The sequence below is a fragment of the Lichenostomus cassidix genome, chromosome 2, assembly GCF_008360975.1.
Source record: "Lichenostomus cassidix isolate B80296 chromosome 2, HeHo_3.0, whole genome shotgun sequence".
Classification (NCBI taxonomy): domain Eukaryota; kingdom Metazoa; phylum Chordata; class Aves; order Passeriformes; family Meliphagidae; genus Lichenostomus; species Lichenostomus cassidix.
The window spans coordinates 111982304-112126482 of record NC_139482.1 but is presented as its reverse complement, the minus strand read 5'-3'; the positions used below and the strand labels follow the sequence as shown (position 1 = coordinate 112126482).

Genomic DNA, 144179 nt, shown 5'->3' with positions numbered 1-144179 from the left:
TCCTTGATGTTTGTCTTCCACAGAGGGAAATAAACAATCATGGAGACTTTAACAGTTTCAGTGAATTTTGAAGAGGGTTACTTTTAGATACAGAATGTCAGAGTGACAGTCACTCAGGGCGATTTCAGACTTTACTCCATTTATGTCTCATTCACCTTGCACAGATGTTTACCTGCCTTGGAATGTACTGTGATGTAAAAGGCTGTATGTAGCTGGTAAAGCAGATAAGGTGGCCTGTGTAAATCTGTCTGAATGTCACAGTTATCCATGCTATGCATGCTGGGATTTGTATTTCCAGTATTGGAAACAGCAAAAGTCCTGGATTTGGCTAAGTCAGTGTGTGCAAAACTTGTCCTTGGCTCAAGGCAGCACGAGACCTACATTTAAAAGTTCACTTTACAGTGTATTGTTCCCCTTCTTATCTTTCATACATCTATTTTTTTCCCTTTTATGAATAAAATAAGGAAGGATTCATGGCCTTAATCGTGCCCAAACTAAGTGCTGCTTGCTCATCATTAACAGGTTCTATTTTTTCAGTTGGATAATTTATACAAGAAATAACTAATCCTCTTGTCCTGAAAATATTGGAAAGGAAATGGTAAGGTGCTAAACCCATAATTATTCTTTAGCAAGAAGCAAAGTAGTCTATAACTGCTTAGTGTTGGATGGAACATGGTTGGGTTTGCTTTTTTTCTTTTGTATTTATTTTTGCTGCTGAAAAATTTGCCATCTCTCATGTCCATCTATTTTAAAATAAAGTTACCTTTTTCAACATAAAATATTGAAGTCTAGAAAAATCTAGAACTCTTCATATGAACTGCTTCTCTTTCTAGAACATTCAGATTGACTTTATCAAAAAGGAGCAACACTTAGCTCTGTTAGCATGGTAATTGGATAATGCCAGCAATGAGTTAAAAATTGATTCACAAATTTTAAAGTTAGCTTTTGAAAAGTATAGAACAATCTTTAAAGATGGGTGAGCTTGTGTATGTATAGAGTGGCTACCAAAGAAGCAGTAAAAATCTAACATTAAAATATTTGCTAGAGGTCCAATTCTTTCTGAAAGATATCTGCTTCAATTCAGGGAGCAGCATTTTGATACTCCAGATCCTTAGGTTGAGACACTCAAAAAAAAAAAAAAAGAAAAAGAAAATTGCAGTTGGAATCAACAGAGAGCTAAAATTCCTGTTCCCCATGAGTGCAAAGACCTCACAAGTTGTTCAGATACCAGCAAAAGGAAAACATTGATTGTACAGAATCTAAGGTTCTGTTGACATCCGTGTTTCAGACTTGCCTTCTCAGTTCCATTAGGTACTGGAGTTTCAAATACAGAGCCACTGTGTTGTCTGGAACAGAGAGGTATCACTGGGATGCAATCAGGCTCCCTGTTAATGTCACAGGGTTTTACTAGGAAGTCTCCTGGTTTATGCCGTGATTTTGCAAATCACACTGCAACAATGTGTATTTTTAGTAACTGCCTGCAAATGAATAGTAAGGATAATTTGGGTAAATTTTAATTTTTAACCTAAAAAATGTAAAATGATTGAAAACCCATGAAATTCTGTCCATCCACCCCATATATCTGGGAGTTTTGCCACTCACCAAGTTGTGAAAAATAACTTATTTTTTGTTTCTTCAGACTTAGGGAGACATAAAGATTTTTTCCCCCAAAAGAACAGTATCTTATCAGATAATACACACTTTTTTCTCAAAGTGTCATAAAAATACCTTATTATGAAAGGAGCAGGTATCCATGGTGATCAGCAATTTACCATCTTTTGTTCTCAGTTCTCACTTCAAAGAAAGGAAAATAATGACTCACTATTTTGCCTAATGGCTTATTTCTTCATAAGACAAAATAAACTGCAGAATGTTAGAACACGGTTATAAATTACTTGCTAAAAGTATTAGCTAAACTCATCTCTGGCAAACTAACACCTTCAGTGTAATCCTGTTATTGATAACATATTTTCATTCTAAGTGAAAACAAGATATTGCAAGACATTATATAAGGAGAGGTAAGTTACCCACATATTTTTGGGAGGTTTTTGTTTGTTTTAAGTTAAGAAATTAAAAATTAAAAATTAAGAAATCTGTCAAGACTGAACATCACAATCTGCACAGGAATACTGACATGCATAGTTTCCTCCTGAAGTTTCCTCCTTTTAGCTGCAGAGAGGTTGCAAATTCTGAAGATGACAGTGTTGAAGCCTTCTTACAAAGTCACATTGATGTTGTTGCCCTATTGGAATTGCATTAACAAAAAGATTATTTTAAACTTTTCTTTTTCTTGTGTGAGAACCACAAGAACTCATTTTCTTACTATAACTTTTATTTATCTTCTTAACACTCACACCCAGTATTAAAAGACAGAGAAGATATTCAGCAGCTGAAACTTTGATGGCTTTCCTCCATGTAGTACTAGAATGTACAGAGAACTCTTTAGGTAGGATTAGTGAAACAAAGGGAAAAATAAGGAAAACCCTTTTTGCTGTAATGAAAATTGTATGGCGCTGAATGAACTTGCCACATACACTTTGGCTCAAACACTGAAGCCAACTGAATTTGATCTTATGGTTAGACTGAAGCAGATTCAGGAATCACTCTGTGTCCTGCACTGGGAGGAGAGGATGAACTCAACAGGATGTACTGAGTAGACTTGTGTGAGTTTTTTGCTTTTCTGCATCTCCTGCTAAGGAGCTTAGTCCTCTCATTTTCAGCTAGGAACTACAGCTAGAGCTAGTGGCTAATGGCCATGGCAGTAGACAGGTTGCCAGGCTGAATGGGCCTCTGGCCAGATCCAAACCCAGCTGCACTTACACTCCTTGTTCCTTAAAAACATCCACTTATGCAAGGAACATATTTTCAGCAAAGCAATGGAAACGAGGAATTCCTCAGAATTATACAATGCTATTTATATTTTATTCATTAATCATAGATTAATGTTTAAATACGGGTTTCTAGCATGAATAACTAAAAAGATGATGGTAGTTGTGAAGTTCATGTATTTTCAAGGAAAATAAAACTCCTATCTTTTACATTTTCTCACTCATTATTATATAGCCAAAAATAAGATACAGCTTAGAATTTGAGTAGAAGAAAGTATTGCATGCTGTAACTTTGAAGAATTATAAAAAGGGGAATTTACAATAAGTCATTTTATTATTATCACAAAAAAAGATATCAGCATTGATACCAGTTAATGATTTGTCACTTTTACATCGCTGGATGTAGAGAAAACAAAGATTTGGGTTATACATTTTGCTATTTTATTCTTCCAAAATTACAGAACATGTTGCAGTGAAATAGAGCAGTTTTCAATAGCAATTAAAATGTCAGTTTCTTTGATTTATTAATCCAGAATTTAAAGAAACTTTGCTGTAAACTAAAAATGAAAAAGTGAGGAACAAATACTGCTCCCCTTGATGAAGCCTAGACATTGGGACTATGTTTTTGAGTCCTATTAGTCTTGAAGTCTTGCAGGCCAACCACTCCAATTTAATCAGCCTCCTAAGTACAAAAGGTAGATCACTGGCAAGCAAAGATTATGAAGCCTGCATTGTCTGGCTTGCAACTCTGAATTCAATGTCTGCTTTTAGATAAATGGGGCTATTAGAACTTGACAAATTTGTCAGCACCCAGAGACATAGGTTTCTAGCAAGCTGTATTGGTAAATGAAGCCCTTTTAAATTGCTTTTCAAATCAAATGAATGCTTTTCTATCTCCAAAACCAAGATAGAAAGGTAAAGATTGGTAAAAGTCCAGACACCAGTCTTTTAGGGTAGAATCCCTCTGTCTGCACTTAGGTTACTTCTGTTTTCCCAGCCTTTTGTTACAGGATATTTTAGTCTGGTTTTGATTAAAAATAATTTGCTTCCTTGCTCATTTGATCTATGAAGCAAATGAATGGTCCTCTGAAACTTTTTGTTTGCTCTACAGCCCAGTATTCTGCAGATATTCTCATTTTCTTACAGTAGCTCTCAAATAATTTTTCATGGAGAACTTGTGATGCTGGAGATGCCCAAATAGGCAGCTGGACAACAACAGTTCTTCTGACTTTCAACCTTTTTTTCTCAAAGTGATATTCTCTAGTACTATTACAAATATTTTCCAAAATATCACTTGTCATACCTGTGTTTCCTGGCATTATTTATAGCTGGATTTTGCTCAGAGCCTGTGAAAAGCAAGGAAAGCAAAGCTTTGCCTGAATGCTCTTTGTAGTTCCCAGAGCTGTTCCATGGGCTGTAATTATCAACACCATCATGGAGCCACATGGGAAAACAAACCCTTCTTACCCATTAGCCCCAGAGAACAATTGCTCAGCAACAAAGAGTGGGTAGTAAATAGTTAAAATGGAAACCTGGTAAATAAAAAAGAGACTGTTACACGGATAAAAGTGAAGGCTGTCTTTTCCTTTCAGACCATTATGCTGTGATAGGACTTAAGAGACCTTCATACAAGGTGTCATCATTTCAGTTTGGTTTGCACTTTTCCAGACATGCAATATGTCCAGAGTCCAACAGCAGAACCCAGAAGGGTGCTGCTGGTGGAAAATTTTCATCCACACCCTTTCCTGCACACTGCTGCCATGTCAAGGCATTCAAGTGATGCTATAGCCCACTCTAGACTGCTTGGTCAACACCTTGAACAGTGTACTCATTCTTCCTCTCCCTCGTCATGGCCTCACAGGAAAAAAAAGTAGGTCATAATAAAGCCACTAGAAGACTTTTCCTAAAGTATTTTGAAAAAGAAAATAAGTATTTTATTTGGTTTGATTCTTCTGGGAAGACTATTGGGATCTCTATAGTGAATGAATGGCATATTTTTGTCCTCAGGCCTCAGAACCAGAATAAAGACAGTGACTCATTTTTAGAATAACAGCTTGTCAGATCTAGCCTTCTCATTGTTGAAACAAAGTACCATTTTGTTATATGATTAAAAATTAAATAAAGTTGCCAGAAAAGAATATTAGTTTGTCATACTAAATGCCGGAGTTTTAGAATCATGGAAATATGTTTCTTTAATTAGGAAGCTGAACTTGACAAGAGGAATTGCTCTGAGCACTGTGAGGTGACCTGTAGCAGGTGCTTGCTAGCAGGAAGATGTAGAATTTTTCCTTCAGCTTCAACAGATTTGTTGCCTGAATGTTTTTTTCTGAGAAGCATATTTGTAGCTAGATGACAGTATTACCCTTGGGACTAGAAAAGACTGGCAGTCTGGATTTTCTACAAGTAGTTATCTTAACTCATGAAAAATCCAGGTAAGCCTGGCTGCCTTGGTAGGATTTTAGCCCGCCTGGTTGTTGGGAGGGCTCATACACAGAACCAGTCAATAAACCAGAGCTGCTGTTTTTAAGCTGGGATAGTTCATTGAATCTTTCTGGATGCCCTGAATTCTCAGCTACCTCAGTGGATGTTCAGCACCAAAGCAGGAGTTTCTCAGAATGTTAACACTACTTTTATCAAGGGATCACCACAGCTTTTCAGTATAAAATTTCTGCAGTATTTTTTTCTGTGGCATGAATGTAACATCACAATTTACGCAGATACATATTGGTCTATGAATTTAAGAAAAGACACTTATAAGTGTCTTTAGACACTTATAGACACTTATAAGTGTCTTTAGTTTCTTTAGAAAGACACCTATCTATTTAAGTGTCTTTCTATTCTATTTATTGCTTAGCTGTAAACCTTTATATTTATACTTTTTCTTTGTATCAAAAATGAAATTTAAATGCACTTCCTGGGAAACAGATCACCTCACTGTGGCTGGGGCTTTCATGGACGTTGTGCCTTTGCTGTGGAACAATTCCTATGAACAGATTTTTCAACATGACTTGCAGGAACAGGTTGTACTATGTCATTTGAGGAAAAGATAAATTCTCTAATTAGAAGCCAAAATAGTTTGTGGGATGAAATTAAAGGTTCTGGTGAAAAGCATCACTGAGTGCAATGCTGAGATCTATTGCACTCCCCTCAGCTAATGTGAAAAGTACTGTGAAGTGCTCATCTCATCACTCAGAGCTCAAGCACCAAACCATCATTTGGTTTAATTTCACCAGATTCCCCATCCATCACAGCCCACTGTAAGGATTCACAGCACAGCCACTCCATCTCTTGCTCCACAGGTCAATAAAGTTATTGCCTACAGGCAGTGTTTTACCACGTTGTTATTCTTCAGCCATTTAAAAGATTCAGTCATGTCTTCACAGGCAAACAGATCTGTTTCCAGAGTTAAATATTGTTTTCTAAACCCTGTGCTGCTGTGAAGCATAAACTCAGCTCGGCTTTAAATGTTTACACTTTCAAGCCTTTCTCCCTTCTGGGACTGGAGTGTCACTGGGGAGAGCCTTGCACAATTTTTATATGTCGCTATGATATAAATTGGGATAAATTGAGCTGGTGGCTTGAAAGAAGTGTTTGTGAATAATGTAGCACATTTTTCTGAGTATTCTCAAAGTTCTGGAATATTTCCTATTCTGAAACAAGAAATAGAATTAGATGCATAATTTTCATGAGCCTCGACTACTTTAAGGGCATCGTTACCAGTGCAGTGGTATTAGATAACCTGCACACTGGGAAGTGCTCTCCAAAGAAAATTAAACTTTTGTTCATTATATGTCAATATTATGGGACAAATGTTGGAATAACTTTCTCATTATTTCTATTTAATATTTTTTGCCAATTTGGTCAAAATTAAAATACAACAAATCTGTACAACCCACACTAATATAATTTTAACTTTCTTACAGTATTGTGTCTGTGTATCTAATAATACAGTCATACATAACAAACTAAATACTTTGAGACTGTATATTACCAGTGATCTTTTGATTTATGCTATGGATACAATATAGCTCCACTGCCTACTCCCTAAAATCTGAAATTTTTAAGGTATGTTAGTTTGCATGTTTGCTAGGCATATATCCTGGATTTCTTGGGTCTTGATTTTTATGGCTGGACTTCAGGAGCCAAGGTCTAATTCTCACTGTTCTGTGCTGCATCATTGGCTGCACACTAGTCTGGGAAATCAGTGTCACAAAGAATTACTTTACCATGCTAAAAACTTACGGGATTTAGAAGGGCATCCTGGAATCTTTGTCCACTGCTGGGCTCCACAATCTGCCAGACTTCACAAAATGCTATGTTTAATAGATAACACAAACTCTCTGGAGTCAAACAGTCAACAGTTGAAAAGCCTCTTTCTACTCACATCTCTCTTGCTGGTAGTTACCCAATTGTGTGTATATAGTCCCACCAGGGAGAAATGAGGAATGTGTGCTCTCGAGCCTTATCATGTGTGCCCTCAAACCAGTTCTCTGATTCTTTTCTATTTGCATTAAAACCTTTGTCAGCTGTTATGACAGGTTTAGCAGCAATAGAGCAGAGTACCTTGACAGATTTTTGAAGCTAGGACATTCAGAAATTTCAGTCTCTTCAGTCACCATTTTCAGCAAATGAAATTTCTGATGTGTGCAAGAAAAATATTTTGGCAAAGAGAGAGGTCAGCTACTGGAGCAGGTGACCAGAGAGATTTTACAGCCTTCATCCATGGAGATGCTCTAACTTGCTTGAACATGGCCCTGAGCAACTTCATATAAATTGGAAGTTTGATTTACTTTTAAAGGTATCCCTGTTTTCAATGGGGAGTTCTAATGAAATTCCCATTTTTCTTTAATGAGGTGATCAACTTCTGCCTTGAAACTCTCACAGTTCTGCAACCAGTTTAGAAGATTATAATAAATTATTGAGAAGCTTCATAGAAAATGGAATGTTCCATTTAAGTGCCTTTGTATCTATATGGTATGTTTAGGAATATTTAACTTTTTGGTGTCCCAGTTTTCACAGCTCCCATAGCAGAGGAGTAAATGGTGGTAAATTGTCCTGTTACCCTTTTCAAAAGATCATAAAAGGTCCAACCTTTTCATAAATGCAGTATCTGGAAAATTCTGGGGCTCCACAAGTACAAAGTTAATTCCTGTACCTAATAACTGGGTCACAGTTCTGTGGGATATCAGATGATTATGTCTGCCTGCTCCGAAATTCATGTGGTCCAGTTCACGTTTCTCTGGGTTGATTTAATCAAAGTGAAAATCCACTCACATGTATGGCAGCATAAAACCAAAACCAGAATTTAAAAGCCAGACAACTTTTTGACCATAAATACTGATTCTTACCCACCCCTCCCCAACACTTTTCAAGCACATAACTCACTCTTTTTTAATTACAATTGAGAATATTCACTATACTTTGTTTACAGGAAACTTACAGTATGAAGACAGAAACAGGAACAGAAGTGAAAATGGAAAATAAGCATTGTATATGTATGTATGTATAAAGTATGCTATAAAAGATGTGGTTCTCATATGTTCTCACAAGGTTTCTTTGCTTTCTGTGGCTAGCACAGGTCTGTCCCATGAGAAATCCTTTTGTGTTTTATAAATAAAGATAAGGTTGGATGTTATTAGAAACAGTGTCCCAAGACTTGGACGGTGCAGACCTGGCCAATCAGGCCTAGGGGGAGGTTTTTGACTGACCAATCTGGGTGACTTTTGAAAACTCTATATATATATGATGAAATCAAAACAATAAAGGCCTTTTCCTTCTTGCCACTGAGAACTGGATTCTTCTCTCTGCTAGCGGCTCAACAGCGACAGCTTTCTTTTTTGTTTTTTTTTTGTTTGCTTGTTTGTTTGGCTTTTTTTTCTTCCCCATCCCCCCCCCCCCCCCCCGAGTTAATTAACTGAATTCTAAGACAAGTGCATTGAAATTCACTGAGGACAGATAATAGTTGACAAATACAATGCCTTAATCTGGAGACTGGGAGAACTGCAGACACACTCAGACAAAATGATAATGACAAATAGACTTGGCCATCTCTTGTGGCTCAAGTCAGAATATGTCAGAAGACCTAACAGATAGTGAAAAGTTGCTAATTACTTTTCTTTAGTTTCGACTGAAATTTTGAAGCAAAGTATATCCCTGGAGTCTTTACAAAGTCCTTTAGCTTCCAGAAAGGCCACTGGAGAGCCCATAGGAAGAACTTTGTATCTACACTATAATAAGCATTGATGGAAACATTGAATTAAGATCATTAACAGTAAAAAAAGCATAATTGACTTTGAATAATCTTTTTTTGATAGAGAGTAATAACTGTGACTTTTATGTGACTGCAGTTTCCTTACAGATTGAAATTCTCTAAACCAGAGAGAGCCCAATGGTGAAAACAAGCAGGACCACAGCTCTCACCTATTGTCTGGGAAACCACAGCGGAATGGAGAAAATAATTCGTTTCAATGCTTTGGCCAAGGGATAATTAGCATAAAACCATTAAAAAAATCGAAAATGTAGGAATGTATTGAGGGAAAAACAAGTCCTGCATCCTCTCATGCTTTTCAAATAGCTGGTCTTATAATTCAGCCTCTTAAGCTGCAGGTGCCACAGCAACAATGCCAGTATACCAGTAGCATTGAATTCATAGAGGCAGAATAATGAGGCCAAGCTTCATTATGTTGATTAAAAGATGGTTTCTGAGTTCTGTTCCTTGTGCTGGGAAAAAAAATTCTCTGCATCTGAACAAATTACAAGACTATTCATTATTGATTTTTTTCCCTCTCTTTTTTTTCTTCCCCCACATAGGTGGAGGCACATAGTGCAGAAGAAAATGTGAGCTTTTCAGTTTCCTGTTGTGCAAGCCAGCTGTTCAGGCAATCAGTCAGGGGTTTGAGCCTCAGAGTAGGCCCACATCCAGTGAGAAGGATTATTTCCAGGAGAAGTAAGGATAATGGTACTTTTGAAGGCTAATCAAACATATTTGAAAGGAGGAAGTTCAGATGAGGGAGAAATGGAAAAAAAAATCTGGAGTACACTAAAGACCAAGTCTGATCTTTGTGAAGTGAGATTTTGAGAGCTTTTCCTAGGAGTGTGAGCAGAAGAACTGGTTTAGAAGGAGAGTCAGCATAAAAGAAGCCATTGAATTCTGCACTTTTGTGACTGCCTACAGATAAGGAAACAGGTAAGGACATATATAGTCATTAGAAATGGAAACGCAGGATTTAGAGATAGACAACCTTTTTGCAGGAGATGTGATATGTTTCACCACTTTGAACAATGCTCTCCACCTTTTCACTCCTTCATTGACTTTTAATGTACTTTGTTAAAAACAGGGAAACAAAAGCATATGCTGCAGCTCAATCAGCCCATGCCATCTTCAGACATTTTGGTCAGTTTTTACATTTGTTGCTGTAATAATCTGTCACTTGAGTAAAACAAGGCTTTCATTCTATCTGTACTATGTTCAGAAGTAGCGATGACTTCAGACCCAGAAAGTAAAAAACTTAAGAACCATTTTTTTTCTCATTTTTTTGTTTGTCCAAAGCATTTGCTAGGAAAATACCAGAAGAAATATTTTGAAGATATCTTTATAGTTGATTTTGCAGCCTTGTCTGTTTACTCACAGTTTTTCCTTTATTCCAGATAATAATTGAAATCAGTCCTATCTTACAGAATAACTGCACATGAAGTGGATTATTCAATAAATTTTTTTCCAGTCTTAGTGGCTTTGATTTATGTACTCAATCTAATGAAATGCAATTAAAACACCATTCAGAGTATGACTGGAACTGGGTTCACCAATCATCAGTCATAAGCTGGCTTGGCTAAATTAAATTTTAACACCAACAGAGATAATATTAATGTAACATTCATATTGTTACATCTACTAAGAGACAAAGGAAATATTGCCTTCAGAAAATAGGGATAGGTTCAGGGCACTATTAAGGAAAGCCAGGGTTTCCCTCCTCCAATCGAATGCAATAGGTCAAACAAGACATCAAAATAACATTTGAATCAGTTATCTGAACTTCAGGTCCTGTACTGAATCACAGACCATTTATTATTTCTTTTTCAGTGGAATGGTGTATGACCTCTTGTCATGTTACTAGGAGGAAATAATTTATTTAGATTATCTATCAAGTTTATTTCAGCTGGTTGCAATGGTTCTCAGCACTGTTTTCATCATTTCAGACGTTGAGTATGCCCCATGGAATCACTGCTTACTGCAGCAAACAAACCACTGCTGTAATTTGTTGTGATTAGGACAGATCTGTGCCTACTTTGTTGAAATGCTGCATACTTTCACCATTGTGGTTTTAATGGAGTTACCAGGTACTTAGGGTACTTATGGCACTTAGGGGAAAGTAGGAGCCTAACAACTGAGAGGATGAAATCTGGGGAGAATTTTTGAAGCCCTGGGACCAGATTCTCATCTACAATGAAACTGTACATTGGTCACTTAGAGATAACATGTGATGAGGGCAACTCTTAAGTCAGCTCTTAGATATCCCTGGTAGAATAGAAAACAGCAAACTAAAGACTGTTCTTGATTACATTAAAAGAAGGATTCTCAGAAACATATCCTGGTTTTATTGCTCTCTAGTTAACATTTAGACAAACCAGCATTTTTTTAGGCACAAACCAGCATTATTTGTGAGATTCCCCTTAGGATCACAGAGCAGCTGCAATTGGCATAAACATGAAATTCACTTTGCATGAAGACGGTGGCATAAACATAATAAAAAGTTTTTAATCTGAAGTCTTATTTGAAACTTTGGTGGGAATACTGTATTCAATCATTTCTTATCTGTGAGGTTTACTCTCATCCCAGATGACTTGTTTTGATTTTGAGGAGGTCTTGTAGCGCTAGAATCTGCCAAATCTTCTCTCTTTTGTCCACAGGTTACAAGAATCCTGTGGACAATATTCTGCATTCAATTCTTAATCCCCTTCAGCAAACAACAGGGGAGTTTTGGAAGTCTTTTTATATTAATTTCTATAGAAGAGCAAATAATACCTGGTGGAAGTAATGAATGTCTTGATATTTGGTTACAAAGAATTGAAATTCAGATTAAAAATCTTAAAAGCAGCTCCTACAGTGAGCTCAGCCTTTCCTGGAAAAGTGCCGGGGAGTTGTTTTTTATAGAATATTCTTTGAGGAGTGGTTTAAAGTAAAGTAAGCTGTAAAATTGTCTTCCTCAAGTACTCTACTGAGACTAGGAGGAGAATAATTATGCAGCTGAAAACAAAAAAGTTGCAAACGACATTGGGTACTCACAGGTTATTCTTAAACTCAAGACAGGAATCTTCAGCTCTTTAAAATTTCATTAAGAAAAATTACTCAGCTATGGTTTGTTTCCTGTAAATATGCAGATTGTCCAATGACTCCTGTTGCTCCCAACAGTCCTGCATCTTCACTGGAAAAAACCTGCAAATCTCTCATCCATTGGAGCACCCAGGTCTCAACCATCAGAACACAGCTTCCTTTTCCATGTGTTTTTACCATACTGGCCAATTCAGTAAAATTTTACAAGAGCTTCAAATGTGTTTGGTGCTTACCAATTTTAGGAACATGATAGGAGAAATATAAGTGAAACATTGAAAGAGAATTTCATTGTTTAGCTCAGTTATGGATTAATCAGTTTTTTGTGAGTACCTATTTGAAAAAGAAACTGAAAGTTATTTTAAAGTGACCCATATCCTCAGCTGTTGGATTTTTCATTTCTTCTGAGTGGTTTTATGACAGAAAAAAAAAATCCACTTGTGTAAGATAACTTTGCAGCTTATTTTTTTTAGGAAAGACCTAACGTGTGACATTGATTTCTCCCAGTGATAATGACCCATTATCCTCCCACTCCAGCAATGCAAAAGAAGAATGACAATTCTTTTATAGGTAATGTTCTGTATGAGATATCTTGGGAGTTAACAGAGTTTATTTAAACATAGTTTTAAATACAGTATTAAAACCATACAGAATTCTTAGAAGTGTAATGTAAATATTCTCAGATACTAGGTCAATAAAGTGCTTGAAGAAACCTTTTTTCTTGTGATGCCTCTGCATTACAGCTTTAATATGCAACTGAAGTCTGAAGTGTCATCTAAAATTTAAATGAATCCTGTGAAAATGTCAGTATTTATTTGTACTAGCCTCATAGTCTTGTTGCTGCTCACAGCTGTTAATAACATACATATGACTTATTTCAGCTGTGTAAGTTTAACATTTCAATAGAAGAAAAAAAAGAAAATGTAGTGATTCCATGAAGGAATAAATATTGTCTGAAAGTGCAATATATTCAGTATAAGAGGAACCAGATCACAGTCTGTGCATTATAACTAAAATTTCCAGGCTTGCCTGTGTGTTACCCTGCACTGGCTCACTTTGGTGCTCATTTTCCATTCCATATTATTTTTAACTGAATTATGGTGTGGTGTTCTACCTTAGCCCTCAACTACATTTGGTATTTGAAGGGACAATTCTGTCTCTTAAGCAGAGGTACTTAGCTACAGAAAGGAAGCAAAAGATAGAATCTTGTTTTGAGTAAATCTCGGACAACTACTCTAGTTATCACCTTTCAGTATCTCTGCCACGAGTCATTATCAAAAAGCAAAGCTTCTTGATGCTGGTAGTTATAACCACTAAATATATTATTTAACTTTCTTATTGTTAATTTTTCTTTAAAGATTTTTTTCTTTTCAGAATTCTCTGCCTCCTTAACCTTCCCATCAGAGACAGTGAGATGGTGTCAACACAACAACCATTTCTTTCAGAAGATCAGTTTTTGATAACAGTATCTTCTTACATATTTCTCCAAATTCTTTCAATGAGTGTGTTACAAATGTTCAGAACTGCAGGTGTCTCCTGCTGTCTGCTCTGTTTTCCCTTCTAATGTCCTCAGTCAAAGCATCCTGTTGGCAGTGGAATTGGCACTATGGCAAGGAATCAATTTAAAGTTCCAAGCTACAATACAACAATTTTATTTGATTTTAGAAAGGAATAGCAGGATGTAAAAGGGACACATGTGACACTAGAAATATAGTGATTTTTGACCTGTTATAAGGAATTTCTTTTTCCTATATTTATTATTGAAGGAAGTAAAAATGTTAAAAGAAATGTTAAAAAATTCCTAACTTACCTAGAAGCAGATAGATTATAGTGTGGCCCTGTTGTAATGTGTTAGACATTCTGTTGAAGTATGTGATCCTGGAATGAGCTTGGACTAAACAGTCAGTGGAATGAATCTAAAGCAGATTACAGCCAGGAGAGCAAATATAACTTTGATGTTTTGCTATTGTTTGAGCATAAATTGGTAAAGCTTTCTAGATTCTTTGAAAGTCTTTTTTTCCTCATTAAGTTTTGAGACCTGACTGCTCTGTCCTAGGGTCTTGCACCTTCTGTTCCAACTCAACAAAAAAAATTCCTTTTCCTCCCTACTCTTTCCAGTGAGATGTTCATAACACCCATAATGGTGATTGAAGATACTTTATACTTCTTTCTAGGTAACCAGAAGATGACAAAATTATATTTGAATGCTCCTTTGGTTACACTGAGATCTCACTAGAGGGTAAGATCTAAACAAGTCTCCTAATTTCATGCAGCTGAAAAACTAGTTTAAAGTGGATTCAGCTAATCTAAAAAATATAGACTTTTTACTTACTGCCTTGGTTTCTGTTGATCAGATTACAGTAAAAGATAATATTTTGAAAAGTCTGTTTCTAGACACATAAAAAAGAAGAAATGTGAAAGGTCAGAAAGTGACTTCTTTATTCAGTCTCATATGTTGAATATAGGCTCAGATTCCTTGGAAATAACTTCATCAACTCAAATTTTCTGAAAAATTGCATAGGAATATTAGAGAAATCAATAAACAATTTGTATGCAGGTGTATTTGGAACTATTTGTAGTTTCAGAAAAATGTCTTCAAAGCTAAGGTCTGCCACTAAAACTTCATTGACACTTTATTTTTTACCTTCAACACACAGTCAGAAATCACACAGGATCATGTTTAAGACTGAGGTAGACTTGGGGATTCATGCACTCCAGAGAAACAAGTGAAAACAGAGGATTTGACTGAAGTAGTGCTTAATGTTTATCAGAGAGGCTCAGATTTTAAAGTGATTATGGTGAAATGAGAGTAGTGAAGGAAATGAGCCCAAGGATATAAACTAGGTTAGTGTGTAACTATTGGAGAAAGCATTGTCTCATATCCTCTTCAATATCCAAGATACATCCCACCTATTCTGGGATGATGTTAGATGTCCATAATCTGTTTATGTCAGAAGTGGGCAAATTGACAAGTTCAAATCTGTTGCAAAAAGTGTTCCACATGGTACTCTTCTAAAAGAGATAAATCAAATGTTTAAAATCAAATTAATTTTGCTTTCATGAATTTCCTTTGATTATTTTAAAATGCTAGAAATACAGAGCCTGTGTTGGAATAGATGATATCTGGGAAACTTTGTATTACAATGGCTCAGTGAAGCAATTGCACACTGAAATCCAGTTTCTTGATTTTCACAGTGTAGCTCTGAGCTCAGATCTGTTCCTGCTTCAAAGGTTTTGTTCCCTACCTGATGTTATTGAATATTAGAAGAATTTCTGACACAATGTTTCCCAAAGGCAACAAATTTCTGTAATATACCATTGTTCAAAAAACATGCAGTACCTTAGTTTTCTCATACAACTCAAAATAAGGCAATATGTCCTAGGGAATGCAATTTTGCAATACTGTGGGCTACAATAAAATTCCAATATGTAATGTTCTGTATAGTAACTGATCTTAGGAAATGGTTTCTTAGCTGACTACTAAAAACTTGCACTTAATTTTCCTTAAGTCTATGCTTTCAAAAAACAACAACAAAAACACACAGATGCAATAAATAAGAGAACATATACCTCAGAAAAATCCAGCTTTGATTTGTTTTTTATTCTTTTTTTCCTTTTTCAGCTTATGCCTTCTAAGTGATGGCCTGAATTGTGAGTGGAATTTTTTCCTCTAAAGTGTTTCCAAAATCTTTCTGGAAGTAGATTTTGGAAATAGTATCTTCACATATATTAGTTCCTCACTCTACATTTGGTGGTTTTTATTTCTCATCATTTGGCCACACAAATTATGAGCATTTGTGTGGCTTTTAATAGGTCTCATTGTATTTTTAAATTTCAATTAGTTCAATTATTTGAATTTATCTGATCTCATTGTGTATAGTAATTTGAATGTACATCATATGTTGAACTTCACGACTCTCTGACTCTTTGGAAACTACTCGGAATAACATCTGTCTTTTTTCACAGGTTGATCACAGAACTAACTTGTGGTTGGAAACTGCCTGCCATATCCAGGTCATTCTCAGTTACCTAAAACTTGTGGAAATTTATGGCGGTTACAAAAATATAATTAAGTATCAAGTGACCTTTTTTTTTCCTACAGAATATTTTCCATTTTCATCTGCATTGACAGTGCTCTGAGCATAGGTTTATCAGCAAATATCACTGACATCAAAATAACATGGTGCATGCCTTGTACAAAAAGTTACAGATGAAAATAGTCAGATCCATCCCAATTCCCACCCTTCAGGAATTCTGGTAGAGAAGTCTCTTCAGGTAATATTTTCCTTTTCAGTGTTGTCCTTCACCCCACCAAATAATTCACTGATAATCACCAGCCATTGCCAATCCCTACTTTTGCTGGTTTCCTACATATTTTATATTTCTTCCACAATTTTTTGTCTTTCTTTTTCTTCAGGAAATCTTTCATTCATTTAAAATATGCATTCGCCTCCAGAAAACAAATAAACATTTTCCATTGGAAAGAAGGACATGGTTTTCCAGTTGGCTCCTGCTATTACTATTAAGTCACTACATCTTTTTGGAACTCTGAAAACGCACATAACACTTTGAAATAAGCTTAAATGAGAGAAGTCTTGCATTCATTTTGACACAACAGGTAAATATTACTCTTTCATTTTTTAGCATATGTTTATTTTGATTAGCAATCTATGTCAAAGATTTTGAGCTAGTAAACATTCTGTCTCTGTTCCCAGAAAAGTTAAGATCTTGAGTAAACACGGAAAACTTGAATGGTGTCACAGGTAAATATTGACAGAATAAAATAAATTACTTGTGAAATGTGGCATAATGTAATCAACAGAAAACTGAGAGGTGGTTAAGAGGCCTGCTTGATGGAAAACAAACGTTCAGAAATTCTAATAGGAAGACTAATCTTCTGATAGATGAACCTCACTCTGAACAACTCTGAAGGTCAACATTTATTTTGTACTTTGAATCACAGAATCAAGTTTAAAGGTTTGAGTTTAAACCATGAGTAATTTAGATTAATCTTGAAAGAAATAATTTTCAGATGAAACTGTGTGGGAGATATAGACATCTACAGGACAGATGGAGAGATATTGCAGTTTGTCATTCTTACATGAAGGAATGTGTTCCAATATTTTATCCTAATTGTATTTTTATGCTTGCTACAGTACATCACTTATAAAGGCACTATCTATAATCTGTCAGTCTGGCACAGCTTGCTTTTCCTGAGAAAAGTAGAGAAGGCATGAAAAAAGCTGTGATACTCTCTAATATTTGTTGAATAAAGTGCCAGAAGGAATATTTAACATTTTTCCATGAGTCTGTTTTAAAATGCAAAACCATTTTTCTAGAAATTGATTTCCAGAGGAATTAAGAAGCTCAATTAAAGACTAGCAGGTTGGTTACTGAAAGTAGAATGAGATGTGAAAATAAGAACATAATAGCATAAAAATATATATGATTTGAAGTTTTAAATGGAATGTCTGTGCCAGGTTGTCTCTGACTATGTGATAACAAAATTCTGGCTTACAGGCAAAACACAGATCTGTTTGTTTACTTTGAACACCTCTTTTCTCACCATTGGACTCTCAGTTACACATCTGATTTTTTTGTCTCTTAAGACCATTCTGAAGCTGCCAAATGGCTGTTGCAGCTATGGCACACTAAAGTGGTTCCATATTGATCACAAACTTTGAAATCAAGCTTTTGAATACACTTGGTCCCAAATATTGATTGCTTGGCCTTTTTTTTTTAAGAGATGGTGAGATGGCATCTATTACAACCACTGTCAGTTTGAAAGCTGAATTTCAGGACTGTTTTTTGAAGGAAACTTAGAGAAATTTTTTTTTTTTTTTAATATGCAGTATTTCTGTAAGACATCATCCGGAACAGAATTCTCTTAGCAAGTCCTAAGACCTCCAGCTTCTCTGGTTTTTAAAGGCAAGTAAACAATTCTTAAGCTTCCTTCCCTAAAGTCTACAAGATGAATGGGATTTCTGAATCAGAGGAATGTCTTTCAAGTGGAAAGCTGTGTCATGAGCGTACTGATATCAGGTCATACACGTCTAATTGTTCACTTCCTTGAATAATGCAGAAGAGTTATTGGGGTCCCTGGTGTGAAGGCTAATTATCCCCATTTTGCTCTGCTGCCTCAATGGCATGGTTGTTCCTTAGATATTGACTTGCTAGAAATGGTTTGTCTGGAAATTCAATTTGACTTTGGCTACAGCTCACAAAATAAAACAGCATTAATTAAGGTTACTAATGATGACATTTTGCTTTTATGAATTTCTCAATACCTTTCTTATTAGAGGGAAGTGCCATTTCTCTGGTGTAGAAAACACAACAGTTCATATCATCTTGTATCATCTTCACAACAGTTCATATCACATCATCATATCATATCATATCATCATATCATATCATATCATATCATATCATTCATACATCTAGATAATGTAAGCCTACAAGCTCACTCCTTCCCAGATAGATGAGATTTATTATGAGGTTTTTCTCGGGAAACAGACAAAAGTTAATTTATTGAATTCCCTTTTAGTGATGACTTTTAGATGTGTTGTTAAATTTCAGCTTTCTGTGCATGGCAAATCCTAGTATAGTTTTTCATAACTCTATCTAAAGGGTATAAAGAGCGCCTTTTTTAAAAGTTATTTTTGTCCTTTTTTTCTTTTTAAGTGATTAAACAGTTTCTGATATATGATGGATTTCCTTTATTGTTTGTAATATGACTACTTCAATAAATAAAATGGTTATTATTGTCTTTTATAATGTCATACAGTAGTTTTTAATTTCATTTAGGTATATCAACTCAAAAGTACAAAGATTTCATGAGTTTTGAGTAGCACTTGATACAATAACTGTCCATTAAATTCAGAATATAATTAGACATGCACAACACAGGTCTGAGGCCTGATTAAACAGATGTTAAATCTTAAATTGTTTAGATTTTAGCATTTGGACTGTCAATTAAATTACATTAATTACATTGCTTAAAATATTTTTCCAGCTATGAGTGAGTGAGTGATAAAGCAAAGAAACCTAACTGTTGAAGAGTAACCATTATTGTGCAGTCCAGGCTAATAAAATATGAGAAGCAGTATCTGACACAAAACTTAAATCTGCTTCAGGACTCCTAGATGGAAAACTGCTCTAGGCAGCAGCTGTTTATCAGGGAAATCCAAAAATCTGTTTACTTAGAAGTTGATAAATGTGGCACTTCAGCTCTTTCTTTGGCAAGGTTTCCACCTTCTTCTCCTCATCTTCTCTGCTTGGTAGACTTTCATTCAACTACAAGATAAAACTCCTGCAGACTTGACCCCAAAATGAGCCACTCTGAATTAATTCCCATTATTTAAATGCAGTTCCTGAACTTTTTTGTATTAAGAATGAATGTCATGATGGAAGATTTGGTTCAATAATTACAGCCTGTTGAAGTCAGTGGGATTTCTGATAGAGCAAAGAGTTACTGAGCATTATGCAAATGAGCCCAAATCATTATACAGTTATTAAATGTGTGCACTAGAAAGGAAGAAAAGCCGTTGGTGGCTATAAATGCTTATAATTAACACTGATGGAAAGAAATGGAGCAAAAGGGCAATCTAGGCTGAATGCTAGAAAAAGTACTTAATGGTAAGTTCTATCAAACTGTATAAAAGTTCACTGACTAATGGAAGCAATTTTAAGTTATAACACTGAACCAGACAAAGAACTGAAATATGTTCTATGTTTTCTGACATAGCGAACTGAACAGTGACTTTTCAGAATATGTGAATAATTACTTCCTTTAAAAATCTTGTTAATCAGGCTGCAGGTTTGGGCAGCAGCTTTCTTTCTGCCTGAAGATTTTGTATTCTGAGTTGCAGGTAACAGGGAAATATATGCAGCTTGGATATATAATTCAGGTTGTGTGACAGGTACAAATATTTCCAGCTGACTTTAGGAAACAAAAACAATGGGAGTTCAGGACTTTCAGGAGAAATCTAAACTGAAACGTTTCATGCAGAATTGAGAAATGGGAGAATGGCCACAGGCTACACAAAATTGTATTTAATTCCTTAATGGTTACCACAACCACAGAATGGTTGAGGTTTGAAGGGAACTCTAGAGAGCACCTGGTTCAATCTCTGACTCAAGAAGGGTGACCTAGAATCAGGACTGTGGCCAGTCAGCTTTTGATTCTCTCCAGGGATGGAATCTCCAGAGCCTCCCTGATCAAACTGTGACTCTCCTTGGTCATTCTCACATTCAGAAAGTGTTTCTTTTTGTTCAGAAGGAACTTCCTGAGTTTCAGTTTGTGTCCATTGCCTCTAGTCCTGTCACTAGGAAAGCAAATTACCTGGTTACTAGCCAACATAAATTTTTGGGTTTTGGATGCTGTTTACTAAAATGGCCAAAACCTATCCAGACTATTTTTCCCCTTTATTTAATATCAATTCCAGTTGCTAGCAAAGAACTCCTTAGGAAGAGAAAGTTAACTCTACAGCTGTGTTTTCAAACTCTGATTTTGGAGAAGGTGAGAAAATGTAGATCGTGCATGGATTTCATATCATCTCTCTGATGTGATGCAGTGAAGCTTGAGAAGGATTCTGAAAAAGCTGAACTTGTAGGCCTGAAGTCTAAGTTGTTCCATCATGCGTTGTTCAGTCCTTAAGAAGTTGCAAAATATAATATATCCCACATTAAAAAATGGACTGGTTTTACCTGTACCTTCTGGTTTTATGATTAATATTTAAATTGGAAGAAACCAACACTCCTTTCTTAGATGCTGATAAAAAGAACAAGAAGTTGCGATATTTACTACTACCTAAGCAAAAGCATCTTAGAAGAAAGTTTCATATAACACTTTTATTACTATAGACCTGACAACAGTATGTTCTAGGTTTTTATGAGTGCTTTAGCAGAAGATTCAGAAGAACCAGTTCAGTCCAGTATCTGCATAGACATATTTGTGTTCATACACAGTATGGGGGGCCTTATGTACAAACTTTGTGTTTACCATAATTACCAGGAGAAAATTTAATCATCAGAGAACTACCTTGAGAAATTTAGTAAGCAATAAATTCATAGTAAGCATTTTATATATAAAACTAAATACTTATTTGTGAATAAATATGCAGAAGCAGTTCCACTTATAAGCTCTGATTTATTATTCATAACAAATGAAAGAACTTGACAGCAATTCAAATACAGAATAATATAGAATAATTCTTTTCAATATCAGTGACAGATGGTTTTTAGCTTAAAGTGATATAAAATATTGGAACATTACTTTGGTACCTAACATATAGCTGCAAAGATTTAATGTTGCTGGACAGCTTGCTTGGATGCCTTTCCAATGATTTGCAAAGCTTTGAGGATTTCACAGTGATTAAGTTTACCATATGTTTTTTCCCAAAGGCCAATTTTGCCAGGCCATCCATTTATATGCAGATTGAACTGGCAACTGTGACCAAACTTTCAGAATCAAGTAAAGTAAATGTTAATTGCTTGTTACTACTTTTGGTTTTCTTATTGCAATTGGAAAGTTACAAAACAAATAAGATAGGTAATATCCTGAGATCTCAACCTCTCTCTGCCAGGAGGGAAAGAAAACCTTGCTCTCAGAAGGCTGATGAACTGCTTATATCTGGTTATAGATGGCTTCACTTAGACAGTAATGTTTTCTGAATTTATGGGTATGTGAGTAATTTTTCCTGAGCAAAAAGCTAAATTCAAAGTCCTGACTGATTTCCGTTCTCAGAAATCTTGATGCTATGAAAAGGGATAAATCTGAAATAAAAGGCAGTGAAAGCCCTAGGTTTAGAATTTACCTGTGTCCTTGGTTTGCAGTACCCTTCTTTTGTGTCAGACCTAAGGTTTATGTAAGAGCAGACACACAGCTGAGCTTGTAATTAGATGACAAGGGAGACCTCTGTTAGACGACAGGAAGGGAGATATCTTGCACTGATACTGATGAAAGCTTGCAGCTTGTTTTTTTTCTGTGAACCTGTTAATTAAAACTTTGTAACTTTATTGCCTAATTCTGGATGTGAAAATTAATTACTAGCATTTGATTATCCTACGTTCTTTGCAAACACTAAAGCATGTAGATAACTACTCAGTGTAACTTCCAAGTGTCTTCATGGAGAAAAGGGACATGCTTTTGTTTAGAGGAGCTAAAATATCTTGTATTTGTAATACAGCTTTTCTGAGGTGGAAATACCTTTGTGTGATGAGACTCAACAGTGACTCCCTGATGATGGGAGAAGCCACCAGAAATTCAAGGGTTTACAGTATGTTTGTAGATAGCTTCCTGCTCTTTTAGACTGGAGACACTTAGAAGAGGTACTGAAAACCAGGTAGTGAAATCAGTCCTGGTTTACATTAATAGATCTGGTACTAATTGTTGTGTCTCAGAAAAAGGTTTGCATGCTGAACTGGTAATGCAAGTTCAGAATTAGGGGAAGAAGAATTTTATTCCCTTAAAGTGAAGCTTGCTTAACCATATTAGTAGCTACCATGGTGAAAAAAGTTAGCAGGTTCCTAAAAATGCACAACAGGTATTCAGTAGGATGAAGTTTTGTCTGGAGGGGAGAGGCAGGAAGTTTGAAGACTGAAATAGATAACATAGCTTAGAGGTGGTCAAAATTTAAATTAGGCAAGCAAATGGAACAAGAAAGAGGAAATGAAGACAACGATTTAATGGATAGCAAGGAAATGGAAACATTATCTGTAATTAAACACTTATCAGGGGAGACAGAAAATTAAGAAAGGCTGAAGTGAGGAAATAAGTGATTTGTTAATCAAAGCATCTAAGGAAAATCAATAAATGCATCAGGGTGGTACATCCTAGAGACAAGAAACTGCACTACCATGAATATAAATGACTCAGTAAGAGATAAGACTATGCATAAAGATTGAGAGACTAAATAAACAGGAGGTGAATTATACCTCGTTAAAGAGCAGGTGTAGGAGTACTTGGAAACATTGCCCATATTGACCATTTGAGACAATATACCCTTCCCATGATACTGGTAAACAAAATCCATTAGGACTGAAATTGGACATAGGGATGAACATTTCCCAGATTTAAAATCCAGGTTAAATAATAAAAGTAGAATAAATTAGATGTCAGGTCATGTTTAGAGGCACATATTTTAAGGATGTAATTAACTTAGTTAAAAGTTGTAAACTTTGTGTTAAGAAAATGTGCTGTTAAGTGTAAGAATTTGCCACACCTCAAGAACATTTACAGGGCTGCCTTTTTTATTTTTATAGGTATTTTTTCTGTGAATATAACAGTGGAAAATTTTAAGAGACCAGTTCTAGAAAAAGAATAGGTTTAGTAGACTAAAATAAAGTCCTTTAGTAGATTATGCTTATGAACAAAATAGATCAGTAATTCTTTCTTTGTTGGACCACAGGAGCTCTCTTGGGGTGACCAGAAGGCGGAGAAGGAAGGTCACTAACTCTGAAGAAACATTTATTATATGAAGGAATTGAGCAACAGAGAAGGAAGCTTTCCCAAAGCTCTTTCTTGGAGACAATATGAAAGAAAATATGAGGCATGTGGGAAATTTAATTGCTGACCTCAAGACTTCCATGTTACTTATGATACCTCTCAAGGAAAACGGAAGATTTTCAAATCCTTTGGAAAGGATTTTCCAAAACTTTTGGGAAGATTTTTCCTTCCCCCTGTATGTACACACGTATGCAAAGAGAAGACATGACACTTGGAAATACAGTAGTGAGGAGTAAAGGAGGAAATAGAAAGAAAATGGCAAAAAAGAAGAAAAGTACATGTAACAAAATGCCAAGGCTAGTGGACATAATAAGGAAATAGCTTGCTTGTATTTCACTAGTTTCATAATGTTAGCCCTTGTGTTAGAAGAATATGTTTTAAGGGTATAACAGACTGAAAAACTGCCTTTATTTTCAGTTGCCACCTTCAGAATTAGTGTTAGCAAATTCTTTTTGTTCTCCCCCTCTCTCTCTCTGCCCCCCACAGGAGAGGCAACCCAAGAGCACAAGCTAATGCTTACTGTGTCCTTTTGAAGGGATATGCAGGAGAAAATTTTCCATTCACACTGACACCCACTTTGGTGGAAAATGAGTGATGCATATAGAGCCCAGAGTAACCCACGTTTAATTTATCATCTGTTTGGTGTTGCAAATTAGTCTTAAACTAATCAGTCTGCATCTTGAAAAAGCGGATGTGTTTGAGGTAAAATTCCAGTAATGCATTGATTGTAGACTAAATAACAGGAAGTCATTTGGAGAGCCAAACATAAATGGTTAGATGAAAGGCACCTATAGTCATGCAAACACTATGAAGACAAGACAGGTGTGACTGTCACAAAACAGAAGAAAAATTTTGATTCACTTTAATATTGACCCTAAAAAGTTGTTTGGTGATATGGAGGTATATTTATAAACAAGCCTCCTTATATTTTCAGATGACCATGGCACGGCAGGCGGGTCTTGATGTAGAAGTTAAAAATGCATCTTCCTATTGCAAAACATGGAGAAAAATCTTCAAACCAGAGGTCTGAATCTAGGTCTTCTCTACTTTGCAAGCCTGAAATGGCTGAGGTTGGCAGGCACTTCTAGAGGTAAGAGTCCAGGCCCCAGTTCAAAGCCAGGCCAGCCAGGGCAGGATGCTCAGTGAAATGGGTGGGTCCCTAAACCCAGAGGTTACAAAGAATGTTCAATTTCTTTCTTCAAAGTCCCATAGCTGGAGAAAGAGTAGGGATGTATTGTTCAAGAAACAACATTTCATATAACCAATTTGTTTAGTGAGTGCTGGGAATTTGGGAGGCGCAACAATAAATCAAACCGGGGAAGGTAAACAGAGATTTTTGGATTAGTGCTCCAACAAATATGTTACAGCTTGAGGCAGGTTCTTCTAGGCAGAACCCTTCTGGGAGAGAAAAGATCCTTTTGTGGCTCTCTAGCTTGTTTAAATATGCTGGTTACTTATTCAGCAATGTAATTCTGCACATATATTAGAGAGGTATCCTGTGAACTTTACAGGCAGAAGCTCCCTCTGCCTCAGGCTTATTTTTGTAGAATCAGAGATTCCCCAGGGCAAGATAGCAGCTGGCTGGAGGTTTTTGGAGTTATTTCGGATTCAGAGAGAAAGTTAAGACACTCCCTCTCACTTTCAGTGCATTTTTATTTGAGCTGGTTGCTGGAATCCAGTTAGGTAGATGACGACATAATCATCTGTAAAGTTCTTTTCTGCCCTTTAAAAGGAAATTGAAAATAGCAGATAAACTCAATTAATAAGTAATTACAATGACTTCTTAATTGCCACAGTGCAGGTTGCCACACCAGCTGATTTGCTGATGGGGTGATCAGAGACAATCTGACATTTTCTAAGGGCCCTGAGAAATGTGTGGCTGAGCACCCAGCTGACCTTCCTGCTGCACTAGGTAAACTGCAGGTTGCTGGAATGATTTGTGATCCCAAATCTTGCTGCATCTTTGAAATGTCTGCTCAATTATATTTGCCACTGGTGAAGATGGATGAAATGAAGCTGCTGAGCAATCAATTAGGGAAGCAAGGTAGAAGCATATGCTCCTATTTTTTGTCTCACTACAAGGATATTTCCTCAGTGATGGGACAGAGAAGACTGTCATCACTTCTGAATTGCCGAAGGATATCTTGAATCACATATACGTGTGCAGAATAAGAACAAGAACCAACTTGTAAAAGTTTTATCTGTCTTTCTTAAAAGTAAAGGGATTTTAGTGCTGAAGGAAGAAATTGAATCTTCCTGTTAGTGTACCAGGTCTGAAAGATTCAGAAGTGTGAGTCCCTTCCTGCTGTTTTCTAGACAGGGTTAAGAGCCTTAGTCAGGAAAGAGGATTTGATGACCTGCAGACTCCTGCTGACCAAAGTGAAAGGTGGCAATCACATTGAGGTCAAAGTCAGTGAAGGATCAGGGTGAGATTTGTTCAAACCCCTGGGTGCAGACTGTGAAAGCTTGGTAACAATGAGTGGTGCCTTTTGTTACGCACTATTCCATTAGGCAATGGGCTGGAGGTGAGGTAAGATAAAGAGCTGATTGATGTGATTGTCCTGAAATCTCAGTGTGTGTGGGAGGAAATACAGAAAATATTCCTCTTGTCAGGCACTCCTCTTTACTCAAAGTAGAAGAATATGTAATTTAAATTTAATATATTTTTCTTCTACTTTGCCACTGTTATAGGATGAAAAGAATGGAAACTGTAGAGCAGCAGCCAAATGGAAAGTCAAAGCAGAAAGTACAAAGAAAGAAATAGCATAACGAGGGAACGCTTTTAACTGAAAAGAGATTTAGATTAGATATTTGGAAGAAATTCTTTACCATGAGGGTGGTGAAATGCTGGCACAGGTTGCTCAGAGAAGTTGTGGCTGCCCCAGCCCTGGAAATGTTCAAGGACAGGTTGGATGGGGCTCTGAGCAACCTGGTCTAGTGGCATCACTGCCCATAGCTGGGCAGCTGGAACTGAATGATCATTAAGGTCCCTTCCAACCCAAATAATTCATTACCATGATTTTATGAAATATTTTGGTTCAGGCTGAAAAGAAGTTTCAACAAAATTAAATTAGATGGGAGGAGGAAGGAGGGAAAAGAAAACCATTGATTCTGGATAAATTTTGGGTTGGTTTGGCTTAGATATATTTGAGAGAATCTGCTATCTTTTTAACTTCAAATTAAATTTTGAAAAGATTTTTCAGTTTGGAAAACACTTTCCAAAACCACTTTCAAATAGCCTTTTCAGAAAAGCAGAATTCTGGTTTAATGAAAAAAAGATGATGTTCCAACTCTTGGTCTTCTTCCACGAGAAAAAAAGGAAAATCAAGAATAAACTTTATTCAAAAGCTGCTGAAAGCCTGTTATTTAGACACTGGTTAAGATCCCAAGCCTCTCTTGCTCTCAAATACTGCATTGTGAACCAGAGAAAACATTTTCTTTCACTGCTGTTATAATTTCAATGATAGGCTTCCACAGTAAGTCTTTTTAGAAATTTGATTTTTTTAATTACTCATATATCCATCAAATAAGAGCCATTGTAATATACCATATGTTTTATTTGAAAAAAATAATTATGCCAGATATTTATGGAAATTCAATTCTCTGTTTTATTGGTCCATTTCCTACACATGAACATAACATATTTCAAAGCACAGCAGGAGTGCATAAAATAAAAGGGCTGGGTACTGGTTAATATGGAAGGCTATCATTAGGGAAAATGAAATTAATTGTATTATGCATTATGTACTGTTCGTTTTTATGAAAATATTGGAACAAAACAGCAGGATTTCTTGAGAAGGGAAAAATCCTGTAAACAAAGCATCAAATACCTCACCAGGAAGCATTAAACTTCCAAAAACTAGAAAGAAATGAACCATAATTTCTAGCCTAATGGGGAGGTTAGAATCACATTCTCTAAAGTACTGTCTGTACTTCCAAGTCACATCAATGACTTTGCTTAGTCTTTTTAGCCTGTTGCTCATAAATTCAGGTAGTCTTCAGAGCAACTTATTTCAAACCACAGAAAGATTCTTCAAACCCTGGTCAACTGGATAGGACTGGATCATATTTAAACACAACGTCCACATTTGTAACTTCCTTCATTCTGCTTGAGAAATTCTTGGAAATTTTCAAAATCAGTTTTTGTTTTCAAATGATAGAGAAAACTCTGCCAAAAATAGATCGCAAAAAACTGGCAGAAGGCGTTGTTCTCCTCCATCCATATGACCTTTTAAATTTTTCCTTTTTGTGTCTGTGTGTGTAATTCTATATTGATTATACATATATTGAATTGATCCATGAATTTTTAGTAAGATAATTGCTGTGATTCTAGAATGTCCATCAAATAAACAGAGGCTAGCCAAGCTTGCTGTTATCCATCAAAATATCCACAGGCTTTGAAAGATATCCCAGTTGGGTTTTTCAGTGTAAAGGCATAGATTTACTGGATTTGTGTAGTGCCAAAATGGAACTACTATAAGTATTTTTAATTCATCACAAGACCTTGCAGCATATTCTAATCTGGAGCCTGAAAGCTACATAGGCCATAAATCTCATCTGAGTATTTACAAATTCACTTCTATTTGAAAAAGTCACCAGAAGGAAAATTACACTATCTGAGCACTTTTCCAAATAGAAGAAAGCCTGAAGCATCCATTAATTAATTTTTTGTGACATCTTTAATACAACATTGCTATGTAATATACACTAAAATGTGAAAGTTTAAATATCTAGACTGTATACAATGAAGTATTCAATTCAAATGGGCTTTAAGAAAACTAAATAGTGCACTACTGCAGTAATCTGTAACTGTTGTTTGCTTGCTTAGCGAATTTCCTTCACAGGTGACAAAAAATTTATGAACTATAATTTTTTTTCAGTAATTTTTCCTCAGGTATTTAATTTGGTGCTTCACCTTATTAGCTCTTCAGCTGCAAATTGCACTGCAGATCAGTATGACACAAAATTATATATTTTAATGGAATAAGAAGATGACCAAGAGTGATTCAAGTGGAAAACCAAGAAATTAGTTGGAGCAGAGAAAGAGAAGGACTCTGAACAGTGCCCAGTGATGCAGATGGAAAACAGGAATCTATAAAACAAACCTTTTGACTTGCATCTGTGGAGTAAGCTTGGAGTAAGAGTGCTATCCAAGACACACTGCTTAACATGATGAAAGCTAGGACAGCCAGCCAGGGCTTAGTCTTCATCTGGGGACTGATATTTCAAAGAAAAAAAAAAAAAGAGCCTTTTATAGGAACAGCCAAAACACTGACAAATGTTGCTAGAAAGCTTTAAGTTCTATAGAATTCAACAGAATTGTTTGATTTTTTTTTCCTCCCAAGTGACTAAACTGGCATGAGCAAAATAAAACTTCCAAAAGCAAAATGAAAAATATTTCATTTCTGGAATTGATAAACACCAAAACAGGTGTAACATAAAATGCTTTTAAAAGTTTTTGAAGATTATTAGGTCTCTCGTTTGTAGGAGTGCTTTCTAAACTGTTTTGAGGCTAACCTATCCCTGAGTAACACAGAAAAGTGGAGATGGAACACTACGCCACATGGTTTTCAGTGATACCACAGCTATAAAAAGGGAAAAACCATAAAACCTGACAAATCTAATATCTGTTTTTTGTAGTTCTTTTTAGGGGAAAAAAATATTCAAACTAAAAAATTAAATTCCTGCAATATCTGTTTTCTTCTGATTTACTTAGATTTTGTTGCTTAGGGTCAAGGGATTTTTTTTTGTGTGTTCACGTCACTGTTAGTAGAAACTTATGAGGTGATTTGAGATACACAGGTTTAAACAAGACCTAAAAATTTGCTAACATTTGGTATTATTTCCAATACTGTGCACTAAATCATAACAAACCTTTAATGATGTGCTAGGCAGTGCTATGCACAGCTTAGCAGGATTGGCTTAAAAAACATCCAAAGCATCGGACTTACCTGAAGATAAATCAGAACTTCTGCCTTTTTCTTTGGCTTTAGGATGTGCTAAAGAAGGGTTAGTTAAGAGACACTTATTACATCCTCATATAATGACCCTTAATTTTAAAATAAAATGAATGCTGTAATGTCTCAGGTCTATAAATGTGTATTTAAGTGGTGGCTTTGACTTCCCCATTGGCAGGAAGCATATGTAGTGATGTGCCTAAATGCTTTCTTGTACATTATCAGCCAACTTGCCTAAAGGTGGCATCCGAGTGAAGCAGATGAGTAAAAAATATCCCTGTTGTAAGGTTCAGAATTAAAACTGTGGTCTGTGAGGAGACTGCTGGGGCATTTTCAACATTTTCATAGGAACAGTAGGACAGTGTATCAGTACTTCAGTAATATTAATTCGGACCCAATGAGACCATTCCTTGTGGCAGACAGTAAGACACTTGACTGTTGTGCACAGAAGCATGGACTCCTCTGATATCTTTGGTATTTTTCTCTCCATTTCTTACCATTGGAACTGACATTTTTGCAGTATCTCTTATCCTATTTTTAATTTTGTTAAGCTTTCTGCTTCACTACTATTTGCGACAGTGAATGACAGCACACAGGACATTTGCTTACTCTGTGAAAATCACTATTTCTGCTGTGAAATGTGAATTTGGTACTTCTGGCTTCATGCAGGGAGTCTCACCTTGGCTTTTCAAGCTCATCTTTGGATGTGCTCAAAAACTCCATGTATATGGTATTATAACTACCCCAAATACAGACAAAGTTTGTGTATCTATACTGCCTTTGACAACTAACATGATGTGCATTCCTAATTTGCTTCCTCTAGAGGGGTTGAGTTTGCAAAGCCTTTGCAAGAAAGAGGCAAAATTCAGTCCTGAAAGACTGCGTGTGCTTAGGTGCATTGGATCCATGCCTAACTCAAATAATAAAAGGCTGTGGCATTGGCTTGGAAAATACCAATGGAGAAGGATCATTAAATAAGGCAATAGTCACACAGAGGTAATTGTCAAAGTACTCTTCTGTTGCATTTCTATGCCTAGATAAAGGAGTTTTTATTAAAAAAAATTCAGTTACATTGAAGCATAATTTCGTTTTGAAATTACATCTTCATTTAATTTTAATTCATGAAAATACAAATGCATTTACATTCAGTTTCCTTTATTAACTTTTGTGTAGATCTGAAAAGGTGACTTGCCATTCCTTGTTTTTTGAGGCTGACTATCTCCTCATGCTCACAGTGATAGCACTGCACTTGTTCACAGATATAATAGTACTTTACCAGATGGATGAAAGCAGAGGGGCTAATTTTATTTCTTCTTTTTTTCCTCCCTCTTAGTCTCTAAATAAGGCTAAATTTCTTGCACCTAATAAATTGCCCCTAATTTTGTATGGGAAAAAAAAATAAAATTATTTCATAAAATAATTCTTTAGCCATAATCAGCAATTCACACCTGAAAATTTAAAAATATTCAGAAGAATGTTAAAAAAAAATAATGCAAAAATCTATATGTCAATACAATTCCTCCACTGAACTATAAGAAACAATTCAAATGCAAATTCTTTCATTATTAACCTTTTATTTAAACTTCTAGCTTATAGTATCACCGATGCATTTCAGAAATTCAAATGAGTACTTAATTTTATTAATTCCTCTTAACAATACTGTTTAAAAGGTTGGTTGTACAAAACTATGTGAAACCTAACACTTTTGTTGCCTTTAAATTCAGGTTTGTGCCTATGGAAATCTTCCTTGGTCCTCATTTTATTCTTCAGCGAGAAAATCAAATCAAATCAAATCAATAACTTCTTCATCAAAGACATTTCACACACTAGTGAAAAGCTAACCAGGTATGTACACTTTCAGACATTTTAGCTGCCTGCTTCACAGGAAGCACCATCTTCTTTCTAAAGAGAAATTGGACATTGCTGCTCGAGCCAGCCCAGCCAGCTGATGTGTTTGGTACAGGGAAGATGTGGGCAGAGCTGCAGGGAGAGCAGGCACTGGCAGGCTGCCTCTGCCACGGTGTCTGTGTGAAAATACTGTTCAGCTTCTCGTGGAACAAGACAGCTGAGCCTGAAAGAGCTGTAAGCTCAGGTAAGATCTGCCTAAGGAAACAACTACGCAAGCAAAAAGAAGCTTTTAGTAAGGAGGCTGAAGGTGAACACAAATTGTTTTTTTTGTTTGTTTGCTTTTTGTTTCAGCAGCAGCATGTTTGCATCAAGCAGCAAAGTCTTGCAAAAGAATATGTAGAAAGGGTTTGTAGCAACAGAAAAATTCCACCTCCCACCCCATAGCAAGAAACAAAACACAAAGTCTTTTGGGAAGTTATAGAATCCCAGAACCATAGAATGGTTTGCGTTGAAAAGGCCCGTGTGGCACCCTCTTAGTGCCAGGCAGACTCCGGGCCAGCTGGCCTGGCGCTGGCAGCGGGCGCTGCTCATCCGGCTGTGCCCTCAGGCAGGGGCAGTGGAACAGGCTGTGCAGGTCCCGCCTGAAGTGGGACTGGCGTTCCTTAGGGGCAGCTGGCCACTGCCTGAGGGCCTGGGCTCCCAGATGAGGAGCTGAGGGGCTGGGGGAGCACCAGGGGCTGTGGGAGTCCTGCAGGAGCTGTGGGTACTTGGGGTTGACCCAGATGGTGCAGATGGTGATCTGTTCCCTGTCTGCTGGTGGCTCCTCTTTGTCACTGTCATCTCTGTCTTGGGACAATGCTGGCTCTAGTCTGACTTCCCCTTCAGAGAGCTCCCAGAGGAGAGTTCCCCTAGGGAAAGTACTTGGCCGCCGTCACCTTCTTCATGGCACAGCTCTTCGTCTGTCTTGTCTTGCCACTGGAATGGCTCCTGGTCCATGGACTGCTCCCACCTTCCCTTCTCTGCAGCCAAGTCCTGCTCCACAGTCTGTGGCCTTGGCAGCTCTGCCCCCTCGGCTGCCCCCTGCCACTGCTCCCTGAGGGCTCCCAGCTGGGGAGCTGAGGGGCCTGGGGGGCAGCAGGAGCTGTGCAGGGCAGGACCCTGGCTCTGTGCTCCTGTTGCATTCAGCTGCTCAGCTGAGGCGGGAGGAGCTGCTGCCTTGGCCGAATCCTGTGAAGCAGCGTCAGGGTCCCTGCAGGAGCTGGGGGTACTTCATGTTGACCCAGATGGTGCGGATGGTGATGCACTCCCAGTCCTCCTGTGACTGCTCTTTGTCACTGCCACCTCCCCTTTGGGCCAGTTCTGGGTCTTGTCTGACTTCCCCTTCAGACAGCTCTTGGTCAGTGGAGTGTTCCCCTTGGGGAAGCACTTTGTCACTGCTATCGTCCTCTTGCAACAGCTCTCAGGGTCTCTCAAATACCCACAGGTAGAGATTACTCCGCTGGAGCAGTTCCTGGCCCATGGAGGGTTCCCCCTCTCCTTCCTCCAAGGCCCAGTGCCAGTCTGGCAGCTCTAGCTGCTCCCACTGCTCCATGAGCCCTTGAAGCCTCCGAGGGTCTGGGGAGCAGCAGGGGCTGTGTGGGGAAGGGCCCTGGCTCTGTGCCCCAGCTGTGGGGGAAGGAGGTGACAGCCTTGGCACAGTAGAGGCTACAAAGCCCTAGCCCCCCAGGCAGCTGCCCTCCAGCCCATCCCAACTCCCTCCATCCTCTCTCCCTTCGTCGCTGGATGTCACCTGGGGCCTCATGCACAGGCCCGGCTGCTCTGTGGCAGAGGGCAGTTGGGGTTCACCTCTTCCATCACCATCTCCATCGTGCTCTGTCTGCTGCAGAGGCTCTGAGGGGAGCTGCTTCCTTGTGAGACAGTGGCTCTCCTGGGACCTGGCACTCCAGGGCTCTGCGCCCCTTATGTAGCCCTCCAGCAGGGCAAGATGGGGCTCTGCCATATCACAAAGGCCTCTGGGCACCACAGTGTCCTGCATCACCAAGGGCCCTGACACAATGCACCTGTGCCACAAAGGACCACACACAACATCCCCTCAACAGCCAAACATACTGGATCTGGCATGGAGCAGTCCTTGGACTTGGGCACTTGTAGCCCCTGATGTGCCCAGAGCCCTATGAGGCTTTGGACACAGTCACACACAACAGCCTGAGCCCCACACTGCAGAGCTCTGGCTTTGGAGGGTGGGCTATTTGGGACATCAAATTTTAATGTTCACTTGTTCAGTAGGAGTATTCTTGTGATAGCTATTGTATTTTCCTGTATCACCTCTCATCAAAGAAGAAATAGAGAAGATAAAACAACATCCTTTAATGAAAATAAGATTGACTTTAGTGAGCTTAGGCTGAAGTCTGAAGTTATTAACAAATAGCACTATATATCTAACAGTATGCAATAACAAAATTACTGTTTGCTATGTATTCCTAGTCTTCTTCAACAATTACACAGCCAATCAGAAATGTGATTGCATTTACCATATTCAAAGAGTATATTTCCACACTAACAACAAATAGCAAAAAACTTCTTTACTTTCACACATAATACCCAAGATACCATCCCAAGAAGACAGAAACCAGTTCTTCATAATGGAGAAGTGGGTGTATGGGAGAGCACAGGCACAACACAAAAAAAGAGAGGTTCTGGCTGGATATATGGAAGTACATTTCCCTGTGAAGATATTATCAATCACTTACGTCGATCTGGTGAAGTGTATCCTGTTCAGCTCCACCACGTGAAGTGGCAACACACACAATTGGCCTTGCATATGGTTTATAAAAATAAAATCAGGGTAGGTAAAAATTCAAGCCATTCCATGGAAGGTTTCAGTTCTTCCTGAATAATGCTGAAAGATGTATGGGAAAAGCAGTTCAAACTCAAAAACACCTTAGTGATGCTTTAGATAGCTAAAGCAGATGGTAGAGCCTATGTGTGAACATTTTATTTATGCATTTTGAAAGGCACCAAAAAAATCCCTAATTTATTGCTCTATACTGATAGTCTAACAACAAGAGACAAAATGTAACTTCTTTACCATAAGATCTCTTAATTTCTTAATAGTCTCTTCCTAAATAATAGCAATAAGGTTTCATTTGGAAAAAAATTCATGTGAGAAGAAATATTTCAGTGGCATTTCTCTGAAGAAATTATACAAATGTGGCATTGTACTGACTCAAAATGTAGTCTGAATTTTGTATTTTATCAATATTAATCAATAATCCAAGTCACTTGCTATTGTATTTCATGAAAATTGTTGTTCATTCATGCTTTCAGAATTCTAAGAGACTGTGTGATCCCAGCTTGCCAAGTATCTAACACAGCTCTTCAGTGTACCATGACCTTTTCCCTCTGGTTCAGCTGGGGGGGATATCACGTGAAATAAAAGTAATTAATTTTGTAATTTTCTCCAGAATGGGATTTCTGCTTTTCAGTTCCCTCTAAACCCAGTAACTGTCTTCTCTGTAATTCTCCCTGGTCATGTTCTGAGATGGCAAATAATTGGATCAAGTTACACAGCCAGATCTCAAGGGGTGAAAAATACTAGTGGAGAAAATTAGCAACCTGAAAACATTCTAACTAGGTTCCCAAGCAGAAGAATTGAAGCTGTGTTTCAAACAGGAATTCCCATGTCTTGTAAATCCCAGATACCAAATTGTGCCAGACCTCCAAGTACAGTTATCAGCACATTATTTCTTACAATAAAAGAATAGGCTGCTTCCAGCCCTGATCACTGCTCCTATTCCACTGTCTTATTAATATATTGTGACTCCTGGAAGGGGGAATTAATGGCTGAAAATTAAACCAGTAGTGAAAAACGGGTATTTTTAACTTGTTCCTTGTCTATCACACAGCTCCACAAACAATTGTAGTGGTGCAAATGAAGCAATGAACTGGAGCAATAGCTGACATGACTGTTCAAATAAATATAAGTTTAAACTCATGATTTTCCTTCATCATGATGAGCTGGGTATAAGTGAGTTTCCCCTTCTGAAATTATCCTTTGAGAGCTGTGAACTGTGAATTAATTTTAATGAAACACCAACTCTGAAATTTAAAGATGTTGAAATTCATATTGCATATTGCTTCATCACTTATCATCCTAGCAGAAGGAGCCAGCTAATGGGATCCTCTCCTGACTCTGCATTTCCACTTCAAATATTTGGAAGCCAAATGCATATAAAATGTTCAACAAAATTAACAAAAAATTCTTTGGTTCCTATTCCCTCACTCCATTTCTTTCCAGACTTCATGGACGTATCTGGACAATGGGAACTATGACTTTCCTAAATACATATATATAGTTAAATGGATATTAATATTGGTTCATGATGTCTTTTTTCCTGACAACACTTTTGTGCAAAGATTATAGTTGAGTAGATAGTGTCCCATCTTTGCTTTTCAGAACTATGTAACCCATAATAACATTCTTTTCTCTTGCTTAAAGTTGTAGTTTTTCTTAGATTTAGTATCCCCAGCTTTTCTACATGTTTCATTTTTCCTGTTGTTTGATATGATTATTGAATTGTCTTGAAGATCAAATATCTCAAAATAGTAACAATCTCCTGGAACCAAGTAAAAGATGAACAAACAATCTAAGATGTTTTCTTTCTGCTCACATTAACTTGCACCTCTAAGGTCCTCTCAAACCAATATGAAACACTCACTGAATATATCCACCAGATACTGAGAAAGCATGTGAATGCCTCACTAAAATCATGTAGCATATCCTTCTGTTATGAAGACATATTTCTTACTAAATAATGTAAATGCTGTTACTGAAAGAAATACTTAAATTCTTCCACTGTGAAAATTAGTTCTACTTGTAAATGAATAAAATAAAGTTTTCTTTTCAGTAGTCTTTTGTAACTCAAAAAGTCATCCAACTGACTCTTTGTTGAAAATTGAAATTTAGGTAAATTGTCAGGTTTTAAACACTTTTAGATCACATGCATGCAGAAGTAGGACCACAGATTTTTAACTGGTTTTGATTGATTAATTAGTTTTGAGAGAAAGAGGTCTAGTTTGCTCACACAGTATGTATGTAACCATAAGTCTGTATTCAGGGATGATTTGTGAAAGTAGCATATATTCAGTTAATATTTCAGCCATAGCTGTACAGAGTAATGCTGTTTCCTCTACATTTGTCTCTCCTGTCTATGCTCCTTTCTGCAAACTCTATGTTACTACAGTATATCCCCCTTATTTCTCAAATTTTTTCTTCAATTTAAGTGTTTGTTTTGTTTTTAAAGAATGGCTTTGAAAGTGATGTTTCAGAGCATTTCTTTAAGGCTGGAGTTTGGATGAGGCCAATTAGAGTTTTCAGTCTTGTTTATCTTTAGTATCTTTATATAAATATCTCCATCATGTAATAAATCCCTTAAGAAGGTTGGAACAAGAAGCTATGCAAATAATTTTATAAGTTAGAATCATCAAAGAAAGGTTTTTTAAAATTAATTTTCCCCCTCTAACTTTTTTTTTCTGTTTCCTATTAAGGACATGGGAAGACAAAATTTTTTCTAGACAATTATTTCTCAGATATTCCTTACTTTGACATCTCTAAATCAACTGAAGCATGACTTTCCATACTAAGAAGTTCTTTTTCACTGAGTTGAACTCCATTCACCTTTACTAGCAGCAGGATGAATTTCTGGAGGGAAAGAAAAACACTTTAAAATAGATTTTGCCATCAGGGATGGTAAAATGAAGATAACAAGTTGTCACAGTTACAGTACAACTTTTTCATTTCTCATAATGTTGCTGGTTTTGAACCCGCAGGCTAGCTTTAGTTACTTCCTCCATACAGGCAGCAATTTGGAAAAAGTTAGCTATGGGCTTGACTGAATTTATTGGCCTGATCCTACTAGGAAGAATTTCATGTGCTAGTTGCTTTATCACCAAAACTATTGCTGTTCCTTCCCCAAAATTTTAGGTGTTTCAGTAACTCAAGCAAATTTTGCAACTTTCACACATTTTGCCTAGTCAAAACTATGGATCTAATCAGTGGAAGTGCCTTTCCTTCATACACGCACACTACATTTTTTGGTTTTCCATTACCATGCCCTCATCTCCTGCAGAAAAGCAGCTTTTTCTTGCTGGCACAGTTCCAATGTGCTGTTGTTTGAATGGCAGATTATTCAGGTTCCCAAACACTTGTTGCTATACCAACCCAACTGATGGCACAGCCTTGTTGCTGAGCAGCTGGCTTGATACAAATGGAGGTTTTACAAGCTAAACCACAAGCAGCTGGCTTGGTTCAAATAAAGGTTTTACAAGACAATCGACAGCTCCTGAAATCTGCATGAACACATTTGCTGAACCATATATGAAGCAACTGGTTAGACATGCATTCAGCTGTAGCTCTAAAACTCTAAGTTTTCATTGAAATAGTGCAATTTCTATTCCCATGAAAAATAAGCTCTATTTATGAAATCTAGTTAACAAAATCTAACTGCTCTGTAACAAAGCTGCCTACTGTCATTGATCTTCATGATCTGTCAAGACACTGAAATTAAAATTAGCTTTCATATATAATCTGGAGAAAAATCTGATTTGCTCTTGCAAAATTCTCTGCTCTTTTATCACCCAGGAAATTATTTGATAAAGTCTCAGTACAAGAATGAGGTAGCATTTTGGAATCTCAATTAGAGCTGACTTGCTTAAACAAATGTATTTTTTTATTATTATTTTATTTCTAAATCAACTAGTGTGCTTTATTACCTCTATGTAATAAAGGATGGGCAGTTCTGAGTAAGTCAGTAGAGGTTTGGCTCTGGCTGACTGGGGATTAGCCCTGCAGAAAATAGCCTGGGATTACAAATGTTGGGATGGGATCTAATCTGCTGGGATAATGGTAGACAAGAATTTAGGTGAAATTGCAATGTGCCCCTGTAGTGATGATGTGGCTGCATTAGCAAGAGTGCATCAAGAAGTGAAGGGAAGTCATTACTCCTTTCTAGTCAGCAGTTGAGAGGGTAAGTCTGTCCTCTTCTGTGTACTCCTCCTCCCCAGCATAAAAGAGAGTGTGAGACACCAGAAAAAGTCCAGCAGAAAGGTTCTAACATGCCTGGGGTGCTGTACCTTAACATATGAGGAGACACTAAAAAAAATGGCTTATTTCAGGCTGGAGAAGACTAAAGAGTGTAACTAGTCGTCAGCTATATAAGTTCATGGAAGACTCTCACTCCAGCTTCTCTATGAAGTGCATAGAATGACAGGCAGTAGCCACAAGCTGTAGCAGGGGAAGCTCTGACAGGTACAAGGAAAACCAAAAAATAAAAATTAGAGTGGTTAAGCACTGGAATATGTTGACCAAAGATGTCGTGAAATCTCCATCCTTGCAGATATTTAAAAGATGACTGGACAAGGCAAGAAGTCCCTTCTAGCTTAAATTATTCCATGATTCTAAGGTCAAGTTAAGCAGGGAGGATATCTGTTCTTTCACAAGAAAGTAATAAATGGCTACATTTAATCACTTTGATAAGGTCAGTGAAAGCAATAAATGCCTCCCTAGAACTGCTGGAAATGGATTAAACACTGCCTTCAGCTAAGCCAACATTAGAGCTATCACAATCTGTCTACTCTTTGCCACTTAGTGTTCAGTGACACATTTTGGCAGTGATGATTTATAAGATAAATCTATCAATTGCAGAGCTAAAACTTACTTTGTTTAGTGAAACTTTCCTGAACATCTATATCATCGCATTGGCACTCCACGCACTATGTTTACAATTAGTCTGTCTCAGAGTTGAAGGGGTTTTTGTATCTTGTATCTTTTTAAAACTACGACACAGGCACTAATGTATTGCATTACACTGTCATTTATGGAGAGAGGTGTTCATTAAATGTAATCTTGACTTTATTGAAACAAGTGGTTAATCCCCACTAAATGTAGTAAGGAATGCACCCCAGTCCCTCTTGATGGAAATGGTGTATTGAGAAGAGTCTAGAGGGAAACACCCACAATTATTTCCAACAGCCAAAATGAAGGAAGAAATTATGCTTTTCCCAGTCATTTATTAAACACCAGTAGCTGCAGCAGTTTTATAAATCAGACTCTCAATGTTTCTCTGAGAATGTATGCTCATAAAAAATGCCAGTGGAGACAGCATTATTGTACCACACATTAGAGGTCAGAAAGCCCTGCTGTTTACCACAAAAGTATAGAAATGAAAGGTTGTATGTCCATGGAACAAGTTTCATGTTCTGCCAAAAGATACTTTTGTTTTAAAAAGTGTGCATAAAAGAGTTTTGAGTTCAGCATTATTTTATGTACTATCTATGAAACATTTCTTTTTCTGTATCTAACTTGCTTCTACACCTACAACAGCATTATGTCAGGAATGCCTTCATTTTGAATCTTTTCCAAATGATGACACAAACCAGCTGGACTGTATTTTCATTTCCCAGGAATACTTCCTGGCCCAAAGCATGACTCTGTTTAACAGTTTTATATTTTTAACTCTGTGAAATAAAACTTGAGCAATGTGGTTGGGTTTTTGGTTTTTTGTGTTTTTTGTGTTTGGTGTTTTGGGTGTGTTGGGTGGGTGGTGGTGGGGGGGTTTGTGTTGGGTGTTTTGGTTTTTGTGTGTTGGTTTTTTTGTGGTGGTGTTTTTTGTGTGTGTGGTAAAGCTAATTATTCCCAAGCAAAAATCCCTGACACATATTATTTGCTATCCAGACAGTGACAGTGGCTGTCTGTAGCCCTGGAGCACTGTAATTTCATCATTTTCAGGTTACCTCTGAACACAGACAGACTTTTGACACTCCTTAAAGGGACTTTAAGAACTCTTCACTGACTTTCAAAATAGTATGTGGCTTGGAAAGATATCTCTGTCTTTATTTAGTTTCACTTTTCAGAGAGAAAAATGTGGGGCAGCAATGGTTTAGCATGTTTCACTCTGCCTTAAAGTTTCCTTGACTGAAAATCAGTCCTCTCTTCAGTTTTTTTTTTAATCTGCCTTTTTAAATCAGCATTTTTATCAGTATTTACCATTAACCTGACCTGAGTGTGACAATACTGATGCAATTCACCTATCATTTTCAGATTATTTGTTGTGCTGTGGTAAGAACTGCTTACCAGATATGAGGAGCTCTTTGTAGTGTCAAGACAACTCATACTGCTCTGTTGTGCTCAATATACTACTCCACTATCCTGAAACCAATTAAATCATGTGGTACATTAAAAAAAAGGACATACTTTCATTTGTTAATTTAGGTTCACTGAAGAAATCTAAGATAATTCTGTTTGTCATTTTCTCTAGACCATGTTTCACAAAAATCTCAATATTATTGAAATATATCCTGAGTGTAAATTTGTCACTTTTTAATAAGGCAGGAAATAGTCTTTTCTAGTTTCCCCTCTATAGACTAGATCTACCTCTCCAGAGGGAGTCTACATCTTGTATCAGAACACTCTAAAATGTTCTGAGACGTGGAAAAGGCTTTGTGATCAAACTTATGAAGAAGGCTCTCTTTTTCAGTGTCAACTATATGTTTGTAACAAAGATTGTTAACTAGAATTTTCAATTTAACTTTCCAAAACCTACTGTCCCATTTGCCAAAAAGCATCACGATTTTTAACCTAAGTTTTTGTAGGCTATCTCATTCATTTAAAATGCAGTGCCCTGGGACCCATTCACATAGAGTTATATAACTTTTCCTTTTTTATTTATATGAACAGCATATTTCTTTTATGTCTGCCGTAATACTTTTTCTTGCTTTCCTTTGAAACTGAAATATGTTGCCAGTTTCTTGGCTCTGCCACATTTAACTATTTTGACTGTCTTTGTTTTGCTCCTTCCAAAGATGTTTATAAAAAAGTATACTTTATCCATCTATTATTACACTGGATTTATTGTTGATATGGCTCAAGGCAAGAAAAATTCAGATGAATGCTTTTTCAGACTACAGAGCTTTGCTGCATTTAAATTCATAGATAAAGTACCTGTTTTAATCTAGTTTTCCAAGTCCTTAATGACGAGACTGTCAGTGATGTGAAATTTTGGTTTTTTTCCTTACATACACAATGGAACATTTTTTTTGACCTAATAAAGAATTCAAAAGCACACCTTTTACCAGAGTATCTTTTACATTTATCTGGTTCTCTTAGCTCTGGCTGTGAGCTGGATGTGGGAAAAAGGAAATTGGAAATGACTGAATAGTACCAGAAGTTGATAAAGACATTCAGCATCTAAGATTTTGGATACTGGATTATTTTTCAGATATGGACATCTAGTTTTAAAATGACTGTGAGCCAAAACACAAAGTCACTCCACTGTCATTTTTCAGAAACAGTCACTGAGTATAAGAAAAAAAAATCTTTGGCCTTATCAAGATACAGTAATTAGAAATAAAAAGAATGTTTCTTGATTGTCCATACAATTACTTTTTTTTTTCTGTTATTAACCTCTTCTCTCAAGTCTAATATGAAATGAAAATGCAGGATGTGTCCTGCCCTTCTGTTATATAGGTTTGGCTCTCAGCTGTGTCACAAAACCAGTAACGCCATTTATCTTTTAATTAAACATGCCACAACTTACTACGAAAATGAAAAAAAATTACGTAGTCAACATTTGAAATCCTAAAACTAAAACAAAGTTAAGCAAAACTGACATAAATAAAAGATGTATCTTTTTATATGCAAAAGTAATATCTTTTAAAGTGAAAAATGTCTAACACCATAAATACCATCAGTGATCATAGCACATAGCCTTATAGAATATGTGATTCCATTTATCAGTTATCAAAATCTTGTTTGCAATTACTATCTTTCACTTTCATCTAGTGTCCAAAAATACTTTCTGCAAGTGTTTGGTGAAGAAGACAAATGCAAGAATGCACAGAATAGTGAAACACTAATTGTTCCCAACTTAATTTAAAAACTTTTAATCAGAAAGTAATTTCTAACATTGGATATTCAAGGTCTACTTCTGTCCATCTAGTTCCTCAGTCTTGAAAAGTCCATGCTGCTGAACATGCATGGCCAGCAACGAATAGGAAAAGGAGAGGAAATACAGAGCTTTAAAGCCCAATACCATTACAGAGAATAGTGGAACAGGGATTTCAGGTCTCAGTTGTGTCAGGGCCTTAAGGGATCTGTGGGCTAGAAGAAAGTATAGTCAAAAGAAGTCTGTCCATTTGAACAGATGAAATAAGTATATATATCTAGTGAAGAAAAACATTAGAACATATTGCTAAATAACACCTCCTCTAAAACCAAAATTTAATTGCCAAAACAAGAACATGTGTTAAAGATATTTTGTATGTTCCCATGAATTGTTAATCTTTTCTACATAAAGTAGCAAGAAAGCAAACATGGCAGGTCTGAGTTAAGCTCTCTTAGGGCATTTGTGAGGTATTTAAGCGAGTACTGTTTCAGTTTGCACAGTGAAGAATGGAGACATATTCATAGCTTATATGTTTGAGACTCACTCTTCATAAACACCCATGTTTATAATTTTAATTAGCAATATTGCACTGAAAATATTGGATCACCTTTTTAAGGAAATATTTATTAGTTTTCAAAATGAATGATCATATGAAACTATTGTTTCTACCTACATCTTCTTGCCACAGCCACATGACCAAATTCAGTTTTCATTTCACAACATTCAAATACTGCACAAGTTATTCGGAGTAAAGTGAGGACTGTACTCACACATCCAAAAGGAAACAGGATTAAAAATAAACGTAAATAAACTGAGATGTTAATCTATTTGGCCCTGGTTAACTCACCCTCAAAGAACCATGGCACTAGATATTTAAAATTACAAACTTAATGCAGAGCATTAACATCTGTTCTTGAGTGTAACTTTGGTGCCAAATGTACATTACCAGTTCATAAATGTCACTCGAAGGGCAAAAGGCAGTGTACTGAATCTAAGTAAACCAATATTACATAAGGGCAATTTATTAACATGAGAAATATTAATAAAAGGGGGATTTTTAAAATTCATACATAAAAAAGTTGCCCTCGCAAAAAAAACCCAAAACAACAAAAAAATGAAAAAAACCCACCAAATAAACCCCAAAAAACCAAACAAAACAACCCAGTAAACCAACCAAAAAACTCACAAAAAACCAAAACCCCACCAATTATTTTTTGAATGATAATAATGATAATTGAAAAACAGGTAATTATTGAACTGATTTAAAATTTTAAAAAGAATGGATTAATATTCATCTTTTCATCCTTGCACAGTGGCAGCAATATTATTACAGGTTTAGCTGAAGGAATCTGAATTGGTGTCCATACAATTTAAGATTAAAAAAAATAATAAAACCCTCACAAAAAATCACTTAAAAATATTTATTTGGCAATTAGTGGAAGAGTAATATAAACTCAACATTCTTGATTAAGGTAGATGCTGAACTTAAAAGGGTAAAGAGAATAAAGGTTTCCACCTGTTTCATGTTAGTTTTCTTAACTCTTTTCTTCCTGTATTTACTACATCTAGAAGTAACCAATGACATTGACAAGTTTTCAGTGGGCAAGAAAATGCTATTTCTATTCCTTTACTTAGTAACTAACAAAATTTCAGTGGCTGAAGGTTCTGAAAGTATTTTAACTTGTTTTCTGTAAAGAAAACAATTTCTTCCATAAATTTGAAGTATCACTTCATTGCATTAAAATGTGGTGAAAAAAAATCTCATGACAACTTTGGAAATCAGTGGAAAATACCATACCAGAGATGACTGTCCCACCTAAATTTTTGTTCAAGAAAACAAACAAAAAAATTGTCTTTTTTTTTGTTATGATTATCTTTGTTTTTTGAACACAGTAATTTTCAATTGGAACACGGAATTCATTAAGCAGTTCAAACAAATTCAATCCTTTGTGAAATTAAATATATGTATCTAGTAAAAACCTCTAAATCAGTACTTAAACATTTGATGTCATTCTTCGTTGAACCTCTAAATTTCTGCTTGCTGTTTATTAGAGCATTAGAAATATTCAAGGATATAACTTCTGAAAATAGTAAAAGACTTACAGAAAACTTTGCAACCAATTGACTGTAAAAGAAAGAGAATTAAGGTAAAATAACTTTCTGAAAACTCTCCTAGCCTCACAAAGGGCTCTACATACAACATTCTGCTTTGGAATTCAGTAGATATTCCTAATATTGGCCTCTAATGAAAAATTCCAAAACCATATCCATCCTTGCTAAATGAGAGATTGGAAATATGCTTAAGAACCAATAAGAGAGAAATAAATAAATTGCACAGGACTGGCATGCAGGGTGCTATGACCATTGTGCTTTTTAATATATATATTTTCTTGTCTGTTCTGGGATGGCTGTCTTAGTTTTTAAAAAATGCTAGAAAAAATAAAGGAACTATTTAAAAAGTATTTCTCAAAAAAATCCAAAAGGAAGTGTGAAAACTTATGAAATCATAGATCAAGAGTGGATATTGATCCTAGATATACTCTACACTATGTACACTTAAAGAATTTTAAAAAGCAACTCCTATCACTAAATTGAGAGCTCCAACACTTGCTTGCAGACAGATTAAAAATGTAAAGACTAGCAATGACCTCTAGTGTTGCCGTTTCAGTACTGCAAAATACTCTTGCTAGCAATAAACCACATAATCCATGGAGCACCCAGGGAATTATAGACTCTATAATTCAGTTACTAGTGCAGCACAGAAGGAGCTATTTTAAATAAGAAAAAATGTTTTGCCTATTAACTAAAGCTAAGAGCAGCCGAAATACTCTGTAATTTCCCTTAAAATTAGTTTTTTAAAATAGTGGAATATTGTTTGGGTTGATAGCACCTGTTTCTGACGATACAGGGGGTAACTTTCTGTACTCTTAGCACCTGTTTCAAGAACATGGATTACGTATCAGGTGGTATGCCACTCTGGCTGGTTTATAAGCCCAGGGCAGGTTGGACAAGGGGAGAAGGAGATAGTGATTGAAATTCCATGAGGAAGAGTAAATAAGAAGATGTTCTATTTCATACTATTGCTGGACACACATCTTTTGGACAATTTGCAGAGAAATGACAAAGCAGGGTTGTTTTCTAAGATCACCTTCATGCATGGAAAAGACTAATACTGTCCCCTTCACAACCAAATGTCCCTGTTGCATATTGCCTTTATCAGCCATGGGAGTGAACAGAAAAAGCCCAGATGCACAAATGTGGTTATAAAATGACAAAACAACAGTACTGAAACCTAAACCAATTGCCCACTGAGGCTTGAAAGGAAACACATTACTTGTCTTTGGTAACACCACAGAATTCTTGTCCTTACTCTTACAGCTCAGACCTTGCTTTTAGATTTTTTTGCACTTATTTAGGAAGAGGGATCTTTTTTTTTCTCTACTACATATTGAATAAAAAAATCCACAGCTTCAGTGAAATATGACAAATTGTCTTTAGGGACAAATCACCACAGCAGGATGATTAAGAAGATCATATGAAATTCGCTGTGAAATCCTTGCGTGGCTTACCTGACAACTGAGGGGCACTTCCCAAACACAGTTGAACTGAAATCACAAAGTGATCTTCTGAAGTTTTCCAGGGCTTCCTCTGGTCACCAAGCACTGAAGAGAGTAATATTTCTGTGTCTAATTCCACTTTTGGATCTTGCCTACTCTCACTTGTGCCTCATTTTTTTCTTAATATTTCCTCCTTTTTTTCCCCCTAATAATGTTAAACAGACTGCTGAGCTGTTCCTTACAGCTGTAAGAGTTTTCATGTGCTCTTTATCACTTTGATTTTCTTTAAATACCCCTATTTTATTGCTACATCCTTTATCTGTGCAGATATACTGTTTTTTTTCAGAGTACACCTGTGCAATACTCTAGCCAATCTTTATCTGCAATCCAAGATTATTTTTATCACAGACTTTCAGAAATGTCATCCTGTAGTTAAGGCCACCATAAAACCTCGTGCCAAACACCTGCCTCTGCCAGCTGTAAATTGGTAGCAGCACTGTGGTGCCACAGCTGCAAGAACATGGAGCTCAGGTTGGGTTGACTCATTGTGGATTTCCCCTTCACTGGTTCTGCAGCCACAAGATGTTTCCTATAGTTGCGTAAAGCAAGTTCTGCTCTGCTTTGATGAGATCTCACGTAGAGCATTAGCAGTGTGTGCTCATTCTTAGATTTGCTGTCTGCAGTAAAATCACAAAACACCCCCATTCATGCTAGAATATACTTCATAAGAAAGTTAATAGGCACAATGATCTTAAGGCTGTGTGGAAAAAAAAAAGGGGGTTTGAGATGGCAGTCTGGAGAATTTCTGAATTACAGATAATTGCCTGAAATCCTTGAATTTCTACGTATCATTGGAGAGCATAATGCAAACCCAAGCTTAGACAGGCTCAGATTATAAGAAGTATTTGGGACAGACCAGGTTTTCTCTTCTTCTGCATCCTATGCAAACACATAAATGAGTTAATGTTTAGAGTAATGATAAAAATTCTTTGTGACAGTTTCTCCAGCACTGTCTTTAAAAAATAAACTCAATTAAGATGGGAAAAAACACCAACAATTTCTTCTGTAGATAAATCTAGATTAACTAGCTTTTGTGACTGTTCAGTGACCACCAACACTTTTTATTTTACATTCAAAACAGATGTATTTGTTATGACTAAGGGACATATGTAACTTGACAATTACTTTGTTTAATTTTCTAGAGATCAAAGTACTGAGAAAAATTAATTGAAAACACACACACAAATTAAAATGTAGATGAAAATTTAGTATCTTAAAAAGGATTTAATAAGCAGAAAAAAGCCCAAATTCCACTGTCTAGAGAGAACTACTGCTAGGAGCCTTCGCAGATTCAGCACTTACATAAAAATACAGTTTGAAATTAAACAACAGCAGTAACAAAACTAATCAGTATTATGCAACAAAGTAGAGGAAAAGAGAAACTGATAAGAGTAACGTGAACTTGAAACCATGAAACATAGTTCATAGCCAGTCAAGGCAGGGGTCAGTTGCTCTTTTTCCCCCAAGGTCCTAGAACTAAACATTGAGCCTATAACAAAGTGCTGAAACTATTTATGACATGTAAATTATTTGCTGCTAATTAAGAACGTTATTGGACAGACATAGAATTTAAGCAAATTTAGGTAACTTGGGGTTGTACATTGTGGTCTACTAAAGTTAGTATTAATAAAAAGGTGAAAATCAGGGAAACGTCAGAAGACTGGAAGTATTAATGTTAGGGCAGTGTTCAAAGAGGGCAAATAGATAAAACTATTTAATCTATAGTCTCATCTGATGCCTATACACACTTTTTTTTATTATATCAATGGTTCAATTCAGTTAATACAGATAGAAGGGTTAAGAACAGTTAATGTTGCTAAGAAAGGTTTTGTGAAAATGGGTTCAAACCAGTAAATTTTAATTGACTGTAATTATGTGTATGAGTAAATTACATGCTGCTTACTGAAGTTAATTTCTTCCCCATTAAATAAGAAAAAGTGCCAAATTTTATGTACAAATCTGATTTTGTACCTACACTTTTAAGAAAAAAAAAAAAGAAGGCAAAACCCCAAACCAGTCTTCAAGGAAGCAGGAATATTGTGCCAGGAGCAGGGATTTTGGACATCTCTAGCTGAAACCACAAGCCACAAGCCAGCCAACATCCCAGCAGTCAGCCTGGAAATGTACATCAACAGGCACTCCAGTGAGCCAGAACTGGCATTGCAGTTTTGACATAATTTTCTTTCTTTCCTGTGCTCAAATAAGTAGGGAGGTATTGATCTCTATTACCTCTAACTCGCTTATTTCAGAAGAAGAGAATAATCTGTAATTAGTAGAGATTTGTATGTGTTTCTATCTGCTTGTCCTTCATACACTGGTGTATAATTATACTAAACAAGATAATTTTAGAAACTTATTTTAGACAGACATAAATTTAAGAGCCTTGGTATTTCTAACTGCAAAATAGCCTATGGCAATCTCCATCAATCAAAACAATCCCCTGTCTACACAGATTTGAACATGAACCATACATGCTTTTAAAATGCACGGGAAACATAAATGATGCAATCAAAGCAGCAGCCATCTGAGCTGCTGCATTGGAAAGCTCAAGTGAAGAGCAGATTCCAAAGCTGCAAAGCTCTGAAAGAGGACTCTACCAGCACCCACGCCTGATCTCATCAATGAATATAAAAAAGCTCCTAAGAATGAGTAATGAATGCAAGTGCACTCAGAATAGTCAGTTTTCTTTCTTTTTTTTTTTTTGAAGATGATTTTAAACCTAGTGTAAATTAGTCTACTCCCACAGCATCTTTTAAAACAATGTAACTAGGTATTTAGGAATACTTGAAAGGTGTAGTCGCTTCTGGAAATGCAAAGAATCGTCATTTCGGTGTATTTAGTTCATAATTTCAGTTTACTCTGTTAATTGAGGTCAGTGACTAATTCTTTGAATTCAGACCCTGGGAGCTGTAAAAAAAGGAAGATGGTTTTGTTTCTATTCCATTCAGAAATAAAAGTGAAAGAAAAAGGGATGGATAGTATAAGTTACCAGGACAAAGGACAAATAGTTAATTCAATATGTTAAGAGATTATATTTTTACTTAACAATTCATCTTTATGTAAGTACAAAGTGGGTTTTATTTATTTGGTTTAAGGCTCTTGGTAATTTATTTAAATATATTAATAAAATATATTAAACAAAGGGTTTCTGAATAATGAATTTCTAGTTTGTATTACTAGAAAGGTTGGGAAGGAGAGGGGAATTTAGATGCTTATTTAAAAAGTCAATTAGTACTTATTAACAAAATGTAAAAAAACTCAAATGTCTAAATTAGTGACTTAGATTAAATATAACCATGCTTTTACAGCCTCTAAAAATAGCTTGCCCATTAAAAGCTAAATATAGAAGGAGTGGACATAGTCTAGAAGTATTTAACTCTCTGGAGTGCCTGATGAGGTACATTTCCAGGCCAGCTGCTGTGATGCTGGGCTGGCTTGTGGCCTGTGGTTTCAGCTGGAAATGCCTAAAATCCAGCTGAATGGCACAGCACGCCACTTGCATCTGGATTCCCATATTGTTTCAGGGTTATAGTGACAGATGTTCACTGGCAGGGCTAAGGGAGACGCTGAAGATTGTACCCCTTGGTTTATAAATTCTGTCTTTATGGTTACAGAACCAGGAGAGTGAGTGCTGCAAATCATGAAAGGATCAGAGTATGTCCTCTGTGAACAGAAAGATCATTAGAGTGCTGTTTTGTAAATGGGGACAGTATATTCTTTTTCATAACTGTAAAAAGAGGCATCAGGTTTCTAGCAGTGCGCCAAACGAATTCCTGGTCTAATTTCTTCAACTGAAATATCTGCTTATGTAATTAATTTTTTTGCTAGCAGGAATTAAATTTTAAAACTATGATTGAATATGTGAACAAGGAGACCTCCATGGATTAACATGGAGCTCCTGGACAAAAACAAGCAGAAAAGGGAAGCCTACAGAGGGTGGAAGCAAGGACAGGTAACCTGGAAAGAATAGTGCCAAATTGTCCCAGCAAACAGGGATCAGGTTAGGACAACTATAGCCCTGATAGAATTAAACCTGGCCAGGGATCTCAAGGACAAGAAGAAAAGCTTCTATAGGTACACATATGGTAAAAGGAAGACTAGGGAAAATGTGGGTCCAGTCCGGAAGGGAACATGGGAGCTGTTTACCAAGGATATGGAAAAGTTTGAGGTACTCAGCAACTTTTTTTGCCTCAGTCTTCACTGGCAAGTGCTCCAGCCACATCAACTGAGCTGCAGAAGGAAAAGGCAGAGACTGGAAGAATGAAGAACTGATAGCTGTAGAAGATGAGGTTCAAGACCATCTAAGGTACCTGAGGGTGTGTAGGTCCATGGGACCTGTTAGGATGCATCCATAAGTTCTGAGGGAGCTAGGACAGAAAGTGGCTGATCTACTTTCCATCATATTTAAGAAGTCATGGCAGTCCAGTGAAGTTCCAACTGACAGGAAAAGGGGAAGGGAATCCTCCATTTTTAAAAAGACCAAATGGAATGGAAGCCTATGACTAATACTAATTTTCTCACTAGCATCTCTCTAACCCCAGTCCTTACTAAAGCTCTAAGATATAAGAAAGGAAATTTTTACAATGAAGGTTTTAAAATTCTGGAATAGTGTGCCTGAGAGGTGGTGGATGCCCTTCCCTGGAAACACTCAAGGCCAGGTTGGACAGAGCTCTGAGCAACCTGGCCTAGTTGAAGGTGTCCCTGTCCATGGCAGGGTGGGGGTGGGGGTGGTGGGGGGGTGGTGTGTGGAGCTAGATGATCTTTAAGGTCCCTTCCAATCCAAACCATTCTATGATTCTATGAAAATAACATAAGTGCTTTAATATAAAAAACCAAAGTTGATAGTAAAAAAATGGGAAGTCTATTCTTAGTAACACTAAATATGCAGTAATGCTTACACAGCAACTTTCTGTAAGTATGACTAACAATATTACTCTTCCATATAGTCTTCACTGTAATGCTTGTTTGACTTTGTATTCAGTATCATCTGAGTGTTGAGGAGAAGTGGTGGTATGGGAAGGTCCTTTACACAAATGGAGCCTCTTAAATGAAAATGCACAGCAGGGGATTTTTATAGGATTATTCAGGCTGCCTGTTTTCCCTTGAGAGCTTCTGTCCTTAACCACTTCTTAGAGTATGTCCATTCTGATTTATTTTATCTGAGGTTTAAATGTCCTTTGCATATTTCTGTCCAGGACCAAGAACTGATCTCATGACCTGGATGCTAAATTGAAGCTAACTATTCCCTTCCTGCAAGGAACTCTGTCAGTCAACAAGCAAAATCACTTATGAATTCAAAACTTGTGCAGTCAGAGCTACTGAAACATTGGGAAGCCACACGATGTTAAAATCACTGGTTAGGAATGATCCATAATGAGGTCAGAGGGAGTGGCACGCTTTCAAAATGGCATCAGCTGCTCTTGAGTCACTGACCATTCAAAAACAAATTAGTGGGTGCTTATGGACTAGTCAGTGCTCTGGAAAAGAAGCAAGAGATGAAATAGGACTTGCTGTTTCCTATGGACGGCCAGGCTACATTAAAGGATAATCGAAGTTCTCGAAGCCTCTCTCAAAACATGCAGGAGCACTTGTGGTGTTGGAGACTGGTGTTTGCTTTGCCTATTCCAGGTCAGAACAGTAATGTATACCTTTGTCCTTTGAAAATATTTGGTTTTGAAGTGGTTGTTTAGTTGGAAGAAGACTTAAATTGAAAATGAATGGTTGTTGAAGATTACTTTGCAAGATGCCTACAAAGCATCAAGAGAGAAGGAAGGAACTTGAGTTTAAAGCATGAGCCTGATCTAGCAGGGGAATGAATATAGTTGTTCCCAGTATTTGAAAAAGTGGGACATGAAAAATGAAACAAACAAAAAAAAGCCCAACAAGACAAAAATCAAGGGAAATTGATTAAGATAGCAACGTGTTCTGGTTTTGACTAGGGCAGAGTTAATTTTCTTCTTAATATCTGGTACAGTGCTGTGTTTTTCTTATTCAGGGTGAGAATAATATTGATAACATGCTGATGGTTCAGTTGTTGCTAAGCAGGGCTTACCCCAAGTCAAGGACTTTTCACTTTCCCACGCTCTGCCAGTGAGCAGGTGCACAAGAAACCAGAAGGAAGAATGGCCAGGACAGCTGACCTGAATGGGCCAAAGGGATGTTCCCCACTATAGAATGTCATGCTCAGTGTATAAAGTGGGGGGCAGGGCTGGGCATTCATCACTGGGTGGTGAGCAACTGATTTAGGCATTACTTGTCTGTTTCAGGTTTTATTTCTCTCTCTTTTTGTTGTCCCCCTTTCCACTATTACTATTATTTTATTACTATTACTTTATTTCAATTATTAAATTGTTTTTATCTCAGTCCATGTGTTTTACAATTTTTCCTGGTTCTCCCCATCTCACTGCAGGGGGGAGCTGTATGATCAAGCAGCTTTGCGGTACTTAGGGGCTGGCTGGGGATAAACCAAGACACAACAGTAAGGGAAGCAGAACTACACAGGGAGAATTTATGGCAAGCAGAGCTAAAGAAAATAGGAAGATGTGGTTTTTGAAGTACATTTGGAACTAAATAAATACTGACAGTATTAGTCCACTATCGGCATGGCAGATAACAATCCTACAGAAAAACTGTCACCAGACCTCACAGATACTGTGGGACTGTTCCCCTTGTCCATGACAGTGCCCCTTGCTGCCAGCCTTGGCTCCCAGCCGGCCTTCCCTTGAAAAGCAGCCTGCTCTTTTTGCTCTCTGACTACAGCTGCACAAATATGTAGTTTAAGAGACACAGTCTTTGGTATACCAAATTTAGCACCCAGAATTAAAAGCAGTGAAAATAGTGAAAAACTCCTTCAACCTTCTTGGTTATTTTACAGAATGTGAAAAAAATATATAGGTGGATCTTAAACAGTATCTTGAAAGAATAATAACATACATTTGGTACAGTACTTTGAAAATGTGAAGAATTCTCAGTAACCCTGATTCAATGTTTTCTTTTTGTATGTCCTAGAGCAAAAAATTCTTCATAAAATGCTGCTTTTTTTAGGCTAGAACTGCTAGATATAATGTTAAATTTTAGGTTTTGTTCAGACAGGCTCATGAAAAAAACCTGTAATTAGTTGTTTGGCATGAAGTGGCTCTGGAACACTTTGAGAGGAAGCAACATAATGAAATGTTACAAGAACAAGCCAGAACAACCTGCTCTGCTAGCAGCACTTTGCTTACTCCCCAGAACTGAAGTTCCTGCTTCACTCCTGCCTGAGATGCCTCTCAAATCAATCAACAGCTGTCCCACACGTGCTGTAAAAACCAGAACTGTGTTTAAGTGCCTGAAGCCTCATTTTATGCAATTGTTGAGAGCCTGAATGGCAGAGGTGCTTTGCCAGAAAACTACAAACCCTGTCGGCACTGCCGCTTCAGTGTTTGAAGAGATGCTGCTGCTTTTCTTGCCACTGTCTCAGCTTCTCATACTTCAGGAGGTCACTCAGTAGTTTCCCCTCAAGAGAATTTTAATGAGACTTCTTAGTCCTTCAGGCTTACTAAACCTCAAAGGGTTTTTTTGACCTCTGGTAATAGCATGCATGGCACTTTTTCTGTCATGCTCTACCTGGATATCATTCCTTTCACACTAAAGGTTAGTCCTTCATCACTATCAAAAAATTCACAAAGAAGATGACCACTTTAGGAGATGCAAAAAGCAGAAGTTGACATCTGTAGAACTAAAATAACACAGCTTTGACATAATCAGTGTTATATTACAGAAAGACGCCTTAAATTACTTTGACAGAAACTTGTATTATATTTCTCATTACGTTACATCTGTTTGAGTACTGATGTCTTCTCAGCTCCATTCATTGTTGTAGTCTGAAATACCACAGGTGTCTTTCAGAATGTGGGTAATTTGGATGCATCTCCCAACAGGCTGCAAAGTTGGGGAGTACTTGTTTATGGGGTGCCACAAGGTGGCAACTGGGGGCTTTCTTTAAAAGGCTGAGAAATTCCTGTCTAGACAGGCTGTGACTATTCAACATTGTCTTTAATGTGTCAAACAGGCAGGAACCTCTCCAGCGTAGCAGATGTGGCTACTGTGAGTTTACTGTGTAAACCGTAAGTCTGGTCCAGCTTGTGAGAAGTCCCTTAAGGTACTGGAAGGCTGCAATTAGGTCACCCCAAAGCCTTTTCTTTTCCAGGATGAACAAAGCAAATTCACTCTGCCTTTCCTCATAGGAGAGATCCTCCATCCCTCTAATCAACCTGCTGGCCTCCTCTGGACTCTTTCCAGCATGTTGATGCCCCTCTTGTGCTGGGGGCCATGACATGCTTGCACTCTTTTTTGCAATCCTCTTCTGATGAGCAGAGTATATTCTATATCTGAATATACTCTGGCCACAACATTATGCTGCCTATGGTGGATGTTAGGGAAGGAGAGGTGAAGGTAGACAGCAGAGAAAGTACAATCCTGCTGTATGCTGTGCTCAAGGGATCTTGGCTGCAGGATGTTCTTAATGCTAGCATTGTGATCCTGACCTGCAGCTTCAAGTCAAACAAGCCCCTTGCTTGTATTCCTCTCCAATTCATTCTTCTCTGATTTATGTGGAATTGTTCTCATCCCAAAGAAAAGTTCTGTGGCCTAAGCCTCTAAAGAAACTTCTAATAAAACGGAAATGAAAAATTATGTGTGCAAGGTTCACTCTTATTTTCTCAGACAGGAATAAGAGGCCAGTTTCCACCCTACAGCTCACAGGCTGCTTTATGTCAAAAGCTCTGAGTCCCCACAAGGACCCATCCTCCTCGCAGGGGGGAGGCAGTGTGGAGCCTGGCCTGGACAGTGAGTGCACCTGGAGCCACGCTCACCTGCCAGTGCAGGCATAGGTTGAACGTTTGCTAAATTGTGCCTAGCAACTGGAAATGCAAACAGCCACCATCTTAAATGCTGAAATAATAGTCAATGCCTAAGGCAGAAAAAACATATACTGACAGAGCTCTTCATTAATGTGCCAGGAGTCCTCCTCGTTTTATTTATTCCCAGTTTATCCTTGCCAGCAGGTCTCAACTTTTAGTCTTAAAAACTTCCTTTGTGTTTGGGATACAGCTACATCCTTTGGTTGGACTGGCCATAAAGATCTCACTTCCTTTAAGTGGCAAGTTATACCTAGAAGTTTGGCAGGAACCGATATCTGTGTAGTTGGAAGTTAAATTTCATAGCAAAATTGTTTGATATGTCTCTCTAGAAGGAGCTGAATTATTCCTGTTTCTGCAGAATATAAGAAAGTTTTGTAAGTACTCTAAAACCATCTCTTTTTAAGATTTATTTTTATAATTCCAAATATCAGAGAAGTGCACAAGTTATTTCAGTATAGTTTTTATAATAAAAATCAAAACGTACTGGACAGATGTCTAAACCTCTCTGTAGATTTCCTAAACCTCTGATCTCTTGTTATCTCAGTTTAAAACGAAGTTGAAGAAACCTCCTGCACGCGTAAGGCCGAGAGCCCGAATTCCAAAAAACAATCATCTCCCGGGCTGCATCAAAAGCATTGCAGCCAGGAGGGCGAGGGAGGAGATTCTACCCCTCTGCTCTGCTCTGCTCTGCTCAGGTCCCACTTGGAACCCTGCATGCAGCTCTGGGGTCCCAGCACAGGAAGGACATGGACCTGTTGGAACTGAGTCCCCAGGAGGTTGTCAGACTGGTCACAGGGATAGAGCACCTCCCCTATGAGGAAAGGCTGAGAGAATTGGGATTGTACAGCTAGGAAAAGAAGGCTTCAGAATGACCTAATTGTGGCCTTCCAGTATCTAAAGGGAACTTGTAGGAAATATGGAGCAACGGTGAATGTGTTTAAACTGAAAAACGGCAGGTTTAGATTAGATACTAGGGAGAAATTCTTTACTGTGACGGTGGTGAGGAACTGGAATTGGCTGCCCAGAGGTAAGGTGGGAAGATCTTTAACACATCCCTGGAAGTGTTCAGGGCCAGGGTGGATCGGGCTCTGAGCAACCTGCTCTAGCGGCAGGTGCCGCTGCCCAGGGCAGGGCGGTGGATCCAGACGATGTTCACTGTGCCCTTCCAGCGCACACCGCTCCCGGATCGCGCCCGGGGAACTCGCGCCGCCGCCGCTTCCGCCGCGCGGTCCCTCCCGCGGGCCGCCCCCTCCCGGCAGCCCTCGCGCCGGAAGCGGCTGACGACAACAACAAACACCGGCGGCGGCGGCGGCCGCGCCAGGCAGGGCACCCTCGGTTCCCCCGGCCCCCAGCCCGCCCCGCCGGCCCCGCCGGCCCCGCCGAGCCGCCTCTCCCGGCCTGCTGCCTCTCTCCGCCCGGCCGCGGGCCCCTCCGAGGCGGTGCGCGCCCCCGCGGAGCCGCCGGGCCCGGCCGCGCGGCGCGGGGGGGACGCGCCGCCACCGCCGCAGGATGAGCGGCGCCGCCCGCGCGGGACCCGGGGGTGAGTGTCGAGCGCTGCCCGGGGACGTGCGGGCTCCCCCCGCCGCCCCGCTCAGCCCCTCCCAGCCGCGGGGAAGGCGGGGACTCCGGTACCGGCAGGGCGGCCTTGGCGAGGGGCGGCGGTACCGGCGCCGGGCGCAGGGCTGTACCCGTGGGGCGGGCGACAAAGAGCCGCGAGGCGGCGGGGCGGGGGTCGAGCAGGAGCGGGATCCCGCGGCTGGAGCCGCTCCCGGGGACGGCGGGGTGACCCCAGCGCAGCTGCCGTGGGGGGGAGGCGGAGGCTGCCAGCCCGCAGAGGGGAGCAGCGGCGGGCGGGCCGGGGTGCTCCCTGCCTGCCCAGGGCTCCGCTGCCAGGGCGAGGGATTCGCGGTGAAGTTACTACAAGGAATGACTCAGCCTGGCAGCGCCTCCGTGCTCGCCGTCGGCGGCGGTCGGGCGAGCGCCGTGCAGAAGCGTTGTGTGTTTACAAACGTTGTTCTGCCTCTCCCTCGGTTGTTTACTTGGTCCTGCTCCCGAGGAAGCATGTGTCCTGTGATGAATTTTCCCGTCGGTTTCTGCTTACGGCTCTTTAGTAGACTTTCAGGCTGTCCTGTGGATCAGTGCTCGCTTTTCTTTCTCACTGTCCCCCAAAGTCCTGGCTTGCCAGTGATCCAGAGGTAGAAAAGCTAATATAAATGCTGGGAGAATTAAATGAGCTGATCTTTGTAATTTCATGTTCCTCACTTAATGTCATCTAGACATGAAATAAGAAGTCATGTCTGGTCCTGAGGAGCCCAGAAATGTTAGTTTAGACCTCATACAACCATAGCTTTCTTTCCTCTTGTGTCATTTGTTTTTGTCTGAAGTAATTATATGGTATGTCCTGGCCACGAGCCATTTCTTGTGGTTCATATTTTAAGCTTTCACCTTTATTTATTTATGGGAAAGAATGAGGAGGTTGAGGCTTTGGGTTTTTTTTTTTCCTTCTGTTGACATACATATGTGTCAGAAGTAGTTTGTGCCGTTGGCTTTACGGAAGGACTTACACTTCTGGAGCTGTGTGTTTAACTGTATGGTAAAAGATATCTCAGCAATGCTTGAGAAATAGTAAAAATGGAAAAACATGTTTCATACAGTTGGATTTTATACAGCTGAGAAGTACTGTGAGGAGTAACACTATAAATAGAATGCGCTGGGTTGGAAGGGACCTTTAGGGTCATCTGGTTCCAACCTCCCTGCCATGGGCAGAGACACCTTTCACTAGACCAAGTTGCTCAAAACCCCATTCAGCCTGTCCCTAAACACTTCCAGGGATGGGACATCCACAGCTTCTCCAGGCAACCTGTTTTAACCTCACCATCTACCTCACCATCCTCACAGTAAGGAGTTTCTTCCTTGTATCCAATCTAAACTTACCCTCTTTCAATTTAAAGCCTTGGCCCCTTGTCTTCTTCCATACATACCCTTCTAAAAAGTCCATCTCCATACTTCACGGAAGTGTGTAATAATAATAATAATCATCATAATGAAAATGTGTGCTATTATAGTATATTTAAGTTGTGAATTTTAAGAATGTTTGATATGTAGTACCTTGGGAAATTTTTGAAAGATGGAGCACATGAAGAAAGGATGTTACTGTTAGCTGATGGACTAATACAAACTTTTGTGCCAAGCAGCAAATATTAAGAAGAAAGCATTTAGATATTCTAACATCATTAAGTTTAGTTTAAAGTGTGCAGAGGATATATTTGTACTTATTCTAAATGCTGACTGGAACTCAAAATAGTTTTATTATGTTGAGAGTAGTAAAGATAATGACTTGCTGAAGAACACATGGTAAGGGACTTTAGCTGTGCCAGTTTTAGAGCTGGAAATACAAACGGGATCTTTTGGGATAATGAATTATTGTAAGATAGACCTAATTGTGCTTTCGAAGTACATTGTTGTTGTACGCTTTGTACAAGTAGCTGTGTGTTTTGTAGAGTGTAAAATAGCAATCTATCTTACCCTTAATTGTGTTGTTCTCGACTTGTGCTCAGCACAGATTTGGGTTAGTAGTTTCTGAGATCGTGTTCAAGGGACTGTCTCTCTCCCCATGTCAGGTTACTACATTTATAATTAGAAGTGTTTTCAGCAGACTTGTGCTCTGACTGGAGAAGAGGGCAAGGGTTATTTTGGGGTCTTTTGTGGTGTCCGTTTAAAAAACAGTGTGTCCCTGGTGTCTGACCACAGCTGAGGTTAGATAGCCTTGCAGAAACTAAGGCGGAAAACATAACTTCTACACTGAACTTCAGTTATTCTGAAGGTGACTGAGTGTATGTTGGGGATAAGGGAGTAGCACATGTTGATTTGTTGTTTTTGATAAGCGAGTGGCAGTTACAGTAGGATCACTGGAAAGAATTTTTTTGTATGTTATCAGTGTGTCCTTAAGTCTTTATTTGCTTTTAAACTAGCAGTTAGTTTCTGTGAAAGCCTAGCTTAGAGTGGTGTGAGGGTCTTGAGACTTACATTGCACAGGATGGGTTCATTAACATGTCAAAGTAAAGTAAAAATAGGAAGTTAAAATGAAAAACTATAGTGTGCGTACCCAGTTGTCACACGAGCCACTTCAGTCATTTGGATAATGCCCAAGCAGTCATGTGTGTCCATCTCCATATGCAATATTGCTCAAGAAAGTAATGTTCCCGATTTTTGGTCCACAGCTCAATGACATTATATGAACAATTTCTGAAGATGGGGAGGGGAGAAAAAATACCTTACTACTTTCAAGGAGCCTATTAGTAGTTAGCATTTTGATGCAAAGTTGTTAATCAGTATTACTGAGTAGCATACACTTGATTACAAGATGCCAACTTATTAAATAATATTGTATTATACTGCAGGATCTGATTGAATGCATTGATACAAAACAGGCCAAAAAAAAGTATCATTAATATGTAAATTACTAATCCATTTGCAAGAATTACAGAATGTCTATTTTCTAGCTGATTTGCCAGACTAATTTCTGTTTTGGTGTACAGGTTAAAAGATCCTTATGAATTGCGTATTGTAAAAGCCTATAGCACGATTAGTGGTGATAAAGAAATTGCTTGGAATTATTTTTGTGAGCTAATTAACATTCTGTGGTTACTGAGAAAGTCACTTTTCTATGTATGAGTTAATTCATAATGCAGATTCACTCTTTATTTATGTTTAATTTGAATTTTAATTTTTTTAATTTAGTTGAGTTGAAAGGCAAGTTGGAAGACATCATAGCCATGTATCAGCTCTTTCTATCTTTTCTATTTGTAAGCAGGTTTGGAAGTGGATATACTTTGTATTTCCTAATAAGATTCAAGCATAACTAATTGTTAATAATACATGAATAATATTTCAATTCCAGTTGGAAGTTGTCATTAGAAATATCAAAATGAATTTATTGTTACCACATTTGCATTCATAGATTGTGATAGGGCTGGTCAGGAGAAACAGCAGGGCTTTCAGGTCAATTCTTACTTGTCTTCTATCCATCTCCAGGTGTGCATTTTCCTGTGTTGTTTAAGTTTGCAGTCCATGGTTCAGCAGGGTTCTGGGCTCAAACTACCAGCTCAGCAACAGCTCAGTGTAGCTTTTTGGGTCCATCCAAGATATTGACAGTTTCTTTTGGAAACAGATTTTGCAGCTGGGCCTGCTGTCTTTATCGCATCAAGGTGAAAAGATTATGGTGTTCTATACATAAAGCTCTAGTAGTTTGTGCATCTAGAATATAAGCTGTGGTAGAATGTGGTAGCCTATTTTTTGTGTGAAATTCATACAGCATTCAACTGTTTTGAGTGTTGTGTGAATTTTTTTCTGACTTGCGTTGATTACTTCTTGATGGAAAATAAAATGTAAAACTGCTTTGTTGACTAGTTGGGTTCCAAATGTCCTGCCTCTGTCTTGCAGTGTAATGCTATAGGATCAGTGAGAAGAATGGTGTGTATTTGAGAGCAACTCTGCCTAAGTAATGTTCTAATGGGTTTTAAACTGACTTGAGAACATGATTTTCTCTTTATAAAATAGTTAATGTTTTCGTACGTCTTAAGGCTTTCTTTTGGAACAGTATTTTTTCTTTTTAAGGAGAGTAGGAAAGTTGTGGTGGCTATAGTGAAATAGTGTGTTCAGTATTTTGATTGCATGTTGTTTTTATTTGGAGGGACTAGGTGGAACTACTATCTGTATGATACATCAATCTTCATTATTATTCTTGAAGATGTGTTTGACAGGCCAGCATGCTGTTTTCATTTTGAACAGATTGAAAACAGTATGAATTTTAGAGATAGAATGAAGTATTGAAGAACTAATTATAGGGAAAGTTTTGCATACATTGTGGATTCAAAAAATCATACCACCCTTAACAAAGCTAAAATACAAATTCTTTAAGAATTACACTTTGCTAAGATCTGAGGTTGCTGTTGCTAAATTCCCAAATTTTATTTTGATTTAGGGTTCAGGTTTTCTTTTAACTGACTTATCTGCAATTTTTTTTTTCCTATGATCATAAGAACATTTTATGCGCTTTTGTGTGTTGTAGATATAGCTGCAGTACTTTTTGCTTTTTATTACTTGAATGGTGTTTTTTTTCCTGATATTGAAGGGACTTTCAATGTTAGTGGTTTATCTCAAACTTTATTTTGAGTTTGTTGATGCCAAGTAGCTGTGCTGGTACATCAAAAGTGTGAAAATTTGACCTTTATTTATTGTAGTTTTGCTTAGGATAAACAGTTCATTCTGGAAGAATGGTGCTTTTATTTATACAGTTTTTCTTCCATCCTCCACAGTGTGTATTTTTATTAAATTCAAATGAAGATTCTTACATAAGAATATATTGTGTAACAGGACTAGAAGCTCTCTTCTAATACGTTGTGCTTGTGCTAAATTGCAAGTGCTCTACTAGTAAATTCAAGCTGACTTGACTATTTAAAAATATTTTTTACAAGTACTTGTGTTGTCTACTGATTGAAAAGAGACTTGATTCTCACCCAGTGAATGGTTTGAAAATATGACTCAAAATTCTCACTTCTGTCTGAATGAAAGGGGGAGGGGTAATGTGTAAACTTGCCTTTTTATTTGAAAGGCTTGGTGGTAAAATACCTATAAATTTCAAAAAGCAAATGGATTGTGATGACATTTTCACATGCATGTTATGGCTGTAAACAGCGCAACCAGGGTTCAATAAGGCAGGAGTATAGTTGTAATACGTCAGTCATTGTAAGTTGTGTTTTTCTTTGGTTTTCATGGGGTTTCTTTGGTGACTGTATAGTTCTTAAGCTGGTGATATCACATAAAAGGATTTATCAACTCCTTTTCGTTACTGTTTTAAACTACCAAGTATTTATATTCTAGAAAGGTAAAGAAGGGCAGATGAGAATTAACAAATACCTTCTTGAGATTAGAGACAGTTTAATATTCTTCAGACAATCCTGCAGCATTTCTCATTTCTCAGCACATTGCTGTTATCTTCTTTCACATTGATGCCAATAGAGACTTGAAGATGATTTGTAAATGTGTGGAATCCAAAAAGAGTAATGAACTGATCTGAGAAGAATCTAGACATTTCTGAATATATATTTCTTGGGAGACTGGAGATTATATTGGCTCTGCATCTTGCTGATGGTCATTTACTTACCTGTTTCAGATACCACTAAAGATAAAATGTTGATGAATAGGAGGAGGTTAATAGGTGATGTGAATCATAAGTATCTTAAAAAGAGAGAAATCTGATTAATTCCATCTTCAAATCATGAAAGTTCAAATACTAATTTTATAATTAGTATAGGATAAGAAAAATTTGAAACAAGTTTGGAAGTTGCAAATCAATTGAACAGTTTACCAAGATGGTAGTGGATTTCCTTATTACTAGAAAACTGTAATGGTACTTGAAAATCTGATTGCTTATGAATAGACATTAAGGAAGAACCTGTGACTTTTATGTAGGCAGTCAGACTAAATCACAAGGATCTTTACTTGCCTTTCATTTCATTATTGTCAATCTTACTTTCTTTTCCATCTGTGGTGTTTTCATTCCTGTGAAGTAAATGCCATTTATTCAGTCTTATGTTCTGTGTTTTCATCTTTTAAATAGTTCTGGCCTAAGATTTTTCTCTTTTCCACATAAAAGTTGTAGCAGTAGGATGTTGCATCTGAAGAGAGAACAGGGGAAATGGCCTCCTAGACTATATTTTGACAAACTGTTCTCAGTTACATCTGTAGTAATTGCCCATTCTTAAGTTCTCTTAGCCTGCTCTTTAGGAGGGTACTGGTTTGGGTTTTTTTCCAGTTTTCCATTTCTAAGAAGTGATCTATTGGTAGCTGAGGATGGCATGGGCAGTTAGAAATGTGAATGATGCCTTCTGAAAATTTTCGCTTGTCTTCAATGGTGATTCTGATGTTCACTATCCTCTGTACTCATTGGCCTCTTTCCAGCCATAGTTGAAGTGTAGCAGTTTGTGGAGCTGTGTAGTGAACCAGATCATGGAAGCAATTTGAACTGTCAGTATCCTGGGGAGGTATGCTGTTTCTGACTTATTACTGCAAAGTAATCCAGTTTATTCCCTAGAAATATGGATAGTGCACCACTGAAAGTTAATGCAGGGAAAGGAGCAGATGAAGAACTGGCTGAAGGAAAGGAATTCATATATCTGGTGCTCTTTCTGTTACCAGAGTTTGTGGTCTTGGTTAATTAGAGTGTGTTTAGTGGAAGAAGCATTGGTGCCGACTTGTCTGAATTGGGTTTAAGAATTAATGGAATTTTTATTGTCTGTTTCTTGCAGAATTGTTTGCAAGCACTGGAAGATTTTACATGCTAATTATTTTAAAGAGTACATGCCTGCAGGAGGAACCTTCCCACCAGTGTGGTGTCAGTCAGTAACTTGAATAGAACCACCTGAAGTTCCATGTACCCGAGAGCACCAGTCTTTGCAAAGAGAATGTATTAATATCTGTAATTCGAGGGAGGCTTGTACTCCACAAATGTTCTGAAATGGCAAAATTATACATTAAAAAAGAAAATTCTGACAAAACCTTCAGTTAACTTTGTCGAAAACTAGGGTGCAGACAGCTGTGGAAAGACTTGTTTCCGTCAATTAAAAGCAGAAAAAAAAAAAAAAAAGGAAAGAAAGAAAAGGGATACTTCTACAGGCTGTAGGCTGTTTCCTAGCAATAAAATCGTCAGAAATCCTTGATTTGTTTTCCGACTTGTACCTGTTAACTGAGGCACAGAAGTTTCACTTTGTATCATATAAGAGATGTGGGGCTTTGAAAAATGTGGTAAACTTATATTTACTGTTGAAAGAGGAAAACCTTTGTCTGATCTGTTATATGGACTGTGCATTGGCAGCTCCTCAAATCAGTGAGAACAGCAGTGTAAATAGATGCTAGCCATCAGATCTGGAGCTTTATAATCACGTCCATATGGAATCGTGACACAGTGCCTAATAATGCTCTCGTTGCCTCATGAACATGTTTGAAACTATTGCTTTTCTAGAATTCACAGTGTAAGTTTTGTCTGAACTTGTGAGAATCTGCATTGTTTTGGGCCACGCCAATTTCAAAGCTACTCTTCAATGCACAGTGGTTTTGTGCCTGCCCAGGTGCATTTACTTTTGATCTGCACTTTCACCCTTGATGCTGAGGATCTCTGAAGGCATTGCAGCACCTACTTAGCTGAATGAGGAGCTTTCTTGTAATTCAGAGTTGCCAGAGCAACTCTGAATATGATGGCCATATGCAACTGAAATACTAGGTTAGTATTATATAAAATGATTCATCTTAGAGGAGGGGAAGGGGGGACGAAGCCTCTTATACTGTGAAATACTGAATTACTGACTTCTGAAATTCCTCTTTAGTGAATTGGGAAGTAGAGGCTTCGGAATGTGTCCTGGTTGCTCTGCAGCATTGCAACTTGGCTCTTGGGTTGAGTGGAAAAGACTTCCTTTGCTGACCAGCAGCTGAATTTGAGGGCTGTTAAGAACAGTGACTGTTGGAGATGCTGTAATTAAGTAACCGCCTCTGTGCCTGATGCACATCTCAACACAGTATAAATAGAGCTCCAGATGGCACCTTACAGATGTCAGGGATTGACAGCCTTTCTTTAAGACTACAGTGTGGCTTGAACATGAGGTTTATAGGCTTTGATATAAGGTGGTAATAGGAGATAGGATCTCCACCTGCAGTAATATGTATCTTGGTGATTAAATTTATTTTGGAAGAGTAGGGGAATTAAATTGTTCTCTGCAAATGGGTCAGGAGGAGCCACACTACTTATTCATCACATAGCTTAGGATTTGTGTATTTATTTAGTCAGTTAGTTTTTCTTTCAGGTTTTTTAAGTGCCTTTTAAAACTTTCAACAGTTGTCTGTCCAGAAAAGGGTATGCATTTACACTTTTCAGAAACATAGCCATTTCTGTTGCATAAAGCATTACTAAAGAATGTGTGCCCTCACAAGGAGGTCATTCTTTCTGTTCTTCTGGTGGTGGTAGTAGTAATGTTCTGCAAAATGAATGTATTTCGGGTTAGGTACATTGGTTGCAGTATTGAAGAAAGCTCCTTGAAGCCTGCTTTTAGAGATGATCTTAAAACTAACATGGAGAAAGGTGTTAGTTGCATTAAATTCAGCTTCAGTTTCAATTTTTTTCCTTTGATTTATGTGCTATATATTCTGCTTCTGGGGTCTGCAAGAGAACATTTTTTGAGAAAGGCGCCTGAAACAAAACAAAGGAAGTGGAGGTAGAAGACAGGTTTGTAGAAGAAAACAAAGTGTAAGTAAGTGTTATTCTGCACTGGTCTTGTACCTTTGTGTATTATAGTTGTCTAAGTCGAGGTGAAGCATGAAATCTTGCTCTGAAAGGTGAAATCACAGGAGCTGCAGCATCTCAAAGGCAAACCTTAAGATTTGCCTTAATGGCAATGAAGTATGGAAATGAAGCACAATTTAATAGCTTGCTAATGTGCTTCAAAGTTGACTCCTTCTCGAGAGGTAATAAAGATATATTCGCCTTGAGGGGAGATGTTACCCAGATAAGATATTTTCTGAATGAGGAATAACACCTGAGTCTTTTTAAGCATGTCACAGACTTGTCAGCCTTTGCCTCAGACGGATTGCCCTTTAGACAGGCAGAAATACCGCGGTGGTGTCCTGTGAGACTCCTGACCCTTGTAATTGGGGGTAACATTTATGACTCATGTTGGAGGCAGTTACCTGTAGTGTAGCCTCAACACTTCTGCAGTAAGGAAAGTGAAACTTCTTTATCAGCAGCTCACAGATGGTGATCACACAGGGCTGTGTGGAAATGCAGGCATTGTGTGAACAGTCTTGATCAGGTAGTTTAGCTAGTTCTGTCTGCTTTCAGGTTTGAGCCCCTTTCAACCTGGAGATATACACAGGGTGAAAAGAGTTTGGGCCTCTTGGTTCTGTCTGACCTGGGAGATGACTCACTGATGAGTATTAAACTTAGCATACAGATGTGGAGCAGTACTGCCCTGCTGTTCCCTGGGAACAAAAAGCAAGGTACCATATACTGCTTGTGTGTTGCTGTTGTGGATAAAATTTTACACCAGTGAGTTTAAAGGAAAGCCACTACTTTAGGATAGTTGAGTTTAAATTCTATGGTGTTAAACAAAAATTTTAGTATCTTTGTTTGCTCAAGTTTAGTTTTTAGTCCAGTTTATAAAGGAAGTATGGGAAATGAGATGTCAGAAGCATGAGTATGAACAATTAAGATAATACAGAGGGAGCTTAATGACTGAAGTGAAGTCAATTAATGTGCCATTAAATCCAAACAGCATAAATGTTGATTTCTATCTTTGTCCTACTCTGGCCGTGATTCAGTGTTTGAGTTTGCAAAGTTGGAAAGATTTGTACTGTGAAACAATGGAACAGTGAGCATTAAGTGATTAGGAGCAGAGATTTTGCATTTAAGGGCAGAAATCAACGGTTAATGTATCCATAGGATTATTTGTGGAGTGTTGTGAAAACTGTGATGCCTGTGCTGTTGATGAAAAGGAAGGGTCTGAAAACAGACATTAATTTCCTCTTAGAGATGTGGAAATGAGCTTGTTCTGAACTGAGATACATCTCAATACTTGAAAACAATATGTGTTGAAAGTATTGATCAACACCAACTTCAAAAATAGTTGGTTGTTGAAGAGTTTATATTACATAGAAAAAGATTGCAGTAATTGCATTGCAATGTAAATACAGTGTATGACAATGAAGTAAATATTACAACAAGCATAATGTATTCATGGCTGGTTTTGGTGTTTTATAGGCTAATGTGACAATATACATATTCTCAATTAATTATCAAACCTTTTTCTACTTTGTGGCATTCTTACATTTTTGTAACCTCATGTATTTTCTTTATGCCTATGATACTGTGTTTGCTCTGGCAGCTTTTACAGAAAATGTCAAATGTTCAGCTATTTTTTAAATTTTATTACTGATAATTCATGGCAGTTGGTCATACAAACTTCTATCCCATAATATGAAGTATGTAGTTGATATGGTAGCATGGATCTAATGCTGCAAATCACACAGTTTGAACAAATAATCTGGATGGATTAGCCATTTGTCTGATTATATAGGTAGCAGCTCTCTCTTCAGTAACTGTGAAATTGTGTAATTGTTAAACATCTATTAAAATGAATTAAAATAATTTCAGCAATGTATCACTAAAAATTTGAAATTTGTAACAGTACATAAGAGTTTAAAGCTATAAATAAAGCTTGAGATTCTCCTAATGGCCTGTTGTGGTAATACAAACAGAAGAATAAAATGTTTATGGCTGTATTCTTTTGAATCTTGATGGTGTGACTTTCACTCCAAAATTAAGTTAAGAACTTGTTTTACTGCTGGATGATAACAAAATTCTGGAATTTTGGGAACAAACTTAAAGGGTAATTTGTGATATGTAGCTGACCTTGCCTGTAATAGTCTGCAATAACCTGAGCTTTGAAAGAAAAGAGACCTAGGCAACTGTGGTAGGTTTTCAGTGCATACCCTGTGTAACTTATCTTGCACTTTGAACACAGTCAGGCAGATGTTGTCCAGAGATGCAAGACGAGGGAGAGCTCTCAAAATTGATTTTCTTCCAGTGTTGTGAAGAAAGGCAGCTGGAGAGAGGTACTTGACATAGTTTCTGCTAGAGGGATGGAGGGAGGGCTGCAGTGTCTCTCTGTTGGACCATTAAATCTGCAGCAGAAGTTGCTGTTAAAAAGTCATATATTTTCTGGAACCTCACTTAACATGTTTCCTCTCTTCCTGAAAGGTTTCACTGAAATTTGTAACAACCTTGAGAGTGGGTGAATTCTGTGGAATTCTGTGAATTCTGCCTTCTTTTTTTTTTTTTTTTTTTTCAAAGAGTGATCTGATACGAATTTGTCCTTCCTCTGTTAGTGTAGTGTCCTTTTTCCCCAGCACTGTTTGGTGAAATGTTGGGTGGAAGAAAGAGTGCTTGTTTTTTTGTCTTCTTAATGGTTGCAGAGGAATTACAAAACTAGAGAATATTGTGCTTTGTTTCTCATTTGTGGCAGAAGTGTTTCAGTAGTTTCATGTTAATGTGCATTGCTTTGATCTAAAGCAGGTACTCATAAATTCATTTTGCTCAAGTAAAACTACTGACTGCTGATAGCTAAACTGGAGGAGGACACTTCAATTACAATATTTCTAACAGCACTTAAACACGCTGATTATTTCCCTTTTATTGTACCTTTGCTTCTGGTAAAATGTCATGTGCATTTTGCATAGGAGTGAAGAGGGAGTGGACAAAAGGGAGGAAGATAATTTTTCTGTTCCACGACCATAAAATAATTTTTTCCATGATTATAAGGTTTTCAAATATGAGATGGAGTATTTTTGATTTATCTGTAGTAGCATGGGTTGTATAAAATGGTTTACATGTTCTAATGGTTTTCAGGTTTCAGCAAGCCTATTTTTAGTAATGGATTATCACCCTTTATAGTGCCTGATCATCTTCTCAGAAGCTTGCTAGGGCATTAGCATGATAGAAATAATGTTTGCTTGCAGTTTGGAGTTTGTGCACTTGCTTCATTGCCCTGAGCCCAACAGCTCATCAACATACTCTTTGCCAAGGCTCCTTTTCCTTTGGCACTGCTACTTAACTGAAAACAGTTAAAATGAACTAGGGTAGCCTAAAAAGATCACCTTTGCTGATCTGACTCATTTTGGTTGTTGTAGTTTCCATTGTAGTTTAAAAAAGCAGTTCTGGGAGAGGAAGCCCCTGGCAAAGATGCCAGTGACAAGCAGCTGGGAATGCTAACATCTTGTCTATTAAAAAAAAAACCAGAATTAGTATATCTAACACATGTGTTGGAAGTAGGTGAATGGCTTAACAAAATAGGTTACCTTGTTTCAGGTAAGGAAGGTGATACTAATTCCTGAAGGAATCTGTGGGAAATAGCTGCTGGATAAGGCTGTTCATTCAACAGCAGTAGCATGTATACCTTTTGATGCTGGATTTTCTTGCATAAATTGCATTGTTAAGACTTTCTCTATTGCTCTCAGCATCACTGTATCAGTGTTCTGCACTGGTTCTCAAAAAATAATTTCAGTTAATGGAAAAGCAAGCAGTTCTTTATAAGTGAACTAAATTTCTCTCCTTGTAAACACTCAAAAGTATGATTAACAGTTATTTGAAACAAAAATGATGAGCAAAAGTATTCAGATGTGTAGCAATTCTGGGCAGGCTTGTGACTGGATGGTGTTGTTAATTAACAAAACCCCAAACAATTACCACATAATTATTCTTCTGGCATTAACATACACTGATTTCTGGATTAGATGCAATTATGACCATAAAATACTGGCATTTTAATAATAATTATTTAATAATAATTGCATTTTGTATCTTTTCTTTGCAGATCTTCTCTGGCTTTGAACAGCCATGCCACTCTGTTGCCAAAAATCAAGTTAAGCGAATGTGCGCAGTTACTCTCCCCTTGAATTTGAAGAAGGCGGTAGCTCTGTATAGTGCCTGAAGGTAATTCTTTCTTTGCCTGAAGTTAAAAAGTTAGAGACTCCTGATGCATGGCAGATACTGTCATCAATATTGTTGATCTTGTTTATGTCTTTTCTTTCTATGTTTTAGTTAGGTTTAGTGTGATGATGTGGATGGGTAAATGCTTGATCAAAATGTCACTTTTTGTATGTGATGGACACATTCTCTCTTAAATACCACTTTAACTTGGAAAGTAGTGTTTACATGAAAACTAGGTACTATACAAGTCTTTTCCTGTGCTTAGATGGAAATTTTGGGTTTTTTTGCTATGTGATCCATGGTGCTTGCTTGAAACATTATATTATTTAAAACTTGTTCTACCTGGATTGAAGTCACAAATGCCCTTTGGTGAAACAAGGGTGTGTGCATGAGATTGATCAATTCCAAAATATGGTCCAAGAATTTATTAATAAAGCAGGAAACTTTTAGTTAGTTCTCGGTGTTCAGCAGTTTTTACCTGTCTAATAACTTAGTTTATATAGTATGTGCTTCTTTTTTTGATACAAAATGAAGCTGATGCCACTGAATACAGTAGAGTTCAGGTGTAAGGACAACAAAACTCTATTCAGATCAAATTATTTAACTGGTCCTTTTTTATTTGATGTGGTTCTGCTTCTGAAGCCTTGTTGGGAAAATGCATATTTTAACTAGGACTATAATTAATGCTTGAAAAGTGTGAGGATAGCTGCTGTCTTGTAGGAAAGCTCTTAAGACTTTCTGAAATATATATTCTGATAAAACCTCTCCCCTCTCCTCTATTAATGGCATGTTTGGTATTTTTCCCTGTGGTTTGTCAGTTTTTCTATGTGTAGGCAAAAATGCAAACTCAGACTAATTTTAAAGTAATATTAGTTGTGTAGACCCTCTATGTGTGTCCTATTAATATTTCAAGGAAAGAGGAATGACTTCTATTACCTGTGTAGTAGTTTAATCCAAAAGGTCATTTTTATAATATAAGGATATTGCTTAGTGGCTAAAACTTACAGCTTAACTTTTCATAATTCCTTCCACATAAAAAATTCAGGTCATTAGTGACTGCAGTGCCAGTTGAATTTCTGCAGCAGCTTTGGTAGTGTGGTGGAAATTACTCATAAGTATCCTAGCGCCAAAGAAGAAGAGAATAAGACTCAGAAGTATGGAGTACTTAGTGATAAAAATCTCAAATTAAATCTCAGTGTTTTATGAGGCAGGTTAATGGTTTTCATCTGTCACATACACTGGAAAAACATATATATGGAGTCACTCCTCCAGGTTCTTGTAGGGCACAGGATGTAAAATGTGTGTTGACCTGTTCATTCTTGCTTGAATACTTCATATTTGCTATCGGTAACAAAGAAAGTAGCTACAGATTTAGCTATGCTAATTACAGAAGAAAATATTTTTAAACCTATTACTTATTGTAGAGAAATACATAGAGGAGTTTTACTTTTTTTTTTTTGCCAATGTTTCAATTTCTGAGTGAAAAAGTATGCATAGAGATAGTAATGAGCAGATAGATTGAGTAGCTGTAATTAGGAGGAATTAATAGATCATGCTGCAGTTCATAAAATCTACAAAATATGTCTGGAAATTACTACCTGGGGCTTTAAAAAGGTATTTCATAATTGAGAAAAGCCAGGTAATGGTCTGGGATGATTTCTGCAATTTGAAGTCATATTTTCTTTTTTTCTTTTTCTAATTTAGTTTCTTTTATTCTTCTCAGTGTATATTCTCATGTGTTCTCCTGGCTGTATGTGCACCTTGCCCATGTTTCTGGCTAGAGGAACATCATCTATCTCAGTCTTTAGAAATGAGTAAAGAGCTGTGGAATGTGAACACTGATGTATTCACCCACTATATATCTGAAAGTGTGTTTTCAAAAGCATGTGCCTTTCTTTTTCATAACTCCTGTGAAATTAACACTTGAAATTTTTGTTTCAGTTTCTAAATGATTTTAGCAGTGGAAGTTATAAACTTCAGAGACCTAAAGAAATCATCATGAAGCTATATGTATTTTTGGTCAACACTGGAACTACCCTTACGTTTGATACTGAACTTGCTGTACAAAAGTAAGAGAGCAAATTAATTGTCTATTGTTTGTTTTAAATTGAAAAGTGTGTGTACTTGTTATATACTAAATATTTGGCAGATGAATACTAGGTTGTTTTTTCGTATGTCATTATAGTTTTCTTCTAAGATTTCATGTATTTGAGTGAATTTTGATGGTTATTTTCTTAAATTTTTTTTTTTTTTTTGTGATTAGCATTTTCAGTGCCTTGCTAGGTGATTGTGTGTTTGAGATTCCATGAAAGAGTAGAGAATTATTTGCCTTCTGGGCAGTGGCAGAGGTTGACCTGCTCCTAGCTGAGTCTTTTGTTGTGTTTGGTGCTTTTTGAAAACCTGTCAGAATGACTTCTGGTCCTTTGTGCCCTTTTATTGAATAGTATTTTTATTTGAGATTTCTCTGTAAAAGGTTTATTTTTTACTGGCTGGCATCATAGAGGAAATTCTGCAGGTTGTTCTTTTGTCAGTACACTCATCCTGAAGAAAATGTGTTCTCTGAAATGTTTTTAGATTGGATGCTATAGAATTGGCATGAAGATTTTTGTCTCATGTTCTAGATGGGTAAAAGTTGGTTCTGTCCTATGTTGTAAGGCTCCAAACTCTTTTACATGATTTTATATGTAAAACTTGAACTTCTGAATGTGCAGCTGCCTGAGGTGTGATCAGTGTTAGAGGATCATGGTTAAGTCCCAACAAATTTAATGTTTGTATTTTTTTTCACTGAATATTAAAAGCATCTTGTAGATGTATAGATGCTTTTAGAGAAGTCTGTATTGTATCTTTTTTCATTGTTCCCATGTGCAAGACACCATGGGGGTAGCAAGAGCCGAGCTTACCTGCTGTCTTCATATTCTATCAGTGATGAATGTGTTGCAAGTAATCAGGCAAGAAAGGTTTTTACCATGGATTTTGTTCCCAAATTAATTGTTTCCTTTCTCCTGAATTCCTATTTGTCATTTTCATGACTCAAAAAAGACTGTCTAGACGGTTTTTGTGTGCTCTTCTCTAAAGCCAACTGACAGTCTGGGTATTACTGAGCATGAAATAGTGTTTCAGCCATTCTGTTTCTACTGGGTCATTTACAGGTGTGTCCACACCCCTGTAAGCTGTCTGGTACATTTAGACATTACATTTCTAAATCATGGTGAGTGTGGTGCAGCTCCTAATAAATCTGTAATAATGAGCCCACTTTTTGCTCAGTTGGATTGTTCTTTGAGGAAGCTTTCTGACAGCTGAACCACACAAAATCGAAGACTCTTTAGGTGAACAGTTTACCTGTTTATTCTGTATATCTGCATGTATAGATTTGCTCTTTCTAGTAAGACTAACTTTCTTGGGTTCTTCACCTGTCTCCTTGTGCATGGACAGGCCAAGTTCTCTCCTAAAGACCATGGTGGTGATAGGTGAATAGTTACTGTAACACAGCTAGCAAGTACAGGCTTGTGCTTGTGAGAGGTTTTTAGTGAATTTGTGATGTCATGCTGAATCATGGTTGTTTTAAATAACAGATCTTTATGATCTTTTGCAAGTAACTGTGACACTGTTACGTTTCCTGCCAGTTATATCAAAACTAATGATGCTTATATTATTCACTTCATACTCTGAAGCTTTTTGATACCTTTGCACAGGTGCTGCCACAGTGTGCTGTGTTATCTGGGGTCACTAACTGGACCAGATTAGTAAATTCTTGTTTACTTTGCTGTTTACATATGTCTTAATGACAAAGTCTAGAACTGTCTAAAATAAGCAGCAGAGTGAAGATGTCATCAGCTAGAATTAAATGTATAAGGCTGGTGAATTTAAACCAGGAATGGTCTGTTGATATACTGTTTCTGTGTTAAAGTCTGTGATGTTAATATTAATTTGTTGCATATATATTAATTGTTAAATTTCCTTCTATTGTTAAGTGCTTTACTGCACTTCATGTACAGTAAATCAGTCAGAGTTTATTAGGTGAAATTGTGGTTATGTTATGCATAATTAAGTGTTAATAGTCATGTTTTCTAGGACTTTAGCAAGTCAGCTGTTTGGTCACAAAGTATAAATTCAGCAAACACAATATGACTTCTACAGTTGTTATGCTAAATGCTTGGTGTGACTTAATGTAGAATTTCAGCATACTAACAGATCTTGGCAAAAACATTGCTGATGACTTGTCAGTAATGCAAAGTCTGTTTTCTTTTAGCTGATAGCTTATTAGCTGGATGTCCAGAATGCAACACGTTACAGCACATAGAAAACTTAGAAATATATAATTGTACAGAATAAAAATGGTTATTTTAAAAATGTTCTGCTTTGACACAGACAAGTCACCTATGTCTCTTACAGAAATACGTAAAATTAGAGACAGAAGTAATCTGATAGTATCATCTTCTCTTCCCATTTTTTTTCAGTGTGGCTGATCTGAAACATGCAATTCAAACAAAGTATAAGATTGCCATTCAGCACCAAGTACTGGTTGTCAATGGAGGAGAGTGTATGGCACCAGACAGAAGAGTGTGTAGTTACAGTGCTGGAACAGTAAGTGCATACTGCATTCTTAGCCTAAACTGCCATTTATAGGGGAAGAAAAACATTTATTACTAAGGGGTTTTTAAATATTTTTCCCTAGTGTGTTGTTTGCTGGATTTCTTCGATTTGAGAAACAGGTGTTTATGTAGTCAGTTTACAAATGTAGATTTTAACTTGTTTTCAAGACATGTTACCCACATGAGGAAATAATTGATGATTCAACAGTAAGTTGCCTTTACTCAGCGTTTGGTTTTCTTTCCTTTTTGAGTGTAGGACACCAACCCAATTTTTTTATTCAACAAAGAAATGATCTTGTGTGAACGTCCACCAGCTATCCCCAAAACCACGTTTTCAGCAGAGAATGAGATGGAATTGAAAGTAGAAGAATCTCTTATGATGCCTGCAGTGTTTCATACAGTAGCATCACGAACACAGCTTGCTGTGGTAAGTAGATTGTTACTGTATTTGCACACCAAAGGAAAATAAGTCAGAGGGAAAGCTTGATGGAAAATATGAAAGTTTCTTCAGAAGGCAGTAAGAATGGTGTATTAGTGATGATGTATTCTTCAGAGCCTTTGTCTCAGAGTTTCAAGGTAGATATTGAAATGTGCTTGCTTCTTCAGCATGTTCAGAGCTTCTTTCAAAACTGTGGTGTAAGACACCTTTTGGATGTGTTCCTTTACAGCATTTGCAAAACAAAAGCATCTGGCTTGCTTTGGACCATGCCATAATGCACTGCCTTATTTTCAGTGTCATCAGTGTTCCTCAACCTGAAATGAGAAAAGTACCTTCGGAAGCATTGTTAACCCAAGCAGAAAATTAACAATGTAATTTTTAAAAGCACCTTGCCAAACTTCTGTTTAATGTTACGGGTCTAAACAACTGGTGATGAATCAACAAAACTAAGCTTTTTCCTAAAATTTAGGTTGCTTATTATTGAGTACTGCCTCTTATTTGTACATTGAATACATTTACTTGCAAACTGGTCAGAATTCAAATTTGATTATTTCTGTGTTGTTTTGATAGGGAAAACTCACTCCCTGCAACATGGTCAGTAAGATACCAAGTGTGCATGCAGTAAAAACCAGCTGCATGTTCAAGACACTGACGCAATGCCTTCAGTAGCTGGACTGATTGTGTTTCTTTGTTAAGAACTGACCTAGTTTTCTTTTCAAATTTTACATTTAAATGGATTAAATATTTTTCATATCTCTAAAGATTATTTAAGCTTCCAGTGACTGGCAGCAGGAGAATGGTTATGTGGAGCACTTAACACAAAATGAATAGTCATATGTTTTGTCTTGTTAATATTTTTTTTTTTTAGTTTCAGTGCCAACTTCAATGCAGTCCAGAACATTTAGCACTTGAAGTGGCTGGGGTTTAATACTGTGCAGCAGAATTCAGAGAAAAGTGTTAAGTGTTGGATGTAGATCAGGGATTTTGTTTTCCCCCTTGGCATCCTGGTCTGTCAGGAGGGGGAAGGTTCTCCTGAATAATGTGACCTTTACATCTTGTCTGATTTAAGGCAAGGATTGAGTCCAGTAGATTCTCTTTCTCTCTCCCCCACCTGTTGACAGTTACAGCTGACTTTGTAAATAGGACCATGAGTTATTAGGTATCTGTGAGTCATATGACTGTCATGTAGAGAAGAGTGGATATCAATGTGAATTCAGCTAAGGAGTAGGAGGTTTTCAACTGTGCTTTGTGAAGAGTGTGAGAGTTCTGGTTTTACCAGCTGAAGCTGAAAGTGCTTTAAAACCGTTTTTTGTGAAGTAGTTAGAGGAGGTTCTAAAAGTAAGTATGATAGCTTCTAAGTACTTAACATTGATTTGATATGAAGGGAGGGCTGTAGTAATTACTGCAGTCTTCGTGTTTGTATTTTGTTGAGGGTAATGGAAGTGAAAGGTGATGATACTCAGTCTCCTGTTTCTCACTGTTGTTTTATCTGGTTTCTCTATTCTGTGCCCTGTTTTCTGGTCTTAGATTCTTAATTTGGCTTTCAGCTTGGTAAAATTACTATACAATGATGCAACATATTTAATCCCTCTGGGGTAAGCTTTTTTTGTTCCACTGTTTCATTTTAAAAATACTCCTATTTAGACTTGAAAAGAATTGTTGGTGCTGCCTAATCTTCCCCCTTTGATTCTGCAGATTGTATTAACGTGCAGAGCAGGCAAGTTTATTGCAGTGTTTATGCTTTTAAATATCTTATTTAGATCTTTACTGGCTCATTCTAGTGGTAGGTCTATAATACTATTAATATTTAGCTACAGACGGGAAAGTTTCTATAGAGAGAGTGATCTTGAGTTGATTTGCAAGAAGAAAATAAATCTTTCCATATTTAATATCACCTATTAGCATTATTGAGGGATTGGGGAAAGCTGGGGGGAGGAATTGTCTTTAAACATGGATCCAAGTAGAATGGAAGTTTTATTTTTCGCCTGCAGATTTATTTTCAGGAAGATTATTATTTGTTCCCTACTTTTGACAGTTATTCCCTGCTAGCAAAATAGCTATAATGATGGTATTTGTTTTCTTGTGAAAAGCTTGGAAATTTATTTAAAGATTAAATAGGTAGTAATATTCTTAAATCGGATTCACCTGTGCACCCACAGTTAATTTTATCCAAGATTTTAAATGTTCTAAAACCATAGGCTCTGTGTTAGGCTGTGAAAATGAATTGGGTACTTCTCTGGGATGTCAGGGGAATGATAATTCTGTCATATGTGATGGAAAATTAATAAATAGTCTGTGATTTTTAGATGTATCAAGGTGTGAAAACTGTATAAAGAAGTATTGCAATATTGTACTGAAGTAGTTTTTCATGATGCCAGCTTGAAGCATATTGAGCAGTAATTCAGAAGAAACTGAGGGAGGACTGGGAATGTGGTTAGAGCATTAATCTTCTCCAAGGTTCACTATAAGCCTCTTGCCTGGGAGGAAGAAGGAACATGGGATATTAATCCTTCTCGAAATCCATTAAGATCTGGGGAGAGCTAGAAAGGCTCTGAACCTCTGTAGTTGTGTAATTGATGCATCCAAAACCTCACTGAGAGTACTGTATTGGAGACTTCCTACAAAACAGACATGAAAAATCCAAGCTTTGTCTTTTTGTTAATTCCTGCAAAATGGTAACCTGCTTTACCAGAAAAGCAGAATGGAAGTACTTGATGATGGAGAGATTTTTGCCTGTTGTAATTATTTAGAGCATTTTAATTTATTAAATTACATTAATATTTTCTACTAATACAGGTGCTGATATGATGCTAATGTTTAGTAGTAGGAGAGTAAAGGTTGCATTCTAAATTACCGCTCATGACAAAGTCTTACCTATTCTTGTCAACAGCATGAAGCGGTGATGTGTAACTCTGTAAAAGTAGGAGAGAATATTTGATGGCTACTGGTTTGTATTAAATCTCGTATTATCTCTGCCCAGAGGATGTAGATTATCATCTTTAAAATCAGACTTGATATGAAATTGTAAACATACAGTGATATATGACTTCTAATTTTTTTTCCTCTCAATAAAAGCAGTTCTAGAGTCTCCTTTAACAAGTATTTTTATTAATCCATGCCATTATGGCCTCTCCATCATTTTTTCTGTCTAAAACTGACCATTATTGACTTAAATTATGCTTTTGCTGTCTGTATTTTTTTTTTTGCATAATCTGTTGTTACTACTCATATATAACTAGAAGTTGTGTTTTAATTCATAGTGGAAGTCCTAGCATTCTTATGGCCTGTTGTGTATACATTTGTCAAAAATATGTAAAACCAGCCATTTTTCCCCCCTCCAATTAACACTATTTTTTGTAACTTACATGTGACCTTTTTTTAGATTTCATAGCTCCTAACCAAAAATCATTCTTGTGTTTGGTTTTCCATGGCACTGTGTTTGTCATATCAAGATACATCCATTTTCTATTTCTTTCTGTTTTCCTGATTTTGCCATCTATTACAGATTTGCTTAAGTTCCTGTGCACTACTCGTGATCTCATTATGTAGAATTCACAGTATAAAGATTAGGTAGCTTTAAAGAAGCTACATCTGTTCCCTTAACTTGTTCCTTTACCATTTAAACTGAAATTCTTGTCACAGGTTTTGTCAGTTGCAATATTATGTCTTTGTTTATATGTTTTTTAAAAGGCTCAGTTAAATCAATTTACTAAGCCTGTTTCCATTTTATGTCTTGGCATTCTGGTTTCTCTTGGGTTAAAAACTTAACTTTGAGATGTCTCTGCCTAAAGAATTGCCTTTTTAGAACTAGCCTGGTCTCCCACCTTTCTTCCAGTTCAGCAGTTCTGGCCTTGAGCTGCAGTACATGGACAGTGAGGTGCACACAGTGTTTGCAAAAAGTTGCATACACACCAGCTGAGAGAATACAAGCTGTTCTCTACACAGTATGTTGTGCAATAAGCTGTGTTGTGTCAATCTTGTGGTCTTTTAACACCACTGCTTAAAATAAGCTCTGATAGTTTAGCCTTTAGGAAAGGATTATTTATTATTTCTTTTTAGTGATCTAACTGAAGTTCCCATGTAATTTGTCCCAGAAGGATATTGAAAACTTGGACTTTTTCTGAGTGGATATGTTTCATATTTCATGGGATACTGCTGCTGTCATAATCAAATTGTTAATTCCTGTGAGTTCTTCTTTGAGAAGTGGAAATGAGGATGAGAAACTGTGTGGTCATTTTATTTGGTTGCATTAAACCATGGCTGTGGTCATAGTACATAGTCATAGATCATTCTCAGTTTAGTTTAAAACACTTCAAATATATAAGCCAAGAAGTATAGTCATGCTTCCTGAAAGCTGTGGATCTGCTATTTAGAGAAATGCTCTTTTCACTTCTACTAGAAAGTTGCTTTGAGACTCTATGGAAAGAATTACTTTAAAATACTATTGTTAAGGTGTGTAGTGTTTATAAGAATTGTGTGGCCAAATGAATTTTGGTTAATTATTCATTTAATAGTCAGACACACTTCTGGGTCCTCCAAAGAAGTCCAGATTTCTCTGTACCTCAGATTTGTGATCAATCTCAATCTTTTAAAGTAATTGAGAAGTGTGGGGTAAAAGGAAGTAGGTTCTATTTTATCCTAAGGTATAATGAAAGATTTACTCTAAGGTTTATCATTCTAAATGCTACTCTAGCATTTTTTTTGTTTGACCTTTGTAACCAAAACTTTAGATCAAGATTTTGAAAAATTGATCAGAAGGAAAAGGGTTGAGTGACTTGGAATCAAGCTAGTGGAATGTAACACCTTGTATCACGGTTTGTTTGCTCACTGTGGTATTTTATGTCACTTCTTAGTATGTTTTTTGATGGTAAATTCTGTTACTTGACTTCTCCAAACCTGCTTGTAATGTCAGAGAGATTTAGTGAAAGCAGTACTGAATGAAGTCACTAAGCTGTGACTTAAAAAATAACTTTTTCTGTATTATGCTGGTGAAGTAAGTACTTTCTGAGTAGGAAATAAGTCATGAACTGTATGGACAAATGTCCAAATGATGCAGTCACCAAAAATGACCATTATTAAAGGAGAATGGAATAATCAACTGTCTACTGAAAGGAGACAAATTTCCATGAAATACCAGTCTCCCTCACAGTGAAGTTAACTGCTCCAATAACAGGTTTTAAAAACTGAAATCTTGAAGTGGTTAATCTAGTAGCTTCACTGTTGTTTTAGCTTGAGTTGTATGCATTAGAGATAATGGTCTTGGTTACTAATTTTGGTAAATAAGGAGATGTTCCTTGTTGTGAAAGCATTTATTGGCTGTTACAGTGTATGAGTTTGTGGAATTTTACTTTCAAGGATCTTTTTTATTGGTCTGAGGTTGACTTTTAGGATGATTGAAACCTGTAATGAGTCCCTTTTACAGGGTTTCAGACATATGGCAGTAGAGAACTTTGACTTATTTCCTTCTACCACAGGGATATAGAGAAAGGAAAGAACCCTGCATTTTCTGAGAATTTTAGTTCTTTAGAGGTAAGTCCAAAGACCAGTTAAGACAAACAGACGTTTGTCAGATTTTGTTCATTCAGATGAGCAGAATTGTGATAGCAGGATGCAAAGACAGTCTTGAAATTGATCCTAAACACTTCACCGGGTAATTTCTGCTTTGGATAAAGCATTGTTGCTTCTACTGATTTGTGTTTGAAACCTAGAAAACAGAATTAATTACAATCTGAAGAATCACCTGAATTTAAGTTGTGACTCTGAAAGGAAATAATTCAACTAAACATTCTGTTACTGTACCCAACCAAAGATGAGAAATGCATTCTGGTGGCTCTGTGGATTTTTTGAAAAATTGAGTAGTGAAGATGTCTTTATTTACTATCCAGCATAACAAGAAGTGGGGATTAGTCTGGGTCTTGGTAGTCTTGTTCTGGTAGTGGTGCTTTTTGAGGTCCTCATTCCCGTGGTGCAGTGAAGCGGTTGGTGTTCTAGGTATGCTGCTGTAGCCCAGTAGGATGAATGCAGCCCTACAAGGCAACTGAAGTTAACTTTTGTTCTCTGTGAACCACTGGGTGGCTGCCAACAAGAGTTGAGTGTGTCTGTGAACAGTCAACGACAAAAGCAAGCTTGTTGTCAGGCAGGCTTCATTTTCTGTGCTGAAGCTGGCGGCCTTACTGGGAAGTATTAAAACATATGTTGGATTGCAGGCCTTTATTTCTATGCCTGACTTAATTAAGTTTTTAGACTTTATACAATTAGCAGAGAGCTGCTTAATTCTTCCCTGCATAGAGCCATACACTTATATAAAATAAATTGGTTTACTGCATTCTAAAGTAGCTTGAGATCTCTCACAAAAATGTTATCTATGAAGACAGACAAGAGGTAGGAAGAACAAGCCCGATCACCTGAAGCTTTATGTCAGAAGTGATGGAAAAATAAGAAAGGTACATTTGTATATCCTTTAGTTTTGTAACTTTAAAGAAAAAAAGTTAAAAGTTAAGTTACATGGATACTCCAAAGGAAGCAAAACAACTTCTCCAATGTTTTCTTGCTGGGTGCTTTCACATTTTGAAAGCAGGGTTGACTATAACCAAACAAATAAAGTACTGGTTTAACAGGGTGCTATTGTATGCACTGGTATCTGCTTAGTGTAGTCTAAGACTGAAACAGTTCTGGCATGTGGACAAATAGTTACTCCATGTGGTTTGACCTTCATTAGAACCATCTGTTTGGAACCTCCTGAATTCAGAGTAATACTCTTTACTATTTGAATGTAATGAGCTTATTTCATGATATGGCTTAAGAAACCAGCATCAAAAGCAGTACTGTGTTTCTGTGGACTCTAATAGCATTCAGGTTCATCCATGCAGACAGAATTTTCCTGTTTGCCTCCAACCACCTAGAGTGAATTTCTTTGGCACGTATAAAAATAACTTTGAGAGGATGATAATATGGGATGCTGTTGTAATGTAACCTTGCATATGTGCCCTGAAACGTGTCTGTTCATTTGTACAACGTGACTTGTAGTCAGTTAGCATATGGGTAACTTTGAAAACAAGTTACTTGAGAGAAACTTAGCTAATGAATTTTGATCTCAGAGTTAGCTTGGAAAAAACCATTTTGTCTCTGAGGGTCATAACATGTCTCAATGCTTATTGATTGAGATTATATATGAGCAATATTTGATGGCTTTCATAAGGGGGTTTTTATTTTGATGTGCATATCTCCTGTATACATTAGGAAGCTGCAGCTTATCTGACAATGAATACCTGGTTGAATACTTAGATGGTATTGGGGTATTTCTGTATAATAGTTTCTTTGGGCATGTATCTGTTTATATCAGAGATTCTGACACTCATTAAAATTTCCTTCTCTTACAAGGTTTCTGAAAAATTAACAAATATTAATTTGCTACTCTGCGAAGTACGGTTGTTTGCTCTTGCTTTTCTAGGAGCCAGACTGCTGGGACATGAGCTTCTGGTTTGGTTAAATTTGAGTAAATTGCCACAGGTTAGACTGTTAGATATAGTGTTAGTGCCAGTTACTAGTTTTGTAACAAGCAATCTGAATTGTGAGGATTTTTTTTTTCTACTTGCAACTTCTGTATTGTGTTTGAAAGTGTTTTGCTGGGGAAACAAGCTTGTTAGAACAAAAATGTTAAATTGGCAACACTTAGAGTCTGAAAGGAGTATCAAAAATGGCATATAATAAAACTTCATAGGGCAGCTCTAACTTGTGACTTACGACTTCTGTTGTGAACACAATAAATGGATCTATCTGAAAAAGCAAACATTGGCCACTAGTTAAGAGTATGTTTCAGGGTGGAAAGGTTGGTCATATGAAGCCTAGCCTATGCATACTTTAACATGTTAAACATTTGAGCTGTGCTGTGCTAAGTGAGATTGTGCAAAGGAAAATAGAACTGACAAAAGCCTCTCCTCAGGGCTTTTAAAGAAACATATGAATCCAATCTTTACTTTGCCTGGTTAAACTGTAATACTCACTTGGAGGAGCTGCACAAAAAGACTTTATGATAAATGTTGATTTTATAGCTGGCTTATGTTGTTTTAAACTGTTTCAAACTGATGTGTGTTTTTTGTATATGCTCTCACTTCTGGAATTATTGCTCATAGTTTGGAGGAAGGTTGACTTTGAGAAGAGAATTTTTGTGAGTTGAAAGTAAAATGTTTGTGTACCTTTCCAGGACATACATTAGAATGCAACAGAGACATTCACTTACATTTTCAGCTTCATATTTTTGGTGTATTTTTTAGTATACTTAGGTTAAAACAGCCTGTGCCTTTGGTTCATACTATGGTAACTGAAGAAGCAGTAATTTTGCTTTTTTTATATGCTGTGCAATTTTCCTTTGAATAACTTGTTTACAAAATTCATTTAAGAAGGTAAAAATTCGTTCAAGTTGTCAATATTGCATTAGTCAGCTTACGTACATTTAAATTATATAGCCCAAGTGGGGATAGTCTGGAGAAAATGACTTGCAGATTTCAGCAGTGTCTGGATACCATTTGGGTTGTGTTATTGGTTGATTTGTGACTTAGGAAGCAAGAGTTCCTGCAGCAATTAAAATAGCCATTATTTTCAAAGAATGGAAATCCTCATTCTTGCATGGACAGGAAACTGCCGAAATTCAGAAAACAAGAAGACAAGTACCATCTTTACTACAAAGTGATAAGAATTTGTGATAACAACTTTGGGTTTTGTTGGAGATGCAATATAAGTACTTTGTATATTCACTGTTCATCTACTGTGAGTTTAGCTAGCAGTGATTTGAGGTACAGTAGAATTTTGTCATACTACTTGAAACAAGGCTTGGACTTTGAAACGGGGAGGATGCTCTTAACTTTTAGGTTTTGTTAATATGAATTCTGAAACATTTGTTTAAAATTCTGTGCAGTTTTGTGGTTTATTTCAGAAGGTAAGTGTTGTTGATCCCTATGTTTTTTTTGAGTGTGCATATGGGCTGCTAACCACATGTTCAGCAGCAAATGCATTCTGAAATATATGGATGTTTTTCTAACACTGCTTTCTCACTGTATTTTCTATGACTTGTTTTTCCATGCATGGTTTTCTCACATGTGTGATAGCACAGGAAACTTGTGTTCCATCCTGGTTTAACCGTATGCTCAACCTGCAGAAAGTGAAAAGACCTTTTTTTGTAGGTTAGGTAGATACTAAAACCTAAAGTACAGGTATGTGCGGAAAATATTTTCCAAGGGGTGTGTTACAAAGTTTTGAGCTGAAGGATTTATTGTACGACTTTTCTGTTACTTTTTGATGTTTTAGTAGGCCCTTTGAGGGGGACAGCCTTTTCCTTAAATTGCTAAACTTAAAATAGTTGCTCTTCCTACTAGTTAAAACTTTGGACTTGGTTATAATGGGCATTGCTGTTAGTACACTTTTAGTAAGACCTGGTAATTGCCATACGTACGTCTCTGATTTTACTTTTCCAAGTGGGGTGGTAAATTCTCAGCCTCTTGTGTACAGTAAAATGCCTCTGTGCCATCCAGTACTTTAACAGAAAAACTTCCACATTGGTTTGCAGATGCCAAGTTTGAGGGTATATTTTAGAGTTTTGTGGACACTCTGTCCTGCTGCTCATCATGTTGCATCTGATTTATTAATCAATGAAAAACATAAATTATTTGCCCTGCTGTTTCCTCATGCGTCTCTTCTTGCATCTGATGCACCTGCACTTTTGCTGAGTGATCCTGCAGTTCATTGTCTTGTTCTGAGCTTCCGCTTGGCTCATCAAAAGTGTTCTCCTTATTGGACCTTGATTGCTAGTTTTTTCTATCATATTATTAGTACAAGGGTTATTATTAATGTGTGTGTCATGAATTTATTATATTAGCATTATTTAATTAATTTTATAAGGTGTTTTTGGAACTACACCCCTCTCTTTTGAAGATATTAATCAGTAAGTAGAATGTTTTTTGTTATGTGATTAACTTCATTCTTAAATAAAAATATTTTTTATTATGTAAGGTGTACAACTTTTTAGCTATCATGTGAATGTCATACTTTTCTTGTTATTATCTTCAATAAAGTTACAACAATAACCTGATTTGTATTTTTTGTTGTTTTATTTCAGGAAATGTATGAGGTTGCCAAGAAGCTTTGCTCTTTTTGTGAAGGTCTTGTACATGATGAACATCTTCAGCATCAAGGCTGGGCTGCCATAATGGCCAACTTGGAAGATTGTACATACTCTTACCAAAAGCTGCTTTTCAAGTTTGAAAATGTGTATTCAAGCTATTTGCAGTCTATAGATGATATCAAGCTGAAACTTACACAGTAGGTTTACTATTAAATTCATTCTCAATTTTCAAATTTGCTCCATTTTAATTTAGTTTTTAAAGTGTTTGTGTCTGGTACTTACTCTGAATAATCAAGCATGTATTTGTTTGATTATGTGTCATGGAGAACTTTTTTTTTGTGCTATGCTAGGTACTTTTTTGACTGACATTCTCCTGTCTATTTATTAGCAGAAAGAAACCTGTATTGAATTATGTGGAAGATAAGCTCGTTAATGAACAGCTGCTTAAGAGCTGGAGTCATTCCAAATAACCACTACAGAAAGCTAGATAATAAATTTAGACATTAACATTTTAAAATGCCTATTTACACTTTTGATTTAATTGGTTTTTAATAACTTGAACTGATACTAAGAATTACAATCTGTGTTGAAAGTACGAAGTCATAACACAAACTTTGAGTGAATTTGTATACCTTTGAGTGGGATGGGGGGCATGTATGTATTTTATATTTTGGGTGATTTTTATCTAAGATTTCATGTTGCATTTGCTTCTAGATGCTGATTTTTTTTTTTTTTTCTTTTCACTTTTTAAAAAAAGCTTGGGTTCTGCTGTTTCTATCATGGCCAAGATACCACTGCTGGAGTGCCTAACAAGACATAGTTACAGAGAGTGTTTAGGACGACTAGATTCTTCAGCTGAACATGGAGGAGCAGAAAGTGAAGAAACTGAGGATGGGAAGTCTGCTGAATTGGTGCTTTATCCTGATATACCTAAAGTGAACAGTAAATCAATGTTAGCGTCATTTTGCAAGTCAGTCGAACATTCAGCTTTGGAAGGCACAGATCCTGAAAATGTAAAAGATGATAAGGAATCTGGTCAAAATGCTACTGTCCAGGACAATGAAATGTCAGTAGAATTGAAAGATGATGAACAGCCTTCCTTCAATGTGTCTTTGTTAGACTGGATAAATGTTCAAGATCGACCTAATGATGTTGAATCCCTGGTCAGAAAATGTTTTGATTCTATGAGCAGGGTAAGTTAATAATTCTTTTAAAAATCCAATTGCATTGCATTGAATGCTGCTGCTTATTTTCCAGATGCAGGTGCTTTTGACGTGACTCAACTCTGTTGTAACTTCTTGTTTCTCAGATAACTTTCTGAATGAAGGCCAGAGCAGAGACTAGGGAAGGATAAGTGTGGGAAAAGTGTTTTATGAGTTTGAATGTTAAGAATTTGATCTCGATGAAAATGTATAATTTTACAATGAATGCTTGTTGCCTTGCTTATTTCTCAAGTAGCCATTCCTTTTGGAAAGCCTAAAGTTTCTTGCAGGGTATAAGCAAAGTGAGACTACTATTTCTTTGCCTTCTTCATAGAAACTACATTTATAATAAAAGTAAAGGTTTTTCTGGACCAAAGTCAATGTTCTTTGAGTTTAAAATAGTTGAGCCTCTATTAAAGTATAGAATAAATTCACATGGTTAATTGGGAGAAATTTATATACTATATCTCTGCATTCTTTATTAGCTGATGCAGATGTGCTCAGAAGGCCCGAATCGGTCAGGGCAGTGTCAGTTTATATCTCTGCTGCTGGAAGAATATAACAGGGCTCAGTTTACTTTCCAAATTGTTATTTTTATCAGTAAGCATTATAACCTTTTAAAATTCTTTTGTCTATAGTTTTCCTTCTCTCTTTGCTTTCACTGTAGTTGGTACTTTTTGCATTGTCTGGCCTTGTTTGCATATATACAATATACTATTGCAACACAACATACCTTGGAAAAAGAAAATAATTTTTGTTGTCTTTGACACTTTATTTCCCCTGTAATGTAGGACTGGAAGACTGAGCCAGTGATTTCTAAAACCCATCTGTTATAGGGAACATAGTAGTGTGGTCGGTTCTTTACATTGATTTTTTTCAATTCTGTCTTAAAAGTAATTGGAGAGTTTGGCTTAATATTAAGGACTGTTTAAGATTTTGAATTGTCTAAATTTTAGTAGTGCAGAAAAGGCTAAGGAAAAGATTGGACATGGCAATTTTTTTTTTGTTAGCAAAGACAATAATTGGTTTTTTTTAGTTTTTTTTTTTTAAGACTTCCTGATTGAAGTCTGAGACAGTCCTCTGTTCTGTTTGTTCAGTAATGCTATAAGGTACTTGCTTCTATTTTAAAACAAGAGTAACAGAACCCACTAGTTTGGTTGTGAGAATATAAATTCAATTTCTACATAATGTTAAGAGAGCTCAAATCTAGTATCTTTTAAAAATCTTTATTTGAAGAGATGGACAGAGATTAAACAATATCTTCCAAATAAGTTAGAGTGATCCAAAAGACACAAAAATGCAAAGAATACTTTGGTTAAATACATACTCTACCTTTTTTGATCAGCTTATATTCTTACTGACATAAATCATATGTTTTAGAGGCGCTGTTTTGTCTTTTCTGTCCTTATCTAAAATTAGGCAGAAGTCCTTTATTTTGACTATTGTAATTGTTTTGTAACTTCAGTCAATTTTTGTGGGGAAAAAATGTGATTGAACCTGCAAAAAAGGAAGTTTATTTTTGTATTCTTTGCATAAGCAAAATTGGCAGGTGGGGAAAGTGCTTCAGTCAGAGTATTCTGACCACCACTGGAGCAGTTGTGATTGATCAGTCCTGATCCATTTTGGTTCACAAAAAATCCCCAAAGCTTTGAAGTAATGTGTTTCTGATTTTCCTTAGGAAAACATTCATTTACTCTGTTTTGATAGCAACATAGACAAAGGATTGAATCTTTGCTTAGCACTGATTTAGAATTACTTGAAAACAGAAGTGACCTGTAGCTGAAAAGAAGAAGAAAATCTTAAATAAATATCTTGCAACATAATTGTTCTTTTAATATTAATTTGAGATGACATTATAATTTAACAAATATCAGAATAATAGAATAAAATGGCAGTAACTTAAAAAAAATTGTTCTGCCTGCATTGTCCCCATGCCCTTTTTTCTTGGAAATATGAACCATACAAATAGTTTTTGCTTGCAGTTCTTGCTTGAAAAACTGGATTCAGGTAAGATTTTCCTGGAAGCTTAAAGCACCAGAGTAAGAGCTTATTATCCATTTGGTACTGGTAGTCTTGACATAACTGGTGTGTTGCACAGAGTGCTGCTAAGTTTCTGATGGTTCTAGCCTCTAGATCTTTCTACACAATGACTCTTCTAATTACAGAAACCTAGGCTGCAGTAAAAGCAGTGGGTAAGCAGGAGCTAACCACGTGTTTTTGTTAAATGCTCTTGCAGCCACTTAAATAAGAGGCTAGAAAATGAAGCTACTTTTAATGGAGAGCAATATTATCTACCAGTGAAAGTAGAGCTGGATTCTACAAATGAAGTTAGGTTAAAGACAGGATGAAAAGAATGGATGGAGGAAATAGGTTAGAATAGAATGAGAGGAATAACTAACCATTCTTTGTAAAAAGAGATAAAACATCATTAGTTTAAGAAGGTAAAAAGAAAAAAAAAACGCACCATATTGTTCTTTAGTGGTTCTTTTTTGTTAAGAAACTCCTCTGGATGCAGTAGTGGACTAATTCAGGATGTCATGGGGAGTAATCATGAATAGGATGGCAGTGGAGATGATCCTGTAAAATCAATCTGATTAAATACTTTTGTTACTGGTTCTTGAAGATGGACAAGTGACATGAGAAAAAAGCAAGATTCATAAGACATCACACACTAAAAATTAACCTTTGTTTTCAGAGAATTTGGATGTATTTTGTCACATTAATAACAGCACTAATTGTTTATTCTAAGGAGTTCTGGGCTAATTACTAGTTTTTGGTACTTTCCCATGAAGCTTTTTGTGGGTTGGTTGAGGTTTTTATTGTTAGAAGTAAATTGAAGACTTGTTCTTTATAGTTGCTCCTTAATTTGTGATGTTTCTCCTCTCCAGGTGCCTCTTTCTATACCCCAGAAGGTTGTTTCAGGAATGAAGAAGTGTTGTGTGTAAAAACTTACGTGTAGTGAAATAGTAGAGTGAGGGGAAAATATACTTCTACTACATTACTGTTGACTCAAATAAATGGTTTCTTTTTTGAGGGTTGATCTGTGTGCTCTGTAAGTGGCATAAACACTGCATGTTGACGAAGGAAGCCAGTGCTGTGGCAGCCAGTGCGACCTCACAAATAGAGCCCTTTTCACTAGATGCTCATACAAGATGATGGCATACTTTAACCATTTTGGATAAATTTGGGCAAATTTGTTCATCTTCTGCTAACACCTAATGATTTTTTCTAGGTTTCTAACTAATATATTGCAGGTTTACACTAAACTCTGACCTTCATAAGATGTTGCAACTACTGCTGTTGTTTCTAGAACTCTCATTTTAATTTACTACCATTATAGTGAAGCTTGGAGAGTCACCCTTAGTATCTGTGGACAGTGGTAGACTCTAATGTTTCAAATACTTCCTTCTTTCTGGGTATTGATCTGTGAAGGAATGTTATGAAATAACTTTTAAAATATGTTTCTGTTTGAAAAAAACAAACCGTAGCTAAAAGTGTGATAAACATACCATTTTTCCATGGGGTCATTTCCAGTTGCTTAGAAATTATCTGCTTGTCTAACTAGTCAATTAAAACATTCATGTAATGGGAAAAGATTGATGGTTCTTGAAGCTTTTTCTCACTACCCTCCCAGTTTGCACTTTCTACTGAGTCACATTCATCATTGGTTTTGGTTGTAGCTGTATGGACTCTATCCCAGGGCAGACTGTCCATTAGCTGTAAAGTACCTCTTCCCTCTGCACCTTGTTTTGTCCCCTCAACCAATGTCCCTTTCTCTTACAAGGATCCCAATTCTGTGATGGTCTGGTTGGAATACTTCAGAGAAATTCATGCTGTGATACAGAATCCGCAGAGTCATTTACTCAGAATTCTGAAACACATAATAGATGTAGTCACACGTTAGATTAAAAAAAAAAAAGAAAAATATTGAGTTTAAAAACCCTCATTTAGCTAACTTAAGTTGTCTTTCAGTGTGTCAACTACTAATACATTTTTTTTTTTTAGCTTGATCCAAGGATCATCCAACCTTTTCTGGCAGAATGTCGCCAAACTATCGCCAAACTAGATAATCAGAACATGAAGGCTATTAAAGGTCTTGAGGATAGACTCTATGCGTTGGACCAGATGATAGCAAGCTGCAGCAGACTGGTGAATGAACAAAAAGAACTTGCTCAGGTAATACGCGATTCTGAGTGCAACATTGGAAGATGGTAGAATTTTGCTGTGTGTGTGCTGTTAAAGTTACAATGAAACAATTGCATGTCTTTGTGCAAGATAGTTTTCAACATATCACACTGGGGTTGGTCAATAAAATGCTATTTCATAATAATTTAACATTTAAATATTGGCAGTGTTTACATGTTGTCATGTTTTCACATGGTTTGCAGAAAATCAGAACTTTAGTTGGAGAAATGGAATAAAAGTTAAGCAGATTAATTTTAATTTGAAAGGGGAGTATTGGGTCCTTGGTAATTTATCATTCAGTAATACAAGATCAGGGAATAGGTTAATGGTTGATCATCAGTATTGTAGTAAAGAGAGAGATTAGTGTGCCTTCACTGGACAGTGGCATTTCAAGTGATATAAAATTTGATTAAAGACTATTTTAAATATAAAAGATGTAGCTCCTATTTTCAAAAAACACTCCAGTATCATATGAAAGTTATTAAATACATTTCTGTAAAGTGCTTCAGTTAACTTGATAATTAAGATTGTCCTTTAATGCCTTGTTTGCAACTGAAAGTAAGTAAAAGTCTATTTAGAAATACGTAAGGGTCAGATTTTCACCATGACCTTGGGACTAGGACTGTGAAGAAAGGCATGAGTTTCTTAGTCCTACTTGCACATTGATATATTATTAGTAGGAATAAATAAACAATCTTGCTTTGCTGTCTTGGGGGAAGGGGGTGGGAGGGCAGGTTAGAGGCCCCTTTTGAGGAGGGCAGTGCTGGGCTGAGAGTTGTGCAGCAGCCAGGCTCTCTGTGCCTCTTCCACCTGGTGTGTAAAGGTGGGTGCTGCCAGTACTTCTGGCAGCATTGTTTAAAAGTGGAGCTTGTCTCCAGATAAATTCAATGAGTAAGTTTAGAAGCAAGTTTGTGTTACATCTCAGCCTTGTGGTGTTTATGTTGTAGGCCAGTGTTAAATCCAAGTGAATTTACTATGATGGCTAAGCTAGTCTTCCCATCCTTATGCCTGGTTGCCCTGTGGTGGTTTTAGCTATTTTTTCCTTCTTCTTGGATGAAGAGCCTACCTCAAGTTTATTTTGGAGTGACAAGCCTAACAGTCAGCTGGAAAGAGACTTTGTCACCTTGTTTAAATGCTACTGTAAATTTAGAATTTGTACCTTTTCAAGACTTGGCAGAGACTTCAACTTTCAAATCTTCGTCCTTGCCATTTCTTTTTATAAATTGCCTATTCCTTATGATGTAAGGATGCATTCTACATGCAAATAAGATGTGTGGCTGTGATCTTGGCTCTCCAGAAGAATTAGTTTCATGTGTGAATTTCTTTATGCCAGAAATATAAATTCTTTAGCCCACAGTAGTACTGAACATGCTCTAAGTTGTTGTTAAATCTTGCAAATGCCAGAAGAAGATGGTTGTTAGCAGAAACTAGAATGATGGTTGATCTCCTCCATCCTAGTAGCTATGTTTCTGTTGCGTTAAGTTTTGTGATCTTGCACTGGTGTTAGTTGTGTAAAGTTCTCTTGGGGTTGTGATGGTAACTGGGAGTGAAATGTGGAACAAGATTGATTTGGACTGGATTATAGAATGGGAAGAAAGCAACTTCGACACTTGATTTCTCCATGTATCATTCTGTTACACTTCCCAATGGTTGGTTTGTTAAAATTCTTGCATCCTTAGAGAATATGTATTGCTTTCATACTTTTTGATTGTCACAAAACTTGTGTAACAAATGTCTTTCTTCCTCTAGGGATTTTTAGCTAATCAGAAGAGAGCTGAGAACTTGAAAGATCCTTCTGTGCTGCCTGATTTGTGTTTGAGTCATGCAAATCAGCTGATGATTATGTTAACTAATCACAGAAAACTGTTAGATATTAAACAGAAATGTACCACTGCCAAACAGGAGCTTGCAAATAATCTGCAAGTCAGACTGAAGTAAGTTAAAACTTTTCAACTTTGTATTACCTCCACTTGCAGGCAGCAAGGCTGTTTAAGGATTGTGTGTTTTAAGGAAATGGTTACAGTGAAAAGTTGAGTGCATATCTTGTAGTATCTCTGTTAGTATTTAATCCCAGTTTCTCTTTGTTAGTACATATTCCCGGTTGCTTAATGTTGACTCATTTGTATTCGTTGTTTCACTTTTGCTTCACTTCTGTCAATATAAGCAATTTTATATGGTTTCTTATTACTTGTGGGATATATCTCTACCTTATGTCCTCTCTGGTGGCACAGTTGCTGTAGTGTTTCTCCTCAAGCACACCAGTTGATCATCTTTTCAGTAGTTTTCTTGTGGTTTAATTATATTGGTGTCTATGCTTGAAATTTATCTATTGATCATATGATTAAGCGAATTGTAGATGTGGTTACATGATGTGAGAATGTGTGTTACAGGGGCTGTTGCTTGCAGTGCATGAGTACATTGTGTGAACTTCCCAAACAGTGATGTGTTCTTATTTCATTGACAGCATTTCAACCCTTAATACCTATTGCTGGTGCTTTTTGATACGTATTTATAAGATTTATAAACAAAAAGTAGGCATTTTTTTTGCTCAGGTTGTATCAGCTTTTTAAAATTCTGCCAGAGAAAGTTGCATTATTATTACTCCTAAGGTTATTTATGCTAAGAACTTCACTTGTCAAAAAAATGTTTTAAATGGTGGTATATGTTTATTTCTTGAGCACTGATGTGGCTATTTTGTTATGAGAAATTAATAGGATACTACAAGGTGACTACTGAATTCTGAATAGTTTGGTACTTTCAGTTAGCGTGTTGTTGTCCCATGTGAAATGTGTCATTGTTCATTTCATCCAGAAATGTGTTGCTAATCTAATTTAAATGAAAAAAAAATACTAAATTGTGATCTTCTAAAGTGTAACCTACTTTTGTAGGTGGTGTTGTTTTGTAATGCTTCATGCTGACCAAGATGGAGAGAAACTACAAGCATTGCTTCGTCTTGTAACAGAGCTCCTCGAAAGGGTCAAAGTTGTGGAGGCTCTCAGCACTGTTCCTCAGATGTACTGTTTAGCTGTTGTTGAGGTTGTGAGGAGAAAAATGTTCATAAAACACTACAGGGAGGTAAGTAAATAAAACTTTGGGACCAAACCTTTGTGTCTAAATGTGTCTAATTGTATAAATTATCAACTAACTACATATTTTTCCCTTTCACAGTGGGCAGGTGCTTTAATAAAAGACGGGAAACATCTATATGAAGCTGAAAAGGCAAAAAGGGAATCTTTTAGTAAACTATTTAGTAAGTATTTTCTCTTCTGTGAAATAAGAATTGTGTTGAAGTATATGTCTTGTCATTGTAGTTAAAATATTGCCTTTATATTATAAATTCAATACCTGATTTTTTTAACTTAAATAGGAAGTGCATGTTGATCCTATTATGAACAAAATATTTTCCTATTAATCAAATAAATTAACTATTTCATATAGATTATCCAAAATAACGTACAAGTTGCGATTAATGTTTGTAAAAGATAAAATTTCTCATTATCACATTTGAATGCAGTTTGTGCTTAAACATGCCTTCTGAGCTCTATTGTTCTTTAAATAACACTTACAAAACCTTTACTGAGTATTTGGGTACTGCTATGACTTCATGTGTACTACTCCAGAAAAATGCAAGAACTAAGACCCATTTCTAAAGACCTTCACCAGAAGTTAAAAAAAACAAAACAAAACTAAAAATAAAGATTCTGCTAAAAGAATTCTGATTACTTTTTCTGTGAAATCTGCAACTTGTGTTCTGAATGTACAGCTAAAGTAAGAAAACTGAGCAAACGTTTATAAATTTTTCTTTGAAAGGAGATGAGCAAGATGATAGTGAAAATTTGGAAAATAGGTTGAGGCTTTTGCCTGTGTGAACATTAAGCAAAAAGAGGCTTCCGTGAAGGGAGTTTTGCTTGAATGGTGGGTTTTGCCTGATGTTCTGTTGTCATTTGCAATTTTATGTAGTCAACAATATAAGTAGTAATGCTTTCAAATGTAGTTCAGCTATTAAACTGCTGTGACTTTAATTTATTTTTCTTGAGACATTGTTGCATTTCTTCTTTAAATCAGTTGTTTCTTTCGGTTTTTTCTTCAGGGAAGTCTTTTCTAAGGAATCGTTTGTTTAGAGGACTTGACTCGTGGCCTCCATCCTTTTGTGTATGTACTCATATCCTTGGGTTTATTTAATTTCTATATAGTTTCATAAATTAAAAACCTGGGCTTAATTCACTGAAGCTATATGTCTTTCACTTTGCTGTGACACAAATGAAAAAGCTGGGAGCTAGTGTGCTTTGCCATTTCAAGTGACCTGTATTAACATTGGTTTGTAACTTGCAGTGCAGTGGAAGAGGAAAAGTGAACTCTCTTTTTTAGCAGTCCTTTTTTAGTGTGTGGTATTGAAAAAAAATGCTCTTAATGGTCATAAAAAAGAAGCCAGAAGGAATAATTTGATAATCTAATTGTCTTGTGAATAATAGAGCAATAAAATTAATTGGATGGTAAGAGCAAGTAAAAGTTTTCCATGTTTTCTGATAATCACTGGATGAGTGGAAAACCATTTTTGTCTCTTAATTGGCTGATAACATGAGGGCATTGTAATTAAGCATTGCCTGTTAGCTTTGATTTCATACAGCGTGGTTAATTAAAGTGAGCTAACTCCCTGATTCTAATGTTTCCACTCTCTTTTGCCTTTTTAACCTTTTCAGCTTCTCCTTTCACCTTTTTTTTATTTAAAGGATACTTGGAAAATAAGAATGCTACTCATTTCAATGTTTCAAATACTGGACTGAATGAATATTTGTATGTGTAGCAGCACAATAAATAAGGCTTCAGTGTCATCTCTTATCCCTTAACTTCTAAACACATCCATAACATTTACGAAGCTTTTTAATAGGGAGGAAGTTGGACTAGATGCTCATTGTAGGTCCCTTCCAATTGAAATGCTCTACTGCTGCCCAAGCACTACGGATAGTTAGTCATTACAAATGTAAGGTTTTTTTGGGGGGAGATGGGACCAGACAGGGTTTCTTAAAAATTTTTTGAGAAAGAGATCAGTTTACCACTAACTTTTGTGTTATTTATTAAGCTCTTTTTAATCCTTCTTTAGCAGTCTTGATACTTGTCTTTACAACAATGTATAAATTTATATGTTCTTTACAGACACGAAAACCTCGCAGATTTGACAGTGAGCTTCCAGATATCTCATTGAGTGACTTGCAGTTTTTGCAGTCTTTCTGTCCTTCAGAAGTACAGCCATTACTCAGGTAAAGCACCTTTTTGTACTTCATGTGTTATGGAAATAACTTCCCCCAGGGGTCCCATTCCCATCAGTTTTCCACCCCCTTAAGTAATTTTCCATAAAGAACAGATAAGGATATTTTCTGTATTGTTAACATTCTTAAGCAATGATCTTCGCTGACTTTTTGCAGATACACATGTACTCAAGCTGTCATGATTTAAACATATTTATTCTGTATTAAGATGTAAAGGATTTTCGGTGTTCCTTTGAGCTGCCTCAAAGCTAAAAAGCAAAAAAAAAAAGTGGTCATCAGTTTTAAACTGAAATAAACTCATAATTGTGTTTTGTCAGATCAAAATAAGATTTGATTATTTTTTCTTTTGCTTTCTGTTGTGTGGTATTCTGGAGGAAATAAAATAAATGTCTTTATCTCAGCATGAGATTATAGAGATCTCCTATATTCAATTACTACTTTTTCTCTGATTTTATTAAACTGATTTTACTAAAAAGTGTATTCTCTAACTGCCTCTGCTGTCTATGTAAATCCATCATTTTGAGTAGAAGCTCTATTTCTGTGTTTCCTACTTCCCAGCAATGAGGCAGACATGCATATGTAGACAGGGAGGCTACTGGTTTGTCTCACAAGCAATTTACAGGATTAGTTCCTTATCTAGAACTTGGACATATCTTTGTGAAAAAGATGAATGTTAGTGTGAGCTTCCAAACTCTTATGTTTTAAATGTAGAGCAGTCAAGCCAAGATAATAGGCCAGAAATAGGCAGTAGCAAGTTCTGTAAGGTTCTAGGAGGAGATCTATCAATACGACCACATTCAGATGTTGCACATATCATCATCCTTCTCCTGAAAGAGATCTGCAGTTAGAGATTTGCTGAGATCCCTCTTTTTTGTTTTTTTTTTTTTTTTTAGTCCCAGGGCCACAGTCCTACAAAGTTGGGATTGCATTTACAGAGGTAAATGCAAGAGGAGGATGCTTCACTGCTATCTGTCAGGTTCACCAATAGTGTCAGCCTGTTATCTGTTACTGAGGCATAAGGCAGGAGCTAAATTCACTGCATTTTTCACCTATATTTTGTACTGGCATTCTGTTTAATTCAGAATTCCTGGCTATCTTTATGGTGTTGTTGGTGGAGTTAACAGTAGGTGTAGTGAGCTTAGCCAGCTTGACAGTGGATTTACCCTAGGTCACGTTATAGCTGATGTACCCTGTTAATTTCTCTTGTTCTGCTCTTAGGCTTGCTCCTCACTGATTCTGCTGGGGAAAAAAATGTGCAAGCTGTAGGATCTTATTGCTAATGCTTGCATGATGTTTTGATTTGTGAGAATTTTACAACCTTCCTGGGAAGTTTACACTGAGTTCAGAAAGAATTTTGCCTTGCTGTTGTCAGAAAACCAGTCACCAACTAGGGTATTTGTTGGTCCAAATTGTAGTGACAAAGCTTTCCACTTGATGGCAGTAGAGGTGGGATTATGTCTTGTTCCACCTGGATTCTGGACTCAGGGTTGCATTTGGTGGAAATACAGATGATAGTGGTGAGCTTGCAAATTGAGTGGGCAAAAGAATCACACACCTTGAGTGGATGCTGATCTTTAGAAGAAACTTGAGAGCAGTATTTTCTTTGGTATTTTCATTTAACATTTAAAGAGCAAGTAACAAGCAAAACTGAAAGCCAGCACTAAGTCCTTTTCTATCACCACTGAACCTCTGAGCTGCATAATTAAAATGATGTTTTAATTTACTTACAATGCTTCAGTCTTCTGAAATTATATGTTTTGGCAATTACAGAAATCTTAATTCTGTAAAAATACACTAAATTATACTTGCCCTATATATTGAATGAGAATAGAGAATATAGACTACATTGAAGTGTAATCTGCTTTTTCTGTATTGTTAGTCTAAATGAACTCTTGCTTCATGTTTTTAGCTTGTCTTGCAACACTTGAAATGTGATCACGACACATTAATCGGTCTTTTAATTTAGGTTACCTACCATGAAAATAAAATAGTAGAGAATTAATTGCTACTTCAAAGGAAGAGCTGGATTGGAGAGAATCCAACTGGAGACAGGAATAGAGTCATTTGCAAACACAAATGCTTCAATTAGAGATCTCATCACTTCTGTTACTGTCATTGTAACTCTGGATACTACTGGCAGATGTTTTCCTTGGAGGGAAAGACTGACATTACTTGGCCACCATTGTTTATTGTTGTCTACTTCTTAAAAGCTCCCAAATTTTTAATTTCTAACACAAATAGCAGGTGGTCTTAGTAGACTTTTTTTCCATGTAAAATAAAGGAAATTAAGAAGTTCAAGCCTTATACAGAGGGAAGCTTTAGTACTGTTGAAATATACACATAATAATTTCATAGATTGGAATATTAAACTAACAGTGTGGGGAAAAAAAAAAAGTAATCCTGTACTATTTTTTAAGGGTTCCTATACTTTGTGACTTTGAACCTCTTCACCAGCATGTACGTGCTCTACATAACCTGGTCAAGGCAGCACAGAGTTTGGATGAAATGTCACAAACCATTACAGACCTGCTGAATGAACAAAAGGTATTTTTGCTTTTCTTTATCAATAAAAAAGAGAGTATTATATTTAAATCAGTAGACTATTTCCATAATATTGTTTTATCAAACAATTTAGAATGCATCTTTGTTTTTTCCTGCTGTAAAGACTTAACTGCCTAAGTTTTGTTTCTAGTAATGAACTAATAAATATTCTGAGAATATTTAACAGATATTTGTATTCCACAGAAGTTGTAGAAATAGAATTGCACCGTTAATATTTTTGTTTTCTGTCATTTTCAAATCTTCTGTCTGCAGAATGTGTACATTCTGCCTTCATTGCTTTAGTATATATTCAGTGCAGTTGTTACTTCTCTAGATTTCTGCATTGTTTCTTAGGTCCTTGTGGCACAAGCAGTTAAGGAGATTTTAGGGCTTTGGTTGACTGTTGTGCAGTCTTTTTCTTTGAGTATAGAAAGAACAGATGGTAAAAAGATCTCTTCCTAGTTTCACTCTGCCTGTCAAACAGATTCCTTCCCTAAGAAACTGTATTTCTGCCAATCACTTTTGCTTCTCTGCAATCAGCCTCTAACTTTCATAATGCACCATATAGGTTCCTTTTAGCTTCTGACTGCAGCCTCTCTGATGGAAACTCTGGGTGAATTGAGCAGTGCTATTTTTTGTGAAGTTGACTGCTTCAAACTGGGTTTCTTTTGCTGTAGAAAATCAGTAGGTTTTTCTGAGGAGCTATACTATTGTCTGTGGTGTAAATGGTTGTATGCACTTGGCTGACTGAAAACATCTTGTATAACACCTAAGGCAATGCACATACTTAATTTTAAATAGCAATTTCCTGCTTAAACCAGGTGACATGAAGTTTTCTATAATTTTATTTCTCTGCGACTTGGACAGGAGATTTATTTGAAGTCTTTTATTTATGTAAAATCTGAAATCTGGGCTGCTTTTTGTTCTGTAAAGTAAGAAAGTTGTGTCATTTAAGTAATTTCCCAGCTATTTTTTCTCTGCATGATGATTGTTTTTCAAATGAATAGCCATTAAGGGTAAGAACATTAGGGCCTGAACAGTGTAATAGCCACTGAAATGGCTGGAAGTGAAATTCTGTGAAATCTTGGCCTTTTCTGAACATCCCCTTACAACAGACCTTCTCTAAAATATAGAAGTTCACTCCCAGTATGGAGCATCCTGAAATTTATCTGGTAAGAAACCAGGATCGTGACAGGTGTTCTGATGAATGAATTTTCCACAAAGGTTGGAAATGCCAGAAGGGTGTGAAGTTTAAGTTTTAATTCAAAATATGCATAAAGTAGAAAAATAAACAGGAAATATGCCTGACTTTTTGAAGTCTTCATAGCTTCCCATTCTTTGTTCAGACTTGTTTGTCTGAGAAATTTTTATCAGTATCTGGCTGTACCAAAAAAAGATGTTTGCCAAATCAGGAAAATACTCTTCCCATTCTTTTCTTTTGCTGTGCTTTGCTTTGACCAGTTTGGATTCTTCGCTCACACGGAAATGTCAGGTGCTTAGACAGATTTGGATAATTGTCTCTTTCCTTAGAGTAAATTGCATTGCAGTCAGAGCTGGGCCATTCATGATGTCATCTTAAAAATGTCCATCTCTGTGTGTCATTTCGGTGATTCATTTGAACTCTTTTTAGAATTGAAGCAAATAGATTTGTCAGAGATTTTTTTTCTTCTCAAAGACAGTGTTGTTCTCAAAGACAGTGTTGTTGTTAGGTGATTGTTACTACTTGATGAAACACACAAGGTCTTTCTCTGTGTTGCTTTGTTCTGAAGATAGTATAGGAGTGTTTTTTAAATTATGCTAATTTTGCCTATGTAGAATTACTGAAATATTTTTTAAAATTATCCTTTTATATCCTTGGTATTGCTGGGAATTCACTCTAAATAATTAGAAGGATGAATAAACATTTCATAATTGTCCTGAAGATGCCTACATCTTCATGAAGGCACATGTTCTGGTGGTGAACTGAAATACCATCCCATCTTGGTGCAGGTTTGGCAATAACTGTGCAGGTGTTGAGAGTGTTGCCCATATAGCAGATTATTGCTCTTGTACTCTACCAAGGAGACACATTTGAGTCCAGCCTCCCTTTTCATACTAAGAAGCCTGGCTCTTCAAATTGAACTGGGATAGTTTCCATGGATTGTTGGTAGTGCAGCAGTTGAATTCTGTCAGGGTCAAGTGTGAGTTTATCCTTCTGCATCAGCCACAGCAACTGGTCTTTTAATAGTTGCTTTAGGCAGGAGAGAAAGGTTGTGACTGCAGACAAGTGAGCAAAGAGTAAGTCAGAGGGGATCTAATACCTTACTGGGGGTATTAAGAGCATTTCTTTTTAATTGTTCCCATAATTCTTACTGTTTCAGCTCTTAAGTTCATAGAACATTAGTAATGGTACGCTTCTCTATCTGATGTCTTATTTTAGTATTACATCAGAGTAGTTAAAGAACATTGTTGAGGTTATTTGTTTAATGCGTTGCTACTTTGAAATACGTTTTCATTTTTAAAACTTTCTGTTTATTCTTTGTAATTTAATAGCCTCACATCAAAACTGTTGCTGTGCCTTCTTATTTCCATAAAACAAAGTTTAAGCAGATCAACAGTAGGGTTAAAGTTTTTCTTCAGGAGCTGTTTCTTTTCAAGATGGTCATGTTTCTTAGATGACTAAAAATCAAACAAATTATTAGTGATGAAGGATGGAAGAGCAAGGTAATGGTTGAGGTATGGTGTTAAAATGCATCTGAGATCTGTTGGAGCACTGATACATTCAGAAAACTCTGCATCTCTTTCTGTTTGTGATCGTGATGATCCTGTGCATACCCTGTGATTCTGTTTGCCTTACGTATTTTAACTGTGTGTGTTTCACTGTAATTTTTCTAGGAAAAATAGCTTTGCTATCCATCTTGTTACAAACTTTTTCAGGAATGTGTCCTTGGTGGATATTGAGTCTGTACGTTGCTTTTTGGCTTACACTGGGATGTATTCTGCACTTGCTGAAGTTTAAGGTTTATATTTTTATCTTAAGAATCTACAGATATGTTGTTGGTGTTAGGTCTTTTATATTCCCATATAGTATAGTATATGTATATGATATATATACATATATATGTATATATATGTATATGATATATATACATATATAGTTTATGTATATGATAGTATACAACATATGATATGTTGTATACTATCATATACAAAATATCATATATGTTGTATATGATAGTTAGCAGCATAAGGTACTAAGGGAGTGTAGGCTGATCATTTATTTGTTCCTACTTCTAGTAGTTGTAAAGATAGTAAAGGAGAAGACTACTTACTTCACTTACTCTGTCAAACAAAGCTTGCAAGCAATAAGTTTATTATGTTTGATCTATTAAATTGTGAAGTTAAAATCTGTAACTGAATATAATCTTTCAGACACATCATGCTGTAAGATTAATTTTTGTCACATACACAAAGTGTGAATGTCCCAGAACACAGGCTGTTCGCATAATCTTGAAGGCTGATGTTGATTTTTTTTTTTTAAAGCATTTAAGAATGGAGTTTTACTGAATTGCAGGTGCAAAGAAGTCCATGCAACTTGGCCTGAGTTACAACTATTATAACTATGATAAATCAAACTTCAGCTGAATTCACTTAATTTCCATGGCAATATAGAAATACATAGAAATGTATGATGTCTTTGAAATACCAAAGATTGATCTTCCAACATGCAGTTCAGAGCAGGGTGTGCACTGGAACCTGAGATCTTTCTTAATAATTTGTATAGTATTGAGGAAGAACTGATGATAATGAGATTTAAAATGTTACCTAATCAAATCAATTTTCCAATTAATTGTGAAGGAAAGTTTTTAGCCTTTTAAGAATCAAAAGCACTGTAACTGATCAGAATTGCTTGGGGACAGTTCCATGAAGGTGGAGAAGTTTTAACTTATCTTCTTATTAGTTCACAAGCTGCTTTTACTCATGGATTATTATGGGTGATTATTCTAACCATTCGCTTTGCAAGTGAGTAATGAAGGGTCTGATGCTACAGAATCAGTCTTGGTTGTTTCCAGGGTTTAGAAGCAAAATGAGAAAAATTGGTAGTATGTGAAAGGGGCAAAAATCCACTCTGGCTGTGATGCCTTGCATTCTGAAAAGTCAGAATGTTGGTTTTAATTAGAATGTGCCTTTCATTATGCTGTTCATTATGTTCTACACTCAAATGCAGAACAATTGATACATGGTTTTGCTATGTTAATAGACAACAGTTTTGTTATAGTAAAGCTTTTTGTAAACCTTAGTCATGTATTTTAAAATTGGCCTGCTTTTTTAATAACAGTATTGGCAATAATAGAATAAAAATATCTCACTACATTTTTTAGGAAAACTGAAACAAGTAGGCTGTTAAATACAAAAGCCTACTTCTGACTGGTAAGATACAGTTGGGTGTGCTCTGCATAGGACTTTTGGCTGGATGAACATTTAGTATTTATGTGTTTACAAATGAAGCTTTTCTGAAGTTTAATGGAACATGTCCCTGAATTTCTGCAATTTTTCCTTATATTTCAGTAGTACATATATTGGACTGTTTCAAATAATAAGGCTGATTTTTGTAAGTTCTTGTTTTGCATGGTAATTTTTAATTAATTTCTAATACTAACAGTTTTGCTTATCACTTCAAGAGTTCATGTCTTGTTTTATAACTTGTAGGCCTCCAATAGTCAAGCATCGCCACAATCTGCTACCACACCAAGGATGGAAAGTGCTACAGGAACTGCAATTGCTACCTCTTCAAGAACTCCTCCATCGCTCAGCCTTCAGGGTCCCCTGTGTCCTCCTGTGTGTCCCCCAGCTCCATTAGAAGAATTGTCTCCAGACAGCATCGATGCTCATACGTTCGATTTTGAAACTATTGCCCATCCAAACTTGGAGCAAGCTCTTAAGCAAGGATCATTAGACTTGGATTCATTAGCAGAAAGTCCAGAATCTGACTTTATGTCAGCAGTTAATGAATTTGTAATAGAAGAAAATCCAGTGTCTCCTAATGTAATAAGTGACCCACAAAGCCCGGAAATGATGGTGGAATCTCTTTATTCTTCAGTTATTAATGCAATAGACAGTAGACGTATGCAAGATACAAGTTCTTGTGTAAAGGATGTTTCAGTAGAAAATGCTTCTCTCAATGTTCGTGTGGAGAAGTGTAGGGTTATTGCTCAAGACTCAAAGGTACATTTAAGAGGTATAAAGGAAGATCTTTGCCACTTTAGAACACTTGTACAAAGAGAACAGTGTGACTTCTCTAATTCTTTGAAATGTACTTCCTTAGAAATAGTAAATACAATTGAGAAGGTAAAGCTTTCACTTGAAAAAGCACTAAACGATAAACATCAAAATGAATTACAGTCTTTGAAAAGCGAATATGAAACTAAAATTAATAAATTATTGGAGGATGGTGAAGAAAGTAAAAAGAAGATCAAAAAGTTAAAAGGTGACCTTTTAGGCCTTGAGGAAGTTCTTCAAAATAAGAATGATGAATTTGCATTAGTGAAAAATGAGAAAGAAGCTGTAGTTTGCCTTCAGAATGAAAAAGACCAGAAATTACTTGAATTGGAATGTCAAATGGAGACACAAAATTCTGAAATTAGGGAACTGAGGCAGTCACGTGAAACAGTACTTGAAGACTTGAAAAAACTTCATGTTGAAAACAACGAGAAACTACAACTCCTGAGGGCAGAACTTGAGAGTTTGGAGCAAAGCCATTTAAAAGAACTGGAAAGCAACCTACAAGCCAGGCATTCACAGGAATTTGAGAAGGTCCTAGCTGAGCACAAGGACTGTTTGGATAAATTAAAAAAAGAGAACCAGCATAGACTTGAACAAATGCAGGAATCACATGAAGTAGTAATGCAAGAGAAACAACAGCAAGTAGAAGAGTTACAACTCAAGGTTTCAGATCTGTCTGACTTGAGGTGCAAATTAGAAGTTGAACTTGCCCTGAAAGAGGCAGAAACTGATGAAATGAAGCTTCTTTTGGAAGAAAGCAGAAACCAGCAACAAGAGACCTTAAGATCTCAGATTGATAAGGAAACTGAAAGCCTAAAAAAGGAGATAGATAAATTAAACAATAAACTACAAATTAGCAGTGATGAATATCAAGTGGGCTTATCAGAACTAAGGACTCTGATGACAATTGAGAAAGATCAGTGTATTTCTGAGCTAGTAAATAGATATGAAGAAGAATCAAATTTGCTTAGAACTGAATTAAATAAAGTAACTCTTCTTCATCAAAAAACCGCTGAGGCAGAAAAAAGACTTTCAGAGCAAATAACAGAACTGCAAAGTAAGTTAGAGTTGGAAGCGAGTGCCCTAGAGAAGGAAAAAACAGAAAAATTGTCTCTCTGTGAGCAGCAGGAAAAATATGAAGCTATTATCCATAAGCTAAAGGAAGAGAAAGAACTGTTAGTATCTAACCAAGAACAAGACAGGCAGTTGCTCATTCAGAAGCTCAATTGTGAAAAAGAGGATGCAGTACAAACTGCTTGTAAAGAGTTTGAATTACAGAGGGAAGCTGCTGAAAAAGGGCTTTTGGAAAAAATACAGCAACTTGAGATGCAAGTAAATCGGAGGTACTGTAAGAATTAAGTTACTGTGTTTTCCTAGTATTTTAAAGTAATCAATATAGTATATTCATTACACACTCTGCAGTAATTAAAATTTCTGTATTTGTAATAGTGTTTATCAGTATTGGTTTCAATATTCACACAAGTTACTTCCCTTTTATAGGTAGTGTTGTTCCCATGTCTGTAGTTAATCTCAAAGATTGTAAAATACATTACACAATATTATTTTGAGGCAGCAATGAAGGTTTTATATTTCAGTCTGTTAATGTTATGTTGAAGGAGTGGTTCCACAGTAGCAAGTTACTTGAAATTCTGATTTTGATGGTCTCAGCTCCTCTCCCCTTTCCCTTCCTTGTTCTGCTGTTAGCACTGTGAGAGCATGCAGTGACTGGCTTTTAGGTTAGCCTCATAACTTCCTTTCTTGGCTAACTGTACACCAGGTTGGTGATAATGGTGGCATAAAAACTTGTGTGGGAATTCATATATGGCTGACTGAGAACTGTCCCAATATCACATGGACTTTCATTGACTTTTGCTGCCCCACTTACATATTTCAGGGTCTTCAGTTTGAGCTTCATAATGAAATACAGGGGTGCAACATAATCTTAAAGAACATCCTAATGTCATTGTTTTTCCTTGTTAATTTCTGCAGAGATTTTTCTGTTGTAAAAAGAAAAATATATTTTTCCCTTGCCAAGAATGTATAGAATTATTCTTCATGACTTCTTATGTCTTACCTACTTACGAGCTTGTAATGCCTGCCAGCAGCCGTGTTGTTAGAGATTTTAAACAGTAGAATTTTTCAATGTGGCTAATGCGTAGCAACTTTTTTTTTTTAAATGCTAGCATTTGTCTTTTATGTTCTTGTAGTGTAAATCAATGCAGTGGGTAGATCTTGCTTGTAAAATATCTTAATAGAGGAGTTTTTTCACAGGTATTAGGCTATACCAAGTATGCAAAATGGGAAAAGGTTAATAAAATGGACAGAATGGGTATAAAAGCCACAAGAATACTGCAGAAAATGAGTACAGATTTAATTTAGCTTTTAACTTTTGAATATCAATGTAATGTTAAAAAAAATGGTAGGAGAGGGGAGGTCATGCAGAGTACAACAGCAAAGTGCAAGGAAAATGGGACTATCTGCTTCACTGTAATTGTCTGCTACCTGAGGATTTTCTCATGCCAGCAAACCCATCATTACGTGATGTTGTGTTAGCACCTGTGTTCGCATGTCAGTATATTAAAAAATGCATCAAGATAATATTGCTTCTTTGAGTTAAGATGGGAAATAATGAAACAAGAACAGCCCTTCTTAATTGAAGAGAATATTCTCTTAATGAAATAGGGTGAAATGAGAAGAAAAATTATAAATTCTGCTTTCTTTTCCTTTTCTGTGTATTAATGCATTGTAGAAATTTGAAGAACTTGACTCAACAGGAAAAAGATGTAGCTGTGTCATCAGACTTTTTAAAAATCCATCTACACTTAAATATGAACTTGTGAGCACAGCTGTGTGTATTCTTATCCAAACTGGATAAAAAAATAATGTATTTCAAAGAAATATTATCTGCTTCAATCTAAAGAAGTGCTGTTAATTTGTTACAAGTTCTGTCAAGTAATTTAATTTTTAGTGCGACATTGGAATATATTTTGTCTCCTAAGGCTTCTTTTTATGCCTTTATTCTGCTGGTTTTTTTCCCTCTGTAAATCAAGATACATTATGTTTTATCTCCAGACGGCATATATGTTAAGTAAATTTGTCCTAATATTTCAAAGTCACTGTTTAGTTGCTTGATTTTTGAATTCCTAAAACCCTAAGCTGCAGCAGTAACTCAGGTTGATTTGTTATCCTCACTCATTGTTTTGCAGTTGACTTGTCATGGTAGAAACCACCTTGTATTTGGCATGTGACTATATGTTTGCCAGATAAAAGCTGTACTCTGCCAAAGTAATGTTACATTAGCCATTCAGAAGGTACAGACAGAGAGAGGGATCATTAAATTTGATCTGAGTATTGCACTGGTATCAGGAATTTACTCTTTGAACTTTCCTGAAAGCTGACAAAGGTACTTAGAGGCAAAAAGAAATGTTTACAGTCCATGTATTGCCACGGTGTAAAAATTGCTGTGATTTGGTGTGTCTGAAAATCAAGTGATTTTGATAAGGCAAAATAACAAAACTGCAAGGCAATTGTAATTCTGTTTATTCTTTCTACACTATGTAGTACTAGCCAACTGAAAACCACAGTTTCTTTAATGATTTATTGTTAAGCAGTTTGCAACAGTTTCCTGGTTAGTTAAAAGATTGTAATACTGTAAAAGATGCTAAGAGTAGAATAGGAATCCTGAAATCAGAATTACTGCTTTGATATCTTCCAGTGTTAGTATTGTCCAGTGACTTCTGTTAGACTACTGTTAGTAGTAAAGCTTCTCCACAGAGCATGTACTCTCTCTCTCTCTTAGCTAGGCTTCATTTAGAAATAAATTGAAATTTAATCAAGCACGAAAATGTTTTCTCAGTGGCACAAAAAAAAGAATTTGCGTGACTGTTTCGTTACTTTCTTTTCTCTGCTTATTTTACTTCTGACTTCTAGAATGTCAAAGGATATTTAGCCACTCTGAGAACTTCAGTTGGCTTTCAGAGCTCTTTTATTTAAAGCTTCTTATGGGCTTTTTGAGTGATTAGCTGCTGTATAAGTGTACATTCAGTAGATGCCCTTGTGGTGGAACAATAGCAGTGTTATTAAGTACATCCTTTGTCATCTTATACAAGTGTTTGCTTTCAAAGAAACCCCAGTCTGAAGATACGTGCTTTTGGTATCTTGAAGATAATAAAGTTCGGCATTGTCACTGTTGCTGTAGTTGTTAAGACCTTTGCAGATTAAGTATGTAAACCTCCTGCCTGATACAGTGATGAGGTATAAAAACTGGCAGTGTGCTAGCATCCTTTGCAAAACAGCAATATCCTTTACTTGGCTGTCATTTGCAAACAGTAGTCCAGGCAGCCCTTCTGAGAGGCAGATGATTCCTGCTTTGATTTAGTTCAGCTAACAGCTTTAAGTATGATTAATTTTAATATTAATATGGTTTAAATATGATTCTGGTGCAGATGAATAATAGAAATTTAAAATAATACAATTTTTGACAAATGTTGCCTAACAAAGGTATTTCTCTATTCTAAAATTCTTCAGGGGTAGTTCTTGATACCTCAAGCCAAAGCACAGAAGAGAGTAATTAGTTTCTGCTTCAGTGGTGAAAAATGGCATATGGCATATGTAACTTTGTTACATATGGCATATGTAACGTTGTTACAATGCATACTTGGCATATGTAACATTGTCTGTTTCAAAAGCCATTTAAGGTCATTATACTTCCTGCTTCTTTGACTGTTGATGTTTTCCTTCCTTTGTGATCATTACTGCTGTCCTCCAGATTCTGCAATCCAGAGTTTTGAATTTCACATCTGGATTCCTTAGTATCAGATTTACAGCTAAATTGTTTTCATTATGTGATAGTTCTGAAGGCTTTGCATTTTGACATACTGAGGATCTTCATGAAGTTGATAATTTTTTGATCTTTTTACCACTTTCCGCACCTTCTTTTACATTAGAAAAGGTATAAACAAAAGTTGTCCCCCTCAACAAAACTTCCAAGTCAGAGCCAGCTTACTGCACTAAAAGAACAGAGTGCCCAAGAGTAAAAACTGGTGAGATGTTCATGATAAACTAGAATTGAAGTTAGAAATGGCTCAATTGTAATAAACTATGAAATACTTCAGAAATAATGTTTCAAAGTGAACTTCTGGCTTTTTGTGTGTGTGCTTATTTCATGTATTGTGGGACTTGGTATATGCTGCAAATTTAAAGCCTAAACATTTTCTTTTAAGTCCTCCTGCTGAATCATCTGCTGAATCAAACTTAGTTGCCGAGCTTCAGGAGAAGCTTCAGGAAGAAAAAATGAAGTTCTTAGAGCAACTTGAAGAACAAGAGAAAAGAAAGAATGAAGAAATGCAGAACATCAGAACATCACTCACAGCAGAGCAGCAGGTAAAGCTTACGTTTTTATTACTCTTGCTCCCATGACAGTTGTATTCTTTTGCTGTTCTGAAGTTAGAGTAGGGTTTTCTTTTGCACTGTAACAATTCCACCTTCTAAATTTGTGCAATTATCTGAAGCCATGATGTGTTGATGGAACAACATTTAAGCATTAAAAAAATAACCCCAAAAAAACCCCTATAACAATAAAAAACCCCCAAAAAAACCAAAATAAGCCAACCCCACAAAAAAAAAACCAAAAAAAACCCACACAAAAAAAATCCAAAAAACTAAGCCAATTACCAAACAACTGGCAATCCAGATTAATTTTTTGTGACTTCTTTTGCTTATGTGCTTGGAATTTTTATTCATTCATTTCTTTAACTGCAGAAAGATACCATTTATTACAAAAGTTGTGGACAACACTAAATTAGTTATTTGAAATATTAATTGATTTGGAATGCTGCATACTGTCTTAAACTTCATTAGCCTGGGCAGGTGGTGTCTGAGGTTCAAAGCCAAAATATGTTGTGTTTTGAGAGTTCAAACAAAGAATGTTGCATTTTACATAGTAAACTTACAACACTATGTACTTCATATCTTGATTAAAAAGTCATATTGCACTGGATTAATACTTTGTATCTCTATCCACACATTTTTTCCTTTCAAAACATCTTAAGCCTTTTAGTTTCTGTAGATGTGTCTCAAGTTCTTAAATTAAATCTCTGTTAGTAACAGCTATTATCTACAGCTTTGTTGCATTTAAACACTGAGAAAGGATTTTCTGTTTTAAGCACCTCTCCTTACTGTAGCTATGGTAGGATCAAATAAGGACAAAGAGAAGGGGTGAATGAATGCTATGAATCACTTGGTGCAGGGAACACAAAATTGCAGATGGTTATAAAAAAGGAATATTATTGAAATTCTTGGGCTGCAGCCATTAATACTGACATTAGCCTTACATAGTAGATCTAATAGGATTTTTTTTCCTACGTTGTTAATCATTAGATTTATTTTCCATCACAATATTCCTTAGTGTTCCATTTTCCACATTATCTAATAGTATTCTTCAGTTTTACAACAGAGCATGGAAGGAAAGGTTCTGAAGCATTGACAGCAAATTCCAGGGAAAGCTGGAACTTCTTCAAAAAACAACAACCAAATGAAAAGCCCCTCCTTCTCCCCCCCCAAAAACCCCCCAACCAAAACAAACCAATATGCCAAATGCAGAAAAACAGTGTATCCTTCGGTGCTGACAGTTTACTGCACTGGCTCTGCTAATTACTGAATATTCTGAGTATTTGGCCTTGCGTTTGTCTATTTTTTGGTTGTTATTTTCTTTCTTCTGTGAGGCTTCCTTAGAGGTGTCACTTAGGCTTGTGGTGTGATAGTTATGCAGACATAACAAAAGGCCTCTGTGCCCTATGTGAGGTGTGTAGTCCACCAAATAGTTTGCATTTGAAGACTGAGAGTTGATAGGCATATGTCAAAGCAATCTTAAAATTCATAGAAAAAAATGGAATTAATTTAAAATATCCATTTAATAGATTGTTGTTGGCAGGTTTCGTCTGTCTCTTCAGCAGCACCCTAAGAGTAAAAGGGCTGAGGGCATAATGGTCAGTAGAAGGATTGAAGAAACAGAGAGATTGGTCAGACTTGTACTGAAGGCTATGCTGGCCTCTTTTTATGTTCACTTATTCAGGCTATTAACAAAGATTCCTGTGTATCTTTTGTAATAATTAATTGCTCACTGAGGAATTAACGCACAACTTGAAATGTATTTTTAATTCAGTTTATAGTGTATTGATAACAGTATTTTTATTTTTCATTGTATGTAACAGGTGTTGATGCAGTTCAGCTTTATCTTAATAATTTTAATCCTTTAAGTAACTGTTTTAAATATAGAATGTTCAACTACTTTAACTAGATTATAAAGTATAATATTTAAATAAAAAACAACAACTTAGTATTTTTTAAAATTATTTCTTTATTATTGTGCTCCTTATGTGTATCAGGCTTGAGGGAATGAGAAGGTTAAAAATAAAATTAATTTAAAAAAATTAGCAGAGAAACATAAAATGTGGAGGCATTTTATCTCTTCACCACACTAGTAAGTAAAAAAGTTTTAATTTCTTGTTTAATTATAATGTAGAAAAATGAAATGCATGCTATCTTTTGTATTATTTTGCATTATATATTTACAGTACATTTCTTATTTCAGTAATACTTCCTTTCTGTTTTCAGACCAACTTTAACACTGTTCTGGCAAGAGAGAAGATGAAAAAAGAAAACATAATTAATGACCTTAGTGATAAATTAAAAGTGCTTACACAACAGCAAGAAAAAGATAAGGGTAAGCAATTTTTGAAGAAGTATTCATCTTTTCTAATAGGACTATTCCTTTCTCCACAGACAAGTTTTGATCCTTAGTGCTGCTGTAATTAGAAGAAATTCTGTTTGTTTGTGTCATAGATTTGATTGAAACACTTTCTGAGGATCGAGCTCGCTTACTTGAAGAGAAGAAAAAGCTTGAAGAAGAAGTTAATAAACTGAGAAGTAGTAATTTTGCTCCATCAACCTACTTGGGAGCAGCATCAGAAGCTTGTGGAGCCTGTGCAGCTGAGGTTCCCACTGACACAGACAGATTGGTTGCTGACTTTGGGTCTGAAGGGAGAATGGACTCCACAATGGAAACCAGTATGATGGCTGTGCAGTAAGTATGGAATATTAGAGTAGAAATACACAAAGCATGCTCTCATTCAGGAAATGTGTGATGTTGGGTGGTGTGAAGTACAAATGAGCATGTTTAACTCTCCTCCTGCCTTTGCTGTTCTTCCTGAAATATTCTTTCAAACCTGCATGTGCATAAAACTGTGGTGTCACAATCATCAGGAATGTGTAGGTTTAATGACTTTGAATTATGAATTCACCTCAAGGTGAAACTTGGCCCCAAAATCATGACATGAAAGAATATACCCAAGTATATGAAATGTGAGTCAAACAGAAGAAAAACTGTAGCAGTGAATGAGCTGGGTGGCTGCATGTTACTGATGTATTTTTTTAACAGTGTCTCATTTTAATGCTACTAGCTTTTTGAAGAGCCTCAGACTTCTACTCCATACCTTTCGTAGAAGTCATGAACCTTACTGGGAAACAGACAAGAGGAGCAAGGTTTTTACCAGAGGAACAAGAGCAGAATTGTTAGACATACTTAAATTCACTTTAATCAGTGCCCATCACAACCAAAGCTGCCTAACCCAGCATCACATACCCAGAACAATAAGTGTGGAAGTGAGGAGGAAAACAGTTTGTGCTTGCCAAACTAAACTTGCACTGATAATAAGACAAGTTCTCTGTCTTTAGAAAAAGAGCGTTTTTTTACAGTAATTGTTCTGGTCTTGCACTCTCAAAACAGATGTACAAAAAAAATGAAGGTAAGCTTCTGAAAAAATTATGGCTAAATGTATTATAAGTCATATTAGACAAAAACTCTTATAGGTTTCTGTTGACTGCTCTCTATTACATGAGAGCTAAACAGCCTTTTAACTGAAGTAATGATTAGTATGGCTTAATTATAATCTGTTAGCTTTGCTGAGCATTTTCTTTGGGTTTATAGCATGTTTCATCCCAAAACATTTTCTTTTCCCAACCAAATCAGCTTGAACTAGAAAATACATTGTTTCTTCCCTATTAAACTGCTTTTAAAATACATTACAACTGTAAGGAATTAGTGTTTATGTTCTCAAGAAATTACCTGGGATGTTTTGTATCATGCCTTGGTGCTCAAGTTTATAGCACAGATAAATGGAAGCAAGTAGCAAATGTCCCTTCCAGAGAGTAGCAGGGCGCTTTAAACTACGCCCTAGTAGGCTTTAATCACAGGCTAGGAAAATGGGATATCATAGACCTGAATTGCAATATCAGGTGTTTACTGTCAAAGGATTTGAAGCTGCATCTTTCATCCTGGTGTGTTGAAAATAATGTAAAGTACCAAGAAACATCTCCACATAGCTTGGTAAACTAATTGATGACTGAAAATTCACCAGCTTGTTGTGACAAAGAACTTTCTTGGTTTAAGGGACAGAAAAAAAATCCAAAATGCCAGGCAGAAATATTGATGCTGATTCTTAATGTGTCTTTCTGTGCTGTTCCCGCTGTGCTAGCAAATGTATAACACTGTTCTCAGAGTGAAGGTAGCCGGTGGGTGTAGAAAAGATAATTTTTGATCATAAAAACAATTTAATTTTTAACCTGTCCATTTTCTTTCTCTTTTAGTGAAAATGTCCATATGTCTGAAGAAAAGCAGAGGATCATGTTGTTAGAAAGAGTGAGTAGTAGATTGTTTGTTAGGTTAAGTGTTATGACTAAATACTTAAAAATATGAACATGTGAAGTTGATCTGCAGTCAGTTATATACTCTGATGTACTGTAGTGTCTGCAAGGATTATAGACATGATTGCAGGGAATGTTTTTTTCATTTTACTCTTGGATCAGTATAATTCACTGAAATAATTCAAGATAACTTTTAAAACATGACTCTTGGCCTATTCTTGTTCTTTTTATGTAGGCTTTAGTATGAATGACTCAGGTGTGTAATACCTCTTAGGAGTGACAGATCATTGATCCAGAGGATTTCTGTAGGCAAAAAAAAGTTGCAGTTTCTTTTTCCAGTTAAGACATACAAAACAGCTGGACAGGATTTAAGACTGATTTACTGGTTTGTCATGGAAATGAGTAATTTTTCCTCATAGGCTGTATCCTTGGTAAAATGTGAGATTAACTCATACTGGTTACACTGGAGTATTTCAGGTTCTAGTAAATTTTAACTGTCCAGTCACATCTGATTCCATCTCAGTTGTCTTTTTAAAGCTAACTTTAAAAGTAAAGGTGTCTTTAGCGTTCAGCTTTCTGGGATCGCTTGGACAGAGAGAACAGGAATGCTTTCTGTTAGTGGACTGTGACACTGTTGCACTGCCTGGGTGTTTTTAACTGTGAGCACACACATGCTTTAGTCTGTCATCTATTTAAAAGATTTTGTCGTGAGTAGAAGTTGTAACATAGTAATATATTACATTTCTTTTGCTGTTCTATCATGTGAAATGTGTTTCTAACTGAAAGAGAAGTATGAGTGCAGAGGAAAAGATATCTTAGCAGTGGGGTTTGTAGCACTGGGATAATTACTAGATTTCAAGGGGTTTTTTGCATATCTTTGTTCAAAAGATAGTTTGATAATTGTTTTAGAACTGAAAGATGCAGTATTGTACAAGTAGTTAGGCTCTAGTTATACCAGAATTTCGTTTTAATGTTTATTCTGTATAAGGTATAATAACCAGTTAATCATATTAAGATTTTTTTTTTTAGACTTTGCAGTTGAAAGAAGAAGAAAATAAGAGATTAAATCAAAGATTGGTATGTATTTGTGTAATGCATGTTTTAATCCTCATTAAAAATAAAAAAACTTAATGTTAAGTTTGTTAAAATCTAAAAATGTTTTTTTTATTAAAAAATGTTCTAAGTGTTAATGCAAGTGGTAAATAGGTAACCAGATAATCTTTCAGAGGTACCTGACCTTAGTCTCCTGGAAGAAGATTCACAGGACTGGAGAGAGACTTCTTCCCAAAGAATACAGACCATCCAGGCTTGGGTTAGAGGGTGTTAATTTCCAGGGCACTATGACTCAGTTTTCAGCAGCAGTAGATTGAAGGCCAGTTTACAAGAACATAAATATGCCTGCACTTTAGGCATAATTGGGATTGTTAGCAACAATTTATAGATTGTTTTGGGAAAATTGCACCTGGCAGCTTTGTAAGGTGTGCAACTGTAATTCTGTCTAGCAACTGGAAATGCAGGCAGCCACCATCTGAAATGATCTGGATAGTAAGTGCCTATGGAAGGAAAAATAATTTATTGACAGAGAGCCCTTGATTCCCATGCTATGAATCCTTCTCCTTTTATAAAATATTCCCAGTTTATCCTTGGTTGCAGGTTTCAACTTTCAGTTTTAAAAAACTTCCTGTGTGTTTGGGATACAGACACATCCTTTGGTTGGACTGGCCATAGCAATATGACTTTTTTTAATTGACAGATGATACCTAGAATTCTAGTAGGAACTGATATCTGTGTAGTAGGAAGTTATGTTTCATAACAGGTTTAAGAAAGGATTGCAAGGCATCTAAAAGCATATTTTTTAAAGCATTATTTTCAATTCAGAATGTTAATGAAGTGTAGATGTTATTTAAGTGTAGTTTTCACAATAAAACTCAAGATACACCGGACAGTTTCTAAACCTCTGTGTAGATTTCCTGATCTCTTGTCATCTCAGAGTAAAATAAGATGGAAGAAAACACTGTACACAAGACAAATAGAAGAGTATTCTGGCTATAATTAATACCAAGCCATGTAGGAGAAATTGGCAGTTCATTGGTCTCTAAGGCGATTCAAATTTGATTTCTAAATGGGCGTAAAAACTTTGTATCTTTTCAATTCCTTACTTATAAATGGAGTTTTTTCATAGATAAGTTTGTCTCTTCATCCTTCTTTCCCTCTCCTCCTCCTTTTAAATGCACTTCTAAAATTGAAATACATGTCAACGCTTAAATACCAGTGTTTATTGATTGAGATACTTCAAATAAGGAGCTTAGAAGACATTCTGTATGAAAAAAGAAAATCTTCAAAGATCACTGACTTCTGCATAAGAACTTGTGGGTTACTTCTGCAAGTAACAAAAGGGAACTCCTTTTAGTACTTGGAATGATATTACAGGATTTTGGTTACAGTATATGAATTACAGAGAAAGGGAACTTTTTTATATAAAGACTATTAGAATTGTACTCTTAAAATATTCATTACTAGGTTTTAATGAAAATATGCTCAACATTCTAATTAGTTCTATTTTTCTTAAAGTAAGAAATTAGAGAAAAATTCAGAAATCAAGCTATTTTGTGCTTTAATTTAACACTTATTCCAGTTTTGAAAAATAGCAAGAAAATGCCTGGTCTTAATATCTGAAAAGAACTCTCAAACACTTCTGTGAACAGTCCAAGCAAATTTGACAAATTTCATGCTAGTTGCAACTTTTTCAAGAAAGGAAAGTAGCCTCTAACAAAAGAAAAAAAATCTGAAGTTGGATCCTGTAAAGAAAACTGCTGGAAGTGTCATCAGAATTTGAGAGCTTTCTGTGATGTACTGCATTCAATTTGGACTCATTCTTTGAAGAAATGAAGGAAATGAGCTGTGAATAGGCTTCAAGTGCATATGAAGACAGGCTGGTACTGCCTCTGGGGAAGACAGGGGGCAAGATTGACAATAGGAAGGAAATATGCTGTAGGGAACAACATTTGAGTTACAACTGAAAAATCATGTGCTAAACTTCCAAGCATGAGCAATCTAGATTTGAATAGCATGTATAAATGGTCCAGGAAGTAGGATTGTATGGAAAATCTGCAGGACCTCTAGTCAGAGTTTCTGTGGAGCAATTATGAATTGTCTTCTCTTGTAAGGAGGCTACCAGAGGGTAATGAAACTGATTTACATCTGCTCAGCTTTTTCAGCTACTTGCCTGCATGTGGGATTGTTATTCCTTCATAGATAGAAGTAGTGTTATCCATTGTCATTTCTTGTTATCATGCTTACTGTAGAAACTTTGTGTACACTTACATTTTTTTTTAGGTCTAAATTAATGTTGGGTTCTTTATCCTATTGAAGTTGGTCCATGTGCCAGTGTTAATTAATTTAAACAGAATTAAAGGCAAATATTATACATATAGGAGATAATCATTATGTCCAAAACCTCGCATAAATAAGCCTTTGTTTGGTCTTACTAAGCAAAGAGTTATAGACTCCAGTTTTATTCCAGGGAGTGCTGCTCTGTGTGTTACAATAAGCTTTATATTTTGTGACTGTGCTTATAAAAACTGAGAGACCATACTGAGCTCAACATTTAGAGTTTAATTGTAATGAACATGTTTAATCTCCAGTATTCTACCGTCAGCCTTTTCTAGTGCCCTTGACTTCTGTGTTAGAATGCACAGTTGGATCATAGGTCTTGTCTACACTCAGAATAAATCTTCGCTGACACTGATCTGAAAAGCACTTCTCACGTTTAAATAATGGAGGAGAAGTTAGTTATGCAAGAAATTTTATAATCAGAAGTATCTGTTAAAAGAAAAAGCACAGTAATGGAAACCAAAAACAAAACACAGACCAAACCTACTACAGAACAGGATGAAAAAAGTGTCCTGGGTTTTCTGAGTGAATATAAAATCTGCAAGACTAGGCACTGTTTGAAACAGATAAAAAATTATCTTGCTGTGTTCTTACCTGCGATGTACATTTCATTATAGCTTGCCAGTACTTCTTAGCTTTTCTCTTTTTTATAGATGTCCCAAAGCATGTCGTCAGTATCCTCAAGACATTCTGAAAAAATAGCAATTAGAGAGTAAGTAGATGTTAATTTTCATATAAGTAGATGGATATGTTTTCAGTAAAATAAATGTGTAGTTAATGTTACAATTCTTCTGTTCTTTCTCTGTGGTGAAAGCATGCATAGACCTTCTCTATAATTTAGCCATCAATTGTTGAACCATCCCAGTTGAGCATAAATCAAATTTATAAAACCTGTTTATAAACAAAAAACAGATGATTCTGAATTCTGTATGTCAGTGACTTTCTTGAATTCTGTTTTTCATGGAATTTCTAGAATTCTCTGAGTTTTCTTTTGGATTACTTCTTGTTAATTTTTAACCTTGAAGCCGTGCTAAGAAAAAGTGGAAGGAAATCTGTTCACCCTGAATATGCATAATGCTGTATTGTATTTCGAGAGAAGTCTTACCTTCCTGAAGTCTTCAAAATTCTTGGCTTAGTCTGACAGTGTGAAAGAAAATTAACGCAAACATTTTGTTAGATATTATCAGTCTGTTAGCAGTTGCATGTAAAATCGTTGCTGGAAAAAGTGTCCTTGTAAAATGTAAAAGCTACTGACAACTTCTTAATTAATATTAGACTTACAAGTTACTTGAGTAATATAAAAAAACTTTTTAGAAAGAAAACCATCACATATTATTCTGTTAATGTTTTCTGAATTACACCAATTTCCATTTCTGCTGTGACAACATCAGCAGGTGAAGAATCGTTTTGTTCCCTTTAGCATCTGAATATTGTGGCAACTGTCTTGATAGTTTTTAGGGAGGAAAATGTTGTGAAAGAAGAATTCATCTGTCCAATAAAAATGTTTTTAACTCAATATACTCTGTCTTCATAAAAAGTCCAGGCAGAAAAGCTTGGAGAATTGTTATTTAATCCAAAAGTGAACTTCGAAGTTGATGACTTAAATTTCTCTAGATTTACTCAATTGACTGACTGGATCTGTAGTCTCCTTCTATGGAGGAGTTTTTCACTTTCTTTGCAATTCCACCTGCATCCCCAGAGGAGCAGTAATATTTATTTTTAGAGCCCCTTCATGATCTAATGCTTAATTTGTATATGTTTTAGACTTCATTCCATTAATGGGTAAATAATTTACTTGCAACCCATTTGCACTGTGGAACAGAAATTGGAGACAGAAGTAGTTGTTTGATTTCTGTTACTGAAACTTCACATGAGAACTTGGTGGCTTTTTGTGTTACCCTGGTGTGTCAGGAAGAAGCAGAATTTTAAAACTTTTTACATGCAGTCACCACAGTGTTTCTTTGGTTTTAATCATTTGATCAAAGATAAACACTTCATGCCTTCTTTGCCTTGTGTGCTTAAAATTTTAAGATTTGAAAGCTGCATAAATGTTTTGACTATATTTTTCTGTGTTCAAATTGGCTTCAGTTTAAAACATCAAAAGAATGTTTGTAAATGCTGCTACAGTAATGGTTACCTTTACTGTACACTGGTGAATAAAAATAACAGAAAATTGAAACATAGTGTTCGGTTAGGTACTTTTGGTTATATTTTAAAGCAAAATTGGCAGTTCTTTTGAAAAAAAATTTGAGCTGATGAATGCATAACATTTGAAAAACACTTTTAAAAAGTAGCCTGCTTTTGTTGATTTCAGAAAATATGAAATGTATGAGTTGGTGTAGCAAGTGGAAATGTCTGTGCTACTGTTCAACTAAGTCTCAGTGTCATGCAATATAGAGGGGGAAAATGTTGTGTAATTAATGGGGTTTTAAGGTTCTGTGCTTTTTATTTAAGTTCTGTGATTTTATTTTTTTTCCCCCCAGTTTTCAGGTTGGCGATTTGGTTCTTATTATCTTGGATGAAAGGCATGACAACTACGTGTTGTTTACTGTTAGTCCAACCTTGTATTTCTTGCATTCAGAGTCCCTTGCTGCATTGGATCTCAAACCAGGTGAGTGTGGTAAGTGTCACATTTTTTCTAATTATTATCTCCTCTTACAAATAATGCTCTTAACTTTCTATCACTAAGTGATTTTATAAATATGTATGTGATAAATATAAGGAACATGTAATGGAGATAGTTGTCAGCTATCTTTGTAGCTTTTGCTGTTTGTTGTAATGCAAAATATTTTTCAAGGCAGAACACTTTTTTAATCAAAAGTTTATAAAGATGTTAATATCTTGTAAAATTAGGGAAGAATATCTGCATCTTCAAAGTATGCTGAAAAAAAAAAAAGAGGGAGAAAATACCAATTTGGCACACACATCAAGTATGTTAACATTCCCATCAGGCTGCTTTAACTACTCAGTAATATGAATAATAACAAAATGTAGAGAACAGTATATGGGAATTTGCTCATAGTTTTTCCACCAAATTAAAATTATATTCATTATAAATTTTCAGAGAAGACTTTCTGTATTTTTTGTTTATGTTCAAGTTGATTGCACATTTACTTTTTTTCTCTCTTCAAGGCTTGTTGTTGTCTGTTTTTGGCAGCTATCTAAACTTTGCTAAATTGAAATCTTTTTAAATGAGGAAAAATCACAATGCTTTGCACTAAACCATGAGCTACACGAAGTGTATTCATGGAAATGTCTTTAAACTATCGTGTAATATTTTTTGCAGAGCCACCTGTGTACCACTTTGTATAAATGTCTAAGAATACACATCAAAAGAAAATTTCGGTTAATTCACTGACCTGTCTATTTTCAAATGGACTTAGCCTGCTCCATTCCTTATCACTTTCTGACCAGAGTTAATCTCAAAATCTGAGAAAACTGCACAAAATTCAAACATGAAGACTTATCAATTGCCTGAGGGACACATCTGTCTCTGTCTCAGTGCTTCAGGAAACTATGTCTTGATTCTATTCCTGCATCAGGGAAGTGGGGAAAGTGAAATTCGGAACACTAGTTGTATTTGTGATAAGTTAAAATTGTCATGGACCTAGGTACTGCAAATTATTGTTCTAAGGGCCATCAAAATGTTGCATTTAAACCTGACCTTACTTAATGTTTGTTCACTTATTTGAAAAACTGAGGTTTTGAAAGAATTTCTGCTTTCAGTGAAAATATAATGTAATATCCTGGCAACCTGTAGTTGCTTATCCAAAATATTAAATATATTTTCTCTTCAGCATCGGGTGCATCTAGGAGACCTTGGGTACTAGGAAAAGTAATGGAAAAAGAATATTGCCAGGCAAAAAAGGTAAGAAAATAGTGATGAGAATTCATCTGTGATTAATAGAGAAGAAAGTGAATTTTAATATTCGTAACAATTGTGACAAGTTTTCTCTGCGTAACAAGTTAGATGAAAATTGTCCTAAGTTCCTGCTCTTGAGTCAGTGAATAGCAAAAGTAGGGGAATTAGGAAAGAGCTAAGCGAGCAGTGGGTTGGGTATTTGCCATCCACACTGCCCAGAACCTTGCCAGACTCCTAAGGGGCTCTTGAATACCGAGTGGTGGGAATCAGTTTGAGCTAAAAAATACAAAATCACTAGTAAAATTCTGTAGCAACAGTAGTAGTAACATAAAAGTAGTACCATTTTAATTTTTTTTTTCTTTTTTTGTAGGCACAAAACAGATTCAAAGTTCCTTTGGGTACAAAATTCTACAGAGTGAAAGCAGTACCATGGAACAAGAAAGTATAACATAACAAAGTTTTGCTTCATTCTGTCTCCGTTCTTTTTTGACTTGTCCTTCAGTGCTCGTTCATTGCTCCAAATACCAGGCCATCTTTTTATACTGAGGTCATGTGACAAGATACGTCATTGATGTACTGCTTTTACTTTTTAACAGGTGACATTTTAGAAACAAAAAAATTCATCAGAAACTCTGGCCCTAACTGCTTCAATTTTTTTACCCAGATAACTTTAAGAGTGTGGACCAAATGAGTTCATTTTCTCGAAGGGCAACCACATGAAACATGGTTTCTTTGCCATGTTAATTGCCTGTTAAATATACATTAGCTTGTATTTAGATGTTAAATGTTAGTTACCATTATTACCAGCATATGTCTTTTTGTGAAATCATTATCAAAGTACTTGCACTCTTTAACAGATTCTTTATATGTGTAAAATTCATCAACTATTTAAAGAAGGTGTTCATTGCATGCAGATAATCATATAATTTTTCTTCGACATGAGTTTGCCTCAGTAGATGAATAAAAATAACTACTGCAGCTTGTTTCATTACATGAAAATGCTCTTTAATGTTAAAAAACCCTTGTAATTTGATGGACTGATTTTGAAAATCAGTCACAGTTAGATCTGCAATCTTCAAAAGCACTTTCGATGGATTGATCACACAGATTCTGAAGGGAAGGCACCTGTGCTGTTGGTTCAAAGTGAAGCACTTGTTCTTCCCAACAAACCAGAAGTCTTGTATTAATCTATTTAGAAAAATCATATTGATGAAATTGTATTTCATGGTTGAGTTTCAGGAAAAAACTCATTGTACATTAACCATACAAGAGTCATTTAAGTAACAAATTATTGTAATTGTAAAAGACATGTAGAATTTTAAAACAATAAAGATTTGAAACTGTATGTGTTTGAAGTATTTGTGTGCCTTTTAAGTACTATCTCTAATATTTATTTAATGTTAATTTGTTGCAGCTTCTCTGTGATTTCTCCAGCAGTTTCATTACATAGAAATACCGGATTTTTTTATGAGAGGTAGTAATTTTCAACAACATTTGGGAATTGCAAGAATTACCTTTTAATCATAAAAAAGAATTTAAGTAGACAGAAATTTTAATTTTTGTCAGCATATTAAATGGATAAAGCACATTTTTATGTAGTTATATTGCCTACATTTTTAAAATGTAGTCTTATTTATTTTATTTTTAATAACACTATAAAGGGATGTACAATAAATATGTAGACAATGGAAAGTGAAATTATGAGTTCAACTATGAGCTTATGCCTAGGACTCAATCCATAGAACTATTCAACTGTGATATATCTTCAGGTGTGGAGTGGAAGAGGAAAAGAGGTAAAGAAATGATCACATGAAAAGCTCAATGCTTCTCCCCCTATGTAGAAAATAGTATTTCCCCAGACTAACCAGTCCACTTGAATACCCAGAAACATCTGTATATGCTTTATTTAAAACTTTGTTCCATAACAATTTTAAGTTCAGATTTTTATGAAATGCATGGGCTTGTAACTGTATCATATCTTTGATTAAATAAATCTAAGACAATTGACCTGTGGAAAACAATATGTTATTTTGTCAAGTTGCATTCTTAGCTGGTTGTTAAATTTACTAGATGATGTACTGTCTTTTTAAAATTAGTTCTCAAATGTGCCTTAATCTTCAAGAATAGTATTGAGTACTGCCCAGTGTCAAATACGTAAATGGCATAGAACTATAGGACAGGTTTAATGTATAAAAAAAGCAAACCAAAGCAACAACACAATGCAATGGTTTTTTTAATCATTGAATTTTTCACCTTCAGCTAAATGGGAATTCAGTTCTGTCTGCAGTTTGGTGCAGTCTTGTTCCTTCAGTCAGCTGAGTCACAAGTGGTTTAAGAAGTTGTGTGCATAGCATAACTCATTCATTTTGCCAAGTGCCTTGATGCCTTTTATTTATTGACAAAACTTTCCCAGCCTCAGATAATCTCCCTACTGCGTGAATATTATCTGTCCTCCAGAGACTAGTTATCTCTTGGAAGGCATCAGGCTTTGCTAAGAGGCACAGAGTCCTTCCATTTTTGGGAGGACAGTTGTTCCTTGACTAGCAGCAATGAATCTGTGTAGCAGTGGGCAATCCAGCACTATAACAGACCACACTTTTTTATTATTGAATAGTCCACTTCAAAGGTAAGTAAAATTTTGCTTTGAATTTTCTCCATATAGGAAAGGATGTGTTTATGGTCAAGTTCTTCCAAGTTGGATAAAACTGCTAATTTGATGATGGCCCTACAAGACAGGGTACCTACAAGCAGCACTCCTTTCAGGGCATACAAAAATGAAAGCGTTTTTCTTGTACTGTAAGTCATTAAGCTCTAAGAGTTGTGTGTCTTTCTGCTCTGTGTTGATGAAATACCGTGAAGTTCATTTGCTGCAGGCTCTGAGATGGTGCCCCCTGGGTGTGGAAGTAAGGTGAACACAGAACTTGTGCTGAGAATTAACCTCCCTGCCAGAAAAAAAACCAACAAACCGACTCAGAAATTCCTTCGTCTTCATCTATAAAAACATTTAAATTGTCTAGTCTCATTTTATTGTTGACTAGATTAAAAATACATCTAAGCTATGGACAGTAGCAGTGGTGATTTATGATACTATGAAAGTTGGCTTGATTTCTAGTTTCAGATAGAAAAAGACGTGACTGAGGTTTATATAACTCAGAAACACATGAACAATATATGAAAGTGAACTTGGGAAGCACCTAAATAAATTGATTAAAATGAAGTGCTGTAATGCAAACTATGAGGGAAGAAAACGTCCTTCCCTGCTGATATCTGCCACTTACAAGAATGCCAGGATGTATCTGTTATTGTTACATGACATCATATTTTTAAAATATAAATAAACAGCAATGGCTTCGGGTTTTAGGAATATTTGTCATGTGTTTCATTTTATAATCTTTATGTATATTCAAAATGAAATTCTGTCAAACAAACTCCTAATGTATTCAGTAATGATTCTGAACAGTCATTGAGAAAAATGTGGTTTACATATTTTTTGTATGTCACAGCCTTACTAGTTCTTGAAACTATGTTTGTTATGTACCACCTATGTGCTTCATCTTGCTCCATAACAAAACTTTGTGTATAGCTGTATAATTTGGATGAGCAGCATGGTCAGGAGGGAGAAGTTGGAGGATAAATTTGATGATCTCAAATTTCCCTAATTCTTTTGTGGAGCTGCATGTTGGAAGCATAGCAAATACTAAAAAAAAAAAAAACAAACCAAAAACTTGTGCTACTGCTAGTACATGTTTATTCTGTAAGTCTGGCTTTAGAGAGAGGCAACTATTTTTTTGAACTGCAGAAAGGCAAGTGAGTGGTAGAGAAAGTTGATTGAAAGCAAATGCTGTCCTGCAGACTTAACACAAAATGGATGTGATAATTTAAAAGGGATTTTTTCCAGTGTTCTTGGAAGGCTATATCCATTTGGATAGTCTGAGAAGCATACCAGTTTTTGCACTGCTCTGCAGTCTCAGGTCAGGAGCATGTGCTCTTTAGAATTCAGCTGTGTTGCATTTGAATCTTGAGATGGTTTGAGTAGGACCATTTTTTACACTGAAGCATACACTTTTCCCTAAGTTACCTAGTTTGAATGTGAAAAATTATTTTGTGCCTTTTTGGAACACTAGTTTTCTTTGTGACTTACATTGCATCCTTGTTTTGCAGAGTTTAGCTAAAAGCCAGAATGGCTGTAAGCAGTTATGGCAAAAATTCATTAGTACTTTGTGGTGCTGTTTCATTCCTATAATTGTTTTCATTATTAAATTGCAATGCAGGGAATTACTGCTTAGTGCCAAATTAATAATTCTAGAAATGGAGCATTCACCATAAAAGAGCTCTATTGCCTTTTCAAGCCTTTTAAACTTTGGTTATCTATCTCAGTGCTGCTTTTTAAGGTCACTGATGTCTTTAGCTCACTTTACAAGCCATTCTGCAGTCCTGAAGCAGCGATGATAAATGATAAAGGATAAACAGTTACTTCCTTTAGCACTCACTGTATTAACACTCACTCTTTTTAACAACATCCACATAAAATACTGAGGAGCATGGGAAAGTCTAGTCCCCAGACTCCAAATACTGGCTAAGAATTAAGTTCAATGTTGATGCTCTCAAGCAGCATCGGACTCAGAGAACAGTTGAGGTTGTAAGGAACCTCCTGAGATTGTCTTGCCTAGCTCTCTGCTGGGGCTGGAATCTGTGATGTTTTTAATAAAAGTCTTCAGTTTGCAACTAATTTCGCAATTGAATGGAGTATTTTATTTAGTCCTTTGTTTTGAAGCCTGAATTGAACCTGATATTGTAATTCGAGTAATTTTTAAATTCTCCCATATTTTTGGCTCAATTTTCTGAAATTAATTGTGGATGGCATCCTTGCTTTCTTTTTCCTAGCTTTTGCTTCTTGAACTTAAATTTACTGTGAGTTTGACTTTTTAGGTAAAACTCCTCAGTAAGTAGCAGATTTTTTCTGCAGTATCTTCGTCTGCATGTCCTAGTCAAGAATTTGTACTGTTTCCAAAAGGGTGTTAATGAAGAACTTTTCACCATGCTCAGATTAATAAGTCATGTTTCTGCCCCAGATCTCTACATGAGACCTACCTGTTCTGAACACATGGATTCATGCTTGTGCACATGCCTTTAGCAAATATGGCAACAAGCAGCAGCTGTTTACCTGAGCTGGGAGTGTTAAAAGTGCAGAAAATTTGATAAGTAATGCCTCATTTTTTATTTTTTTTAATGAAGATTAGATACAGAGCTATGAGTTATGTATAATGAAAACATTCTGTTGTGTTGGAATTTTGCACTTAGTAGCTGACACATTTTACAGTCATTATCAAGGGCATGATAATGTTTATATGTCAGTTATCAATGAGGGACAAAAAAAATGGCCTGAAAATCCTGTGTATTTAAGGGCTAGCAGTCAGTTTTAAGTACCAGTCCATCTCTGCGTTAATTTAAGCAGTTGAAATGTTAGCACTTAATGTCTAATGTAATCAAAGTGGTAATGAGGAGACTGCTAAGCTATGCTTCTTGTGGGGTGCTGGTCAGCATTAATTGTCTACCATGTCTCTTGTGAATGGTGGGGTGTATTTTTAGCAATGATTTAACAGTAGTTGAAATGGTAGAGAAAGGTTATACTTACATTGGATACAGTACTGAATACTGTAAATAACAAAGTGATAATTTTGTAGACGATAAATTTTTAAACTTCAGAAGAGACCTTTATTTTATGCAACTATACACAGAAAAAGGTATTTATTTTCAATTGAAATCAGCTGACTAAAATCAACTGTCTGCTTTTAAAAGGCTGTAAGCTAGAAATAGCCTTTTTTGGTATGTACTAAGATTTCTTGAATTGGACTGAAGTAATTTTTCAGAGATTGTATCTTTAAAAGTATTTAATCAACAAAACAGCTAAGCAGTAAAACATTCTCTTTTTATTTTAGTATTTATGTAATACTAATCATATTTCTACTCCTTATGTTTGTAGCTCTTACTTAGAAGTAAATTTTTGTAAGCTCAAATAATTTGCCCCAGATATGATGCATGCAGTTAAATATGCTTTTGTTGACTTTCTAACACTACATTGTAGAGGTGGAAAAAGATTTCTAAATTAACAGTGCAGTGTAAATGCATATACAGTGTTGTTGCTACTCCAGAACACCAGATCTTTTGAACTTAGGTATAGGGTAGGATGGCTAGTAATGGTTTTAAACTAAAAGAGGGTGGATGTAAACTAGATCTATAGAAGAAATTTTTTTACTATGACAATGGTGGAATACTGGGACAGGTTGTCCAGAGAGGTAGTGGGTGTCTGATGCATGGAAACATTCAGTGTCAGACTGGATGGACCTCTGAGCAACCTCATCTAGTTGAGCATACCCACTCTCATTGCATGGGGGGGGGGGGATTGGACTAGATGTCCTTTAGAAAGGCTCTGCCAATCCAAAATATTCCATGATTCTATGTGTGATTAAAATGTGTATATATACTGTGATGGCATGTGCTTCAATTTTGGCAGTTTTTAAGCACTGAAAAATTGAGAAATGTCAGCTTATGACTGCATGTCAAACTTGGGTTTATATGCCTGAGGATGTGCTTTTCAATTAGCTAATTAGGTGCTCTTTTCCTGTGCTTGTACTTCCACATCTGTTCTTAGTTATGCATTAAAACCTTGCCTTGAACATATGATTACATTCTTGTCCTTTTTATGGTGGCAATTTCTGAGCAGAACGCTTGCTATGCGTCTCTTACGTAAGACCTGAGTTTCTCCAGATAATCCACTTATTTTTGGTTCCTGACAACTGGGGGTGACCAATTTGAGATACTTGGGCTGCTCTTTCAGAGCATAGCAGTTTATATTTTCAAGTCCTATGCTCTCACCATTTGTGCTTTCTCCATTATGTAAGCAAGAAGGTGAAGCAGTGTGTTCAAAGGCATGTGACACTTCACTTAGAAATTACAGCCTTGCTTCTCTGCCCTGTTTGACATTTCTGATTCTCAGGCATCTCTGGAAAGTGTGTGTTGGTATCTGTGGGGGTCAGTGTTTGCTCTGTAAACCAGTTTCCCATATTAATACAAGATGTGCAGTTGTACTGTGCTGTGTGATAAATCACGTACTTTCATAGTATTTTTCTTTGACTGAGACCTAGTACACACACAAAAAAGTCAGTTTTTTACAATTGTTTACCTGAAAATGGTAATTTATTTTCAGTGGACTTTTCTAGGTTTCGATTTCTATCTAGAGATCTGCTGCACTTTTCGGCTTTATATTAGACTTCCATAATGTATTCAAAAAAAAGGAAGGAAAAAAGAAAAATCAATCTTGGTGCTTCTCCATCTGCCAAGTTATATCTTTGCAAATCTACAAGTGTCATCTTGAACTTTCAGACTTTCTGTTCCTATAGTCACCTAGTAATCATCTTGAGAAATTTTATTAAACTTAGGACCGAATACTGCACAGTAAACAGGACGAGCCATTAATCTTACATGGTGCTTTTGGACTATTTTGATCTCTTTCTTCTACCTTTTTAGTCCCACTTCTCTTCCAGCTCTTCAGTGAGTTCAGAAAGAGGAACTTGCCATTGAGAACGCAAGTCTATTCCCTGTATCCCTGTATGGTTAAATGAAACAAATGCGTTTGTCTCATTGCGTGGATGAATCAAATTTTCCATTGCGCATAGGTAATTTAGTCTATTCACTGGTGACCAAAAAAAGTTGTGCAGAAGCTTTAATGCCCTGGTGCTGGAGCTGTTTGGTTAGTCTGTACAAAGTTCTTTTTTTGGAAAATCTCAACTCTTAGGTGCTTGAAATTTCCATAGAAGTACATCTAACCTTTAGGAAGCTACTATGAGTAGAGATGCCACAGTGTGGTCTGGCATGAAGGGGATTATGTGCTCTTGAGGAAAAACACCTGACTTCTAACTGCTGGGCCATGGATTAAATAGCTTTCTCCAAGAGGTCTTAGTGTTTGGGGTTGAGTTATGTTTTTTGGGTTTTTTCTTCTTAACTGCAAGAATTAAGCATCGAAACTGCAACACTTCCTGTGCAGTGGAACAGCTGTTTAGTAGGCATTGGTAGCACCAGTCTCTCCTGCCTACAAAACAATCTTACAACCAAGTATTTTAATGGATACATTAAGAAACGATGATAAGGGGAGATATTAAAATTGTTTTATTTTCTGTAACTGTTAAAAAAAAGGTGTATTTTAAACTTTTTTACCAACTTATTTTGTTATGATTTGTTCCTTTACCCATCACACAGTGACTAATTTATTGGTTTTGTGTTTCTCAAGCATCTGAAATCAGTACATCTGTTATCTCATATCTTTTGTTTTAAAAAACAGACTACACAGCAGTTTATTCATCAGAAATATGTGGTGATGTCATTGACTCTCAGCCTAGCTTAGGTAATTCTGTAATATCACTGGCAATCAAATTTTGAGACAAAAATCAACATTTAAAAATTGCATTGTCTATTCTCTCCTTGCTTCCTATGACAGCTATATGAGATGAAATCATAAACCTATTCAGGTGTTCAGTGCATAATTTGATTTTTTTCTAACTATAGAAATTTTTGTTTAAGCATTCTCGATACAGAGAACCAAAATTATACTAGTAAGTATAATTTTTATTGTAAGGAAAATAAATCTGTAAAGTATGTCTTGTACTTGTAAGCATAAATTCATATAAGTAAGAAGGAAGTCTAATGATGGGGTTGTTCAGTCATTGCCCAGTAGATATTCTTGGAAACTTGATTTTAAAGATGAAGTGAGAAAATTGACAAATCTGCTATGTTACACTAATGGCTATGTTTTTCTTTTGCTGAACTTTGCATGTTGACCAGTGAGAGAAGAATATCCTTAAGAGTTTGTGATAAACATCTCCACTGGTGACATTTTGCTTTCTGCTTGACTCAGAATTTAGGCCATCTTCCATACATACCCATCACCTGCCCTTCATGTTTTCAGTTGCTCCAAATTTGTTATTCTTAACTTGTTTAATTATTTGCCTGGGTTGGTGGGATTTTTTTTTTTTTTTCCCTTGGAAGATTTCTGCAGAAATGGAGTTGCTGTGCTATGGGCTGGATATTGTTTTCCTTTATAGTCATACCTTGTGTTCAGTAAATATGGAGCAAAGGAGGGAGTGGATGTTGGGTGTGTGCTCAGGAGCACTGGAGCTCAGGGGTACCAGAGCTCTGATGCTGACAGTGGCCTGTGATCATCCTCACAGCACAGAGTCACAGGCAGGTTCTTTAGGATGCTGATTTGCCTCTGGTCTTTTCTAGCACTGATGCAGGCTTCTGTGGCAGTTCTGATCCTTGATGTAGGGTGAGGAAGAGGACATCAGGACGAGGAGGGGGTTGAAATAGAAGTTTCCTGTGATTCCTCTTAACATTTATCCTAGGAACTGGTACCCAGATGGGAAAACCATTTGAGCACAAGTTTTACATCCTTGGCCAGGAGAACTAAAAGTAATTTCTGAAACTGCTCTTGAAGTTTACCCCTGAAGCATTTCCTCTGCGGGATCACTGGTAAAGTGGTTATGCACATGTGCTCAAAGAAACCCAGGACACTGTGTGAAGCTCACCCCCTTTTCTACAAAGTGTGATGCTCAGAGAGGTAGAGCTTTATGAGCCCCTACAAAAATTCAGTCAGCTGCTCTACCAGCTCGGATGTTTCCCAGTCACAAATATTCAGCTCCAATGACTTGTGGTTGAGGCATTTATATATCCTTAATACACCTCCAGAAAGTACAGTCTCCACATTTTTAGCTTCCTAAAATAGATGATTAGTTTCAACAGGACAATGTCTGTAACTGTTGCATAACCTCTGTTGAGTTCTTTTCGAGAGAATATTTTTGTTAAGTCTATGAACGTAGTTATTAGATAAATGACAGAGCAATAGTAGCATTTCTGTTTCTTGCATGCTTAGTTACTCCTTTTTAAACAGCCATGTGATTATGCTTCCAAATGAAAGTGGAAGGAGTTAATTTAGTAGTTATTTTCATCTGAAGACCTTTCTAGATGTGGGGGGGGCGGAAAAAGAAGGAAATTCCAACACAGGGGAGGTCTATAATTAAACTTTTGAATGTGTAAAATGGATTGTGGTACGTTACTATTTTAAATGTGTCCCAAGAATCCAGGAGTCTTTTTATAACACAAGATCTGAGAATGAGAAGCAAAAAAAAAAAAAAAAAAAGCTATTATTCTCATGCAGTTTTTTTGACATAAGCAATGTTTCAATTTATTCTTAATTATATAGAACTAGGTGGTTTCTTATTTTTAAAACCAGAGTTTAAAAACTAAGGTTCTCCTTTATTGAACTGCATCCATTATGTATGCAGGGTACTTAAAGAGTTATTTTGTGGGTTTGAGGGAATTTCTGATTGGTTTTGGTGATCAGTAAAAGCAGAGGACAAATGTGGTAGCCCCTTCAGTGGAATTCCTTGCTTTCTTCCTTCTGTGCTTCATCCTTTGACTGAGGCAGTATGCCTGAGCCCTGCCTCTGACATATGTTTCTATTTAGGTTATGTAGCATGAAAACAGCATTGCTGTATGACTATCTATGTGACTCTGTGGTGTTTTGAATGTGCTTAATGTAAAGCTGATGATTACTGTTGTCTGTTTCTCTCTGACTTGAGATTAGTCCTTTCATTAGACCAACTCCCTCTAGGCCTGCTTTTAAAAGTTGCATATGTTGAAGATGGACGTAAAAAAAGAGTAATTTCCTGCAAGGAATTAGTTTGGCCTCTGTTTCCTCTCTTTCCACAAAGTTCTAATTTTGACTTGTGAATAGAATATATATGCTTTTTAAAAAATACATACGGGGAAATATAAGGGAAGCATGGGTCTACACTATGCTTCTGCTTTGAAAGAAGAAAAACCCACAGCTTTTTGAGAAATAAAAGTTTTGTAACAAATCTCAAAGGGAGAACTACAGATAATGGATAAAGTAACTTGCTGGCTATTGGACTAGAAGATAATTTCCTGCAGATAAATAGCAATATTTTACTATATTTAGAGAATATTTTCTTAGGGATAAGTAACACTGTTTTACTGTACTGTAGTTTGACTTCCTAAGAGCTGTTGCTCATAATTTCAGTCACTTCTCTGTATCACTTATTGGTAGGTGGAAATAAGGGTCTCAATTAAGTTGTTTCTCTAGATCCCTGCAGGCCTTACAGTCTGCAGCTGCTTGGCATATTTTTCCTATTCTCCAGTTTGTGATTTCTTTTTTCCACTTTTTTTAGCCCTTTTTTTTTTCCTCTTGTCTCCTGATTTCTCATCTCTTATTTGATTCTGTGAGAGAATATATATTGATTTTTTTTCCGTGAAGAAATTGTATCACTTGCTACCCCAAAATCTTGAACTGTGAAAGAAGATAACAAACAGTGCCCTGCTAGGCAGTTAAGGCTCGTCTGTTGGTGGTTCTCCTTCTGACCTGAAGGCTTCACACTTTGAGTGCCTCTTTGGTGGCAAGTGTAAAGGGAAAAGGACTGCTTGCATTTCAGGAAGATATTAAGACTATGACGAGGCAAGAAAAGAATTTGTTGTCTTCAGGGTGAAAGTGTAAATTGATTATTTGTGGCATTAGCTGCTTGAAAAAGGTGCAGTACTTGTAAGAAATACCAGAGTGGAAATGATGCTATTCAGGTTCAAGGTGCATATTAGCAATGTAATATAGATTCTAGGATGATCCTTGAAGTTCACAGAGTAGATGTTTTTGTGACAGAAATAGCTTTCAACTTTGAAGGAAATTTTTGTTCATGTTGCTGTGACCAAAAGGAGAATCAGGGGAAGGTAGCTGGGTACAGACTGCTGGCAGAAGCAAGGTTCATGGTGCCTGGGACCCCAGGGTGAGCCAGTGGAGCTCTGAGTGACATCTGCAGAGCAGTGTCTGCTGGTGTGAGCTTCCACATGGATGGAAAGGTGACATCCTGGGAGTATCAGCCATGTACACAGCTATAGCACAGCTCAGTGCAGGCTGTGCTGGTTTTTTTCTGTGCTGAAGATTTGGGATGCTTTCTGAAGGCTCCCAGGTGCTTCACTGAGTATTTTGATGGGTCATCATTTTCCCAGTATCTCTGGTTTTCTAGGATGGAAAAAAGTTCGCATAATCCGCACTGTTCCCAAGGTACAAATGTGTGGGGTAGTTAATAAAGACTGCACAGGGCTGTAGCTCTAGAGCAGAATGATATAAAGATACATTAAAATAATACATGTAAGTGTCTGACCAGTTCAGAGGTTTGAGAAGGTCTTTCCAAATACAGCTGTTGCTAGAGATCTTGAAGAAATGCTCAAGGTTGTGCTGTACATGTTAAAAATAAAATCAAGACGTGCAAGAAAGCCCAGGCTGGTGGCTTAGGGAAGATCAGTGCTATGCTGACTTGTTTGTCACTTGCCTTACACTGTGACCCTTAATTTCTCATGCCATTACCCCTGTGTAGTCTGTGGTGTAATGTTACCTACTACAGAGAAACATCTGTTGCATGATGTATGCAGAGAGAAAGGTGGTGCTTTCTGATAGCAGTGTTTACAAATGAGGTATCTTCATTTTCTTATGTGATTATCTTCAGAGAAGGGCAAACAGAGGATTAAGTGTCTTCAAGACACGCAAGAAGTGAATTAAAAATGTCAGATCTTCTTTCCTGCTGGAGGAAAGCATCTCTCTTGCTTTGAGGCCCAGTGATGCCAAATGAAATTCAGGTAATTTCTCCTGATGGCAGAGCAGTGCTATTTAAAGGAACCCACAAGTCCAGGCAACAGCCAAACCTCACCTATAAACTGAATTTAGAAGACTGACCCTAACAATTCAGAGTTTGGAGTGTCTTTTGTCACTTTTTAGGAGGAATAGATTTATCTTTTTTTTTTTTGGTCTCTTTTTGCCTGTAGTAGGAATCTGAAAGTTTACACAACTGTTTCTTTATTAGAGGGAGAAAGGGGCAGAGGTTATTCTTTGGGAAAGCAGGAGCAACTGGATGGGTATCTGTGAGAAAAGCAAATTTTTTTTTTTTATGCTTTATAGGTCTGAATCTCACAACCGCAATAGTAGGAAATTCCCATGAAGTTATGAAACTAATAAAAAAACTGCTGTTGCTTTGAAATATTGTTTTCCAAATTAGGAAAAAGTCATCTGTGACAGAAAAGATGAGCCAAAAGACGAGTTATTATATTGCCTTTGATTTTTTTTTTTTTTCATTATTCATGAGAAGCCTTATCTTTAGTAAGCATGGTTTCTATTAGTGTCTTGCTGAGATGAACCTTTGACTGCTCTAACATCTGCAATGACATGGACAAGGTAGTCTATTAACTTATATGGAGTGTTCTGCAAGAATTCAAGCAGTCCTGGATATTAAACACACCATGGGAGATATTGCAAGATCATGCAGCTTGGTCAGAAAAATGGTGCAGCAACCTTTCTCCAACATCTTTAAAATAATGAAAGGAACCAGCAACCTCCTGCAGAGAATAGATGTGCCAAAATAAAAAAAAACTTGGTGAGAAAGGCTGCTTTTTTGAATTTTATTAAAGCTTTCTATCTGTTTTACCTAATTTAATGTTTGTTTTTTTTCAAAAATTAAAAAAATAAAAATCTAATCTCATTTCTGGAAAAGAATTTTAGATTTTCACCAAATATGTTCTTAAAGATCATCCTGTGTGTCTGATACTTGAGGCAAAGTATTGAAAGTGGAAAACAAAAGGGGAGAAAAAAGCTGATGATAATTTATCTTGGGAAAAATACAACAGTCATGTAAAAATCTCTTGGCATTATGTTGTGAGACTAAACAAGTGTACATGCATTATAATGATCTTAAACATCTAGATAACTATTTTGGGAGCTGACCCTTCAGAGTGGTCTTCCACTACAATATAATTAGATTAAGTGCCTTCAGAAATGAAAACAACCATTGAGTTGTGACCATTAGCTAGCAAGTATGATCTTAGAGTAATCTTTGTGGTGAGAAAGTGTCTCAATTATGGATAAAAATTAATTTCTTTTAAGTAATTCAGTAGAAGTCCTTGTATTAAAAAGTGAAATACTAAAAAACTAAATAATAGTTTTTCTTTAGACAGATCTATTTCTACAGTGTTAAGGGAAGGCTTCAACAAAATGTCTTCAGCCAGCATGAAGAATTCTTCCATCTGCCAGAAAAGCAAGGGATAACTTCTCTTGCTGCTGTTCTAATGAGTATTTTCATACTTATTTATGTATTTCTAATTTTATAGTGTTTAATTCAGAAAACTGATTAGAACACTTAGTTTGGCATTCTTAGTTCAGCCATTGTATTTTTTCCCTATTAGTACAGAACTAAACACAACTTGCCTAAATAAAAATAGCTTAAAACATGAAGCTTTCTTCCACAAGGACACTTAGTCTTGATGTCAAGACTCTCACTAATTCATAAGTATTTGTTACAGTGATTAATCCTACCTTCTAAAAATAAGAAAAAAAAAATGGAAGTTTGCCCATGATCCTTTGGTGTTTGTACAGTCTCCAGCTTTGTGACTAAAAATCCCAGAGCTGACTGCCAGTCCTGAGGGTGGATTTCAAACTATCTGTAGGGCAGATCTGCATTGGCTCAGTGCTCTGTTGCCAGGGGAGAAAATGGCTGAAGGTACTCTCATTGTGTTGGATATGTAGACATCATACTGAAGTATTTATTTAGAAATATTAGAAATTAGAATATTTTTTTTAATTAGTCTCTATTCAAAAGCAGTAACCAGAACTGATGTGTAGAGCGAGTTAAATACTGACAAAAAGTGACTCCACATGTCAGTGCTCAGGTGATTGACAAACCTCCCAGCAGCTGATTCCCTCCAAGTCCCATTAGATGTAATTAAAATAATCCCCAAAATAATTTATCAGTCTCTTCATGCTGGCCTTCTTGAAACGTGATGGACATTGATAAGTTGGGTTTGTTGTTTGGGTTTTCTTCCCCCTAACTCTATTTGAAGCTAAATTTAGCTTTTTGCTCTTTCTCTGGTCTGGTTAAGTAAAATGGTTGCCTAATTATTTTGATAGTGTAGCTAATATTCAGGATCCATTTAAACACAGATGATCGACTCCTTGACAGCCAATGAATGGCAGAGCTTCCCACACCTTAGGATTTGAGCCTCAGGGGAACACGATGCCAATGCTGGGAAGGAGCAGCTGAGTGGGAGGTAGCACACTCCTCCTCTGTGAGCATCTTTACAGCTGCTGTAGATGCCAGATGTGCTGAGATCTGCAAACAGGTTACATCTCCTGTGACACTCATGCTGTGGGAGGTGGAAAACATCCAGTACAGTGTCCGAGGTTCCTAGGAGCCATAAAATATAATAAATATGCCATAAAAAAGAAAAAAAGATATTTTCTCAGATATTAATCCATCCAGATAAATTGTCACTGGGGTAGCAACAGCCCTATTTAGCAAGATATAAACTTCCCTTTTTCCTAAACATCACGGGTGTGATGGAATTTGCAGCTTAAACAGCTGAAAGGAACAGCTGAGGTATTTGAGGAGCTGCATTGCATAGACAAGTAGGGTCATAACTTATTGAAACATTTGCAAAACACATTCCAGTGAGATGAAGTTAAACAGTTAGAGCATCTTCCCACGTAAGAAAGACATTGCAGAGCAGAATGGGTAATCATGGAAATAGGCTGCTCAGACACATTCCTTGGATTGTTGAACCCAGTTTTGATAACTGAGCTCACTATCATTAGCTTTTAGGGCAAATTCAACTGGTATGACAGAAAGTGATGCTGGAGTTTATATAAGAACATTTTTCCCCTGTCACACTGTATTTCTAAGCTGTATGTGATTGTAGGCTGCCTTGAAAGCATATGTTTTGGTCAGAAATAGAGTAGTGCACAACATGCATTTCCTGACAATCCTGCATATAAATAGCACAGGTGGGAAAGATTAACTCAGTCGTTCTCTAGTTCAATGGCAGCTTCAAAACTGGTCTGTCTGTCCTGGTGCAATGATGTCATATTGGCAATGGTGAGCAGGAGCAGAGCCAGAGATTTCATGATAGAGCACAGAGCTCCAAGGCTGCTTCCCTGTGCCCTGTCCAGCACACAGTTAGTTCAGCTGCATGGTCTTGGCTCTCTCCCCTTCCATCCCTGTTAGCTATGGCATTTTGAAGGAGCTAGAGCACTTCATGGTATATCCTCCAAAGAAGAGGCAGAATGGGTGGGGAGATTCTCTCCATCACTTTCTAGAGGACACTATGCAGCTATGTGTAGTGAAAGTGCCTGCCCTGCACCTCTAATGGCAAATGCAATGTTCACAGGGGTGAAGAAATATGTCTTGTTGATAAAGGTGAAAGTGAGAAGCTCTCTGTGCAATCTCAGAGGTCCTTGGTGAACTTCAAACACAAACCCCTTCAGAAAGCTGCAGGCACTGTTCTGAGGGCAATAAGCATGTTAGAGAGATTTTGTTTATTTGTCCGGTGTCACAAAGTTGTTCTGAATATTAAATAATAATTACTGACATACACAGGATATATTCTACTCTTTGCTCTCCACAATTAGCCATTTAACCATATACAGAAAATCACCTCACTTGCACTGCAGAACTGAAGTGCATCATCGCTTGAAAGCTTCATTGAATAATGCTTGCATACGATAATGAGTAAAATCTGCAAATAAATCAGTGAGTACTGTAACTGAAAGTGAACAAAAAAGCAGAGATCATGGTTTTCATTGGCCAATTCATCAGATGTGGAGAGTTAGGATTAGTTACTCTTAAATCATCAGTACACACAAGCAAGGCAGGGTGCTGATAAACGTCACATGCTGTTGTATTAAGTGTAAAAAATTGATTTTTTTTCTGGCTCTAAGGCTAATTGCTATTAGCCCAAATGATCTATCAAGGTGATATGATAAAGGCCCTGTTGAATATTTAGGCAAAATTAAATTAAAGGTGCATGTGCCACTTGGTCTACAAAGTACATAAGCGAAAATGTGACTAATACATAAGAGCAAAGATTAGTTTACTTGTCATATCATGATCATGATATGGATGGAATTTCCTTCTATAAAAACAGCATGACAAAGAGCTCATGAATATTTTCATCAGTAGCTAATGTTTCCATTCCCAGAGGAGAGCTCTAGGCCCACAAACAAGAAAGGCTGCTATTTAGATTTAAGATTCAAGGGAATGTCATCACAAAATGTAAACTGTCCATAAGAAACTTTCTGCATTGATAGTTTTATCTCATTAGGGACAAGTGCATCCCAGCTGTGAAGTGCTTCATAATACAGGCCTGACCCATATTTATAAAAATCTTTGGCTAATACAGCATTTTGTTATATTGGAAATCTGTGCTGGGCTCCACTGAGAGCAGTAAGGATTTGTAGGTGAAGGGTAGTATTTTGTTTTCATTTTGTTATGATTTTCAGGTGAAAGGTGCAGCATCTACAATGCTACAGGTGTGAGGACATATATTCAGAGAAAGGCATAAGGAACTTTTGTGCATTTACTGTCAGACATCTAGTTTTTTTCATAAATGTAATAGTTTCAGTTATAGGTTAGTAAGTAACATAAAGTCACATTTTGATTTTGACTGTGTCAATAAAAATAATTGGCCTGGTTTAATAGTTTAAAATTAGTCCCTCCTAGAATAATGATAGTTCTCATAAGTAAATATGAATTAGTTAATTACAATTTGACTTTGAGGCCTCGTGTAAACTGTTTGTGCATTGAGCTGATTTGAAATTGCACTATCAAGTATTTGGAGCTCTGTGAGCTTCTGCCAAAATGATACCTGTGTATCATTTTGATCATCCTTGTCTATTTTTATCAGGCTTTTTATCTCTCTTCTCAAAATTGGGAAGGATATGTAAATAAAATTGGAAGGAATTTACCCAAATATGTCTAATAAAGTAGTGCTGCAGCAGATCTGCAGAAGGTAACACATAGGGGGAAGTAGCCCTAATAGTAAATGAAGAAGAAGGGTGAGGATAAAGATGAAACAATATTCTTAAAAGTGGATACTTAGTAGAATGAGTTTGAGATGACATAGGTGGGGGGAATAGTTTTATGAAATGTATTATGGGAAAAGGCTGGCAGTCTTTGAAATGTGATAATGAGAAAAGCAGCAAGTTTCTATAAAGGGAAAACATCCTCAACCATCTAGAAATATTTTCAGTTGAGTGCTGTGACATCTTTTCCACAGGAGTACAGAAATTCAGGAAGTTCTTATTTTAGCTGCTGAGCAACCCAAATGGGCAAACACTTAGGTTTTTCTAAATTCATGCTAGCCCTAATGGCAAACAGCAAAGCTCTAAGAAAATTAGATAATTAAGTTATGGGATTGCAAACATTTAGTTCTAAGGCAGTCTTAAAGAGCATTTTACTACATTTCTATTGTTTATATTATTTTAATATCTCTACTTAAGACACAGCTGGCCTGTGTCTGTAGCCCATGTTATTTACTATTCTGTTTCACGGGCAGTGTGGTCCCAGAAGCAGCCAGGACTTATCAGGAGTGGGATTCAGAGTGATGTCTGAAACCATCCAGGAAAAGCAGGGTGTCTCTGGGCTCCCCTGGTGATGCTGATTGCTTAGGGGACACTTGGGGACAGCTCCTGCACTGTGTTACAGAATGAACCCATGGCACCAGGTAGGTACACAGTGTGCAATGAGCTGTGACATGAGCACTTATGCCCCTGATGCCACTGAACATTTGTCCTGCCTATTTGTCCAGGATTCTCAAAAGTTCATGAAAATAACTTAACAGTCATGACGGAAAACAACAATCATGAGCCAAATGATCATCTCTGAGCACTTCTGTCTGGGTTACTAGATACCGATTGAAATCTATTTCTCTGCCTCAGTTTGGAGATATTTTGTTGCTGAGTGTTGCTCTGTGCTAGGGAGCAACAAGGCCCAAAACCAGAACATGAAGGAACAGAGCAAACTCACATTAATTCAATTAGTATGTTTTAATACATCATACATTACTATGTAGCCCAAAATCAAATAATTGTAGTGAATTTAATTACATGCCATTAATAGCCACTCGAGGGCTAAAGCCTTAATTTTTTTATATATGAGAAAGATGCTGCCTTTTGCCCTTTTGAGCAATAAGTAAGAATGATCTAGATCCGTTGCATTTTGATCTGCTTTGTAAACCCTGGGCACATGCGCTGGAAATATACTTTATTTGCAGAATCTATATTTTTGAAGCATCTACTGAGAAAAAGCAGAAACTAGGTCTAAATGCTTTTTCTGCACTTCATAGCCTAAACATACAGACTGTTGTCTTCATTGAGCAGCAACATCTGTTACTGTGGAAAAACAGATGTGTGAAGTATTTTAGCAGTTGGGAAATATAAAAAGACAGTGAAGATAAGGCTTCAGCAGCTTCAGAAGCAGCAAAGAAATTGGGGCAGATGTGCTCATGAACAAGGTGTGCAAAAGAGAAAAAAAATACCGTGTGAATTGTTTAATTTGGAATGATAAAGAAAAGTTGTATGAAGAAAAGTACAGTATTGTAAGGCCCTGCTTATATTTTGTTTTCTTTAATCACATTCCTTATTTCTAACAGAGCTGATGACTTAGAGGTTTTCCAGGAATCCTTTCATAGTTTTCAGTGCTGATTTATACTGAATCTCAGGGGTTTGTTATGAAGGGGGTTTTTGATTAGTTGAACAATAGCTGGGTATAATTCTTGGCCATGTTATAGCAATTCATGAGATGAAAGTCTTGCTCCAGGAGATCAAATAGTAGGTCTTTATTTGATATCAGGACTTTGCCCTGTTTTTTCATTTTTTTTCACAGCTTGATCAGAGAAGAGGGAAAAAAAAGAAGTGCTGGTATGCTGGATGTTTTGTTGTGTCATTAGAAGAGAGAACTGCCAGCCCTTGTAATCTTGTGATTACTTTAAAAAAACCCAAAGAAACCTTGAACTACAGAATTTAATGCTTTATCAGTACTTGTAGATTTGGAAAATTAGCTTGTCTAACTAAATGTTTTAATTTCAGATTTGTAGATTGAAATTTAATTATTAAGAAAAAATTGTTATGCTTTTAAGTGTATGAAGTGATGCGGATCCATAGTTCTGGAATGCTTGGAAAAGGCAGACTTGGATCTCCCCAGGTTTCTCAAATCCTGATGTGTTTCAAAACAGCCTTCTTGATGGTGCAAAAGTTGACTAGAGGTCTTTGCCCTTTCTATCCAAGTCCAGCATGAAAAAGTCAATGTTCAGAAAAAATTATTAAATTAATAAGTATAGTTCAGACAGCAAATTTGAGCTTTTAAGTTTTGATCTGTTCTCTGTTTTTCCTGAATAATTGCTTCTCCCTTTGCACTATTTAAAATTACAAAATCTGGGAGATGTTTTGATACATTTCTTCCTTGGGGGAAGGATTCCTGACCCTTGTATGATGCACTGGTTCTTTGGGTGTCTTCAAGAGCATTTCAGTCTCAAGGTTGCAAGCTAAAATTAATGCTGGCAATAGCTGCTCTGCCTCTGGGCACCCTGGAGGGGGTTAGCAGAAAAGCTAAAAGTAGAATTGAGCTGGCATATAGGAAATACCATCTTGGATTAGGTCCAAATCTCACCTAATCCCATACCATGTCTCCAGCAATGATTAGTGTCATATACGTCAGACGAAAATGGGATTACATGGCCTTGGCTAATGCACAGACATTTGAAGGCTTATTCTGAGTTGTAATCATTTGAAATTTGGTTAAATCCTGAAGGCTGTGGTTTAATGTCTCTTGCACTGAACGGGTTGTAATGAGTGATACTGTGGATGTACCTGTCATCCACAGAAATGACTGCTCTGTCCTCAGACTTTGCTGGTGTCTCGACCTGAGCAGTTTTTCATTGCATCCATACTTGAATTGCACTTGGGGTAAAAACAACTTCAGAAGTCTGCTTTATCCTGTATTCATGGTGAAGGACCAGAGAAATTTCTTGACTACATGCTCTGGAGCACTGGTTATTTCTGTGATAGTTATTTCTTACGCTGTTATCATGACACCAAATTTTCCTCTTGTTTTCAGGTTACTTCACATGATCTAGGGATTTTATTTCATGTTTGATCATTTTCAGGGCATTGCTGAGACTTCCTCTGTCCATGTCTGACACTGATTTTCAGGATTGCCTATGGAGGGAGGAATTTGTTAAGCAAAGAACACTGCAGGTAGTATGTGCAGAGAACATTCAAAGGCAGAGTAAGGGCTTTTTGGCTAAGAAAGAGCAGCAAAAAAAGTATTGAAGACAGAAAGGTGGGAGAGTAAGAGGCAATTTCATCATTAACAGGAGTAGTGACAAGAATTCAGACCAAGGATATCTCTGGTGCTAGGAGGGACAAAGCAAGCAGCAAAGTTTGCAGGCACCCAATCTGGGATGAAATGTCTGAGAAGAAACTATTATATAGTGTGATGATGAAACAAATTTTCATATAATTTACTTTCTTCCTCCTATAATTTTTTCCAATTTTGTAGTGAAAAATTTATCCCCTGGTTTTTCAAGAGTCAATAAAGACTACAAATAGTGCAATGTTTTCTATTATCAACATAGTGTTAGACGACTACAGGTCACCAGCTACAGAAAAAAATATTCTAAAACTACTGCATGAACTTTATTGACAGAAGGTTTAAGTCTGGTCTTGAGAGGAGGCAATCGCCTTGCATTCATTTGGAAGCATGCAGTTTAGGAAATGGTAAATGGCATCTTTGTCCTGAAGAGCAGTGGTTTTCAGGCAGCTCTTGCATTTCGGTCTGTTGAGCTTATCTATGTTGCATAAAAGCATTTGTATTATTTGCATCAAAATACAAATAGCAGTTAACTGAAACCATTTACATCTACAGTCAAACCTCTGTTGCCTATTTTTTGTATAATAGCTGCAGTTAAGGGGCTGTTTTGTTTATGGCAATGTTTCAGCCTCTTTCAAAGAATCACACATGGATGCCTGGGGTGTCTGAAATTGGTTTTTGGACTATGTATGGTTGTTTGAATATTTTTTTTGCTTTCTCACAGTAGGAGAATGCTATTCTCAGCAATCCATGTGCTGTGCATGAAACACAGTCTGGCCTCTCACATGAGGGTAATTACAACACTCCTTGCTTTGCAAACCACTGTTACCAGCCAGGTGGGTGACCTCAGTGCCCAGCTGTGTGACACTGTGATGTCCCTGTGGGCAGCAGAAACCTAAGGCTCCCATAGAACTAAATACAGGCAACAATTATTCACTGGGTTCCTTAACACAAAAAGTGGAGCAACCAAATGGAATTAGCAGCCAGCAAATGTAAAAGCAAAGCAAATATGTTTCTTTACATAGAGCATAGTAAAATTGTGCTGTTTATTGCAATAAGATATGTGTGTGCATAAGGATATCAATGTAACTGCTGGCTTGGGGAGTCTCTGAACCTTAGGGTGCTGGAAACTGGGCGTAGACAGTGTTCATACTTAAATTCCTTCTCTTCTCTTTTGTTACTGGCCATCATGAGAACTAATTAGGGCAAAGCACCTGAGCTAAGGACCTTTGTTTGGACCATATGATCATTCATACTTTCTCAGCTTGAGGAGGCAGAGGTTTGCAGGAGTTTAATTATATCACACACAACACAGCTCAAGAATTATTATTGGTTTTTCCATTTTTCTCTGGCTTTTTCACAAGTGTTCCACCAGAAAAGTCCTTGTGATTCTGTATAAAGTAAATTAAACTAAACCAAACAAACCAACCAATCCCCTTCCCCAAAGCACCTTCAAAACCTGCAGTTGCAATGGCATATTAATTATCATCTCACTTGTGTTTTAGTGATGCTATGGGCACAGAAGTAACTGCTTATCTGACAGCTCAGGATCCACCACTGTTTTCAGTGTGAAAGCAACTGCAAATAACAGAGGTAAAAGCTGCATACCTAAATACGTAAATTTTCTAGGTATCCACTGAGGCGCCATGCTTTATCTGGAAAAAATTCAGTACCAAGCATTTTAAAAAGGAAACTCCTTTTGCTCTTCAGTGTCCTTTTTTAAAAAAGGAGAAAAAAAGTGAAGAGAGAAAGAGAGAGGAGGAAAAAAAAAAGTTAAGAGAGAAAGAGAGAGGAGAAAAAAAGAAATTTTAAAAACGGTGAACTAAAATAAAGTGTTGTGTGGTTTTTTCTCTGATCTATTGCTCTCACAGCATTTTTCAGATGATTCTCAGTGTGAAAACTACTGCATCCATATGCCTGTCAAAAGTCTTGCCTTTACTTCAGAGCCGTTCCTGGGGCAGCCAGAACTATCACACATCAGTGGTGTATTCATGACATTCAAATAGTTGTGGGCTTGATTCTGCAAGGCTCCAGGCAGCAATGAAATGGGCTGAGTTTATGTCTATCCAGTGAAATGGTCTAAGTTAAAGGTTCTCAGGTGTAACCTGAGAAATCCTTGAAGTTTCCATTGCACGTGACCATTTTCCATAAATCTTCAAGGAAAGACAATCACACAAGCAATGACTAAAGCATCAGCAACCCTGTTATGAGATGGGTCTGTGTTAATGACCTGGTTTCTCTGCAAGTTCTACTGAAATTACTTCTGGACCACAAGGAGCTCACGAGGAAAAGGCATTTGAATAGGCTTTTCTATTGGCCTATGGGTGTATTTCTATCTAGATTATGGACCAGTTTATACAAATAAAATAAATTGAGAAATCAATATGTGCCAGAGACTATTAAAATCTCAAGTACTTAGCAATACCAGTAAGAATGCTCACATTTTTGTACTGTGTTCCCCGTATTATAAACCTAAATTTTGTGGTAACTTAAAAAAAAACCCAAGCTGTCTTTTCTAGGTTGCCTCCCTTCTTTAACACAGAGCAAAACATATTCTCTGAGTGAGCCCAACTTCAAAAAAAGAGAAACAAAAAACCACAAACGAAGTGACTGTAATTGTGTGAGATCTGAAATACAGCCTGTTTGATTGTTTTATATCCTTCCTTAGCTGGTTTGCCTGTTCACTTGCTGTGGTACTGCATCTTCTGTGGGGTTGTGAAAGCTCTAAAACACAATTCTAATCCTACACACAATTCTAAATCTAACTCTTATAAACACAGTTTAGATCCAATGCTTAAGCCTTAAGGTTGATGGATGGACTGGTGAAAAGAGTAGAAATCTATTACCTCCCAGGCACTGCAGGTGGTGCTCAGAAGATTGTGGGCTTGTTGCTCACCTTTAGTGATTCT

General features: G+C 36.5%; 1 protein-coding gene across 2 annotated transcripts; it reads left to right on the top strand.

The window, feature by feature from the left end:
* The first annotated feature begins 56188 nt into the window (after positions 1-56188).
* Positions 56189-121364, top strand: RB1CC1 (RB1 inducible coiled-coil 1). 2 transcript variants are annotated; one of them, XM_085052835.1, is made up of 24 exons: positions 56189-56464; positions 69342-69460; positions 71399-71526; positions 73915-74041; positions 74306-74476; positions 84600-84802; positions 85363-85798; positions 89813-89983; positions 91742-91926; positions 92881-93067; positions 93161-93242; positions 94083-94144; positions 95147-95250; positions 97677-97803; positions 102490-104405; positions 108285-108444; positions 110677-110785; positions 110905-111145; positions 112708-112759; positions 113794-113841; positions 116811-116869; positions 118641-118768; positions 119955-120025; positions 120390-121364. In XM_085052835.1, exons 3-24 carry the CDS (start codon positions 71456-71458, stop codon positions 120465-120467), a joined length of 4788 nt encoding a protein of 1595 aa, XP_084908961.1. In that variant the 5' UTR covers positions 56189-56464; positions 69342-69460; positions 71399-71455; the 3' UTR covers positions 120468-121364. The 2 variants fall into 2 exon arrangements, with proteins under 2 accessions (XP_084908961.1, XP_084908960.1); XM_085052834.1 differs by having other exon boundaries at positions 118641-118777.
* Positions 121365-144179: the final 22815 nt, after the last annotated feature.

Coding starts and splice junctions, on each gene's coding strand:
- RB1CC1 (XM_085052834.1), top strand. CDS start 71,456: ATGAAGCTATATGTATTTTTGGTCAACACTGGAACTACCCTTACGTTT. Junction 97,804..102,489: donor ACCTGCTGAATGAACAAAAG/GTATTTTTGCTT, acceptor TATAACTTGTAG/GCCTCCAATAGTCAAGCATC. Junction 120,026..120,389: donor AATATTGCCAGGCAAAAAAG/GTAAGAAAATAG, acceptor CTTTTTTTGTAG/GCACAAAACAGATTCAAAGT.